This window comes from Pollicipes pollicipes, unplaced genomic scaffold, assembly GCF_011947565.3.
Source record: "Pollicipes pollicipes isolate AB1234 unplaced genomic scaffold, Ppol_2.1 Scaffold_4740;HRSCAF=5597_pilon_pilon_pilon, whole genome shotgun sequence".
Classification (NCBI taxonomy): domain Eukaryota; kingdom Metazoa; phylum Arthropoda; class Thecostraca; order Pollicipedomorpha; family Pollicipedidae; genus Pollicipes; species Pollicipes pollicipes.
The window spans coordinates 33,173,642-33,317,071 of record NW_023596545.1 but is presented as its reverse complement, the minus strand read 5'-3'; the positions used below and the strand labels follow the sequence as shown (position 1 = coordinate 33,317,071).

The 143,430-nt window shown below is 54.7% G+C and overlaps 2 protein-coding genes and 1 long non-coding RNA gene across 6 annotated transcripts; 1 reads left to right on the top strand and 2 right to left on the bottom strand.

The window, feature by feature from the left end:
* Nucleotides 1-4,671: 4,671 nt before the first annotated feature.
* Nucleotides 4,672-9,927, bottom strand: LOC119098243 (protein SSUH2 homolog; the record flags this gene model as incomplete). Its single annotated transcript, XM_037221169.1, is given in 9 exon segments — nt 4,672-4,959; nt 5,721-5,928; nt 6,810-7,009; nt 7,433-7,554; nt 8,098-8,131; nt 8,134-8,226; nt 9,776-9,820; nt 9,822-9,863; nt 9,865-9,927. Coding segments are annotated over 9 exon segments (957 nt in total), but the record flags the coding sequence as incomplete, so codon positions are not given.
* Nucleotides 9,928-9,961: 34 nt separating this feature from the next.
* Nucleotides 9,962-27,025, bottom strand: LOC119099318 (uncharacterized). Of its 2 annotated transcripts, none has more exons than XR_005094340.1 (4): nt 26,993-27,025; nt 13,031-13,111; nt 11,111-11,212; nt 9,962-9,985 (listed from the first exon to the last, which is right to left on the bottom strand). It is a non-coding gene; the product is annotated as an uncharacterized LOC119099318 (long non-coding RNA). The 2 variants fall into 2 exon arrangements; XR_005094339.1 differs by lacking the exon at nt 9,962-9,985 and adding an exon at nt 10,424-10,444.
* Nucleotides 27,026-53,633: 26,608 nt separating this feature from the next.
* Nucleotides 53,634-127,369, top strand: LOC119098739 (protein TANC2). Of its 3 annotated transcripts, none has more exons than XM_037221756.1 (18): nt 53,634-54,179; nt 106,922-107,089; nt 112,138-112,253; nt 112,830-112,935; nt 114,212-114,346; nt 118,490-118,726; nt 119,229-119,363; nt 119,794-119,901; nt 120,266-120,523; nt 120,915-121,048; nt 121,347-121,626; nt 121,978-123,365; nt 123,771-124,068; nt 124,374-124,555; nt 124,969-125,138; nt 125,511-125,706; nt 126,200-126,300; nt 126,600-127,369. In XM_037221756.1, the coding sequence occupies exons 1-18, from the start codon at nt 54,095-54,097 to the stop codon at nt 126,766-126,768; spliced, it is 4,266 nt and encodes a 1,421-aa protein (XP_037077651.1). In that variant the 5' UTR covers nt 53,634-54,094; the 3' UTR covers nt 126,769-127,369. The 3 variants fall into 3 exon arrangements, with proteins under 3 accessions (XP_037077651.1, XP_037077653.1, XP_037077652.1); XM_037221757.1 differs by lacking the exon at nt 53,634-54,179 and adding an exon at nt 103,631-103,856; XM_037221758.1 differs by lacking the exon at nt 119,794-119,901.
* Nucleotides 127,370-143,430: the final 16,061 nt, after the last annotated feature.

Genomic DNA, 143,430 nt, shown 5'->3' with positions numbered 1-143,430 from the left:
ACTGATATTGCAGTCATACGGACGTGGGACCGACAACCCGGAACAGCCCCCACTTTCATGTTTTTAAATGCCGCAAATACACTTTTCTGGAAGCATGTTTACAAACAATTGTGCACACTGATGGCCCAAAGCACAATCTGGCAAATCGAAGGGCTTTGATTTCCCCCTTTAACTGATATACAAATAAAAACGCAGTTTAACAAAGCCCAGTCTCTACCGTTCAAGGGTCATAGGACGAAGCAGGTGACCTCATCGACCATGCGGCGAGCGTCGGTCACCGTGTGATCCATCAGCCCCGGCACTCCTCCGGGAGAACTTCCCGCAACTTCTTGGTGATTACTGCCCAAAGTTGGCGTCCATGCTGAGCTTCACAGCTTTCCTCATACAATGGCCTTCAGGCGCTGCCAGCAGGGCTCATTGGGCGGGAAATGTGGGATTGCACAGGTGGGTTATCCCCAAGTGTGATTACCTGTATGTCGAGCATCCACGGCTCTACCAGGACGGGGTTCTCGTAATGTGTAATTGTCAGGCCTAGCCAGCATAACAAAGTCTTCTTGGTGTGACGGCTCGACTTTACACATCTGGATGCAGGAGGCGTTCTTTCTCGTAGGTTTCATTATGCACAGCGCTCCTTTAGGCCAACGAAGTTTTTATTTACTCTCGACCGCGACATGGCCACCAGGCGATGACCTTAAAGGGATTGCTCCACATTTGTATGAATTTTTGAACTAAGATCATCATTTCGAAGATTATTCAGTGCAGATCAAAGTCATGTACTTTTTAAGGCACAACCCCCCCCCCCCCCTTGTTTCCGAGCTTGATGCCTGCGAACGTGTGCAGATTTATGTGCAGAACGAGACATTTATGACACCATACACACGTCACACAAATACCGCCACTGTATGGATGATTTAGTGCTCAAGGTCAAGATCAAATATAATTATCGAATTGTTCGGGTCTGGCGTACGTGAGCACGATTCGTGGTATCAGCGGTCATCAGTTGGCCTCCGACGATTTTGATGTGTTCAGTGTAAGTTGCGAGCACAAATTATGTCTTGTGCTGTATAATACAGGACTGGGAATTTGTTGAGAATTTGCTACGCGCCATAACCGAGTATGTGAATGCAAGTTAATAATACAGAATCAGGGACAAATACACAAAAACATCACGACAAAGGGGTCAAAACAGGCGCATATAGCGATATTAGGGTTTCTCAAACACACGAGTCCCCTCTCGGCAGGTTGAAGCACTATAAATGAGTCACCCGTCCGCTACAGTGATAATTCTAAAATGGCTATTTGGCAGCGACTCCATTATCTTACAAACGCTCCATGACGCAATCAAGTCATGACTTACTGAGAAGCCTGATCTACTAAACCGTGGACTTGTACTGTTTAGAACAGGTGGTTGCACTCCAAAGCATACCAATAGTTACAAAAGAGTTGATTTCATCATATCTGAGATTTGACTCGATATATTCAAATGTTGAACATCCCCTTTAGGAAACGTCTTCCGCTGGTAACATACTTCCAGATTAGCTCTTTTGTGTCTGGTGTAGTGAGCCTTTTTGGTGTTTGTTTCTGGACAATCAAAGGAAAGTATCTTTCAACGTGCATCGCGATGTTCTTTTTCTCTTTACACTTCAGAAAACTAATCCTTAATTTCCAGCTTCTAGCCGGTTTTCAGCCTTGGTCCTGAGCTCCGATGGCACCAGATTCGCCATGGCAGGCAGACTCACGACTTCGATACCCGAGTGGGGCCTTGACTTGAGCACCCTGGAGATGTGCTGCTGGACCATTGGAAACTTGGCATCCTCAGGAGCCCATGAGTGACACATCTTCTTTGCCATAACATTTTGAAGGCATTTACACCTGTTAAAGGCAGTTGGTACTTTTGGGCCAGGTCGACGTTCCCAATTCGTTTTTGTTATTGAAACACATCATCTTGTTATTATGCTATGAACTGACTTACGACGTGCACACATTGCGGCAAGTTAGGTTATCTTAAAAGGTTTGTCTTTGGCCCAGTGCTTCTGATGCAATTGACCAATAACCCTGTTTAGTCTTTATCGGATAGTTATTCCTCCCAACTCCGACACCGTGATATCATTGTATAAAAATCATGCCATGGCTGCGTCCGAATGATCACTTTTCTTCGTTTCCAGTGGCTAGCAGCGATCTAGAAACAGCCATGAATATCGATTTGGGGAGCAGTTTTTGGAGGGTTGGTGACAGACATCAGACATGTTCTGACAGACAAAACATCCGCCTTGGGGATTGCAGAAGTAAGAAAGACCGCATGGTTGTTTATCGCAACGCATCGAAACTCAACGTGCCGCGTGACAAAACGCAGTTTGCCATACTGCAAAAGCACCATATAAACCTTAGGAGAGTAGGCTTAACTCACCTGTGTAGCCGTCATTAGCCTACCCTCAAACTATGGACTCTGAATGTTCATCCATCGTCATACCCTGGACCTGCGTTCAAAGACGATTTGTGTCCGACTGCACAAGTCGCTCCAGATAGCATCTTGACGCGCGCCCCGTGAGCTACGTCACACCCTGCTGTTGGTGCAGTAAAGAAGAGCCGAGTGCCAAAACGAGACCCACATGAGTCCACCACGCGTCAAAAAACTAGTTATTTAGGGGTCGCAGGCCAAGTGATGAAATAAAAAGCTGAAGCTAATTTTCATACGTGGGGCCTTGTCTAAAAGATGTCTTCCACGAGCACCCTGTTTTCCAATCGCAAGTGATATGTGATGGCTTCCAAAATGCGGACAACTGCGAAAAAAATGCCACCTTGCAAAATGCAAAGAATGGTTGAATATGCGTAAGCTGCTGATGTCAGAAATGGAGAAAAACCATCATTTCATAAGACTCAAATGCAAACGTTTGACAGACATGTTTCAGGACTATTGTTTCCCCCACAGTCCTTTCATTAAACTGCAACTGAGTGGTGATATGCCCGCTGGCGACAGCCAGCTACGTCGCTTCACTAACTACATATGACAGCAGCAGATCCCCCTATGACGCGCTATAGTGGTGCAACGTCGCTGCATTGCCATCTGATGACTTTCTAGCGTCGGACAGGTCCATAGAATGGTAGGGCTTGCAGAAAAGGGTCGGAAGTCATTACAGTGTCTCTCTGGATCGTACTGCTACCCAGGAGCCGGCGTCTGCAAACCAGCCGGTGGAAGAAGACGATTTGTTCTCTACACACTAGCCTCATACGCTGTCTGTGCTGAGAATGTATTGTGCCAATAGTTTGTACCGGTATCAGACAATAATCCAGGCTTGTGCTTGATTTCTCTGCAGCGGAATCGAGTCTGACTCCGACTCCATGCATGCGGCTGATTTTGACTCCGCCTCCGAGCAGAACGATGAACTGTTGAGCTGGCTCTGGTTTTGGTGACCGCGAGCGAAGGCAAGGCGTTTCATGAACGTCGTAGAAGCATGCATAAACACATATTTGCATGACAAGGGAGCGATTGCGCAGCGAAGGCGACGTAGCGCTTCATTTGTTGCAAATAAAAGCATGTCAAACTACGAATATTCGTTGCCAGTTATGTTTATACTTGAATGGATTCGCCATCCATTCCAGCCAACGCCGATGACTCAACTACAGCTGACATTTTTGAATGAGCGGAATCAGCTGCGGCTCAAAGTAATTTGCTCAATCCCCGGGGAAGAGACACTCAGCCGGAGGCCAACACAAGCCTGGATGACTCACGTGAGAACATCGGTCTTGCGCCGACAGTGTGGCGGCGGCTTTGAAGGCAGATCGTCGGAACGTGCAGGCACTTTCATGTTTGAACATATAAATAATATCACATAGAGGTAGAGTTAACGAATGAGGTAACGGTACAGATGCAAGAACCGACGCCGAATAAAGCTCTGCTGAGTTGGATAAACGGTGGGAAACGGCTCAGTGATGGAGGGAAAGTTAGCGCACAAACACCGACGAATGCTAAGCGATGCAGGTAGATATTACTTCGGGACAGATGTCTAAGAAGTCCTGTAAGTAGCTGTAACAACTGAATTCGCTCATAGTGCCGATATGCTAAATGAGTGCGATGCCGAGCTAAAGCGAACTTGCATCGTGACGGATATCATAACGTAACAAGAAGCTTTTGTCTGACGGTAGTGGTGAGAAAGACAGACACAACAGTACATTTGACAAGAGGTACGAAATGCTCGGTGCGTTGTGCCTATTGAGCCCCTTCACAAATACGCCAGGTCACAAGCTGACTCAACAAGGGTATGAACAGACACAGATCAAAGTGGATGGATAAGCACAATCTAGGTATGAATGAAGTAATTATCCAGAAAACGCCATCAATGAGCGTTTCCCAGGCTGAGATTGTCTTTACCTAGACGCAAAGGTGACGTAGAGTGCAAAAAGTTACCGCACCCGAATAATACTGTTTAGTACGACAAACTAGGCTCACCAAGCATGGACAGTCGACACTGAAAGGCAGCAGTAAAGGCCCCTCGCCTCGACAACACAAGCGTCAGTGCGAGATGAATGCACACCGAACCAGGATCAAGCACCACATGACACGTTCAAATGTTCTTCTGGGAGACGTCTGCTCCGCAGCCTACTGTGATGACGTCACAGGGGCTATCGTCGAATAGTGCCGGTAAGCTGTGGGTTCTTCGGCAGGGTCTTGCCGGACCCTAGCGGTGCAGCGGCTGACACAAGGTGTTCACGCCAGCGCACCGCGCCCAGCTCCAGTCCCAGTCAGTGAGCGACCTCCGGGTCGCGGAATAGTGCCGGTGACGTCACGGGGTCGATGGGGCGCGCGTGACGTCACAGGATGGAGCAGCAGCCCCAGCAGTACTTGTCGGGGTAGTCGGGCGCGTACACGCGGTTCTCGTAGCCGTAGACCCAGAAGCGGCCTGAGCGGGACTTGTGCGAGTAGCATACCTCGGCCACCGGCACCACGCGCACCTGGTGACGCTGCAGCCAGCAAGATGAGTCAGAGGCACACCGGCTGGTGTCGGGGCTATTTCAAATCGGAAGCTAAGTGTTTTTCCATCCCGCTGTTGGAGGGAAGGAAGCAAAGTAAAAGCCGCACATAACACGCTACTATTTGAGGAGCGCTTCATCTATGCGTGCTCGTGCTTGGGTCGCAAATCCTCGCTTATGCACACTCACGCACGCAAGCACACACACAGACACATTTCAGAGGTGTCATAATTCGTTTTACTGACCGGTGAGATATTCCCCCTTAGTTTTGGAAATCCTACAACAATTGCAGCAGACTGAACTGAAATGCTTGATGTTGCTTACAGCCTTCTTACACAAAGCACTCATCAACCTTCCTCAAGCGCCCAGCATCATCAAGCGTATCCACTCTTATACCAGACACAGTGCACGTCCCACTAACCTGCACCAGCACCCACTGGTCGCTGAACTGACATGCGCCAGCACCCGCTGGTTGCTGAACTAACCTGCACCAGCGCCCGCTGGTCGCTGCACTAACCTGCGCCAGCACCCGCTGGTCGCTGAACTGACCTGCGCCAGCACCCGCTGGTCGCTGAACTGACCTGCGCCAGCACCCGCCGGTCGCTGAACTGACCTGCGCCAGCACCCGCTGGTCGCTGCACTAACCTGCGCCAGCACCCGCTGGTCGCTGAACTAACTTGCGTCAGCGCCCGCTCGCCGCCCGCTGATCACTGAACTAATCTGCGCCAGCGCCCGCTGGTCGCTGAACTAACCTGCGCCAGCACCCGCTGTTCGCTGAACTTGTCGGCATGCTCCAGCATCAGCTGGGCGGAGGCCATGTTGATGGCGGCGTCTGGGTAGTGCGACAGTGGCGCCACCGCCGGCGCCTCCTCCTCTACGGCCACCTGGCCGCTGACCTCGCGTATCAGCTCCTCCGGCAGTGAGCTGCGCTGCACGATGTGCTCTGATGTGTTCACCTTCCTGGAAGGCGGCGGCAGAGCAGTGGGTTGATGGCGCCGTGCGGCCGTGGAGGGCTGTTGCGGGGTGGGGTGCAGCGGTTGATGGGTGTACTACTCGTGTGAGGGCGCAACGGCAGCGCGACAGCGTTAAAGTGATAGGTGTGTGCAGTTAAGTAGGAAGGATTTAGTTGGATTACAGTAGTAGTGTTAATGGCGGCGTTGGGGAGCGACGCAGCGGGTCAAAACCTGGGTGGCTCGGTGCTCGCGGAGGTTTCCGGTTGGCGTGTGGCCGATGTGAGAAGGGTGGTTCGGTCCATCTGTTACGGAAAGGTGCATCGATGTTCGCAATGGGGCATGTAGCTGCGTGAGGAGTTCGCCAGCCAAGCCCCAGAACAAAGGCAGCAGGTGATCTAAACAGGCAATTAATATATCCCATTTGTCATGCCTGAACACAGACAATGAATTACCGTACCTAGCCAAATGAATGCTTGCTTCAAACAGATGGATGAACCTCCAAACCACAGAATGAACGGCAAGATGTCATACGACATGCAAACATCTCACAAAGATGTACACAGCAGGAAGCAGCATCATCGTTCACCTGCCACATCCGTCACTAAACTCACGATGCAGATCAAGAAGTGGCAAATTCCGTGCGACGAATGATCTGGCCAATGCCCTTCAACATTGCATTGACAACGTTACCAGGTTCGAATGTAACGACGATCTCGCCGCAGCACCCGCTGCTCCGAGTCAGCCGGGCCGGCCAGCATTGACCAAAGATGGGTGAGCACCGACCAAGAGATGGTGAGCACTGACGAAGATATGGTGAGTACTGACCAGAAGATGGTGAGCACTGACCAGGAGACGCTGAGCACTGACTAAGAGATGGTGAGCACTGACCAGGAGATGGTGAGCCGGATGTAGCACCGCACTTGGCCGTAGCTGTCACAGGGCGGACACGCCACCCGACCCTTGGCGTTACACTTGAGGCAGTCCTGTTTTCCGTCCCCGTAGGCCGAGGCCTGGCAGTAGTAGCACCGCTCCCGGTACCCAGAGCTGTCTGCGCTCCAGCCGTTGCCATGGCAACTGAGGCATCGCGTCTGAAAGGGAGGTGGAAGTGAACCGTAGTCGAGGCCAGCATTGTCTATCAGTGAGCGGGGGCGAAGAGCGGGGAGGGGGTCGACGATTTAGAACGGGAGGCAAATATGAAGCAAGTTGGAGGATTAAACAGCCTGGGTGAAGATAAAAGAGCACAAGGCATGTCAATGATAGAAATCAACCGGGTTTATGGTGGAACAGGCAGGAAAACGCGCTAGTTTCCGTCGCGAAAGAAGCCCCATCACCACCACAATCTTGTTTCGGGGGATTTTGCAGGCAGACCGAGATCGTGGACGTGCTCAATCTGCTGACGGTGACAGAATCGACGACCAAGTAGGTCGTCGATTGACCGTTGACCCTGTTCGACCACCCGGCACGCGCCATCATCGGTGCCGACGTCGGCAGGCGGTCGTGCTGGCTCGTACCCATCCTTTGCCGTGGCACTCGGCGCAGCTCAGACTGCCCTGGCCCTTGCAACGGTGACAGTCCTTGGCCGAGGCCGTGTGCGGAACCTCCACCACCTTCACCTCGTCATGGAACAACTGGCCTGAAACGTCAGAAGTGTCGGCTCACCGGACATCGCGTGGTGCGTTGTCGGGACGTGCAGCCGCCAGTGTACTGGATTGCCAACGGACAGCGTTGCTAGAGGCATTGCTACCTTGGGGAGTTGTAAGGAAATGGTCTCAAAAAGTAAGAGTCAGCAGAAATGACGGCCTCGTGGCGGACATCGGTCATTCTAACACGTAACGGGCAGTGGACCACAGGGCAGTTGCAGTAACGGGGTACACACTGCGGGAGCGCAGTGGAGCCTGAAACAGTTACACTGTCAGCAACAAGTGAGCTAGGACCCAGCAGTAAACATAACCTTATAAAAGGAGAGGCCGCGAATGTCCCACCCGGTTAGCTTTGGAACCAGGTTTCACTTCCAAACTGGAAACATTTATATTTCACACGCACGCCATTCCATCAAAGTCCTCCTTTCAGATTCCGACCTGCCTTGATTTAGCTTCACGCTGTTCTGACCTCGTCTGACCTGGCTTCCCATGCGCCTTAACCTGCCCTGACCTGGCTCCTGAGGGCGCGCTCTGACCTGGCTGGGCGGGCACGCTCCACGGCTCGGGCGCCACTCTCCGCTGCCCGGGCCGTCCACCTCCCCGCCAGAGTAAGGCACGAACGTCCACGACGTCTCCCGCTTCTCCGTGAACGTCTGCAGCTCGTACTGAAAGGCGCCACGCTCGGGGTGACCGGCGCGGCCGGCTACGCTGGGCACTTCAGAGCGGACCAGCCGGACTCGTGTCCTGCTCATGATTACCACTGGCCTCGTTACGACGGCAGAAAAGCCACAGAAGAAACGCTCATGACGTACACACGTCGTAATAAACATATGATAGGACAAATATGAAAAAGGCGGAACGCCAGCGCGCTAGTACACACCTTTGTGCATGGCTTATAAACTTAATGGCGCAGAGTGGCAAGACAACAGGATTTAAACCGTACTGACGGCGTGGTGGTGTGTTGAATATAACATTACTTGTGAGCACATTCCAGGAAACTGTAGAGACGTGGGCAAGGCAGTTCGATGGATTATAATTTATATTAAGTGATAAAACCAAAGTGAGCTCGGACATATGCGTAATTTAAAGATGCCAGATTAGTCACCACAGGTGCATCAACAGCATGAGAGAAATGCAATCTGTTTCAGACGTACACAGCTAAGTTACAAACTGGGTAAACCGAGAAAACACCAGGCGAGACATTCTTCTCGTACCAGAGAAAGAACGCGACTACACGTGAACAGTCGATGTAAAATCCAAGGACAATGCGCATTTCTCTACGCTAATATTCAAACTCGTAGATCCCCAGCATCATTCACAAATCGGAGGTCACGTAACCGTGGGACGTACGTAGGTTTTCGCGAGAAACGATAAAACTAAGACGCATTTACCAAAAACACTGCAGCGCACCACAAGCACGCTAAATTTGTGGCAGGGCGTAACAAACATGACATATGCGCCAATCACACATGGCATGTCAGTATTTTTATTTGTATGGATCTAGCTCCATCTAATTGTCTAGTGTCTGTAAGAGTGCATAATAATGAATGCATGTAAAAATTTGATAGCGGGGCATGTGCATTCTATGAACCCCTTGAATAACCACCCTGAGAATGATCACATTTAGGGGTATCTAGGTGATCCGACATGATAAAGGCAGTCGGTGTTTAGTTCGCTAGATAAGCTGCGAATGTGTGGTCTGAACAGGGAAAATTATTAAGTTGTTAGGTGCGTTTGAGAGGTACAAACCATTCACAGAGATAAGACAGTAGTAATAGGCTTATTCCTCGGCGAAAAGCAGGAATTGGCCCCATTTCATTTATATATTCTCCTGGTCTTTATCCGAGGAATAAGGCTATTGTTACTGTCTTATCTAAATGGCGAAAATGGTTAAACGTCCCCTCCAAATTGTTCGAAAAAAGATCTTCCTCTACTCAGCGTCATGCCAAGCGCCAGAGCTGCACCGATTAATCGCTGCCTTCCCGTTTGCTGTACCGCTGTAGGACCACAACGCTCACCAGCGCTCTGCGCTTATAAATTAATGAGGCAGACCGGAACCCATCAGTACGCTTAGAAGGTTCATCACTGATGCATTTATCGTTTCCAAACATCGACCGCCCGGTTTCATGCACGCGCCACGGAGCACACTTATCCACGTCCGAGTCTGCATGCGGCGGTTTCAACGGCTGGTGATAAGGAGGGCCATGTCCTCACGTGGTGGGCGGAGGTGTAGTTGATTTTGGTCATGCTCATGTGGCGGGGCGGCCGCCCGGCCGTAGCAGCAGTGGTCGGTCACGTGAGCAGAGGAGGGCGGCGCGCGCCTGCTGCTCGCTGATCTCGGCGCCCACGTGCACGGGGTCCGCGTGGCGGCGCGGTGCTCGGCTCAGCCCATGTCGCCTGCCGGCGGCGGCGGCGGCACGCACACTGCGCCGCCGAGTCAAAGGTCAGAGCCAGGGGGTCGGGGGGTCGGGCGCGGGGCAGCCGCCAGCCTAGGTCAGTGCCGGTCAGAGGCGTCTAATTGGGGGGGGGATGAAGTCTCGCAGAAATGGTGATCTTGAACAAAACAGTCGCAGACATATCGATATGACCTTGCGTGGACGCACCAGGGAAACGATGAACGCAACATTTTCTACGCAAAATTCGAAAACGCAGATGTGCGTTGAGTATGCAAGTTGTGCGAGCCAGTTTACTGCCGGAGCACTCGCCGAGAGACCAAGGATTGTGTAGTGTGGGTGTGGTAACGAGAGTGTCATGAGACAACGTGGATACGAGAACAAAATCACCTGCTGGGCTCAGAGTCATGCGGACGGGTGAAACATGATACGAATAAACTAGTGGGAGTGTTATACATATAATCAATACCTCGTATATTCCATGTGATACCTGGAAAACAGCGTTCGTAAAACATTGCGAAGCAGCGACTAGCCCGAGAAGAGGATGAGCGCACATCAGTAGGTATTATGCTGTCAGGTACATCGAAGAACCGCACAAAGCACATCAATAATCGGTGCGTAAATGTTTAGCTGAAGCAGAAATCTTAGCGGATATACCTCCAATAAAAAACGTATTTTCACGGTTCGAGAAAAATGTGGCATGCACCAATGCATTAAAGAGTATCCAAAAGTTGACATCGTCACCAAATATTGCAATAGCGTGAGACGCTTTTTAAAAATTTATTTGGAGGTCTGACCAAAGTGACTGTAAATGTAACGGTGGTCGCTGTCAGAGGCATGTAACAAAACATTGCACGGACTGTACGACGCTTCCGTATACCTGGTCCGTCGTTGGTTGAACAGGTTGGTGTGGAAAGACGGTGGACCGCCTGATGTCATCAAGTGGCATGCCGAGCTATGCATCTTTGCGTCTTTAAGCCCACCGCATCAACCGGCAGCCAAAGGCAACCATACGTCTGGAGCTCCATCGAGGAGCGAGGTTAGTCCAAGCGACTTGCAGTACACAAAAGTCTTGGGCGACTGGCGCAAGTGTGGCTGATGTCTACTCGGGTGAGGAAGTACCCGCTGATGCCCGCGGCCAACAGGAGCGGCTTACCGGCATCGAACCCGAGCGCCTCGTAGCCGGGCACCGAGTCCAGCACGTCCAGGGGTGGCGCCGTCGGCACAGCCTCATCCTCGCCGTCAAAGTTGGTGTGCGCTGAAACATGGCGAGGCGTTGAAACGCAGGGGAGCTGATGTTGCGGTGCGGCGCTCGAATGTGGTGAGGTAGAGAAGCGGAAACACACTTGACAGCTGAACGCAATGCACGAATACCCGTTGAGACAACCAAGCGCGGTTAAGCGCTGAAACACGATAAGAAGCTGGAATTTGGCAGGCTGCCAAAGCGTTGCGGTATGCTTCAACGTGCTGCGTCGCCGAATATGGCGCGGTGCTGCAACACGGTGGTGAGGGACATTGGACATAGTGCGGTGCCGAGACAATGAAATGTAGTGAGAAACTGAGACCCTGGAGGGGTGCTGAAACACGATGGGAAGAGTCTGGCCTAACATGAGTGAGCTGAATACGGTATATTGGCAAGCATATTGCTAACTTTGCGATAAGTTGACGCCTGATGGTCCAACCACGCAGCTCATCCCAACAACGAAGTATTGGGCCGCATTATGATTACCGCCATATTATGATTAGGCCACATCATGATGAGCAGCACAGCCAAGCACAGTAGCATATTGCACCATTCACATGACATTGTCGGCTTTGCCGCAGAATATAACGTAATATAAAGCATGTAAATCAGAGGCGTGGTCCAGCTTACGAACTTTTCTGCTGCGGTGACACGAAGAACGCACTTCGAGAGGAGAATGTATCGCACTGCTTAGACTGATGAGTGAAATCTTCCCAACACATGTCACCACTCATTGCCGACGTTCCATGCCAAAAGAGTCGTTTCAATGCTCTCACACGGGACGCAAGGCTTAGTTAAATCTAAGCGCGCGATTGTTTCAGCTCATTGCACATGCGCCGAAACGCAGATATCAAAACAGGCAAACTCAACACGATAGCTCGATACACACAGCGTTGATCGCCCACAGCGTGTTTAGAGTCGCCCAGTCCGCCCTCGAGATGCTTGGAGCGCCACGAGTCCACTGCTGCTGCTAGAGTTGTTAACAGGCGGTTGCAAAGTAACCGTGGTTGCAATATAAGCGCTCGCGCTTGATTGGTTTTTGGTACTTTGAATCATGTCGTGCCGACCAATCACAGGTTTACCATGCCAGTATGCGCAACAGACAGTCCTGAGAGAGGCTTCTTCAATCAAAAGCACAGCAGCAGAACTATCATTGGCATCACGAAAGATCTGTCCCTTTTTGCGCATCGATGCTATTCATGACCGCCTTAACCACTTTTAGTGTTTTATCTAGGCTCAGGCTCTCACAATAAAAGTTTTTTATTCTAAAACTGGTGCAAAACATCATGACAGCTACAGAAATGTCTTCGATCCGGGGCTCCATCACAGAAACAGCGGGGTTCTGAACTAATCTTGTTTTTGTGGCCTTCAGGTCTGGATCTGAGCCTGTCCAATTTCAGGCTGCATTTTAGTGGCTCGGATTCCTGATTGCTCAATGTTTTGCGTGATTTAAAACAGACGCGCAACATAAAAACGATAAAACACCGTTTACTGTAATAGTGTTTTCCAACGAAGGTCTCTCTGAAGTTTGCCTCGGGATGCAGTTCGCAGTCCCACCAGAGTGGGTCTCGAAGGAAAGGCGACGTTCGGCGATGCCCGCAGGACGTTGGTGCAGTGCTGTGCGCGCGAGATGCCATCGCTGCAAGTGCGTAATAAACCCGACAGACAGAGGACACCCCAGCTGTGAGCGCGTTCGAGCACCAATGCGATGTGCACCAACAGGAGGATGTGCGGTGACAGCGCGGTGAATAACGTGGGTGCGATTGGTGAATGATATGGTTGGTGACCGCGTGAGGCGGCAAAACATCGGTCTCAAGCATGCCGCATAAGTACTCAGCGGCCCGTCAGCCTTCTGCTCCCAAATCGTGCTTCTGTACTTCCAAGTGTGTCTCTTCGCGTCCCGTTTGCAGTAAGCTGAAATTTTTACCTTGGCATTACATGATGATCAATGGTAGTGTAGTCAATGGTCAGCATGCTTGTCACAACTGTTCCTAGGCACCATGCATACTCATTGATATATCAAAATACTGCTCAAATCACAAATGGTAGCATCAACATACAGCTTCACAAAAACCGACGACTCAGCTGCCCATGTTTACCCAGAATGCGTGTGGATTTACGTAAGGATCTGTATTTACCCAACCGCAGGATTTCGTTTTTTGTGTGTACAATTGGCTAATGTTTAGGGGCCGGCGGGGTAAGTCTACATAGTATACCAAGTTGGTAGCACTGAAAACCGTGCCATAGTTTATGGCCGAGTACTATATTTGGACGACAACGGCGTGGCTGCAGTGACGAATCAGGTTGGATTAGCACGTGGCTCTGTCCGCAGATGATTAGGTAAGACTGAAATTAGCATTGAGTTAGAACATTAGCATGAGGCATTAGCACATATGCGTTAGCTTTCCAGGCCACTTTATATTCACTTGTTCGGTTGGTAGAGCACTGGAATATGATATGGCTGCCCTTGTAGCATAAGAGCAGTTTTATTTGCAGCGTACGTCCGTCAGAGTAAACAACTGTAGTGTCGCAATGATAACTGACGCGAATACCACACATGTAATATTCACATGTTTCGATGTAATATCTATCCATTTATCTATCTAAGATTCATGACGCGCTTAGAAACGTGTGTAGCAGTCAGAAACCTTTCCTGGCTTTCCCGGCGAACCTGTAAAATGTGGAACATGTCATACCCATTTACGTTCATATTACCTGTCACATTCGGACATTATACGCAGGTCCTCTTGCTCAGCGGCGTAACCAGGAGTTCGCTCAGGAGGGGCCAAATCGGGCTTAGGGGTTTACTTTCAGTTGTGGGTGACGTTTCACCAATGGGGACCTATTTTGTCGCAAAAGAGTTCCTTTCTTGGATCTGGAGAACCTTTCATGCTTGAGATCCCATATAGATGTCCCGAGGGACTACTTTTGTATGTTTTTCGTCGCCATACGGCTTAGGCTGCGTCTTATTAGGCTGCGTCTTACATATGCGTCTTGTGGCGTCTTAGGCTGCCACAAGTGCCGCTTAACCGGCCGTTTCGCCAACCGTTTAAGCCGCCATTGGGCCCCGGCAGGCCTAAGGAGGTCTTCTCTACCTGTTACTTCTGCTTCTACTTCTAGGAGGAGGGAGGGCATGGTCCCAAAAGCCCCTTGGCTACGCCACTGTTTTCCCCTTCTCTGAATTATTGCCGCCACAGTGTGTGTAACCACGTCTCTGAGATTGGAGAAGGGGTAAATCAGAGTTGGAGGGGGAGGTTGAACTGAAATCTGGAGGGAACGACTTGAAAAATGCATTTTGAATGCAGAACAATTAAAAACGTGCACTCTATGGACAACATTGGAGGAGACAAAATCGCGCTTCGTAAAAATTAGAGGGGACATGCCCCTCCTCCCGTGGTTTCTCCCATGGCCGTCGCTGCTCACGGGGCGCAGCAGAACTGCCATTCGGTCCGCACCTGGTCCATTTCTGAGCCGGGCACCCACCGCCAGAGCGGCACCCGGCGATCGCGTGCGTGTCGATAGCTGGGGCGGAAGCGGCAGCTCCTAACGAGCCAGCGACGACATGGTTGCGATTGAAGCTGGCGCCGGCCTGACGCGGCGCTGCACGCTGGCGCCGGCCTGACGCGGCGCTGCACGCCGGCGCGGCCTGACGCGGCGCCTGCACGCTGGGCCGGCCTGACGCGGCCGCTGCACGCTGGCGCCGGCCTGACGCGGACGCTGCACGCCGGCGCCGGCCTGACGCGGCGCTGCACGCCGGCGCCAACCGCACCAGCTCAGCGGTGGAGCCCTCGTGTGACGGAGAGCACAACATTCTGACGGCAAGTACGGGCTGCAGGACGGATGAACAGCGGCTCTTCTGAACGCCTTACAGCAAACGCTCGCTGCATTCCGGCCGCGGGCGTGTTTAGGTAGGTCATTAGCACTTGGTATGCGTGTATTTGACGAGCTGGACACTCAAGGCCCAATCAGCCGTTGCTGAGCCAGATTGACTAAGGGACAGCCGCCGGGAAACCATTGGCTCCCACAAACATCATAGGCGGCAATGCCACCCTCACAGGCAGAAGCCCCAAGCAGCGTCCTCTGAAGGTTCCTCCCGCGTCCCGCAGCGAGCAATATTAGGCCAGCAGCATTGTGAGGGATGCTGGAAATGCATCAACACCACCCCGGTCATAGGGGCGTCACGCTTTAACGCCATCGCGGTGGCGTGGAAGGCGCATGGCGGACGGTGCTTGGTCCACTATACGTCAGAGTTCCATTAATGGGCGCCCTACGGCGGGATATTGGCGGTGGAGAGCGAGCTCCTCCCTCTGGCAAGCTGCGGGGAGCAAGCGGAGCAGCCTATGCGAAGCCCACCACGCACAGTGGAGAAGATCAGGTGGGCATCAGTATCATCATATTGAAAACCATCTGCATGGTGGCTGTTATGGTCTCAGATCAAGGCCATTTTCATGTTGCATATATGTGCAGTGAAAATAGGTGGGCACAGCAGGTATACAATAAAATGATATGGGCAATGGTGAAATCAAATTATACGAACAATGGTCAAAGAGCTGAAAACAGATATATCAATGGACTATTGGCAGCGGTCAAAGGTCAGTGGTAAAGAAAATTACATCACATGTGACGGTCTTAAACGTGCTCAATGTTGTGGCTTCACACGTAGGATGGTAGGCGTTTCCAGGCAGCTGCGGCTCGATGCGAAAACGCCGTCTGCGTGGCATTCAATCGGTGTCCACGCAGGAACAGACCACCTCTTTTGAGGCGCGTTTTACGGGTGGAAACAGCGGCGCGTGGCACAAAAAAGCGCGCGGACCTCGTGAGGCGCGCCTCCTCCTTCAGCGCCCTAAACACTCTGATCACGTCGCGGCGCGCCGCCATGACATCGATCCTCGGCCATTCAAGGGAATTTAGGGCAGGAGTTGCACGATGACGCTTTTTGGAGCCGGTAATTATTCTTGCAGCAAAGTTGATTGCTTTTGAACTTTGTGTAATTGGCTCTTGGTCGCCCCACCCCACACGCACAGGTGGCACATGATATAAGGGAAACACATACGCCTGGATGATGATGTTGAGAAGATCAGAAATAAGGTAAATGACGGAATTTGTCCCAGAGAATTGAGAATGGCATTGCATTTTTTCACGGCTATCGAGGCATTGGCGCCCTTTGCCAGGCCAAAGGAAGACAAACTATGACGCCAGAAATTTAATGCCACTTGAGGCATGCATAGTCGAACTGTTTACTTCAAAGTGAAAGTCAGCTGACTTTTTTAGATTTTGCCTTGACCCAACGAGCATAAAAGCATTTTTTGTTTTGTTCATTTGTAGAAAGTTGGGACTGAACCATCTCTTAAGCTCACGCATGGTAAGTTTCAGTCTGGTTTTGAGGTCGGCGAGACCCGGTCCAGTCAAGGGTGGGGGGTGGGGGGGGGGGGGGTGGCGACGTGCGTAGTGCCGTCAGCGTAGGAGATGATGCGGCCATGAGTCAAGTACTCATACAAATTGTTGGTAAGCAAAATGAACAAAATTGGACCGATGATCGAGCCTTGGGATACACCTCACGAAATGAGAAGGGTGAGCCGCTCCTCCACGCACCATCTGTACTCGGCCACTTAAATAACTCCTGGAACCATCCCACATCGGTAAACGCCATACCAAGGCAGCTTGGTGAGGAGGACGTCGTGATCGACCTATCGAACGCCTCTGACAAATCGATTGTCGTTACCGACGATATCAGACCGCCGTCAGCGTTGGTGACCAGGCGTTCGCTGCGGCGTGCACAGCGGTCCTCGGTCGAGTGGCGTGGCCTATAGACATACTGGATGGATGCAGCAAGCGCTGTCGCATTCAAATACTCCGTTAGCTGTGTGCAAGCTAACCTTTTCTAAGAATCGTAGAGAGCACACTGAGGTATATATATGGGCCTATTATGGGCGGTGCACTGGGTGGAGTCCGATGGTGCAGTCGCAGCACCTCGTGCGTATGCGGGAAACTATGAAATGATGACTGTCTCCATCAGTGAATGAATGAACCCCTTACACACAGCCTTTGATATATGCTTATAAGACAAAAACTGACGTTTCAAATCAAGAGGTATATATTGACCTTTGACCTTTGATAATGCTTAGAAGACAAAAACACTTACGTTCAAGCAAGAGGTAAAACTTCACCAGACAATTCGCACATCAGACATTTGTGCAAAATGCAAACAAGATATGTGCGTAAAATCCGCTCGAGCACGTTTCCAGGAACAGAAGCTTTCCAACATCTGTTTTTGAAAACGTTCTCCAAATTATTTTCTTCTGGAGACGTGTTTCAAATAATGGAGGTTACGGTAACCTCCACAAAGAGCTCGGCGCGATTTCAAACAGCAAAGTCCAGTTAAGCGTACAAGAAGTTTATCACCCGCGTACCTCCTCTTTGAGACGCAGCAGTGATGTGCATGGGCTGGGAACCGCAAATAAAGCGAGTAATCAAATGTCAAGATCCGTTCTCATCTGTTCTTTTAAAAACATTGATTTTGAAAGTTTTCACGTTTACAGAGCCCGTGTGCACCTATCATGAGCAAATTAAGCGAGAATATGGTAAGTGACAACACGAAATGCATTTAGTTTACACATTTGCAGCACACAAAGGACAAACAGTCAGGTAAAATGAAACGGACTAGTTGTGTCACCCACGCAGACACGTACGCACATATACACGCAGCGTATGCACACACGCACGCACACACACACAACGGATCGCCACACACACACACACACACACATGCACATCGCCCTGCACTCATACCACTTCGCCCAGTCGCACAACAATCCCCGACCTCGAGCGAGCGCTAGCGCGCGTGTGGGGGGGGGGGCTGCCTGCCGCCCTCGCAGTGCTCCTAATCTCAACCGCCTCGACGAGCAGTAGCCAAATGCTCGAGACGTCCGTTTGCGGTGCAGAGACGCCGAGTTGCGGTACTTCTTCAGCCTTCATGCCGCGCGTGCCGCTCGCGGCCAGCAATCCTGATCATGGTTCCCGCGGTCGGCCGGCCGCCCGACCAGCGTCTGGGCTCGAAAACCGGCCCAGCGTCGCGTCGCGCGTCCGACGACGCGTATCACGGAATCTCGGTCGCCGCGCCGCCAGTCCCGAGCAAAGCAGTTAACGCCGCCGACGATCGATGCGCACTCGGTGCGCGAGTGGGGCCCCTGCGAGGGGAGGCCTGTGGGCGCCAACTAGGGAGGAGGATGGTCCATGGCTACCCTGGGAGGGGTAGTCGCGGGCTCTGTTGAGAGGGAAAGGATGCGGTCTTCTGGGAGGGCGTGTCTGGGCTCCCCACGGCCATGAGATTTTGTGTCTTCCCGTGGATGCGGGTGCTTCCTGTTGCTCCTCGGCTTCCTGCTCATGTTGCTTCCTCGGCGAGAGGACGTTTGAAACGGGAAAAAGGGCGTGCCCGTGATTGGCGGAGGGCAGCACTGGGCCTTCTGGGAAGGGAGGCGCTCTTGTTCTTGTCGGGGAGGACGACTGAGGAGGTCTCTTGCTCTGCGTTGATGGGGAGGATGGCTAATCCCCAGGAGAGATGTGGCAAATTTTTAGGAGAGTTGCGTTTGGTGCTACCGAGGAAATCACGATCTCTGTTGCTCCTGGTTTTGATAAGGGACTACATGCCTCCTAAGGATAGGGCTTTTGGAGACCTTTGTATGCACCCTGCCTCAATGTTGTGAAAATAATTAAAAGCCCATACAATCCCTTGGAATTGTAAATCTGTCGCTCTCCTCAAGACATCTAGCCTTCTTTAATTCATAGAAAGGGCTTGGCCTCCCGTCGTGCCCAAAGATCTCCATCCGTCACCACGGCGGGCATATCAAGTCAGTCCTCCAGCAACTGACCCAGCGAGAAAAAGCTCGACAAAAACCGGGCGCAAGTGATCACAGGAGGACGCCCTATCCACAGCGCGAGTGCATTGACGTGGGTCGTCTGATCACTGTCTATTATCAGCTAATTCGCAATGCATGTTCAACAATTCTCTCGAATTCAAAACGGCACCTCACATTCCTCTCGTCCGTCTTTCTTTTTTCACTTTCGTTCATTCCTCGAAGCTGAGGCTTGCTGTTTGTTCTATCACTCACAGATGGGGTCTGTCACCCCCGGAGCAAAGTCCGCTGCCCTCCGATGCCAGTTTTGTCGGTCTCCGCGGGCGGAATCTGTCACACCGAGGATAACACCTGTCACTCGCATCGGAGACCCGTCCCGTCGGGTCGTCAGTGCCACGCCCGCTGCCCCACTGCGGGACCGCGTCGGTCCAGCGCCTTCCACACTCCTCTTCGGGCCGCCTCCACTGACCGCCGCCCCGCCCCCTGACCGGTCCCACACGCACCAATCACTGACAGACGCCGCGGGACCGCAGCCGGCGCCGAGGGCCGTCGTCGGCGCCTCCCAGCCGACGCCGCGGGGCGGGGCCGCTGCTAATTGTGCGGAGGTGCTCGTCTGACGGCTGCCGCTCCTCCCGGCGGTAAACAGCGCGTGAGTGAACGTAAACTGACCGGCTTCAAACGCGCGCTCGACGAGTCGCGGAGTGGACGGGTATGGCTGGAATTCTATACAAGTGGCCAACTAAGTAATGATCAGTGATTCAATTTTTAACGTGCATCTGTGTTGGATTTTTGGAGCGGTTTCTTTGTTACTGTAGTGGGTGTGTACGTGCCTACCCTTTGTCGTTTATTTAATGTGACTTGTTCCACCAAGCGGCAATGTGTAAGGCATTGCTTCCATTGTGTGTGGTCAACGGCAATATACATCAGATGCGATGTTGTTCACTGTTAACGTCGTAGTAAAAACGCAAATTCTAGAAATTATTTTTTTTAAAATTCTACAAAAAAATTAAGACGGAGGAAAGAGTAATGCGCATGACCACGTACATGTAAAACTATCTAGATTTTACGCAGTTCTCTTCTCAACATTTTTGGTGTGAAGCAAAGAATGCCAAAATACAACGGCATGGAATCCCTTCCGTCAATATATTTATAATCGCCTGATGTAAACCACAGTTAAAAAGAACCGCCCATCCTGGCGAGCAACGATATTGTCAGATCAGTGACTTCCACTTGACAATGCTTCGTAACTGCGAAGATTTGGGTGAATCGGTGATCGTCTTACCAGTGGAATTCCAGGCTTGCGCGGATTGAGTCACTGGAGTCACTGGTTGAGGTGTAATTACCAGTCTATATTTGGGAGTTTGACCCGCTATTCACTTACGCGGGCTGGGTCACTGGGGTCACTGGTCGAGGTGTAGTCACCCTCCGTATTTGGAGTTGTGACCCGCTATTCACTTCCACTAGGCATTACCATTCAAGTTGACAGCAAGGCCTTATGGTTTAGAATAAGGTAGATTCAATAAGGTGATCAAACCGGGGCACTCTGGTACTCACAGCAGCAACATTTAGATGCATGCTTGGAATGCTGGTCTCTGCGCGTTTACCATTACTATATACCGAAATTCAAAATCCAACTACGCCTAGTCCCCCTTGCTTGTGTGGCTATCCATATGAAGACCCTAAACATTTTGTATTGAAGTGTCCTCGCTATCATGAAATCCGAATTTTCAGTGCGACGTAGAACAGATTGTATCATTCCAAACTTGTACGAGTTTACTCACAACGTGCAATTAAGTATCCACCTCAGAGGTAACGGTTTACAAGATTGCACTGGGCAAGCAGATAGCAAATATTCTCCACGCATTTCTTTTTCAGACCAAGCGATTCGCACTAAAAACTTTCAGCGGGCGGCGGGCAGCAGACGGGCCACTGGGGTGGCGTTGCCGGGCCGGGCGTCCGCCCGCCGCTCCGGTTTACACATATAGCCGTCCCGGGCCGGCGGCGGACGTCCGGCCCGGGACGGCTTACAGATCTGACGAGTGGGCGGTGGGGTCATGGGTTCCCTGGCGGCGATGGCCATATCTCGCTATTGTTGGGAAAGACACTCAGGTTTAAGCGTTCCGCTTATGCGCCAATCCACTCACCATATAATGTACCGTTTCATGTCCGCAATCGAAAATAAACATCAAACATCAAACGTCAAAACCATGCCGCAAGACATTGATTTCTACAACTGGACACCGTATTTCTTGCTGTTGCTGGCCATCTGATCAACTCGGGCAGAATCAGTGCTAACCCATTTCTTACAGGAAGTGTCCCAGTTTTGGGGTATATTTTAAAACCACACTCTTGTGAAATCTCAGGGCCATTTACTCCTGATAACAACACTGAATGCTGAGATGCACCGTCAGGACATAATCAGAACATCAGTGTTACATATTTTCGAGTCCAAATTACGCTGTCAACACTCATGCAGTGGTCACTACCGTCGTCATGGCAACCATCGTGCACGCATCTACTGCTGCCAATTAAAAAAACGCTTGTGATTGGCCCAGCAGCCAAGGTCTTGTTACCGAGAAGTTTGGTTGGTTGAAGTTTTAAACCAGTGCGTCAATTGGATCACACCATACTCCCCATTCCCAAAGCCGAAGTGCGCCTTGAAAAGAGTCACTGTGGTGCATGCCATATGGAAGAAATCAAGCCGTTATGAAACGTTCTGTTGAATTGGCAGGATGATAGCTCCATGTTTGCATATATTTTTGTCCTAAACCGAGTGTTTTAAGCTTGTGTACCATATTACACCTATTACACAAGCATTTTATACATCAGTGTGCTGTAAACATTTCAGAGCGCTCACTTTGGAAAAAAGCATGGCAAATGAAAGCTACTACTGTCATAGAAGTGAGCATGGAGTCAAATGGGATTTCTCGCGCAGGATCGGCTACTTTAGACCGAAATTCCGAGCTGTTTAGAAGGGTTTTGAGAAAACTGGTGTTGTCTATCAAATCGCATGAGTCTGTTGTAAAAACGAGTGAAAAGTAAAGAACGTGGGTTATTTCCTTTAATGAAAGAACGGATACATTATTTGCATGTGCTTAAGCCACACTGTGATCGACACGGGCAACAAGCAGCTCTCCTCAAACGACACAAATAATTCGGTTTGTGTAGGAGCGCACATTCCCTACTCCTGCAGTAGTCTCGCACCCGCTCTGGAAGGTCTGAGGATCCGCGCCCGTATGACTCACGACATCTCAACTAATGACCGAGCCGTTTTCCTTCCCTCTGGTGGTAAATGAGGGCTGCTGCTCTCATTTACTTAGCGTCATGATGGCACTCAGACCAAACGGACGAACTTAATCAATCACATTCCAGCAGGATGAAGGCTGTGCGTTCCTTGGCGAACGGCAACTGCGCGGTTCACGGTTGTGACGAGAAGCATTAAATTATTTTGCGTGCCGCGCAAAATAATTAATACTTAAAAACGTCATATATCACCATTGTCGCCGATGGCCTCTTCTCTTCTCTCTCTCCTCTCTCTCTCTCTCTCTCTCTCTCTCTCTCTCTCTCTCTCTCTCTCTCTCTCTCTCTCTCTCTCTCTCTCTCTCTCTCTCTCTCTCTCTCTTCTCTCTCCTCTCTCTCTCTTCTCCTCTCTCTCTCTCTCTCTCTCTCTTCTCCCCTCTCTCCCTCTCTCTCCCCTCTCTCTCTCTCCTCTATCTCCCTCTCCTCTCTCTCCCTATCTCCTCTCTCCCTCTTCTCTCCTCCTCTCTTCTCTCTTTTCTCTCTCTCTTTCTCTCTCTCTCTCCTCTCTCTCTCTCCCTCCTCTCTCTCTCTTCTCTCTATCTTTCTCTCCCCCTCTCTCTCTCCCTCTCTCTCTCTCACCCCTCTCTCTCCTCTCTCTCTCCCTCTCTCTCTCTCTCTCTCCCCCCTTGCCAGATGACGATTACCAAAATAGAGCAGTGATGTAACCGTCTCCCCCTTAGATGGAACATGCGATAAGATAAGGTGACTGCCTCCCACGGGGAAGCGTTGGTCATGACGTCTCCAAAATACAGTCCTGGTGGTAGATATCTCAAGACTGAGCACCACTGGCGATCTCTCCCAGGGGAACCATCCTTGGCCATCTCTTCAGGATGGAGTCTGGTCGGCCATCTTACTCCACCTTATGACCTAAGGTCGAACCTCTTAACCTTGGCACCTCGACCCCGCGTGATGATGACTCAACTGAAAATGGAGCACAGGCGCTGACCAAATCCTCCGAAATCTTCTGCCTGACATCGCCCTCGGTCCCATTGTCCTGGGGGAAGAGCCTTAAGACTAACGTGGTGTGGCGAAGCCCCTGGAACGAGCGGAATGAGCCTCTCTGGTTCGGCTGGGATTTCCTTCGTGCAGTAAGTCGTCAGAGAGCTGCCATCCATAAACAGGTCCGCTCATGGCTGATCAGGCACGAAACTTTGCCATGGGAGGTGGGAGGGGGACAAATGTCAGATCTTTCCCAATTCCTGCGAATTTGCATTGAGCTGCGAAATTGCCCTGCACCTAGTGCAAACCTCTTGATTCAAGGGGGCATGTTCCTCGTCCTATCACTCCCCCTCCCCCCCCCCCATAAGCTACATTCCTGCGGCTGGCGTAAGCAGCTTGCCCCGTATCAACGGGGCCATGCGGGATGAAGAATGGGGCATTGAGTGAGGAAGGAAATGTGGACGTGCATTCTTCAACAGTGGCCTGGAAAGTTCATGACCATTCGAATGAAGCTGGGTCTGACGGACGATGAACCCATCACACCGCATTCCCCGCCGCGCTGATTGGATGGCGTCTCGAGACAGGGCGCAGACGGCCAGCTGCTCCGCGGTGGTCCCCCGTCTGGTCGCGACTGCGCCGGTCTCTGTTTATCCGCCGCCATTGTGAGTTTACCGTTAAGCCACGTCGGTGTCGTTGGAGACGGGCGCGGCGCAGGCGAACTTGAGCTTGCTGCGGCGCCCCGCGGCGCGGCGGCGGCGGAATTGGCATGCGTCCGGCTGATGGGCGGAATGCTAGTTTATCGGGTGCCAAACAGTGCGCAGGCAAGGCCGGGTTCACAGCCAGGTTACAGCCTTGCCGCTGGGGCAGCTGGTACGGTCTGAGGCGCCAGAACAGGCCTCCATTCACAGCCGTCGATGCCTGAGAAACGCCACGTCTCTAGCGCCGTAGATAAACGTTCTATGGAGCGCATCAATCCCGGTCGGAGGCGCCTGAGGCGTCCCAGCTGGCACCCGGAACGTTAAACTGAAGGATTCACGCGCCAGTCGACGAACGCCCCGTAGCTTTAGCAGCGCATGACGGGAGCTCGGCCGGTCGCAAAACTCTGAACCCATAAGAGCGTCATTTGGAGATATTTGAAACCACAATGCAACACCAAGAGTTGGCAACGGAGTTTGCAATTCATCAAGAAATAGATATTGCAAGCCGTTTTCACACACACTCAGAGAAACTGTCCTTCACTCTGTCCTCACTCATCTACTCCTCCAGAATCCCCGCAACGCCATGTCCCTATGGGCCCAGCCATGGCAGTTAGCCCTGACCTCCAAAGCTTCCAATGGCTCCCAGCCAAACTGATCCCAACCAAACCAAATAAAAGACATTGCTTTAAAAAAAAAAAAAAAAAAATAAAAAAACCGCTTCATTCATGGGCGCTGTAAGCGTGTTGGTCCGATAAGCAGGTCCTCTTTAGATAGTGGGGCGCTAGCTGAAATATGGCGAGGAAGGCCCGAGAAGTCAGCCTCCCCTTTCCGGGATACGGAGATCGCGAGCATGTGCTGCACGCTCCCGAGAACATTTTCCCATTGAGCAAACGTTATCAGAAAGGTACTTGCACAGGTTTGCTGCCAGTGCCCGACATATTGTCCGCAAAATCCCTCCTCCGTTAGGGAAATAAAGCACATCTGTACATACTGCTGTCGGTTTATGTGAGATGGTCTACCCGGGGTGGCATGCCGTACTCAAAGCAACCTCTCATGACTTCTGTCCATTCTTCTTCAGCATCCTGCCAACGTGACCTTGAGACCCTTCGCTGGCTTATTACTTCGCGCGCTTTCGTCTCTCCCGCGTAAAACGAGGCGCGGGGGCCCTCCGACCTTGAAGGCTGCGGCGCCCGCGTCGCCCGCGGCGGTCGCGGCGGTCGCGGTGGGCGCGGCCCCGCGGAATTCGCGGTCACCACTGCGTGACCAGATTGTCCGTCACCATCGTGATGGACAGCCCGTGTCACCCCCCGCCGGGCACCGGCGTCGTCTCGAGGGTGGTCACTTAATATGCGTGACAAATGCCACCACTGAATGACCGTGACAGTTTTGTGGTTCGCAGCGGCCCCGAAAAATAAGAGTCCAATCACTGTCAGCGGCGCGCGCGGCGGCGGTGGATGTTATATGCCATGTGGTAGCTATATATACCGAGGCGGTGTTATGTTTTGCAGTATCAAACAATCCGGCTGGTAGTTTGTGTACATTGCTGTATTCAAAACAAAACACACAAATGTTGAATATTTGATCTCAGACCCAAAAACGTCCAGCATCAAACAGGAAAGGCGATTTTCATTTACAATTTGAATGTACTTTTGCAGTCAATGTTCACAACCGAGCCGCCAGCGGCGATCTCATCAGAGACTAGAAGCCGATTTCCCAACGCATTTCGCTCTGCGCTGTTTTGGGGATCAAACTGATTACTTTAATCTCCGCAGGCCAGTTAACGACCAGGCAGGTCCAACGCAATGTGATAACGCCACAGCCCGGACGATAACGGCTCTTGATCAGGGACACGCAGCATGTCTGAAAAATTAAAGAGTCGCGGCAGAAGACCGCGTGAAGTCGTGGCTGGCAGGCATACCACCGCGCCAGACATCGAACTGGGAGAGGGCGCAGGGCAGGACCTCCACGCCGATCATCACATGGTGAGATAGGAAAATGAGATTTTGCCGTTTTTTTTTGTCAGCGGCGTTTTGGGCGATTTGGGCCCCGCTTCGTGCCTCACGCAAGCCAAATTCCAGAGATACCTTGGTGTGAATAGAGACCATGCTTCTCTATGGAGGTACAAAGCTCCACCATTGTCTGGTCGCTTACGGGATCGATGACTTGAACGGAACTCTTAAGACAGTGCATCTCTTTTCAAGGCACTAAACTCCGCAGGAGATGCAACACGCTTTCATTCGGCGCCAGTATGAAGCTTTTTACAATGAATAAAACCCGGGCTTCTTAGGCGGGATTCGTTCTTCACTACAGACAGAGCATATCCGCGCAAAGCCCGCGGTTATTTCCACAGGGATTCCTCGCCGCCACCGTCAGCACTAATAAAGCGAGTCCCATCCGTCATGTCACTCAACAGTCGCCCTCGGCAGACCAACTGCGGTAAATCGCCGTCCAGACCGCGCCCGTCAGCTGACCTCATATGTGGTGCCTGTCCTCACTTGGATCTCAGCTCGGTCGCACCGCTGCGGGCGCAGCAGAGGTTATCGCGACCTGTGTAAAGGCCGCTTCCAATTGGCCGCGAGGAAATCACGTGATTTTGAATAATGATAGAAGTTTGAGTGCATCCGTAATGCTTTCATTCATGCTCTTATCGATTTTCAGGGTCGATGAAAAACATGGTCGGTCTGGTTGCTGTCGCACGCGCTGAAAGCGAAGTGCTGCTTAGGAATTGACAGATTGTGACAGAGAACGCTCCTTGATAATTTGAATACTATATCAGCACGTGCTAACAATCGCACACAGCGATTGTCAGTGCTTCTGTGAGTGCGTTCCAATCGAGCAGCCAAATTCAGCGAGTATGCTAAGGGTCCACCTGCAGTTGTTGTATGCAACACGACATAATAACTCACCCGAAGCTAATTCAGCCATTGTTTCAAACGTCACAAGAGTCACCCCTACAATTCAGGCGGCGTCGACCCACATCCAGTCCGGGGCCGCCAGCCACTTACTGCACGAGGTCTTCCTGCCGTAGAGCATATAGGAGGTGTGTGCGGCGGAACGGCCGGCTGGCGCTGGCTCATGGTGGGCGCAGGTGCCTCACATCACGCCGCCGGCTGCGCGCACTCGCCGCCGCACCCCATCCGCGCGCGGCACCCCACACGGCGACCCCCCGCGGCGCGGCGCGCGGGCGCGGCCCCGGCCGCTGCGGCGAGCGCGGGCGCACTGAAACGCGCTGTCCACCGCCGCCCTGTAGCCAGCGGCCAAAATAACGGCCGCTTCGACACGCTCCCCCTCCCCTCCCCCGGCCCCGGCCCCGGCCCCTCCGACGCGACAACACTGTCGTCGTCGATAGCAGCGCCGGCGCACGCACGCGGCCGGAGCCTCCGAGCTCGCGTGAGCGCGTGACGGCGTGACCGTGTCGCGGTCCGGTCACGCGGTCACATGCTGACCTGCGGCGGGGCGGGGGCGCTGACCGCGTCCACGGCCACGGGCCGGCTGGCCGGCGGCCAGCGGCCCGGCCGCCTCCGGCCCTGCTCGGCACAAAGCGGCGGCGTGGCGCGCCGCGGCCGACGGCGCGCCCGACGCATCGCCAGCGACGAGAGTCGGATAGGGGGGGGGGGGGCGGAGGAGGCGGGTCAAAACCGGGTCAAAAGACCGCCTCGCGCGCTGAGATGCAACTGTTGCGAAACGACCTGTTGATCATTTGAGGAGCAGGGCCAAGCGAAGAGGCGCGGCAGGCCGACGAGGCCCGGCCGAGCAGCTTCCTCACACCGCGCGGTGTGAGGAAGCTCTCGATGAGGCAACCGTGCATCCTGTGAAAAGGGGATGGGTGTATTCATGATGTGTGAGGTGGCAACAGGAGACACGGGCCCATCCCTGTGTTGCACTCACGCACACGCAATCACACCTGTTGTGGCGTTTATCACATCTTCCTCACCCGATATCACATCTCTCCTTTCCTCCTCCCCCCCCCCCCCTGCGGGCTCTAAGTATTTCACCGCCTCTGATGTCACCGGGGTTTGGTAGGGTATTTGCTGACTCCACAACCGAAGTGCAACGGCAAGAAACCAACCAGGGCTGTAGCTTCGTAGGTGATCTGACGATTTTTAAACGTTATTTGCGGGAAAAATCCCTCACGGTTGACTTGTCAGGTAGCGTCAAACAAAATCAAACCATTTTTCGGCGTGTCTCCGTAACTTGCGTTTGTTTGCAGAGTGAAGATGATGGAGATCAATGAAGCTACCATTTATTTCCACTGGGCAATGCAATGTCATCGGAGGTCACTACGCGACACTACCAATATTTGTGAACGGTTTTCCAAGCTTAGCCTGGCGCGGCCTCAGCATTGAGTGACCATTGCAACTACCAGAACATATCAGTACAACGATTATTTTGATTTATGACGCAGCGGTTTTGAGAGTGCATCTGGCAAAGCGTTTAATGCTTTGCTTCATGTAAACTAACGTTCAGGATTTGACCACGGAGGATATTAAGACAGTAGTTATGACCTTATTCCTAGTGGAAAAACCAGGAGAATGGAGATTTAGATGCGTTGATATTTCGGCAACATGTCTTTGTCCAAGCGAATAGCAGAAGGCATGAAGGCAAAGATGAAAGCATGTTGCCGAAATATCAACATATCTCTGTCCCCATTATCCGGGTTTAAAGTAAGATAAAGGGATGCTGGCCGAAATGTCAGCGCGTCTATCTCTCCATTCTTCTGATTTTCTACGAGGAATGAGGCTATTTCTACCGTCTTATCTATGTCCATATTTTTCACAAATACACTGAACAACTTACGGAAAATACCGGCAAATGATAGTCACGATGACTGATGATAGGGGTGACATTGTCACTTGCTGTTCGCACAGGTACTGATGAAGATCGGAGGCAAGATCTGATGCGTACAGAACCTAGGGCGCGTCGCAGAACGGCGGTTTTCCACAATTTTGGCGCGCAGAGTCTTGAACGCCAGGTTAGTTCTCGATTACCTCAAGTTGTAAGTCCTTCAAATCTTCAGATTAAGTAAGGAAATTTTGGGATTCAGTTCGTTGAAATGCCACCACCAAGCAAAGAACAGGTTCTGAAGATGATTTCGAAAAAAAACAGAGGAATTTGCATCAATGATAATGTGACATCATCTGGCGGCACAACCTATAGTCGGCGCCACTTCTGATTGCAAATGTCAATCAGTCGTTAAATTGTTCGTCTTGCCCAGTCAAGGCAAATGTGCAAAATACCGCATGACATTAAGAATTCAAACAGTTTGAACTACACAGGGCTATATCAACTTCACTCAACTCTGATTTATTCGTGAATACCCGATGAGGCTATCAGTGAAGTCAGTATAGTCGCCGTCTGTGGTCATATTTGAATCCGAATACGCATACGTGGCTGACTTCACAAGCATAAAATGTACTCAGTACCTGGATGTTTGGATTTCATGCGCTGAATGTCATGGCCCGTCGCCGATTCCAGCATGGCACATGCGGTTGTCAGCACGTTGAAATCGGCCCGTACCCCGGCTGTCTTCGCCGTGACGGTTCTGTCAGCACGCCTGGACTGGTTTTGATTCAAACGCGGCCGAAAGCATTCAGGAATCTGGAAGGGAGCGGTACTCGCAGTTTCCCGGCCCAACATACCGAACGCATGCTGATGATAAGCATACTACTATTGTGATTATGGGGTTTTTGCATATCACACACTCGTTACCAGTACTTGCGGATTTATTCGTCCTTACAACATCGGAAGACTTGTTGGCCAAGCTACACTTGAAGTAAAAAATATGCACGCAAGTAGTAACAAAAACTACGCCTGATGAAGCTGGCCCATAGACTCACCATGATCTGGGCCCGACCAGTTATCTTCTAACTTAGGTAAGATATTGAGCACAGTATGTGCTTCTGATGTATCTACTATGTTCGTGCTCTGGAAATCGGGGTGGAACGGCGCGTAGCTTCATAAAGTTCGGCGCAGGACCGAATTACCGACGTTGAAACAACCCATGACGCCGCCGTGTGCCCCTTAGCCACCTTGTGTGGGATTTAAAGTTTCGTTGCCAGGGGCAATCTTTCCGTACGCGTTGTTTTTAATGGTCGCGTACTTTCAACTCTGACTGCAGCCCGAATTCTGCTCGTCCACAAAGAAATGGTTTGTTGTCCTAAAATATATCTCTCAAGGATCTCGACAGCTAGAGCCTCTTCTGTTCATTGTGTAACTAGCAGTATTAAAACTAAACGCTAGATGTCGGGCAAATACAGTTTTTTTCGGCGAGCAACGCGCTTCAGCGTCGCCGCGTGCAAGCGATTGGTACGGTATATTCGGTGCTCGATTAGTGACCGATGGCAAGTGGAGATCCAGTGGCGCCTGAAGCCTGGCCGATCAGGCGTTTTTCCACCTTCTCCGGATGAGGGGCTCTAAAGGACTCCTATTACAGAACTTTATGTGGTTGAGTTGAGTAGAAAAGCGACATCGGACAGTTCACGTGCATAGCTAAATCGATTTAACGCATAATGCAATGAGCATGCCATGACCGTCTTGGGCTACACTAGGTTAGCGAGGCAAGAAGCGCATTTCGGCGTTTTTATCATCACAACCTTGCTTACTATGACGCTGGAGAATCGAGATTCTATAGCGCTCAGTACACTGAATCGCGTCCGTGCTCACAGCGCTATTGGTAACCCTTGACACACTGAATCAAACAACGGCGATAACCCATCCGCATGTATGACTTGTAACACAGCCAATCAGGTCACATTGCTCAAGCGTTGTGTGATCGAGCCTAGGATCGATCGCTGATAGCTATCTCGACAAGGAAGCATGTTGACGACAATGCAACAACCGGCGCCAGATAGCGTCTGGACACATCAAATATTGGCTGGTGATACCTGCCACGCGAGATCATGAAAAGCATTATCTTCATACGAATATTTTATCTGTTTCCGTTGTTCAGGTTTTATCTATGAGGACTTGACGTCGTTACACTTGATAACAGTGCACGATCATGCAGTGCGGCATGCAATAAGTCAATGCAGCGAAGGTGCTTAGAGCTTATCTGCTATGAAAAAGTGATATGCGACACCCAAGCACGAAATGCGACCGACGTAATTTGACATGGTATGACAAAGCATGACTACAGCTTAGAGGTACTTGGAGGTGCTCCTCACTTCGAGAGGAAGGGGCTTCAAATTTTTGCACATAGTGTAAAAACGCACAAACTCAGGGAATGAAAATGCATGCCGCATACGTTTTCTGGCCCAGAGCCTCTACCGAGCCAGCGTCTGTTCCAGTTGTTTTTGGTCTCTTTGGATCATTCGGAACTTGAAAACTTTGGGACATTTAAGCGTGGCGCAACGCTGCAGCTTACATTAACCCAGCCACGGGTCACTCCCAGTAATCTACCCAGGCGTTTGCAGTGCCTACCATGCCATACCCTGGCACCTCTGCAGTACCTTGGTCAATCGGTCCTGGCTATCTGACATCAGCAAATTATGTCACCATGATCAATTCAGCTTCGGCGAACTGTTCGATGTAGAAGCCTTCAGCTTTAAAGGCATCGCATGCGCTTAGGTCCAGTCTTTGCCTGTTTATCTCTTTTCTCCCAAAATGATGTTCAATGCTGTTGCGTGGGTTGACGTTCATCTTACTGAGCAATCACGCTCTCATGATCCACAGTGTCTGGCCCGCGATGAATACTTGCTGATTTTCTTTCGCTGACTCACTTGCTGATTTCTCCTGGCTTCGCCTCGGCTCGGCCTGAGGAGCAGCTGCAGAGGACTCCACCCCGCATCATGAGTCGGCCTCGCGTTCCCGTCGTCACCGCGTGACGATCCGAGTTGTCCATCAGAATTGGCGACCGGACACAAACGTATCACACGGGAAGAAAAGTATTCCGAGATGCGTATGTTGTTTGTGGCTTTGGGCCAAGATACATGACTTGCATAACCCATCTGGGGCCATGAAAATGAAAAGTCTCGTCATTTAGTACTCAGATTAAGTATAAATGTTTTAGTATTCTTGTATCAGCATTGCATGCGCCCATTGTATATTCGTTTTGCATTACGCTGTCGTGGACGGTATCACTATTGTGCATGCTTTCCTTCCCTTACGCCATGTCCATGTAGGCATCCTGTCCATGGAACTTTCCAGTTCCTCCTCTGCTTCAGTTGCAGAAAAACAATTCCTATTCACTATCCCTGTGGAAAAACCTCGGCTCGGCCCGAGCAGCAGCGGCTATCTGCCTCGGGCTATCTCAAAGCAAATCACCATCACTCAGTACACAAATTAAGTATAGATGTTTTTGGCACCGCACACACTGCAACGATCAAACAGACTGCGGTCAGCGACATCGCGCGACTGTGCACCTTCGTCCGCTGCTTGTCCCTGTGCCTTATGCAACTGCCGCCATGGGATTATGCCACCACAACAAATAGCGATAACCTTGGCCGCTTAACTAAATAAAGATTGCATGCAAGCGCGGCTTCGTCGCTGCCGCCTGCAAACCGCATTTGGGGTGAGATTTCACGCTTCCGCGAGCGGCGGGCGGCGTGGCGGGTTCGTGACGGACCGTCTGTGACAGGCGGCCGGCGGCTGAGCGAGCTTCGCCGGCTATCTGGCGGCAGATCCCGCCAGCGGGCCGCTGGTGCTGCCACCGTGCGGCAAAAAGTGCGGCTCGTGTGAGGCGGCGACGGGACGGCCGCGGTCGGCGGAGCGACCAATATGGTCAGCCGGAAACGGTCGGTTTCCGGTGCTGGCGCTGGGACGTGGCTTAGGGTAATCTGGCCCTGTTGCATCGCTGTTTTGCTGGCTGATTGCCAAGAGATCAACTCTTAATGACTTCTGACGATGATCTGGAGGATTCGAACTGATTTGATCGCTTTTGCTTGGCGCTTCTTTTCCTGGTCGGTTTGTGACGTTCATTGGCTTGGCCTGCCAAAGTCTTGGTGTCGGGTGATTTTTTTAAAGGGCGCTGGGATGCGGCGTGTGCCTGTAGCTGGTGTTTTACGCTGGCGGACGAAAAACATACAAGCTTGGACGTGAACGCAAGGTTACTCTGCGAGATAACCTCTTCTGCAGAAACTGAATAAACACTACCTGAGAACGTTCTGACAACTGAAAGCCGAGAAATGACGCGAACTTCAAACCCAACCAAAAATGGCGTGCCGCCGTGTGCAGCGGTTGGTAGAGTAGGCGGCATGAGTTGTGGATCTCAGCTGCCCACCAGCCTGTCCGCCAGAGACGTGCACATACTTATATGCGCGAATCTTTCTGTCATCGAACATGACATTGACTGAGCCATGAGCACGATCTGCACGGCCCCGAGCAGACGTCTGACTTGTTGCTCCACACATAACTCAAGGTGTGCAAACGTCTGCACACTATCCTCTGATCGTCTGACGCACGGGTCGGGTGGAACTAATCGACTGCGCAAATTTGGAAGTGATTGCTCGGATCGCGCCGCTGATCATCTGCGAACGGCTCTAGGGGGACATATTTATGTCAAGCGTTTGCGTCTGGAAAAGGACTATAAGCCATATGTGCTCACGACCTCCCCACATGTTGGACACAGACACACTAGTGAAATAGCGTGATTCTGGTATTCATGGCCGAAATGCGTGCATAATATTTGCGTTTGCTGTGGCGTTGCATGTCGATAATGATTCGATCAGGTGCACTTCTCTGGGCTCTGTATCCCTTCCTTGGAGCACCTCGCACTTGGCTTCACCTTGCACTGGGACAGAAGCATACGCCGTATTTGCAATGGGAGGGACACAGCGAAAATATTTTCACTGAAAACCAATTAGGCGCGCCGCAGACGCACGAAATTCGTTGAGTGATGCAAAGTAACATTAGAGGTTCTTGCTTGACTTGTTTTTACGTATCTAGCCCGAATTTTGTGGCGTTGACCTTTAGTCGAGCACACACTTAAGTGTAAAGAGTTTATAGGGGAAGAGACGGGAGGATGGGGGGGGGGGGGGGTAGGCACTATATCCGCACGCACTGCACTAGGATTTGAATCTGATACTGGCTGAAGTTAACCGAGAGATTTCATTGAGGAATGTGCTCTCCCTCAGTTTGCTTTCGTTATTCGCAGGCGTCCAATAATGCCATAAAATCCGTAAAAACAAAAGTATCACTGAGTCATAACATGACGCATCACAAGCTTATAAGTCTGGCAAAGACAATAACGCACTGAATGCTAATAAAGCACGTGATAGCGCTAGTGATTTACATATATAATTTGCATATATATGTATTAAATATATTTCCGACGGTTTCACTTGACAAAGACTGATATATCTCAGCCGGCATTAAACAATCAACTACACTGCCCCGAAAGCGCCGTCTGTTTGCCTGACATCGCAACTAAGCTTATATGGATGCATGAAATGTGATAGCCTCTTCAGATGGATGATATACATTGATGGAGAAATTAAGGTGTGGCGACGTCACCTTATCTCGTTTGCAAATGAGAGGTGGCCGCCATCTCAGTCACTGAATTGATATCAAGCTTGTTGATGGCTGCAGCCGGTGTCTGGAAACCATCGGCATCTGTATATGGAGCAGCGGCCGTTAATGCGCATCTGTAGAAGCAAGCTGTAAAGGTGCAAGGGGCCCTTTTTGGACAAGGCATCTATAAGAGAAGCTTTTGCGGATGTTCCGCGTAATATCTACGCTTAGAAAAATCATATATTTAAATGCCTCTGCATGCACGCATTTTTGTGTATATTCAGAAGCTGCTTAAGATAAGCGCCACCGGTAAGACGCTTTGTGACATGTGGGATAAGCAAGGCTATACAGGAGTTGAGTGCTGTCAGATATTATCATGTGGATGATGCAAAAAACTAAACCAAAAGGTGGAAAATATCAAATGTTAATGGAGCTAGGTGCCTTTCGGGACCCGTAAATAGGTCTGATCGATGCTGCAAGAAGTGTGTGTTGCATAAGAGTCTATCGGACGGTAGTTAAGTGATTTGTGTTTCTTCCGCGCGGAAACTCACAAGTTAATTTGTTCGAAAGTTGGCTGCGAGTGTTAGCAGGCGTGAGAACTTAAATTAACGTCACGACTGATAGTTCATGGTGGCTGTGCTATTGGCGACCGGTGATACAAAAAATGAGAATCACGCCAATATTTCAGTGTGAAACTGATTGCAATGAGGTCCACTGAACAGCTACGCCATTTGCACGCTTAAGTCTTTAGTTTCAGGCCGCAGTGTGTTGCACGCGATGTTGGTCGCGAAGATCGCAATAATTTCCGTGTTTCGGTGGGCTGTTGATGTATATGCTTATGGGATGGAAAACGTTGAGATAGTCCGCCTGATTGCAGGTGATATGTTCGCTTACGGTTGATGATGGTCTGGGCCTTTGCCTCTTCTGTTTTCCAATGCCCGACATCAACCATTGAAGGAAATGTTTTCCTTTGCAAATACTGAAGCAAGTATAAGATATGATGAGAGTTATATATATATATATATATATATATATATATATATATATTCACTCATAACTGTTGGCATGCTTTCAAGTGGAAAAACCGTTCTAGACGACGCAATTCTCTATTTATTAAACATGCTCCTCAACGGGTCTTTGTTTGATTCCGTCATCGTACTTTGCACACCATTGATGGACAGCTATTTGGCCCGGGAGTTATATCTGGAGTTGTGCTCACGAACGCCAGATATGAACGCTTCGACAAGTACACCTCTCTTTGTCTTGATCACCGTGCGAACAATGGAGTGGCAGGATCTGAATGACGTTATTGTTGTGTCATGAATGCCTGTGTAACAATGAAATAGTTAAAAACGCCCCAAAAGCAGGCAGATGCTTGGCTTGTTCTCGTGCACGCCTGACGGGCTATCAACAGCGATCCCAATGTATGCTACTGTCATTTCTCTCCATTATCGGTAAGTTGTGGTGGTACCTTGTTATTGTGATGCCGGGTCGTGGAGTTTGTGCCAGGTTTCTTCATACGTTGTACACCTTTTATTGATTAAACATTGTGTTCCCACGTTCATCCGACGCTCCCAAATGGGAAAAGTTCCCACGCTCATCAAATGGGAAAAATTGTATTGGCTCAGACTGTAATGCTGTAAAAAAACTCCTCTTCAAACATTTTGCGTACACAAATCTAAATCATACGGCAGCACATCACACAGCTGAGCTTAGCATTGCTGAAAATGTATAACGCAGCGATCTGGTGGCTGTGGATGTGTCAAATTCCAGGAAGTGCGACAGCCTCGCCGGGCCAGGCTGGGTGGTGTTAGATGGGAAGGTATTACCGTACATGGCCAGGTCGCTGGTCTGCGGCGTCGCAGGTGATAAGCAGTCGGAACTGAAACTGTACGCGTCTGGGTGAGAGGCATCCCGTTCACAGTGCGAATCTAGATGCCATTGAATATTTCGTTCCACTTTTTGTCGTTACTAAAAGATTGTTTCTTGCTCAGCAAGTTTGTTTTGAAACTTATGGACGATGCCGTTTACTTACTTGAGTCGCATTGTTGCTATAGCTGGCTTTGATCAAATTACGTCATTATAACGATTTTGGCGTGACGGATTCACAACAAACTAATGATTGGCACTTGGTGTAACTTGCAATCACGTCAGCAACACCAAAAGCCCACCGGAATGCAATGCAGTCATTGGTTGGACTTCCCATGCATCTATTCTTTGAATGGTTATTGATCGCCGCTCTGATGAAAAAAGCTGCCTTGCAGCTTTGCAATGTGGAACTTTCTGCAGCTTTGGTCAGCCTTCAAGCTTGCAATTTAAGCAAAAAAGGCTTCCTTATTTTATTTTTTGGTAGCTTTCACGCGCTTTCTGCAGTCATAAATTACAGTGCGGGCTGGTCACGGGCGTTCATTGCAGGTGTTTGCAATAGCTACAACGACGGAGTCTCTTCTTAACCAAACGAGGCGATAGGAATCCTTCTCATCCCGATTTGAAGAGAATGGGGCGTTGAAATAAACCTTCTCACGCTTCCCCACGCGTAATTAGCTTTTACCATTCTAATTAATATATAAATTGACACATTGTTGGATACGCAAAATATGCAACCGTCTTGAAAAAATGAACGGACGGAAAAACCACTTTTTTAAACACACTTGCCTCATTTAAGTACAGGCTTCCGTCGGCTGTGCCGTTGTGGTTTCTGTTAAAGGCTTCTGTTTAGGGTGGCTGTTTCTATTCATAGACGACATTTTTAAATCTAGGGTGAGTTACTGTTTACATGAATTGGGAACAATGCATCCAGCTCTAATAAAAATGGTTAGATGTTGTTGCACATTCAGCCGAACCCGCCGGTTTTGTCCAGCCCGAAACCTTCCATGCAATATACTTTTTGTTCTCTTAGTAGCGGGAAAGTTGCTTCGAGTTTTACAGCTTGGAGTCAAAAGAATTAGTACTGTACCTTAAGTCATGCGCTTTTCTTGAAATATCTGGGGCGTACATCAAAGGCGCCGCTCGGAGTTGTATGCCTTTACATATAGTTCGGCGAATGTTGACAGGAAATTACGTGCTTGCGCTAGAACAGGAAAGGGCTACAAATGTGTAATTCAACAACAATTCTGCGGCGTGTGCAATGTTTTTCCCATAGCTGTATTTTATTCGCGATGATCATGTGATGGGTATGGTCCCGCACAGCAGTATTTCGCTTTCACGTCTTCTCACCAGCGCGCTACACTAATCCCACAACGTTTGACGTTTTTCCCTGTCCATGGGATGTCCTTGTCCATACAACGTCTCTGTATCAGTGTCCATGTAACGACCAGATTTGGCTCCATTGACATATGGTTCCCACAGAAATATGAGCACACAAAAATCATCCAAACGTGAGCTGAGCACTGAGTTTAGTGACCGGTCCTGTCCCTGTCACCCTCAGCCCAGCTGCCTCCATCCCACTGTGGTTATGGTCCCGGTCCTGAATCCGGCGCCAAATTAGCTCGTCACTGATATATGCCCAAAAATCCGGGCAGCAAGTCGTCTCCCATCCATCACGATCAGCAATCAGCATAAAAAATATTTGTCTATGTCACAAGTTGTGATGTTCATATGAGCTCCACGTTTCTTGATAGGGCTGAAGTGAGTGGTTTCTTTAACCACACCCATATCCATTCTTTAGTTCTCAGTCTGTATCGCAAGCCGGTTGCAGTACAAATGCACTAAGTTGGCAGTTCCCTGATGCCTGGATTCCGGTCTTTAATGAATGCAGCTTGTCTGGTCGTTCCACCCCGCGAGCTTTCCGAATGGACTCGTCCATGAGTGTGGGCTGACAGAAAGGCATGACAGCATCAGACCTCAAACACGGCGCTGCACTGAAACCCAACGGCAGCGATTCCATGAAAATGCGCTGTTGCATGGATCGCGATAATGGTAATGAAATAATCGATTATTTACATGGCCTGGCTGGCCCTTATAAATCACCGATTGCACTTCCTGAATGTCCACGCAGGGGACCAGCTGTCCATAACAACACCGTGATGTAGCTTAGTGACGTGCTGAGATTAAAATCGCGTAGTGTCCACGCGCTAGGCATTAGTATTTTCCCATTGTTGTCTGTCTTGTGAATGAGGAAAACCGTGCTTTATTTAATATCGTATCTGTTCTCCGAGCCATACATTGGCTGTTATGACTACGGTACGCTTTCTACCTTGTGAAGCAGCATTTATACTTATGCGAAATTTAACACGCTCTCAATGGTTTTGGGATCAACTACAACCTATTGCATGAAGTTTTTCCAGAATAGCTTTCCAACGGTACTTTGTAGCATGCCGTACTTTTTGTGACTGTAGACAACTGAGAAGTCGATCTTTTGGTGTGAAAATTAGCTTTGCCGCTTAGGTCGCTGACCTGCAGCAGGTCAAAGTCAGACCATGCCTGTCAGCAAAGGCTATTCGAAGGGTTTTCAAGCTGACGTAACAGCTGAATAGCATACAAAGTCATGCAATTCATAAATGGTACATTAGACAATCAGACAATTGAAATCAGGATTACCACTTATTATATTGAACATGGGCCAGATATAAAAGTCAGACCAAGTTTAAACCCAAATAGTTGTTTATTCGAAATCTATCGCAGAGAAGCAGTTTTAGACGTTCATTTCAAATTGCATGATAACAGGAACCTCGACAGATTGATTGAAGGGAACGCCACACACACCGTCGCACACCTTTTACGGAACGCCAACGATAGCAGAGGCCATGTTATGTCCAAGGTCCATGGCGCAGCCGGGATTCGAAAAGGCATCTAGGTCAAAGCTGGTTACGTGAGGAAGTCGGAGGGCACTTCGGACACTGCTCTCGAGATTGTCCTTATTTGGTCCGGAAGTCACGGCCAGAGACTTGAATATTTGACTCAAATGAGTTATATATACAGTCCCATCTACCCTGTGAATTTGGGTTATCTAATTCTCTTAATTTTGTGTATGTCTAATTTAACCTCCGCCCCCTCGCACGCAAACGCGTCGCATTTAATCGACCACCCGGGCACGCGTTAAAGGAATGGTTGCGTTTTCTCACAAGCGCTCGAACACCGATAAAATTTTCGCCTTGGTCCGCCGGGGCCAGCTGGTTTGGCCACCCGTCATAGCCTCTAGGAACGTGAAACTTCCATATATCCTCAAATTTTTCTTTTCTCATCCGCACCTTCTAGCTTTGCGACCACTGATCGCAGTTTCATACAGCTGTCCGCGACAAGATGATGTCAGATGATAGACTGACTTTAGACGCTGGACCGACTTTAGATGTTGGAATGACGTCCGACGTTGGACAGACGTCAGATGTTGGACTGAGGTCCGATGTTGGACAGATGTCAGATGTTGGATTAGCGTCAGATGTTGGACTGGCGTCAGATGTTGAACTGGCGTCAGATGTTGGACTAACGTCAGATGTCAGCAGTCAGAGCAGACATATAGCTAGCCTCGCGGTATATGTGCATGCACCCGACATCACCCGTATCGCTGGCCGATAAAGACACCGCCTGACCCTTGGGTGCACTCGTCAGTGGCCACGTGCCCCAGCCAACCCCGAAGAGATGCGCTATCTGAGTCAGTCACAAGCGTTGCGCGACTTTGACAACATTATCAGAATTACAAAACAACACCGACAACACTTGAAGACACACCAAACATAATTTACTTGCGAGCACGTCGACAATTTATGGCGTGCTGTTTTGTGGATGTGAGGCAGACGATGGACTAATACCCACCCCGATACATTTTGAACCAGTTACATCGCGTGGTAACGGTGACATTTCTTAAGAGCTGCAAATGGCATAAATAGCAGACTTGAAAATAATTTCGTTAAGCTATGCTTGTTTGCTCTAGCTCAGGAGCAAGCTTGTGCAATGTTTAAAGGGAATGTTCCACACTTGTGTGGGGTTTTGAACTGAAATAGACATCTTGAAGGTCATTCGGTGCAGTTCCCGGTCCTGCCCTTCTTAAGATCTAAGCCCTTGTAGTTTCTGAGCTAAGCGCCCGCGAAAATGCGCAGACAATTTCGGAGAGCTATTTTAAGGTCACCCAGGCATCCATGACGCCATAATATCGTCATTCAAATCCTGTCATACCACTGGCCGTGCAGCAAGCAAGGCAAATAAAACATGATAGCTGGTCGCTAATATCTGACGTTCGTGAACATAATTTCCGGATATCACGGCGGTCAATTGGCTCTCAATCAATAATATGCAAGGAACGATGATGTAATGAAACAAAGACGTATTGAGGGCAATATAACCAATGCAGTTGATGCGCCTTAAAGTTCAATAACTAACTAGAAGAGCAAATTTACTTAACAGAGAAATTGTGTTGCCCAGAGCAGCCCTTTCCACTTCAAAGTATACTAATATTTATAAGTGAGCTTATCTTGTTATGTCGTGTCTTCATTATCTTCAAACGTGGTACATTCCCTCTCAGCGCAACCTCGGCGCGTCCGTGAGGCTGGTCGTCAATTTTTTTTCGAATGCAGCCATGAACTGTTGACAATAACGTGACCAAAACCCCGTGACCATCATTCTGCTCATTGTGCCTACACGCACACATACATTCTTATGTCAGATACGCACCAGATCCAATAGCGTATGTCACGTCTCTGAGCCTTCTTGTAGACAGCTCTTTTCCTCAGTTATTTAGCTTCTCATTCGCACAGACCGTGTGTTGTAAGACAACGGCGACCCTGGTCCTGTAAAGGTAGGTGTCAGATCGGCCAGTTGAGTGTAACTGTCAAGTGTCAAGCTGTAGGTGGGTAGAAGGGATCGACAAGCGCATAACAGTAGCATGAGAAGTACTAGCATTGCAGGTAGATCGTTTTCTTTGCAGTATCTGTGGACACTCACGTGGCGGAACAGTGAGCCAAAACACATAAAAACGAAAATAGTAGCGTCACGCTCACTTCTCCGCTACATGGGATAGTGTATCAATCATGGGGAGCTGAGGCACGTCTAAAGATGGGTCGCCTCGTTGCGTGTGGCGCCGCATGCGCCGGTGATTTCGGCAGTCTGCAATCTAAGCAGAATTTCGAGGCTGTCGTCCCGTACCACGTCGTAACTCAGCGCTTATCAAAATTGCTGGGAAATGCTCACCAACGGTCGTCGACTCGTGGTTCGGGTGATATTTCGACGATCGAACGCGAATTACTGCAGATTGAGCTCGTAAGACTTCCAAATCCGGTCTTTTTGTGGGATTTTGGCTCACGCTACCACACGGTGCCGCAATGCGGAAGCTCTTGGGTCACGCTGCCTTTGGCTGCGGGACATGCCCAGGTCTGTGACCTCTCTTACAAAGGAAAGTGACGTCCCGTGCACAAAGAATCGCCCGCTTCGAGAAACAAGTCCCGTATCTGACACGCTTTCCAGACGGGATCGTCTCAAAGCCCGAGCCGCCGCGGGTCCCGGCGACACGCTGCCAGCTGCCGAGCGCCGCAGCAGCACCGCGGCGTACACGACGCCGTGTAATCCCCGGGAGCGTCGCCGTCGCTCCCATGACCCGCTGAGCGTGCCCGCACACCTTCCCACATTCTTCGGGTGCAGAACGGCTTCGGGTCGGGATCAGCCGCATGGCTGCGGCGCCGCGGTCAGCTGGCGGCCGGTCCGCCCGCCCGCCGCTGACCCCCGGTGACCTCTCGCGGCGCAGACGTCGGCGGCTCGGGGCTGTCGACTCGGCGCTTTCGAAGCCGAGTTTGGCGTCACTCACGAACTGCATTGTGCTTGCTGATCGGCTGTTGTTGCTCTGCTTTGCTGCTCGCGCCGGACGCCGCGTGGACGTTTGACGAGGTCGGGTGTTCGAGGCATTGGCCCTAACTATGCCGATTTCTGTATCGCTAGGAACCGATTGTTCCAACCCCTTTATGGCTCTTTGAACCAATTGCTCCAACCCCTTTATGGCTCTTTGAACCGATGCTTCCAATTCCTTTACGGAGAGCGCCTGTAAGAAAATTGTACATCCTCCTCTTAAGGAAAATGGATTAAATTTGCTCGCGTATTTTGTGCCACGTACTCACATACTCTAATCACTTTGCACAAAACGGCAGCTGTTGTCATCCAAACTAGACGGGAGGGAAAGAGAGGGATACGTCAGCAATCTAGACAGATAGATACCTACCTAATACTTATCGAAATCGCTCCGGAAGCTCCGAGGCAGTGCTTGTGCGGTCCTTGAAGGTCCTTGCATTTTTACTCATTTTGCCGGCTTCTGGTCCAGCATTCGTTGTTTCATAAAAAATTGCTAAATGTGCCTTGTCTACAACTGGAAGGAGCATCGTTGGTTTGCATGCAAGATCTGCATCACGATTGAGCAATCGCGTATGACTGAGTAATTATCTGGCCTTTGTGGACCATGTTAAATGATTTCTGGATGACGCGTATTGGGATTACGTACTACTTGTTTGTATGGCTTATTGGTTTTATGTCGCATTTGTATTTCAAAAGCTTCGTCTTTTGAAGGATAGTAAAAAGGCAACTACAAAATCACCCCTAGATGTATACAGTTTCCCCGTTATGAGAAAACGTACCGCGGGCACGATCAGGCGACGTAGTAACGTTAAAACAATATTTCGCGGGCATATACCAGTGTGAACGACGAACAAAGGAGAGGTACGACACGAGTCAGGAGATAATCCCAGACTTCCTTACGTACATACCTGGTCACTAATTTTTGGGAAGACTAGATCGCTGGCATTTACTATTGTATGCTTTGGCTCGTTGGAATGCTACACTGGCATTTAAGAATTAATCCGCACTTTTTCATTGAATGCAATCTGGGATCAAAGCAGTGCAGCTTAGCAGTGCGTGTTGCGTGAGCCTTGGTCCCAGCATCCAATCGTAAAATTCCAGTCGAACGACAAACCTTTCCCGCGAAGATTTTGCGTGTCGCAATGCTCAACACGGTCCGCCTTGCTCTCTGACATCTTCTGACCTTCGACGCGGCCGCTGCCACCGGCCGCTGGCCAGCCCAGTCAAGGGTGATCGGTCCCCCGAACCTACGCCGCCACAGGAGGTTGAGTCCAAAGACAGGCGCTCTAACCAGCTGAGTTACCGGAACAAGCTTACAAGGAAAATGAAATAAAATATGCTGTACTGCCCCGTCTCCACTATTCCACCTGTTTACCATGCGTTGACTAGCATCCGACCCCCCGCCCCCCCCCCCCCGAATGATCTTCGACGGATGGCAGATGCGTGGCCAATCCCATATTAGAGTTGTAACGCTAATCAGGTAACCGGAATGGACAGACGTCTACAGCCAACTAGAGCATCTATCCATGGCCAACAAACAGCGCCGCGACGGTGAGTGCCTTGCTCCACTGCTAGTACGGCCAGTAGACGGGCACATGTGCTCGTGGGTCGCGTGTCGGACGCCGCGGGACGTCTCCGAGGTGGAAACGCCGTCTGCATTCGACCGTGGCGATCGCGCGACAATTTCGGCGGCACATTGTGGTTCCGCTTCGCGTGAGCTGTTCCTCACTTTGACGTTGAAGCGAAAAAAGAACGCCGCATATAGGGAGGGTTTTTTTACAAGAGCTGCGCAATGTGTGGGGTTTTTGCAAGTTGCATGGCATGTAGCGTGCTTACACACACACACACACACACACACACACACACACACACACACACACACACACACACACACAACACACACAGCACACACACACACACACACACACACGCACACACACACACACGCACACACACACACACACACACATATATATATATATATATATATATATATATATATATATATATATATATGTGTGTGTGTGTGTGTGTGTGTGTGTGTGTGTGTGTGTATGTATGTGTGTGTGTTTGTATGTTATATCTCACATGGGTTATAACCAATATTGGGAGTATGAATATAGCATGCTTTTCTGTTCTATTACGTGCATCGCCACAGATTACACACACTCTAGTTACAGATGAAGCTAGTTCATCAAAAAATGGACAACATGCGAACCTTAGTAGCAACTAACGCTGCCCCTGACGCAAGTGGTAAATGTTAAACTCACTTATAAACATAACGTAATTATAACCATAAATTTATAATAGCATTTAAAGCAAACGGATTTTTTCGCTGCCTGACGTGATCTTCAATATTTTATGGCAAAAGTTGATACCAGTATTATGGGCCTAGAACTATCGTCAAAGAAGTTCGCTACAGTACAGCGATGAGCCAAGAAAGCATTTGAGAACTTGCTTGATAAACGTATTGAGAGCTTACCTGATAAGAATTACACAGATTCGTGTTGCTCGCCTACATGTCGGGTTACAACACTGTATATGTTATGTGATTATGCTTTGTGGGCGGTTGAGATGACGTTGACGCTAAAATGCAACCTGTAATCGATCTCAATCACTAGAAGTATCCGGTTGTGGTATCACAAAAGCGACAGAAAACGCATGTGGCGAATGCGAATGATAATCTATTTGTCCAAAAGAATGCGATATTGATCATGTTGCTTTGTTCGCACGCACAGACAAAGATGGCGTGCAACATAGAAGGACATGTGTGAAATAGCCTCTTGCTAGGGCGTTTGTACTCTTTATACATCAGTAAACATAATACCTTACCTATGTTTCCTTAACACAAAGCCTTGGTTAGTCTTTGGTTGGTATAATATTCGCAAGCTAACGTTGGGGCGCTGCAGATTTCACCGCTGACTGAAAGTTTAGACTTTTCTCCGCGATAGTGCCGAACAAGGCACCACAGTTTTCACGATGCTCACTGCATTTTGCAACACTGAAAAACTTTCTTGGCAAACCGGAAACAGTGGTTACAAGCCAAAGTTTGACGCAGCACAGTGCCATCGCTGCTGTCACGATTTCGCCTGGACAGAACGACCACGGCTGCACGTGGGCAGAGTGGCCACCGCTCCCGTGCGAGCGACAGATGGCCTGGCCAAACCATGCAGCTCGATTCTGATGGGCTGCTTAGCTCCATTCTGGTTGGGCACCTCGAAAACAACGCACCTCGATTCTGGTTGGGTTGGCTGGCTGGTTTGCTCGCACGGGAGCGCAGAAGTAATATCGAATTTTACCGCTTTTTTGGTTGGATGAAGCCAATGTCACTCCTTCCACCGATGTTATGTACTAGCGGACCATCCATACATCACATCATGCATGGGAGGGAGGGATAGTTTTGATGGGGAGCGTAACGAATCCGTCGGTTAGTCCGTTCCGGTGGCTCTGTCGGTTAGAGCGCCTGCCTTGCGATCCACCCACCCGTGGCGGGGTGGGTTTGAGTCGCTTTAGAGCGCTCGCTATTTGCCCTTGACATGTATGGCCTGCGGCAGGTGGCAGCGGTCACGCTAAAGGTCAGTTGACGTCAGAGGGCAGGACGGACCGTGCCGACCATTGCAGCACGTTAGACTTTCGCCACTAAATTCTGCAGTTGCCTGGAATTGTACGATCGGATGGTGGGGAGTCAGGGCTCACACAACAAGCACTGCTTAACTTGAGCGCCGACCCCAGAAATCCATCCATTCAAAGAGTCCGGATCAAATTTATATAAAAAACAAAGAGAGGCGGATTGCACTTTGCAACGTTATGCTCCGTTGTCGTCCAAAAGCATGCTTTTTTATCTGTCAAGTCTTAAAACCGGCTCCTGCTGGCTTCCTATCATGGCAAGCGACACACCCGTCTTTGTTTCGCACATCTAGCTCAAACAAGGCGTCAAACAGACGTTACCTTTGTGGGTCGTTACTCTTAAGCACAGCCTAGCCAGCGAGAACGAGGGGGGGGGGGAAGAGGAGGGGTATCTAGCGTAGCAAGTAACAAGGGGCAGGTCAAAAGGTTGAAAATGCATAACGTAGTCCATGGAGGGCTCCTAGCGTCATTAATACCAGTGTCCCTGCGATCGCTGCTACTAATGGTAATAACGGTATTAACGTCACGAATGAAATGCTACTGCTGTCAATGATACTAATACTACTAGCCATCGCTGCATAACTGTCCAATGCGTGCTAGTAGCATTTTAGTATAATAAACGTTGCAGGTCATCACTGTAAGATTCGAACCGTGAGCTCTCATGTTTCCGGTGTTGTGAAAGAGAGTAGTTTACATCGACTTCCTGGAATCATGTAGTGTTCCCCATGAACACCACGCGTTTCCAATGCGGCCTATCGAACGGAAGCAGATCTGCACAAACCATGCGCATTTGTGTGACCCTCAGGATATCACGAAAATATTGTTAATGGAGCGTGGCAGGCAAACACGGTACTCTGATGTACTCATGTGTACGTATGCTTGTGCGTGCGTATACAGTGGCGTGTATACAATGCGTCCAAACAGACAATGGAACTGACTCACAGTTATGCGGTTTGCCTCTGGACCTAATTGGCCGGATCTCGTGAACATATCGATGGTGGCCCTACCTCTGGCCCGACCCGAATGGCAGAATTGCACGCGTTTACCTTGATTCGTTTGCATTCGCAAACAGTTGGCGTGTTTGGTGGAGCACCGAGCGCAGATATTGCCGGGATTTGCTTCAAAAGGCAGTGCCTCGCTCTTAGTGGTGTCCGTTGGCGTGACAACTTCAGCACATTGGTACAAATTTCCGCTGTAACTAACTAGGCTATTTCTGCATCTGTAACAGCTTTTTAGGTAACAGAGCTAAGTACGCCGCGGACTTTTGCGCTGGGCTGATGTCGATGCGCATTAGCCTCAGCTTATATCTATCCTCGTGGTGTTGTATTTAATCATCACATTGTGGCAAGCCAAATTACTTCAGAAACTGTGAGCATGACACGCCAAAGAATATTGTATTATTGAGATTACTGCGTCAAAGATATAGTAGCCAGGTCGATGCATGATGATATTAGGCACTGGGCTACATGCGGACAGAGCGAGCGGACAGGGCTACAGTATCGGACAGAGCGAGACACGTTCCGAGTGTGTTCTCCCTCTCTCTCCTCTCTCTCTCTCTCGCCCTCTCTCTCTCTCCTCTCTCCTCTCTCATCTCTCTCTCCTCTCTCTCTCTCTCTCTCTCCTTCTCTCTCTCTCTCTCTACTCATCCTCTCTCTCTCTCTCTCTCTCTCCCTCTCTCTCTCTCCCTCTCTCTCCTTTCTCTCTCCTCTCTCTCATCTCCCTCTCTCCCCTCTCCTCTCTCTCTCCTATCTCCTCTCTTCCTCTCTCTCTTCTCTCTCTTTCTCCCTCTCCTCCTCTCTCTCTCCCCTCTCTCTCCTCCTCTCTCTCTCCTCTCTCTCCCCTTCCTCCCTCTCTCTCCTCTCCCTCACTCTCCCTCTCTCTCTCCTCTCTCTCTCGATCTCCTTCCCTCTCTCCTCTCTCTCTCTCCCTCTCTCCACTCTCTCTCTCTCTCTTTCCCCCTCCCTCTCCCCCCCTCTCTCTCTCTCTCTCTGTCAGTATTGCGAGCGCCCGCGCAGCCGGACCGGAGACCGTCCAGGCTCCGTCTCGCCCAAGTCATTAGTGAAGCCAGAGAATAGGGAAAGTGCACTGCTGCCGCACCGCCCAGGCCTAACACAGCGCTGAACACACAGCGCTGTTTGCGTTGGATCTGTCGCCCAGTTTACCGACTCGACCGAGGGGCGAGGCAACGCTATGCCGGCGGATGAGCCGTTGAATGACGTCCCCCGACTGCTGCTGTTGGACGCTGCTGGACCCACCACCAGCTGGACGACACCACGGGGAACTCGCAAGTAGTGTGTCTTGATTCACGGGCCAGGTAGCTGCCGGCATTGCAGACAAAAAGTTTTTGAGCACTGTGACTTTGGCGTGAAAGCTCGAAAGTGTTCCAGGAAAACGACTCTTTCCCATGCGGTCTGTAACATCTCAAACGGACGCTGCCGTACTTGACGGCAGCTTCTTATCAAAATGTTTTTGTAGCGAGATCTACACTCAAGCAGCCAATTTGTAGCCAAACTTGCCAAGCATATAACTTATCGACGACTTCATGACGTCATATGACAGCTCAGGGTCCAGCACCGCCGCGCCGAAGGTTCGCTCACGGAGGCGGCGTGTCGCAGCGTTTGCCGACAGGGCGCGATTGGCAACGCTAAAGAGCCCGTGCACCTCGTCGGCCTTGTAGGCACGCTACGGACCACGGCGTACAAACACGGCTCGATGTGGGGATAAGGCCTCAGCGAGCGACTCCAGATGAAATCACTAACGTCAAACGAGTCGTCGCGCAGAAAGGGCTGTGGTTTTACGCGGGGTGGGCCGCGACGGTTTTGGTCATCGGTGTTGGATTTTACTGGTCGGTGCTGTGTTTCAATGGAGCCCTCTGGGCCCGATTTCAGGACGTCTACAAGGTCGTGCAAAGAAGCTCTTAATGGATGTGTAAATCAGGCGGATGTGCGTTTGGTGTTTTTCCTCGTGCTGCAGGCTATCAATCGCGTAAGCTGCTGACTAAAAGATGCTACATTTTTCGAAGGATAATAAAAATGGACGCGATAAGTCACGCAAGCATATGGGTTCTGTTATATATGAACGGAGGACAAGTTTGCCACTTTAAGATAATTAAGCATTATTTATACGCAGTTGCATAGGGAGAAATCAGACAACAAATTCAATGTGCCGCAGTTTTGGACCCGTCGAAACACCCTTCAATAAGTGCACGCTGTTCCAGGGCGCTTTGGATGATTGCCCTTTCAGTGCATTGCCTCGCCAAACTGAAGCGTGCAGAGTTCTGCCGGGTGTCGCCTCGCTGCAATTTTGTGCCTGTAGTTGTTTGGCGTTGTTAAGCTGTTTTTGTTTGGAAATCCACTTGCGGCTTTCGGCTTTCGGCTTTCAACTCGCTTAGCGATGGGGCTCCCCGCGATAAGAAGGAACCCTGTCTATGGTATTCCTCCGGACCTTGATACTGATAGCGCTCTGGCCGTATGAACGGCGGATGGCAAGTCGAGCATGTGACAGGTCTAGTCGAGCACATTACATGGCACTTACTGGTGACCTGATCGTGGACTTTTATAGCCTGTAATACACTCTGACTGGGGGAAGCTCAATTTTTTGTTGGGAATAGCATGAAAGCCATCCCAAACAAGGGAGTGCACTTTGGATTACTGCCTCCGGCACATTTCAATCTCCAGGGGTGTGGTTTCCTGTTCAGCTCGGAGGTTCAGCTACTGACTTTGGATGGAGAGTGAGGGGGGGGGGGGGGAGAGGGACCCAGGGAGGAAGCCATTTTTAGTGTAATTTTGGGACACGCTTGGCCATTTCCCTGCCCAGCCCCCTCACCCTCACCTATTTTACAAAATTGCACGCCTGCGGATTGCTATACTGTGGAAGGATTCGTCGGAGGCGGAGAGACACTGAATGCCTCGGAGTGTTAGCCGAGGACAGCACGGACCAGCCACGGGTAGGTGAGCTTGGGAATGTGTATGGAAGCTCTTTCATTATAGAAGTTTCACAAGCTCGCTGGCCTGCCTGTATGTGAGGCGAACCAAATCGTTCAAGAGCTCCTTACTGTTCTGAGCCACTAACCCATTGGGGGGATGGGTTTGGTGAATGGACCCCTGATATCTGCGGACGAAACGTTGGTCTATAGCTCATGCAAGGCTTAATGAGATTAACTCAGTTTATTTTGGTGCCTGAGGTAAGACTCAAGATCATACGCATCATGTAAGGTCACACTTCTGTCTTGCTTGATTGGGTTCGCTCCAAGTACCGACCTTGAGCTTATCCCCACATGGAATATTCTGCCTCATATGTTATAAGGACTGCACACACAAGATTAGAAACAACCAAAGTTTTCTGGCTCGAGCCAACGTAGGTAATCAAAGTCATGTGGTTTTCCTTTGACCAAAAAGTGTTTTCGCCAACCAGTGTTGTTTCTTTTTTATTGACAGCACCCATGGGTGTCGTCAGAATGCATTTGAACAGTCTTAATGACACGCGCACTCCTGTGTGCAATGCATCAAAAGCCATTCCGTGATAGCCAACAGCGACCTGTGATATCTGATATTCGTGCTGCCGAAAGCCCACGAGATAAAGCCGCTCAGGTTCGCAGGCTTCGCGCAGCTTCCCTTCAGGATTGCCCAACCGTGACCAGACTGACTGGGAATGCGCCTCTGGAATGCAGAGAAATGATGGCCAATCGCCCCAGCATTCCTCCAAATCGACGGAAAGGCATGCAGGAAGCACCAAGACGCATTATTGTGTGCTTCAGGCTTGCTGAGATGGGGGGGGGGGGAACCTGAACCTCAAGTAGATGTGTGAATATGCTGTCTATTGGAGGCCGTGTGATGTAACCTGTGGGACCGTGGGTGTACATAAGTCTCACACCGGCAGGTTATTTTCAATCCGTGCTGGGAGCAGAGTGGATTTATTTGATCTGTATGTCCTTGCAGCATAGATTATTCTGTTGTGGTCGGCCCATTGCTTAGGTGGCAAGGCAAACTACTAAACATTGCTCAAAAGAAGAAACCGCTCTCTCCAACGGCGAATCCGTCTGCACTTGTTACGTAAGCGATTTGGCCGCCTCCATGTGACGGAGGCTTGGAGGTCCTTTCAGATCCCAGAGGTGCATTTTTCCTCTTCTGATGACATTCACTTTAATAATCCTCAGACTCAGTATCACGCTCGAGTCGACGTACACTTGTCCTCTTAGACGAAGTGTCACTCAAATTGTCAGGTGCTGAAACCAGACAGCCTTCTCGGAATTGAGCCGCGGTTACTCAACCTAAGCAAAACAACTCACTGCAAGGAACTCAACCACGGTTGCATGATCACGCCGTGCATTGTTACACAATTTTAGGAAGGAAATGTTGCCGCGTAACAGCCGCCACGCGTGTCGCCGACCGCCGTTCGGGATGTTGCGGTTCTGGCGCGGCGCTGAGCCGGCCGGTCCCGTCGTGGGGAAAATGCGACAGCTCTGCGCCTCGGGGCGGACGGCCGCGTGACCTGGGGTCCGGTCAAGGCCATCATCACGCCGGGAGGGATTGTCGAGCAGAGAGCGGGGCTTGGTGATTGTGTATTCGAGCTCTGGCATCGTTAATAGATTGAACTATGAACTGACAGTCTTTGGGGACGGGCGCACGAACAAGAGCTTCCAACAGAAGCAAACAAATGCCACTTTCCGGACGAAATACCTTCGTTCTTGTCATGCGTGCAGGAAGAGCCGTCGTGAATTTACAGCCCGTTGTCGCTCCTTTGTTCCCTTGTCCTGTGATGAGCTGCGGAGTGGCACACAGGTGCATGACTCATGAGCTCAGCGTGGCTTCCGCCTCACTTGTGTCTCATTAGAATTCAGAGCGCGCGCTCCTCGCACAGACACGGCTCTGTGCACGGCAGGCGAGTGTGCAAACGACGCGCGGAGGCGCACAAGCCGTGGAACGCTGCGAGATAGCGGACGGACCCACCCAGTCGGACCAGGGCCAGGGGATCGCGAGTCTAAGCCCGACCTCGTGGCAGAGATCAGTAATGACGGCGATCTTCGAAGCAAAGACCGCGTCGTCTTACTGCCGGTGTGAAGGCTGTTAAAACTTGGTGGTGAGCGAAAAGGACTCGGAAAGTAAAAAACAGGAGCTTGTTGTAACTGACGTGAAAACAACACAGATGTCGGACCAGCAGACGATCGTGACGAACGCCGAGGGTTCGAGAGCTCGTGCTGAGAAGGGCGGTCTGGGCCGGGGGAGGCGGCAGCACGAACTGACCGCCGTGTTGGGGCACGGCCCATTGCCTCCACCTGGCGATGATGTCATCCCAATGACGTCACAGGACACGAGCACGGCCAAAAGTGTTGATATTGCATACGTGAGTGGCGGGTAGAGGATGCTGTGGGCGGTAGCGGCCTTGAGACCCGGCCAGAGGAAAGTCTCCCTTCCTTGTTCGTCGTGCACGCCAGAGACAACGCCTTGCGCCAAGTCGGCCTCAGCTGTTTGGATACGCTCTCAGCGGTTGGCACTCGTGAAGGGTCCTGACACCTGTTGGATGCTTACGTAAACTAATTGCCTTTCGAATGGAAGCCCGGGAGCTGGGGATATCCTTCAGCTTTGACCGTAATGATTCATTTACGAACCTTAAGCTGTAGCCTCTATATTCGGTGTTGCTGTGACTGATGTTCTAGATGTTTGCACACGGCCGTAACATCAAGTGAGTCTGCTTACTTCATTACTGCGATATCACCTATCTTGAATGGTTGGATGCGCCGTGAATTAGTTGCCCTCGCAGCCATTTCCTTATCGATTGTTGTGAATAATTGAAACACGGCTGTAGCTGCTGAGGTGACAAGATAAGAAATTTGATCAAGGATGCTGTACAGAGAAATTTATGGCATGAATGTAAGGACATTAGCATTTACGCTTGCAACGAGCGTTTGCTAAGGGATGATGCACGCCTTTGATCAAGCGTGCAGTTAGACTTTCACAATCGGAGGATATCATATGACCACTGCTGCAAACATGGCGCACTCGCGGTAAAACCTCTGGGTCCAGGATATGAAATCAGTCCTGCATATCTGAACGACCGCACCACAAGTTTCCAGAGGCATGGTCCCATGTGCCTTCTTTGGTCTTCGCAGGGGCGATTAATGTCTTCAGGGGCTTAAAACTTGCGGGAGAGCTACTGCGAGCAAGCCGCCAACAGCAGCCATGTTGTCTTAATCCCTGTAGGAAGGGCGAGCAACACAAGACATAACTTGTTTCTTATCTCATACCTATCTCCCGTCGTCACCGCAGCCAAGCGCTATGTAGACAGCACCCACCGAGACCTCACCCTCGTCGCATTCCTCGCGGCGCGCGTCTGGCAGCACCAATTGGCAGCGTTTACTGAGGCGATCGGCGGCAGCCGGCGGCCCCGTTTTGGAGGCGCAAAGGGGCTCTAAAGCCACCGCCAGCTCAATCAGGCCCAACTGGCTGCACTTCGGCCGGGCTTCTGCCGCCGCCGCGCCGCCGCCCCGCAAAATCAACGCGGCGAGACTGCCGTCGAAGAGCCGCCATATTTGGTCTGATCGCTCGCCGAATCCCCGCCGGCCGTCGTTACCGATCACTTTGCACATCGACTCGGGGGTGCGGCGGTGCTGCGCAGATCTCGCGGCGAGCACGGCCGGAGGGCGGCCCGCACCGACACGCCGCCCGGCGCCGCCGCCCGCCCTGTCTGTCTGTCTGTCTGGTGTGTGCGTGCCCCGGGGTCAACGCCGCCGCCTGCCGCCGCCGCCACCGCCGCCCGGCCGTGGCGCGCGCTCACTCATGGCGCGCCGGTGCGGTGGTGCGGTCGGTCGGCGCCCGACGCCGCAGCTCCGGTGCTAGTGTGCTGTGCCGGCAGCCGGCCGCGCAAGTCTCCGCGTCCACCGCATGCCGCGGACTGCGAGCGAGCAGGCGAGAAGATTGAGGAGGTGCGTTTGGATTCTCGTTGCGAGATTGCGTCACGTGACGTGACGTGACGTGACTTGCTGGTGCGGACCCGGTCAGGTGGTGGCGGTAGAACGCGTGTCCCAGCTGACCTGTCGGAGAGGACCGTGTGAAGCGAGTGCCACGGAGAAGATCTCGTGACCAGTCCACATACCGGGAGGACAGCGTGGACTGCTTGTCGCGGCGGGGACGTGTGGGCTTGTAGCCCGCGTGGAGGGCCGCAGAAACCGACTGTCCGAGGGAGCCGGGACCGGATTAGAACGAGGGTCACCCGTGTGACCCCGCAGCGGGATTCCTCCTGCCTGGACGTCCGAAGGTCGGGCAAAGATGCCCTACGGCGGTGCGTTCTCGGCGGGCAAGCCGCCCCTGCCGGGCTTCCGGAACTACTCCAGGCTGGACCAGCGCCAGGAAGGTAGGCCCGCAGACGGACGCGCTGAGGGACGGCCAGTTGCCTCCTCTGCGCTGTCCGGATATGCCCGCCATTCACGGGCTGCGTGGCATTCAGTCGATCCATGCTCTTAGTTATATGCTTGCTCATATATGTCTGGTGTGGTTGTCCTATTATTTGGCTGCGTGAGAGCCTTTGCAATCACTATCCCCAGATGCGTTATACTTAACAGCATTTCACATGTTTTGTAGCGATATGAGGAGCGTGAAGCTGTAAATTACCACATGCGGGACTGTTTGTTGTTCTTGTCTTGTTTTCTGCTCGGTGCCATTACGATCTGTATTCAGCTTTCTCTTTTTCATTTAGTGGTAGCAATCGCCCCATTTTCAGTGTTCATGCCTGGCGGGTCGCTGATGACCTACGTAGCTACGTGAACCATCTACACGCCATGCATCCTTTTAGTGATTTACGACCAACGCGCTGGTGGTCCCGAGATGAATGGCCTCAATGTGCTTCGACGCCAGCTGTGCAGAAATGGGCAAATGGCCTGTAAGCATAATACCGTCCAATATGAATACGCATGCGCATTTTTAGGGGATGGCTATCATTTGTCCTGCTTTTGAACTTTTGACGGCCATGTTCGACTACAAAACGCTTGGCCAGACATAAAGAAACTCGAACATGTTGGGGAGGGCGCCTTCAAACGACGCGAGAAACTGACCTCTGGAAGAGAGAGCCCGGACATTCAGAGTCAGATCAGATAAGATCCTGAATATCCCATCCCTTCGTCCCCGGCATGGAGAGAAGAAAGGCGCCGCCGCCTGCGCCTCGTCACCAGGACCACCGCCGTCCCACGTCCGGGCCTCGCTCGGCGGCGACTCCACGGGGCGTCTGCCGCGTCCCACGGCTTCGTGTCAGCCATTCGTCGCGCTCGCCGCTATCGCCTCGGAGCCGCGTCGCCGTTTTGTCCTCCGGAACGGCTCCTCGCGCCCCGCCCGGCAGTAAAACCGCCGCTCCCCGGGAGGGGCGTGGAGCCCGCTGAACCGCCGAGCCCGTCTCCGAGCCCGCGGCCGGTGGCGGACCCGGTCAGGCCGGATGAATGGGGGAGTGGGAGGGGAAGGTCACGACCGGCGGTGACGTGGCCGATGACTGCGGTGCTTCCCGCGAGAGGGGTGGGCGGCGCGCCGGCTGGATACCGAACCGGCTGCCGGGGAGGGCGCGCGGTGTCCGGTGCACGATATGCAAGCCAGGTGGGCAACACCTGTCTGCACCGTAGGGCTTCTGTTGCCTCCCCAACCGACGGCCGCCCGGCTGGACGGAAGCCAGGTCGCGTGATGGACGAAACACCTTTTTATATCGATCGGAAGAGGGTGAAACACTATCACCGCATCCTCTCGCAAACGAACGCCTCTGTCGAATTGGAAGCGACGGCAAAAAACGATTCGCTATTGAGCCAGCAGCGGGATCCCATGCCCCCAGCGACCCGGTTTCATTCCTCCCTTTGTGCGGGTGCTGGGCTGGGCGGCTCCAGGTGCCGCCGTGAGCGCGCCGCCGTCTCTCGGGCGCCGGTTTTGCAGCCTTTGTTCGAGGCAGGCCGGCGCGGAGGGGGTGTCAGTCAGATGACAGTGCCACGGGGAGGGCTCCTAGGGTGTGGCGGCGCCGGGAGGGGTGCACGACCGCGTCGGCGGTACCGGGCATACTGTATGCGCGCGCGCGCGGCATGGAGGATGACTTGTGAGGCGGTTGTTAATGAATTACTAGAAGGCATGATCTGCCATCTCAAATGGATGGACTCTCACATCGGTCTGGTATATATGTCGATTTGCTTCGATTGACGATTAATTTGTGGCGTTCTGAACTGCGAATTAGAATTGAAGTGCGAAGCAGGCCTACTGTAATAAATTGATGAGGCGTTACTTATATGCATACTAAGCTGCAGACCAGGTCGTTCTTTTGACGGCTTCCTGACGTTTATAAAGGAAATAGATTTTGTGAAGCTGCACACAACCTGTTTTCAGCTGGGATCAAACGCTTAGCGACCGTTAAAAAGGCGCGTCTTTGATCCATGACGCTGCCGTTAAGATATGAAGTTGGTAAGCTATCACGGCCGTGGTCAGGAAAGGAAACAAAAGGCGCCGTGGATGCGCCTGCAGGGGTGGCAGCTGGCTGAAATGGTCAATTGTGCATTGGCTTGGTGTAAGCCGCTGGTAATGACTGCACGAACAATACTGACTTCATTAACTGAAACGCCGCTCGCCGGAGTAATGAGCCATCGTGTGTGATGACAATACAAACAGATGGTATTCTTATCTGTAGAAGGCTGATAGAATCACGGGTACAACACCCGAGTCACATGAATAGGGAGAGGACGTCAACAGAGCATACAAATATGATGGGGTCCACACAAATGAACCGTTAGCCCCATTCAGCACTTTTTATTGAGGCGTGATGGCTCACACCTTGAACCGTGATGAAAGCTGGGCCAGCCGGTAGGCACGTGAACTGGAGCGTTTCCCTCCCCGGCTCCCCTTTGGTCCCATGCGCCGCCTGCCTCATTGTCCGCCCCACCGATGAGTCAGAGTTGTTGCCTCACTACACAGCCGGCGTCGGTACGTGACGGAGGTGTTGATTGCGCCGGGCAGCACGTCCGCAGAAGCCTGCAGATCGCGGCACATGTCGTCTTCGGTCAGGCTCCTCCGCCGGCCGGACGCGCAAAGCCGCAGATCGCGGCGCGATGAGACGAACGCGGCGCGCCGCTGCCGTGCGCTCGAGTGCAGGTCTTTGTGGTCGGACGGAGACCATGGTCTTTATCATGGGACATCGGTGCGCCGCCGTGAAAACTGGACGCGACGTCGCTGTCCTGGATCAGCTCTGCATGCCGCACCCAGCGCGTGGAGAACGAACGTGACCAGTCACTTCAAGCGGCACGCCGAGCCCGAACTTTCCTTTCCATTACCGCCCGTACCTGCTGCGTCACGTGCGCGCATTAAAAGATAATGAGGACCCCAGCGCGGGGCGGCGTTCGTTCTCCTCTCACGCGCTGGGAGCCGCGGGCCCGCAACGTCTTCATAGGCCGCGCCGAACGATAACAAAGTCGGCGGGGTTCCGGCTGAGCCTGCCTGTCTGCGCCAGCCCCGGTCACGACCGGGACCGCTGACCTGATGAGGCCACCGGGACCGGTCGGCAGTGCAGGGACCACCGGAGAGCCGTGTGGTGGTGTCGGCTGCCTGACCCGGCGAAGTGACGGCTGTTGTCAGGTGACTGCGTTCAGCAGCGGTCTGCTCCGCACTCATAATTCATTCGAAATGTGTGATCAAGAGAAACTGCATGTCGGTGTGAGTGATCCTGAAATGCGAACTCCATTCCTTTGCAGATAAATTTCCGCCTGGCGCGACAGTACTTCTCTACATCCGTGGCATTTCGTTGGGGTGCCATACGCTTCCTTTTCACCTACTGCCTTTTGAACAGCCAGTCTATGGTGTACACCGTTACTAAGTTATGACCAGGGGTCTCAGATCATTTGCTGCTGATCTGATCCCGCCAGTGATGCTGTTTAAGACCCCGAATGCACGAAATGCAGACTTTAGAGGTCGAAGCAGATCAAGGTATAAACGCAGTGTAACGGGCCGGGGCCCGTAGCAAAATCCGTGCCTGAGCTTCCCAGTTCCGATGCGTGGGCTCTCTGCTTAGCCCGATGAGCGTGAGCATCCGTTAGATCACTGCGCCACGAGGCCGGCCTTTCCTGGCGGCTTTCTGCATGCCATCACCGTTCGTCGCAAATGCGTGATTCCGGGCACACGACCTTGGCGGTTACGCAAAGCCAGGACAGGATGCTGCCCTTCGTGAGCTTTGGCCTGGCGAGGACTGCTTTAAGCCAGTAAGAGGATGCTACAAGCTTTGTTAATAGCGTTTTTATTTCGCTTCAGGGTGGAATTGTGAAGACAGGTTACCAGCAGTGTCTTGTCAGCGCTGGCGTTAAGGTTAACAGCGGTGTCAACAGTACAAATGCACCTTTCACCGGTATGGACAGAAAATAACGGCTTGCAATGAGGCGGGCGATGACAGCATTCCGCCCTTCCACCCATTGCAGATTGCACAAACACAACAAGCCGCGGCGGAGCCAGGTTTTTCGCCGCTTATCCGCCCGCCATCGGATCGGTAAACATGCCGCCACTTGCCGCACGATAAACACGTACCTACTAACGAGACGCGCTGGTAAAGACAAGCAAAAAGACGGGCGAAGAGCAAGCTCCTAATGAGCAGCAGCCCGCCGCCCCGCGTGAGCACCGGAACGAGCAGATGTGACGTCACGGGGAAAATAGCACGTGGCACGTGTGGCCACGTGTCAGGAGGCCCATCACGTGTGGGAACGTGCCATGAGGTGACGAGGGTGACGACCGTGGCACGAGTGGAACTAATTTCGGGGGCGTTCAGTGAGACCCGGATTTCGTAGGATTGCGTAGTGAAGTGTGACCGGTTTTCTGCATCTGCATGTCTGCGTTGGACCATGGTTTTACCTTTTACCGTGTATTTTGTGGTGCTTCTCGCACTTTGGGTGGCGACACGGCCCAGTGCAGTCTTTGTAATACCATCCTAAGCGCCTCTGCCAAGTCACAACGCTCCTGCGACTCCCAGTTGGACCGTCCCACTGCGTCGACCAAGTTGACACACACATGCACGCACACTCACCCACTCGCCCGCATGCTGATGGGGGCGGCTGCTCAGGCCACGCTCTTGACGTCTCATCTCCATGCAGAGGGCGTGTCCCGCGGGCCCTCAGGAGGGCGGCGCGCGGCCGACATGGGCCCACTGCATAAGAAGTGGCGTCGGGTTCCCCTGGGCGGTCGCCCGTAGACGGCTCAGTGCACACCCGTGATGGGATGGCTGTAAAAACGGACGCCCCCTGGCGGCTGGCGGACGCCGCGCGAGCAGGGGCGGTCCAGCGGGCCCACTCGAATCAGGCCAGCGTGTCGGGTCGGTATTAAACGGCGGCTAATCTGCCCGAATTGGGCCAACTGGCAGCGATAATGCACAGCAGGTGAGAACGTCCCATGGACGACGCCATGGTAATCGCCCGGCATCTTTTGAGGAATAGAGGTTAATCTGAAGGGTAATGAGGCACCTTCGAGGCGTCCGTTCCACGAAGGGGTGTTTTGCCGCGATAAGAGGGTATTTGAGACCTCACTTGAATCGCCAAAGACGTGGGCGTCACCCGTTAAATTTAATCCTGTCAGTCAATCACCATAAAATGATTCGGATCCATCGCAGGCAGCCCACCGCCCTAAGGAAGACGTGCCATCCTCTCTAGCATCAATCACGACCGCGGGGCTTGTCCAGCTGTCAGGCGCGACAGGCTCACCCACGGCCTACCGTCCTGATGACGCTGCCAGGGGCTCCACCCTGCCCCGTCATGTGGCCGATGACGCTGAAGCCGTGCTGCCGTCCATCGGACCTTCAGCCCGTAGTCGCGATGACGCTGCAGGAGACTCCACCCTGTCGCCGTCACGTGATCGACGACATCGTCACCGCGCTACCGTTGCTCGCGCCCCGGACCCGTGGGAGGTGAGGGGGAAGTCGCCGGACCCCGGCCTGGGCCGCGCCCCGACTCGTCAGCCCACGTGCCGGCTGCACCAGATAGCGGCACAGGGGCAGGGGAGGGGGGCATCGCGTGAGGTCGGCGCCGCTGGCGTGAGTCAGGCTCCGGGAGGTGATGGACTGGTCCGGCCGTGGAGCAGTCGCAGTCCGGCTCGCTGAATTCATTGATGGCCGGAACTGGAGCAAGTGCTCCCTTTTTAGGCGTGGCGTTTGGGTGACGCTTGCGGTGACGTTTTCAGACAGATTGATTGGTGGCTAGCCAATTCGATTTGTTTTCAGGCAGCCTGATTTGTCCTCAGACAGCTTCGTTCGTTTTTAGTTCGGTTTATCGTCAGACAGTTTGCTAGATGCATGTATTTTTAGTTCGGTTTATCGTCAGACAGTTTGCTAGATGCATGTATTTCGTGAGACTGCATCGGTAAGCTACTCGCAATGCAGCAACCTGTTCGATGCGTGCTAGTTATTGATAAACGTCCGCTGCCCGCCTGACATCTTGGTGACTTCATTCACCACGGGCCACGCCCTTCATTGAATCTCATCCCTCAATCTGACTCACAGTCCAGTGTCGGACTTGCCCTTGCGTTGGCCGACAGCTGCGCCCCAGATTCCGGTCCGGGCCCGGCGGCGGAGACGGGTGGCCGCGCCGGTCGGCCGGCGGCGCCGGCGCCGACACGCCGCCGACCGTGTTCTGGCCGCCGCCCGACGGCCAAGCTCGGTCCGGCGCGCCGCGATTGTCATCGAACTCGGCGACAAACACCCGGCGACGCGGCTTATCTCGATACGCGTTGACAGGGAAAGTGGTCGACGGAGCGAGAAGGGCGGCATGGGTCGGGCGGACGGACGGCGGATCGGGAGCGGCCGTGGGGGGAGGGGGGGGGGGGGAGGAGCAAGGGCCGGACGGACTGGGGAGCGGGCATCCCTCCGACCTGCGCAGGGGGGAATGGGCTGCCCACGGCTCCACAGGGGAGCGATCGGAGCAGCAAGGGCCAGACGGACTGGGGAGCGCGCATCCCTCCGACCTGCGCAGGAGGCATGGGGCTGCACACGGCTCCACAGGGGAGTGGTCGGAGAGGGAAGGGAGCAGCGTGTTGTGGGTCGAGTGGGGATGGAAGGGAGGGTGGGGTAATAAGGGAAGCAGGGATGGTGATAAAGTGATTGGGGGTTGGGGAGGATGTATGAGAGGACCGGCTGTGGAAATCAACCAGTTTGGATGGAGAGGACAGATTGAAAAAGACGGGAATAAATGGGGGTTATAATCTTTGATGTACATGGTAAGTGAAGAAGGAAGAAGGTTTGGAGATGTTGGGGGACGTTGATCAAAGGAGTCAGTGTGCAACGGAGATCAAGGAGGCCAGGATCAGGAGATAGAAATAGACGTCAGGTGTCATCATATCTGCTCGAATCATGTGACGAGAATAATACACGGGTGGCGTGAGGATCGCACAAAGATAGCTACCACTGAAAAGGATCGATGATGCTTTCCCACTTATACAACACTTCTGGGTTCAAGTTTTAAACACAAAGGGTCATTCTGATGCGTCTGTCAGTCCAAGCGACATGAAAATGGATGCATCCCACCAGAGCCTCGCACACATTTTGTACCGGTGTGAGTGTAGATAAGGTGAGTCCGCAGACATCCGCCACCTGACATCTCCATGACAACAGGTTGATACACGCGCTCGCCAATAGACGTCTGACAACGCCTCAAATAATTCACGTCCCAGCCGACGACCGTTAGTTTCGCCGTGCTCACTTAACACACTACGGGCGGCGGAGTTGGGCTCGGGAAGCCATCCATCTCCCTCGGCATTCACCCAGCCGCCTCTCGTCCCGCGCAGAGCACAGTCCTGACGTATGCGTCGAAGCGCCGGGCGTCTGTTCCCCGGTCGGTCACGACAATGCGCCGCCAGCGCGCGGCCGTCGCGGCCGTCACGGGCGTCACGGGCGTCACGGGCGTCACAGGCGCCCGGCACGGCCGCACCCTGGCTCCCATCCGTCACTGCGGTCGTCGCCGCTCTGTAAAGCACCCGGCTAAGTCGATTGGACACGCGCCCGCCGCCGCTGGGATGCGCTGCTTGGCGTGCCTCCATCAGGACCATGACCGGCGGTTTCCGCGGCACGCAGCAGCTGCCGGCCCGCCTCGGTCGCCGGGTCACGCGCTCAACTCTGACCTCTGGCCTCGACCCCGGAGGTCGACGGGCGTCGCCGGTGCCTCGGCGGACAGACGCCGGAGCTGGGCCAGCCCCCGCTCTCGGCTAAAGCTCGCGCGCATACCGGCACGCCTGTTTGCGCAGAACGGATGTGACGTCAGTGCTATGGATCGCCGCATCGGCGTATTTTTGCGTAATTTCCCTCGGGTTGTGAGGACTCTTAGACTGAAGTAACAGGCTCGAGCCCGCTACTCGTGCTCGGGAATACCAGGGCGAGGTGTCACGTGTCTTTGCAATGCAGATGTGAGGCTATAGAAGCGGCCATGACACACAGGCCAGAACTCGGCCAAACCTTCGCACCTGACTATCGGCCAATGAAGTCATTCTTGTGGTTGGGTGTACGGCTCGACTCATACGTATTCTGGAAATCGCTGTCATTCACTGCGGTCTTGGACGTCTCTGGAATCGCTGCCTTTTAGAGGCTTTTTATGTCGCCGGTACCGGATGAGGCGCTGAAATTTCTGAACGGAGCTGACTGTCTTCAGCCCGGCTGTCGTGGGAAAACTGCGTAGGATGGAAGCATTCCTTCATTATCTAACGCAATCGATTTTAATAGCATAGTTTTGAAGAGTTTCGTCCGAAGTCTGTCAAATCCACACCAAAGGTTCGATGATAGCGATCTCGTGTCGTTGCGGCAGCCCACTCTTGTATGAGGACCGGGCGACCTCGAACTTCGCCCCCATCCAGGACCTGGCACGCGAACACCAAACCTCCCTGCATCCGGTCTTCGCCAGGACTGGGTCGCTCAAATCGCAGCAACCCCACCTCAGAGTGTCACCTGCAGGTGCGTGTGCCCTCTCTTCGTCTTCTCCGACCTCTGAGTGCCTGAACCAGCGGCCTGTCCCTCTCAGGTCTCCGACTGGTACCGGACATTCACGGCCGGCCGCTGTGGATTACCTCATCCCGGCGTGGGCGCCCGGGCCATTTCCCGGTTTTGAATCGGCCGCCGCGTCGTTGGGATCGAACGGCCGGCCGTTGGGCGGCGCGATCCCGCGCAGATTCGATGGTTGGTCTCGCCCACGACAGCGCCGCCGCCTCCGCTGGCTGGGGCCCCACGGGGGCGACCGTCCTCTGTCGGTGCTCTGCTGTCGTTTCTCCGGCGTCCGTCCCCGCCGCCAGTCTTGTGTTGCCGCTCTTCGGTTATCAGTCGGCTGCGGCCGCCGGTCTGGTGAGCATTGTCTGCTGTTGGTTCTCCGCCGTTTTTTCGTGTCGCCGTTGTTCTATCGCTGGATTTTGGTTGCTAGTCTGCGGCTTCCATTGGTCTTCCGCTGACTGAATCAGCCGCCGACCGCAGTCACGTGACCGGCCCGGTCCACGGGAGGCATTCACGCGACTCAGCTGGTGACACGTGGTCACGAGGGAACTATAGATGACTCAGTGCACCTGCACCAAACGTCATCGGCCGAGAGACGGGCGCAGCCACGTAGCACGAAGATCCTCCATCCCGCGTGTACTGAGTCGGCGAACACGACGCTCGCTGCCCCGGACGTGAGAGCCGGCAGCCGCATCAGCTGCACTCCAAGCCGGCCGCCCCGGGTGCCGGACACACCCTGCTCCGCACCGCCGCCGCCGGCCAGTCTGCCGGGCGCGCCGGCCGCCGGCGGAGCCGGTCTGCCTGCGCCCGGCAGCAGCCGCTCGTCGCCGACCTCTCATGCGAATTTAATGACGGCTCTGCGCTCGCAACTCCCGGCACGGCCTGAGCACCGGTAGCCAGGGCCACTCCACCAGCGGTGGTCCGCGCCCGGGGCGGCTCCCGCCACCTTGCAGCGCAGCGGCGGACTACCGGCCTGCCAGCAGCGGGTGGGGCGGGGCGGGGCGGGGTGGGGCGCGCCGCCGGCGCTGCCGTCTCCTTGGCAACGGAACGTCGGAGACCCCTGGAGGAATTCAGAGTCGTGGGAGACGTTGATTAGGAGGAATCTTGGATGTGTTTTACATGCGGTTGCAGCGTTTGAAGCGGGTGAAACTTGATCCGTAGCAGGCGTGGCTGTCTGTGAGCAAAACTCTGCCCGGGTAACCCTTGCCCTTGAAAGTGTGGTTCTTTCGTAACAGCGTACAATCTATACTGCGATCAATCAAGCTCGAAAAGGCTGACAGTGGCGTTCTTCGTTGGTGTAAAAAAATGGTGTGAGCCCTTGACTCCTATCCGATGTTGCTGTGTTGCTCAGGTCCGTTAATGTGAGCTCTTTTTCAAAAACCATGGGCGGAGATCGTTTCTAAGCCGATTTTGTCGACAGATCTATGCTCAGTCTCCGCGTACAACGCCGTCGGACGTGTGCATGCATGGCCGCATTTTATGGACTACGAACCGTCTATTATAAGCGATCAAAGCGTCCCTTCGTCGGCTGGAGCCGCCTGCTTTAAAACAACGTGCCTCGGGAACCAGAACCACGCTGTGTTTAGTGGATCTGGGCTCGGCGGATCACGCGGGTCAAGGCACGAGATGACGCATCGCCTGACCTTTCGCCTCTGCAGCTGATTTCGATGCTTGGTCGGCGCGATGAGCGCTTTGTTTCCAGCTAAGTCGGCATTGTCTGGGCTCTCCAAGCCCAGCTCCGGTGCCGGAGCCTCTCGGCCGACCGCATCACCTCCCCGAGGAGAGCAAGCACAAAAACGCCTGCACTCAGAAGTCGGAATCGCGGCCCACTAGCGCGAGCGCGGCTGCTGCTGCGGTCATCTGCCCGCCCGACGGCGCATTGTGCTGTCTCAGATGTATGAGATCGGCGCCATGATGTTGTATTTGTTCGGACCGCTGCGGTGAGCAGACGGTGAGACCGCGCAGGAAGTGATCGCTCGACCCCGTGCGCTCCATTCTTTCCCGGGCGCTGATGCCGGCGCCGACCGGCGGCCACGTGATCATCTCCGCCCCCGGTGCCGCCTGTTCGGCAGTCAGCTCGCGCCGCTGCCGTCGATCACAAATCAGCCAGTTCGACAGCGGGCCTGAGTCATCCCAGTCAATGCCCGGTCCCGCTACGGCCGGCCATGTGCGTCAGAACACCTCCGGTCCCGCCCGAACCGCCACTGCCTTATTTGGGAGCGCAGGGGAACGGCCGCTGCTTTGAATCGCGACCTGAGGCGCGCGGGCGCCCGGCTGTCGTGGGCTGGAGCTTCGGCCCACCGCCGACAGAGGTCCCTCGAGTCGGTCTGGCGGCGAGCACATGGTGCAGCATGTGCAGATACGACCGTGGGTTGCGTGGAGGTCGTCAGGAGGACACCGTTGCTCATTTGCATTGTCTCGCCGTTGTGCTCCGACGGCTGGTTGATAAGGCGGACCTGCATCATGGTTGGTTTTCTAGTTGTCCCCTTGCCCACATCCTCATAATCCACGCCGTTTCTCCGACTCGTTTATTTATCGCGCCCTGTACGACGATCGTGGCTCCATCATTCAGCGGTGGCACCTGTCGGCGCGCAGTCAGACGAATTTTGCTGCAGGTGTTAACTCGCGCCGCGGTCTCACCCCGATCCGGTGACCTTGAGCCGCCCGGCAGCCACCGACTGCCATCTCATTAGCATGCAGGCGAGCAGCTACCCTGTCCTTAAAACATGTTGCATACAAACATGCAACCGCGGGAGCTAACATGTCCATGCAGAATCAATCACGGGCAACAGTCAACCAGTTAATTTGTATTGTCCTGGCAGTGGTCAGTATGTGACCGTGCGCACCTTTTGGCGCGGGCCTGTAATGACGAAGCAACGGAGAAATGTTCGTGTTTTAACACCACTCTGAATAGCCCCGACATCCCTGCAGCTGAAAAGTGCCCCCCCCCCCCCTCAAAAAAGGAAGAAACCCGTCATGCGTACGCAGGAAACAGAAACACGGTTGTAGCCGGTCGCGAATGCGGCGCTAGCGCGGTCTGGCTTGTCGCCATCATAGGACGGCCGGGCTGGGCCGAGCCGCGCTTGAGCGTAATCTCTGCTCGTCGCTGGGACCCGTCACTGGGCCTCATGGGTCCGACGCAGCCCGTCTGTCCCGCGCCAGACAAAGACGGCCCGGACTGGTCCAACCTGTTCCGACGCCAATAGATGAATGGGGCAAGGCGCACGGACCTTGACGAATGGCGACCGGTTCGGCTGGACAGGCGGCACGCAACGGCCACCGGCCGTCCGGCCTCGGCCGCTCGGGATCAGCACGGACGGCACGCGCACCAGCAGGCTGGCGCTAGCTGGAGGCGTCTGCGTGACAGGGCCGACGCGGTGGGGGTACCTGGAGTGCTTGCTCCCTGGGATACCAGTAAGTGTGTTGTCGGAGAGTCAAGCGAGCGATGGTGACAGGGCTAGGAACTCGGCTCATTTGGTCTGTCTGAGTGCCTGGACCATTTTGGCGTCGTTGGAGGCAGTTGACGCAGATACCTCACGCGGGAGTTATACAGAAATACAACTGGAAGAAAACGTTCGTGGTCACTGTTATTGCCACGGAATCGATTCACGCCTATCAGCTTTCGTAACTCGAATATATTCAAGTACAAATACTGACACAAGACAACCGCCAGCGTCACCTTGCAATTCTGCAATATTGACCAGCAGACTCATGAGCTGGTAAGAGATTGTCAGTATAAGCAACACCTAAAATCGAGTTGGGTCGGCAAGGAGGGATCGGACACCGTCAATGACATACGGCTAATGAAAATCACGATGGCATTGCACGTCACTAGGATACATTCCATTCCATATTGACCCTATAGCTGGACTTATTAGTGGACCAGGAGCCCAGCATGAGGTCCCTCCTAATGCATCGTGCCGCCGTATTTCACCGGCCGTCTTTTATAAGCGGCCCGTTTGACGGCACATACACCGCGGGGTCCGAGGGTGAAAGTGGCGGGCCGCTAATTAAGGTGAAGGCGACAGAGCGACCGGGAGCCGCGAACGGAGATCAGCCGGCGTAATCGCCACCCTCCTCTCCCCTCCCCCCCCCCCCTCTCCCCCCCCCCTCTCCCCTCCCCCCCCTTCTCCCCCTCTCTCTCTCTCCCCTCTCTCTCTCTCCCTCTCTCTTTCTCTCTCCCTCTTCTCTCTCCTCTCTCTCTCTCCTCTCTCCCTCTCTGTCTCTGTCTCTGTCTCTCTCTCTCTCTCTCTCTCTCTCTCTCTCTCTCTCTCTCTCTCTCTCTCTCTCTCTCTCTCTCCTCTCTCTCTCTCTCTCTCTCTCTCTCTCTTTTTCTTTCTTTCCTGCCCCTTTTTCTTTTTCCTTTCCCCTTACTCCACATGTTGCGCGTCATAGTACTCCACGGGGAAGGAAACACGGCAATATAGCAGGGCACGGCTGCAGCTCATTCCGCATGCAGGTTTTGGTAGCAAGTTTTCAATGCGGAGACTACGGATGGTTTGCGCAAAGTAATGTCTCTGTGCTGACTTATTTCACGGTCTGGTGGTTGTGCAAATGGATTGGCGAAGTGAATTGAATTGCTTGAGGTTTGTGATCGTGTATTGTGATAACAGTGAGTGTATTTGCGCTTCAATTATGACCTGATGAATAAATGTTTTTTTGCACCTGCTCTGCATCTTGACAATAAAAGGGGATACATAGCAATGATTGATCAAATGGCCTACAATATGGAAGATCTCGCAATGTTTTAGCTACCCATTCAGTCCGTGCAAGGTGACATTTACCGTCGCCTCATAGGTTATAAAGTCGATAGCATGAATTATTTGCGGGATGCCGTTCTGATAAGCATCCTCGCTGATCATGGTTGTTGCGCGGAAACCGAACGTCCGTCTGTCATGGTTGTTGCGTGAATGCTGTCTCCGCCACCCGGGTGGTGGTTCGTGCTGCTGTATAATTATGTCATAGTCTGCCACCCAAACGACACCGGGGACCTCAACGCGCCATGTCATGGCGTAGCACGGCTGGCCAGTTTCAGAGTTTTCTTGCTCTCCTGGTCGGGAAAATGTCCACCCTCAGGTAGAACTCGAACTCACCTGGACTTTGTGCCTCGGGGCAGCCGTGTCTAACACTCGTCGACTGTCGCTGGTGGTCTAACCACTATACCACCGAGATGGCTTATCGAGAACAATGATCAGATCGTTCTAGGCCAAGGTACTTAACCCCTGCATTGGTAGTAAGTTTTTGTTAGATATTCGGATGCATGAAGCTCAAGCCCGCTGGTGTTAGCTAGTGACTACCGACCCTTCTGTTGCACGGTATCGTACTGAAAGGCGCTTGAATTTAGGACGAAGGAATCCGCTGACTTGCGATGTCTGAGAACGCCTAGCGTGCCAGCCCTGTGTTTGCCTCTCCCGCATTGTCTGTCCTAAGCTAAAAATAACTTCATCTGATAGCCTGTGTATTGTTTGTGCCTGCAAGTGCTGTTGCTTTGTTTTCCAGGCAGCAATGCGGGTGACGGGGAATTGCCCGGGAGGAGCGTGAGACATTTCATTTGCCACGCGCCGCGTCTCCCGTGGAGCTCCCGCTGTGCACTGGATTGGTCATTTGGTGCTCGCCGGTCACGGCTGCTCGGCGCGGAGCACACGCTAATGTACGGCTCAAGAGGTGACCGCAGTCTGGCCACGTCCAGTCAGGGCGCAGTGCAGAGCTCGGTTGGTGCCGACGCTCAGACGAGTTCGGTCGGGGCCTCCTCGGGCGCGGAGATGGCAGTGTGGCGCAGCCGAGAAGCTCACGGGATCCAGTTCGGCGCGCCCCAAAACCAGATAAGCAGTTCAAAGTTCTAAGTTTGACAGAATCCGATCACGGCCAACCCGTTCAGAGAGCTGTGTTAGATACAATACTACCACTGTTAACTAGTACAGAGCATTCAGTTCACTCAGGCCGAAGCGCCCCATTGCAAGGCCATGCAATCGCAGACACTCTTCTCGGAGTGCTCATCCTGTTACTTGGGGCAGAGTGCCCCATTAAGAGGCCGTGCAATCGCAGACACTCCTCTCGGAGTGCTCATCCTGCCACTCGGCCCAGAGCGCCCCCATTACGAGGCCGTGCAATCGCAGACACTCTTCTCGGGTGCTCGTCCTGCCACTCGGACCAGAGCGCCCCCATTACGAGGCCGTGCAATCGCAGACACTCTTCTCGGGCTGCTCACTCTGCCAATCTGGTCAGAGCGCCCCCATTACGATGCTGTGCAATCGCAGACACTCTTCTCGGAGTGCTCATCCCGCCATTCGGCCCAGAGTACCCCCATTACGATGCTGTGCAATCGCAGACACTCTTCTCGGAGTGCTCGGCCAGACACGCCGTCAAGCCTGGAATGCGGGACCGAATCACGCTGCCACCGAGCAGCGGCTGCCGATTTTCCGATTCGATTCGGCTCTCGGGCGTAAAATGCCCGCTCACAGAGGCGCGTGAATAATGAGCCGACGCCATTAGTGGGCCGCGGCTGGCACTCTGCCCTGTGCGGCGACGGCGGGCTCTGATGGAGCCCAATCACCGGACCCTGCCGGCCGCCATCTGCCGCCCCCTCCCCCTCCCCGCCTAACGCCCCACCCGCTGTCCGCTGGCTGGGTGTAGTGTGGTGGGGGAGAAGGTGGTGAAGACGCTGGCCAAAAACGGACTGGTAGCGAGACCACGGGGCTGCTTCCCAGTTTCTTGAGACTCCATAAGATTGTTGAGCTGGGTGGGAAGGATTACTAGATTAACACCGACATGTCGCAGCACATAGCATATTGGCGAACACTATTGATGCCGGTAGTTGCAGTGGAAACAGTGAAAAAGTGACGCAGGGGGCGCGACTCCGAACTAGTTCCAACTCGACTTCAAGTCCGCTCGACGTCCAGCTGCGCCGACCTCTCACGATTTGTAATCCTCACTGCTTCACACTGACAAAATACCACGCGATGTATTCATGACCATATTACCCCGGTTGATTATCATAACAATGAGCATTCCTTGCCACCTCAACCTGCGCCTGCCGCCGCCTTGTTTGGCGACCTCGTGCCCTTGGGTTTAAATGCCTGCCGGGGGCCGGGCGCGCTCTCGGCTCTCCTCCCGGGCCGAGTTGTTGACTGGTGCCCGCCGCCCCCTCCCTCGCGTCCACATGTGGGACTGTGCTCGGAATGAAAATTGGGCGCGAGACGGGGGTGAGGGGCCGATCGCGCCTCATTGGCGGCCATTCCTCACGCCGTCCGACAACTTGATTATACGGGGATTCACTTGGAATCACCAAACCAACTGACCGGTGATTGATCAGCGCCAGCCGGGTCTGGTCAGCCGATCGGTTCCCAGGAGGTCGGGTCGCGGGCGGCGGCGGCTTCAGAATAGCCCGGCGTCGAGAAACCGGCTCTGGGAAGCCGCCGCCCTGGTCCGCGTCATTAGCGGGCCTTTGAGTTGCGGGTCTGCCATTGACGCGTACAAAGCGACGCGTCTGCCGTCCCCGCCGCCGCCAGCGCTGAGCCCTTGAGCTGCCCGCGGGACGTCGAGACGGTGCAAGGTCGCCACTAGCGCGCTGGTCGCAGCGGGTGCGTGGCACGGTATGCGCCGCGTATTCGGCGGCGGGCGCGGCGTAACCCGACCTCTAGCTGCCGCGGCTGTCGGTCCGAGTAGGTAACGGTGCCGCGCGCTGGAGCGACCTGAGGCGCAGTTTCCGCCGGCGCCCGAGCGAGCGGTTCTGGGGCTGTCCTGCTGACACGCGTGGGGAACTCAGCGGTGCTGCACTGATTGCAGCTCTGTCTCGAGGGACTGCGGGTGGGACACGTGTAGGGGCGGACTCAGCGAGAGTCCAGACGCGGGGCCCAGGTGGGGCCCGGTTAAATTGTTGGCTCCCAAGAATATGCAATGCAGCTGTTGCAATAATAAGATGCACAGCATGTGATGTTTTTTTGTCCTGGTTTAACATTGCACACCGTTCCTAATTAACACCAATGTTCGGCGCATTTTAGTACCAGAGAAGGGTCTGAAACAGTGAGCGTTGCCCCGTCATAACTGCGACGTTTGCAACTATCAGTGGCTACGGTGAGCATCATTAGTTTTCCCTTCGGTGTGCCGGGGTTAAGTGACGAAACTTGTTATGTTTGGAGCGTGGCACGGTCGGGTAGCATCGAACGGCATGACGCGTTCTCTCCATCTAATCCACTGACCTTCGATAGACTGGCTAACTGGAATACAAAAATTCGAGACTGCCTCGTTAACAAACTAAGCGCAAGTGTATGTGTAATTTGATTTGAAGCTCACGGCATATAACTGTAATCCTATAACGTTATGTCGGATCGAATACATCGTTGCGGGCTTACCGATCCGAAATGAATTCGCATGCACCTCTTGTTTCGGGATGAACTATACCCTTTTGAGGGATGCTTGGCACAATGCCAATCAGAGGCTGCAACGCAGCGGTCGGAGCAAACTATAATTTGAGCTTATTCAGTTATACTACTGCACGAAAGCCTCACGCACCATTGGCGGACTGGAGGTGTTTGAGCAGGTATCAGTCACGGCCGCGGTTTTGGACCGGCTGTGTCGCTCATCTTTGTCTTACAATTATCAAAAGTCTTTGGATAAAGACACCATAAAAATTGCCATCTCTGACATAGATTGACGATTAGCTTTGTTTATAGCCAGACTCATTTGCTTGTCCTAGATGTCACCTGGTAAATGAGCATCGAGCAGGCCAGCTGACAATACAAAGCGAGTCTCTGCCAAAAACGGGTCACAGAGGCTTTGAGATCAGCACAACGTGCAAGCTTTGCCTTAGCATGCACAAACGCTGTTTCAGACAGGGGTGGTGGGTATATATTATGTATAGCTCAATTACCGAAACGAGCGGAAAACACGTTGCGCTTTCCTCATCCGGTGCAACATTCCGGCAAGTTTTTACTTGCACGAGCAAAAATTGGTTTTAGCTCCTGGCTTGTTAGGTGTTGTTTTTATAATTGAGAATAACCGACTATCAACACACCAGTAGACATCGGTTAATACGACGTTATAAAGTTGATAACGTCGCTCAAATCCTTGATAACGTCGCTTGACCAGTTTCACCCGGCATAGTAAAGATTGGTTAAGCTCAACATAGGGCCTCATAATCCTGCAAGGTGCCTAACGGATATCTGCAAAGCAAATTCATTCACGTGCTGAGCCAAACAGTTGACGACAGGTGCTTGATCCGATATCGATGTAGCATGAACACCGCAAGCGCTTTCGACAGGTGGGACCCCACCGGACTGTGACGCAGAGATGTCTGATGTTCTTGTCCTAGTTCGTCGAATGTCGTGACCGGCTGAGCTCAGCCTGTCCGTCAATCGTCGACATCGGCAGGTTCAAGCTTTTGATTTAGGTTTTTTTCCAATCGTTCTCCATCTGAAGAGACGGGCGGCGCTATTCCAACATGTATCAGCTGTGGTTCGTGACCGAGCAGAGCCCAGATCTAATGCGAATCCATTGATAGCTATTCCATGTTCCCTGGCAGGTGAGGAGGCGTGATGGTGCCAAGAAACTCGTTTTGACACTTGGTATCGTAACAGGTGGTTCAGCCAAACCGTTGCTTTTAACACATGTGTGTATCAGTGTTGGTACACGGTGAGTGTGTGGGATGAAGAAGTTGTGACATATAACGTGTGACGCTTATTTGTCTATACTATCGTTTTTAGTCATCGGTGACACCTTTACGTGGCCATGTTTTTGCTTCTTTTAGTTATTTTGACGGCGATCTAGATCGTGCAGCTCCACATTGATGTGCATTTCTGATTTTCCTCTTCCTGGACGTCGCCACTTTTACCGGTTTGGGTGACGATCCAACGTCAACTCCGAAGTACCGAGAGGTCAACACTCGTCCAAGCAGCAGCTGCAGCATCTCAGCGTCGATCGGATGCCGCGCCCCACCATCCCACCTCCCGCCAAATCTGACAGGTGTCCGTCACCGGACGGCTGCCGCCCCCCCCCCCCCCCCCCCCCTCCCACCCGAGCGGCACTCCCCGTCATTCACGAGGCAGCCACGTCTGCTGCCGGCGGCGACAGCGTCCCGCGGCCTACGCTCGTCATCCTGCCGCCCATCCGCGCCGACCCCTGTAATCTACGCCGGTCATGTGCAGCAAAACAGGCGCCAGCGCGCCGTTGGGGGCGCGGCCGGTCCGCCGGGAGCTGTGCAGCGGCGCTGCGCCGGCGCCGGCTGAGATGGGTGCCCGCGCCCATGCATATTCCGGCCGTCTGAAGTGAGCTGGCCTCTCGCGCTGCTGATGTCACCCAGCCGCTATGTTCGAGACGATGGATCTCTTTCAGGGGCGAGGCCAGCGTATGCATTAGCGGGCGATTGGTCGCGTGCCCGTTATCGGGCTTGAGCGTGCATTAACGTCATGCCGTTGTGTCCATTAACGTCATGCCGTTGTGTCGTTACAGGTAAGGGAGCTCTTAGCACATGGTTCGGCGCTGGCGGCGCTGACGTGGCCGGCTCGACACAGCCTTGGGGTTCCGGTGAGCCGGCGCGCACGGCACAAACACCAAAACACACGGCGCAAACACACAAACACGGCCGGGACGCTGTCACAACACGACGCGCCCCACCTCCGGCGCCGAGGCGCACAGCACGTGGCGACACGCGCCGCGCCGCCGCACGTGACCGTCCCGCCACGTGACGGCACGTCGTCGCCGTCTGCTGGCGGCGGCGGCGGTATCCGGGCGGCCCGTCGCCGCCGACAGCGTCGCGTCGTCCCCTCCCGCGGCGCGCCGGCTGGGTGGGCCGCGGCCGCTTCCGCCGTGCCCGCCGATCGTCCGCGCGTCGGCTTTGATGTGGCGCGCCGGACAGCTGAGGCGGCACGCGCGCGCGCCGCGTCGAATTCGACACCGGCGCCGGAAGTGGCGGCAGATGGCGGCCGTGACCCGCCGGCGAGCCGGCCGCCTCGAGGGAGCGGCCGCTTCCGACCCGACCTCGGGGCGATTTATGGGGCGGAGGTATTCACGGCGACATTGCGCCGCGTCCTGTCGCGTGGCCATGCCCGAGCTTGGAGCGAAAATCAATCAACGGCTGTCGTCTGTCATGCCTGTCAACGGTGCTCGGATTCCATTCAACCCCCCCCCTTCATCCCCACCCCCTCACCCCCTCCTCCCCGATCCTGCACGGCGCGATGCATCCGCCTTGCCTGATAGCACCAACAGCTCATCCCCCATTGTACCACGTAGATCCACCGAGAGCTGGTCTTCCGTCCCGGTGAAATCACGCGGATAAGTCGGTCCGCGTCCCCTCGAACGCCGGGGATAAGCCGTGGGCCGGCCGCGACAGTGCCGTGGACAGCAGCGGAGAATGCCGCTCCGGCGGACCGGACCTCGTCCCGGCCCGGCGCCGGAAACCCCGCTCATTAATCAGCCGCCGCATTCCTGTGTGCGCACTCGGCGACAGAGCCCGGTACCGTTCCCATAAACCGCTGAAAACCGAGACGCCTGAAGCGGCGCGGAGCGCGTCGTTTTTGCGCGCTCTTGCTGCCTCCCGCCCGCCGGTGCCGGGGCGCGATCTGTCTGCTTTGTTTTCCGTTTGAGCCGCGCCCGGTCTTCACGGGTCGCGTTTCGAGGGGGCGGCGGCGGGACGGCTCCCGTGTCGGTCCGGCAGATGGGGCGCCCCCCCCCCCCCCCCGTCTGTGCCGGCCGAGCCGTCTAGCCACCGCGGCGGGATGTCGTGTGATGGCGAGAACATGGTAGTCTGCTTGTCAGCTGGGTGTAAGGGACGGGAAAAGTGCTACCCTCTCCGCCACTTGGCCACGAGCCATGTTCGGAACATGAGATTTGCTATGTGCTTCTAGGGTTTTCAGGAGAAGCGGTCTCTCGCTATAAACGGTCACTAAATAGTATGCGTCGTAAGAAGTCATAGACGCCCTACTTTAAGCGGAAGGGCGACAATATAATAAGCTGTTGGCACCTTCATGGGTTTGCCGGACTTGAAGTGCACATCTGGTGATACTAACAATTCAGCAGCCCGCTTCGCAAAACTGGGGATCTCCATGCCAAACCTTTGCGCGCGTCACCATGCCTCCCTGCTGAGACTGAGGCTCCGACTCCCCTTCGCCTCACCAGCAGTCCCGGAAGCGCTCCAGGATACACAAATACGGCCCGTGGCCGACGGAGCGACGCGGCAGTCCCGAAGCGGCACGCCCAGCGCTCCTCTGCGCCGAATCACGATCGCCGCGCCGCCCGCCGCCGTCGACGCATCCCAGCTATGCCCGCCCGCGCGGCCGAGAATGCGCGCGCCGCCGCCGCGCCGCACCACGCCGCGCCGCGCCGCGCCGCGACAGAAATGGAGTCATCCGTCCGCGCGCACCGTGGGAGTCAGAATTTAGCGCCTGTCTCGCCGCGTGATCGATTCTGCGCCGGGCTAGATTTTTCGGATTTTGGGCGGAACGATGCCAGCGGGAGAAGCGGATCCTCTTCCTTACTGCTCTGCTTGCTGCTCTTCCCTCTGTCTTTCTTTCCTCTCACCTCGTTTCGTATATGTGTGTCCACTCGGTCTATATTTTCATTTTTTTCGTCCATTGTTTTGCTCTCTCTCTCTCTTCTCTCTTCACTCCGCGTTTTTACATGCATTTTTCGTGGTTTTCTGGCACCTCTCCTGCTCTTTCTCTCCCTCCTTCTCTACTTGATTCCCTCTTCCTTTCCTCTCTTTATCTGTCTTCCACCCCCTCCCCCTCTCTCTCTTTTCTCTCACTCCCTGTCTCCATCTCTCCTTGCCCCTCCCTCTGTCCCCATCATCTCCACAGCCGCCGCTAATTCGGCGCCATCGTCCGTGACCCTGCTCAGCCCTGCACGACCGTATTCGGCGGCACTTACGCCCGCGCCGTCTGCACTTAACTGTCGCTCCAGATTTACGAGACATACGCGGAGCGAGTCCCTCTGCGCCTACCCTTGCCGCCGGGCGCCCGTAGTACGTGTAAGCGGCGCCGCGCCGCCAGGGGCAAGCTCCGAGGCCCCTCCCCTCCCTCTGTCCGGTGGTCAGTCGGGCCGCGTCGCTGCTTCAGGCCCGCCCGGTGGCGCCGTGGGAACCAGAGGCACCCGTGGCGTCGCAGGCCGGCGCCCAGGCGTGCGCCGGCGGCGGCGCGGCCGACCGCCGTGTAAACGCTCGGACCGAAACGACCGACCACCACGTGCTGCGGGGGACGCGAAACGAGACGGGTGCAGGCGGCCAGGCACTCACGAGACGTGCTCCGGATCGTGCTCTGCAGGGAGTGGCCGATCAGAGATGTGTGCTCGTCTCTGCCCTGATCCTAATCTTGGAGTGCTATTCTGTAGGTCTCACCTGTGCTTGGGGTCACTGCCAGCCACCGGAACCGTAGAACGCAACGGCTTAGATTTTTCCCACTGCCGTACAGCCAAGCTTGCAGAGTTCACCATTATTCTCGACTCACGCTTTGAGGAGCCGGCCTGAGATGTCTTGAGCTTTTGTCAGGACGATCGGCGTTCGCAAAATTTCATTCGGCAACACTTCGGCCGCCAGGCGGCAGCACTTTCGTGTTTCGACAGCCTCAGCGGACGGCACTTTGTCTAAAGACAGAGAGCCGCTGTTGCGAAGTTGCGGGGCGCAGATGAGCCTGCCGCGCGACCGGCCGCGAGATCTGTCAAGCCGTCAAGCGACGCTAATCTGACAGCGCGGACCATCAGCGTCCGGGGAGCGGCCGCCGCCGCCGGTCGGCTGGGGGTCGGCCGCGCCGCTGTGCACTGCGCCGTGCATGGCATCGCCATAATAGGACGGCCGCGCGCGGCAGCAGCCGAGGTTCCCACAGTCGGCCGCGCGCGGTCGCTGTTGTCACACGGCCCGGCGAGCTGGCCGGCCCTGAGCCCGGCTGCAGGACAGACGCAGGCTACCGAGAACGCAGGCCCGCGATGTTGGTGCTGAGGTTGGCTGATGTTCAGAGGTGAAGCTCGTAAAATGTGTTAGGGGCGCAGGGAGAGGAAGTGGCTAAGTTATTCCAAAAATAAACAAACAGCATGGTTCTCTGTAGATTGGGCCCACTTTTCTTAAAGTTTGGAAGGGATCTAGCTCCAACCACCCCCCACCCCCACCGCCAGCCCCACCCACCAACTGAATAGGAAACTACACCTCTCTTGCCACTGGGCATTTGCGAAAGAAGGTTAAGCACTTGGTAGACATTCTGTCAAATGAAATAGATGATAATCGAAATTAATTTAGTAGATGGAATTAAGTGATACTGAAATCAAACTTGACGTAGTTTCGGCCAACCAGCGACCCCAGTGACATGAAAGGACAACATACTACATAGGAAGGCTCGGGTGCAGAACGGACCGCGAACAACTGGACTTGTAATTATCACGGCAAGCAAAACTGGTGCGTCACGACCCGGTAGCTCTGGTATGGCAGAGCACCCGAGTCTACCCGTTTGGGTCGAGGACAAAGGTACAGCCGGAACAAAAGGACTTGAATGAACATTAGCTGTCTTGCATGCCTCGAGGGATGGCAGGCATGATTGTGAGGTACCATTAAGGCAGCGGGAAGCCGAAGTAAGTTGCTTTAATTGTTTTTGAACAAATGCATCGGCAACGGGCCATTAAGTTTGGATGGACCACTGTAAGTGCCCTCACGCTCAATAGAGCGCACAGAAGGAATAAAAAGGCCTTTAAGCGCTAATGCCCACTGACCACGTACCGGTTATCGGTTAGAAGCGCTTTACGCGTGTTTGAGTACCGGTTAGGCAGCCATTGACGTCGGGCACGCCTCGGACGTTGGGTGGGACGAGAAGAGGAATGGCCGTTCCGTTTGAGCCTGCGCACGTAGCGCAGCTACTGCTGCGACGAGCGGCACCGGTGCTCATCAGGACGATGCCGCTGCTCATCAAGACGGCACCGCTGCTCATCAGGACGATACCGGTGCTCATCAGGACGGAACCGGTGCCCATCAGGACGGCACCGGTGCTCATCAGAACAGCACCGGTGCTCATCAGGATGGTACCGCTGCTCATCAGGACGGCACCGGTGTTCATCAGAACAGCACCGGTGCTCATCAGGATGGTACCGCTGCTCATCAGGACGGCACCGGTGTTCATCAGAACAGCACCGGTGCTCATCAGGACGGCACCGGTGCTCATCAGAACAGCATCGGTGCTCATCAGGACGGCACCGGTGCTCGTCAGGACGGCACCGGTGCTCGTCAGGACGGCACCGGTGCTCGTCAGGACGGCACCGGTGCTCGTCAGGACGGCACCGGTGCTCATCAGAACAGCACCGGTGCTCGTCAGGACGGCACCGGTGCTCATCACAACGGTACCGGTGCTTATCAGGACATGTCAGCGAAAGACAATTTTTCAAGATTTAATCCAAGCCCTTGAATGGATGGATTTTGGGGATCAGAGCTCACGCTAAGCAGTGCTTGTGTGAGCCCTGACCCTTTTCATCCGATCGCGCAATTCCAGGGTAACGGCAGAATTCCGTGGCGAATGTTCATCATGCCGCAATGCTCGGCTCGGCCCGTACTGCCCTCTGACGTTAACTGACCTTTACTAGCGCGGCCGCTGCCACCCGTCGCAGGCCATGACAAATAGCCAGCACCTAACGCGACTCGAACTCATCCCGCCACGGATGGGCGGATCGGAAGACAGGCTCTCTAACCAGCTGACCCATAGGGGCGGGTTTTGGCGTCGAAGCGGGACTTGACGGAATACCAAGATGACTGAGCTGACTAGAAAACGTTGTCGGGGTTAATTTAGAAAGTTGTGACACGTGCCATTCTTGCCCCGATTCATCCGGTGCTTTTCGTTTCACCGAATCTGTTGTATATGCTGCGATAATTTGACAGCTTCATCCTCAACATGAATTCTATGAAAGGTGGTTACAAGGAAGTGGTGTTTTTTGCTTATGACAATGTTTCAGTCCATGGCATTGAGGCCGAAGATAAAACGCAAAAGTGGCAATATTTTGTCTAGTCGGATGCGTTAGAATGAAGTGGCGTATCTTTGGAGAAAGAACAATGTTCTGCTCGTTCTAGGAACCAAATCATGGGACTGATTTGGCAGATCCAGTTCTGGGTTTGGCTGACCAGACTCCGAAGCACAATAAGACGGAAAGCCGTGACCTGTCTGGGCTAAGTCTACCACGTGCAGAGGTGTTCCAGCTGAGTGCCGGATTCCGCCCGACTTCGTGCCCATCCTTCACCAGCGTATCAACCAGCACCTGAGGATGCCTAAATCAATCCGTTGCAGATCTAAGGCTGGTTTCAGGAAGTCTACAGTTTATGTAAGTCTTCCTGGATTACGTGAGGATTGTGGGAAGTGGTGACTTCATTTCCCGGTAAAATTGACCTCGTATTTACACCAATGAACGACCTCTGCACTGTCTGAATGTGGGGACATACGCCTACTATGGTTATAATTATCCTTGGTAGGACATCAAGAGACACTGTATTTCCATTCCACACGACCTGCGTACGATCGCGCGGAGTTTCATGCATGCCAACGATGGTCGATCTGCCAGAAAACTTGGACCGGCTGGCCAGACTCCAATCAGAGAATCTGAATTTTGTGGCTGTTTTTGGTCCTCACAACTGGCAATGCCCCTCTCGCACTTAGGGTGTACAATTGTCATCTCAACCCATTCGGTCACCCGCATTGTGCAGCGGGCAATTCGTTCCCATGCCAAATGTCCGAACAGTGCGCGCAGGTCCCTTCGCAGCTCCCCACACAACACCGCGTCGGACGTATTCACATCCATCCTGAAACCAGCCCAGCCTGGGCGCCGCCCCACCACCACGGGCGTCAACACGGCCTCCCCACCCTCACCCAGGGCTCGCAGGTCGGTCAGTGGCGCTGGTCGGACGCCCGCCGGGTCCATTACGGCGTGTTTGCGGAGAAAACAGGACCGCGCGCGCGACCATGGCGTTCGGCGGCCGGACCGGCGCGCCCCAGCCCTCCGCCGTCTCCTCCCGCGCTGTCGCGCGCCGCACTCCCGCACCGGCCGCACAAGTGGGGGCGGTGCGTGCGGGCGGCGGCGCACGGCGCGCCGCTTGGGCCAGTGACACGTGACACAGTGACACGTGACGGCGGAGAGGCACTCAGGGCGGCGGGGCGGCCCCCGCGCGAAAGTCACGGGCAGGTCTGAGGAGAGCTGGAACTGAGAAGTGCACGTACACCGAGCGACGGCGCCGGGGGTGGGTCCCAAACAGTGGGGTTTTGCACTTCGGGCAGCGTGGTGCTTTGGGTGCATCTGGTTGTCCGTAAATATCTAAATAAACTGAAATTAGCAGATACTGGTGATGAAAACGTCATGATTTCCAACCCCGCTACATCTAGAACCACGTTGTTTCGCAATTTATTTCGAAATTTCATTTCCTGCCCAGGGAGTCCTTACGTAATCAGTAAGCATTGGGGCCGCGTCGATTACAGTGGTCATTTGCAAATCAACGAGTAGGTTTACTACGAAAGTTTTATTATTTATTTTAAAAGCTAGGCCGCGAGCACGACCATCTGCTCAGGAATCTTGTCTTATCATTAATCACATGTAAATCACCTCGAGTCGACATTACAGCTGCTAATTTGCCATCCTGTAATTGGTTACTCGGTTAAATGACGCTACTTTGCAAACTTGTTCGCAAAGTCACCTGGTGACTTTGGGAAATTATCACTTGAACGTCACATCAGTGCTGCATGCAATGTTATATATATATATATATATATATATATATATATATATATATGCGTGTGTGTGTCTGTGTGTCTGTGTGGGTGTGGGTGGGTGTGGGTGGGGGTGGGGGGGTGGGGGGGGGTGTCAGCGTATCAGTCGCGTCGCTAGTATTAATATCTATTTTCGCATCTCATTGCGAGTTCAACTCGTCGGATTATGACCTGTGAAATTGAGTCAGACGCCATGGGGTAGTTTTCAGCCGCGCAGAATACAGCACGCGTCAGCTGATTTCTATCAGCAGCTGTGTTGGTAGCCAAACGATCTAAACAGTCATCATCTTGTATTACAAGACGACATGATAGAGCGATGAGTAGATAGATAGCATCCTCCGGATGTACAATCACTCGTGAAGGCCTCCAGCAGGATCCCCTTATCACCACATCGGGCCCCAGCCGTAAGAGCTCACATCCACCGTCCATTCAATCTAGGCACGTGCCTAAATCTTGGTGGGCATGGGTGCCAGTCGCAGGCTCTGCACAAGTCATCGTCCAATGAGCTCCGATCCAGCTGCAGTTTAAAATTCATTTGCGCACGAGGAAAGAGCCCGTGCGCAAATGAGTTTCTTGCTCGCTGCTAGTGTGGTGCACCGGAGAAAGTAAATTATCCGCGTTGTGAAATATGGCGAGGGGTGCTCAAACAGCGGCGGCTTCAGGTCAAGGTCACGTCTTTTATAGGGCTAGCGTGGTTCCAGGTCCTCGAAACCGGTCTCAATGGACGCCAACCTCGCAAGCAGTCGGAATCAGCGCACAGCTGTTTGGATTCTCGGGACGCATTGCCCTCGACTGTCTGAGCCGACTTGTTCCGAGATGTCTGAGCTATTCGCCCATTAAGCACAACTAAGCATGCGGATTACCTCTTGCTTGTGAAAAGCACAGTGCAGGGAAAGGGATGCATTCCATTTACTCTCGGGTTGTACGTGTAATAGCGCTTTTAAGCACATATACTGTACAATCATGACGCGCTGCGACAATTTCTGAAGCGATGAGGCAGGGAGACATTTCCCGTCATCATCGTTTGTTCTGTACCTATTGGAAGAAGGCCATATGCCATCATTACGCGGATACATGACGGTGTCGCAGGACACCCTGTATGTACTCTGTCTAACGTATTTGTAGTGTAGAAGGGGATACTGAACCATTTTGGTGTACAATATCTCCAGCTCCCCGATGAGGGCGAGTGCTGCACCCGACCAGCAGGCCGGCGGAAAGCCTGGCTAGAATACGCCATCTTTTTTATGTTTCGCGTCCGAAAACGCGCGACCTTTTCACCTTGATGCACTTTTTCTCGGTAGATGTCGCCGCTAGCAGCTGGATCTAAACTCCCACGGGAGCTGAATCCTATCCACATGATTGCACCTTTCTCGGGAACTATCCTTGGGGCTTCACTTTGTGTAGATTTGAGTGTAACCATCAGGCCAAGATAAAACTTGCGTTTTAGAGCATATCACTACCGCAGTAGGTGAAGTAGGTGCTTGTCGCATCTGAAGACGTCTGTCGCATTTATGGTGGCCAACTCACTTCTGGAGAAACGGCGAAGCCCAGTTATCTGAAACCTGCAATCCAGAGAAGATAACTGAAATCAAACAAATGAGAAATCCTAGACATCTGAGGACGGAGGTTTCGCTTGATGATCCGTTAGTTGTGGGGCCTTCTGTCTCTTAGCGTGCTTCGGTTCAGTTTCCAGGAGTGCTCTGTGGTAAGTCATTGACCGCGATGAGATCTTCTAGCAAGAATCCACTGGGGTGCTCAACTTCGTTGTTTACAGCTTTCGTCACTTCCTTCTGCAGGCATTCCGTTCTTTTCAAAGGTTTTCCTGCCTACTTCATGGCGATTTAAGTCTTGTCCATCATCCAGGTGTTCATCTGGATGATGGACAAGATGAATATCATCACCCAGACATTCACAATATTCGTTGGGTAAATTTGTGCGCTACCTCGTATGTATCACTTCCTTTATACTCAAGATCGTTGCAAGATCGTATTATATCACAGAATATTTTGGCGCTATAAAACCCCAGAGTTTGTTATAATGCCCCAGATTTCAAGTAGTCACCCGTTACCTCGGTAGCGAAGATGTGGCCGTACATTAACAGTCTGTTGTGCACACCCATCGACTGGCTTGATATGCGCACACACACATGCACACACGCACGCACGCACGCACGCACGCACGTTAGATTGATGATTTTAAGTCTTTTTGCAAGCGTGTCCAAGTACATCGTTTAATCGGGACACGTGCATAATTTTTTAGCCAGGACAGGGCAGCACAGGGGCCCACTCAGCCCCCACTGCCCCCGCAAGCCGTACCGGCCGGAAGCCGGGGCCAGAGCGGACGGGGCAGACCGGGCCCGCGGTCAGATGTCGTGCAGCCAGCCAGCCAGGCGCGAAATCGGTGGTTGGGGCTGACGACACTGGCTTAGTTTTTGGCCGACACGTACGGCCCAGCGGAATGACATGCAGTGATAGCAGGTACTTCGTTTTGACGGACACCGAGCTCGTGCACGAGGCTGCAGGCTTTCATGGCTTTTTTAGCCGTCGTTAATTCGTTGTGAAGAGATGACCTTGGGAGCTCCAAAAGGAATAATAAAGTCATGGATAAACTTGCAGGCTGAATGCATGAGCAAGGTTCTCACATACAGTCGTTGAACGACTGTCAGTTTTTCTTGCCTTTTGCGCATTTTAGTCGCATTCCTTCGTGAGCCATCTTTTCCTTCCGCGGTTGCAGTGGCAATTTTGATCGTCCAACATTGCTGCCTGTAGCGGCACTGGCATTCTGGCCAGTTTAAAAATGCTGATTCTCTTCTCTGTTAACACACAGCTTAGAAATACCAATCGAAAAGCTCATCCACCGCGTGCGTCAGCTGACTACCCCCGCATGACAATGCGCCGCGCGTCGCGTGGTCGCGATAGTTTTCCAAAAGCCTTGCACCCTAAATGAACGATAGAATTTATTTCCACACCCCTGATGTTCTTTTTTGTGTAATTCACTGCAACAGGATATCAAAGTGTCTGCATTCATGGACTGGGAATCCCTGTTATAAGGAGGAATGCTCTCGTTCTATTTTTGCATTTCAGCGCGCAAAAAAGGAGCATCAGTTGTTTTGCATTATGAGACACATGCCACATTAGATAAACGTTGCCGTTGTTGTCATGCTACGTAACACAGGTCGTATTCTCAGGTTATACGTGTGTCATGAAACACGATAGTGTATTCCATTTAGCAGTTTATCCGTTAACCTCTACACCCGGCAAGTTTCGTGCCGCCGTTGTGTTTCCCCTCCCCGCTCTCACCCAGTAGGTCCCCCTTGCTAGCAGCGATCTTGGGAGATTCAGACACCGTGTTTACGGCAAGCGCCCTCAGCTCTCCGCCAGACGCCTCGAGCGGTCCTTTCTGCTGTGCTCTGTTTCCTTTCGGTGACTTGGCACATCTCCTGTCTTCCCTTGCGCTGTCTTCCCCAACATCTTAGGTGATCTTCGACCGTTCTAGACGGCTATAGTTGTGCCCGTTTTTCTAGCATCGAGCCGAGCAGAGTTTCTTTCAAGCGTTTTCAGACACGGGGAAGACTGTAAATGCAAATATGTAAACAGTCAGCTTCCAACCCTCAACAAACACAGAACAACGCAACATTGCAGCTTCGACACCTTTTGCTCCAGGCCACGCCAACGTAGCCTAATGACCTAAAGCACCGTCACAGAGCTTGCATGTCCATAGCGTTCTGATCTCCCACAGCAATTTCATGTTCAGCGACTTCACATCACCTCAATGTCAAAACACCACAGATTATATTGCAGGGAAAAGAACGAACGGCAGGCCGCAACAGCTGCAGAATAAGGGACCATAGGAATGAGGAGTTTTGTTCGGTGGTTCCGAATCCCATAGCGCTAATTCCTTCATTCGTGGCACGTTAATGTCTTGTGAACCGCTCATATTCAAAACGCAGCGTATCAAACTTAACGACTCTAAGTGTTAAGTATGTTAGCATAAGTATACCATGTCATAAATATATCACTTCGTATTCTGTAAAAATGGTGGGAAAGATTTGACCTGGGGCTCATCAATGGCAACATGGTCGGCAAGCTGACAGCTCGTAGCTCCTCTAAACATTTTCACAATGTCCTGTTGGTCCATATCTCGCCAGTATTCTGCCCATCCCACACGAGTTTGCATCAGACTTGCTCTGCTACTCCATATCTAGAAATGGCATGAGAGTGATAATGATACCAATCGCCCTTCGGGTTGTGCTCCGCGGCTCCCTTGTCTCCTGCATATCTCTTTTCCGTCCCCTGTCCGCACGCTCTTCCCCCCCCCCCCCCCCCGACCACGAACGCCGCCTCGGGCACGTCTCCTGACCACTCTCCCCTTTCCCGGCCACTGCTTGGTCTACTGGCGGCGATAGGGCATCCACCTGACCGTCTCCTTCTCCTGCTCCTGCCCGCCCACGCCGTCTTCCGCCCTACTCCTGGCCGTCTTACGCCCATCTGCCCCGGCGTCGACCGCCCTCCAGCCGCCGAAACTGCCGCAGCCGCGCCGAACGCGCCGCACGGCAGCCATTGTCCGACGGCGCAATTATGTCCGAAATGTCGGCCTATCTGGGGGCGTCGTGCGGCTCCTGAGACGCATCGGCTGTTGACCTGTGCCGGCGGGATGGCCCCCGCCGGACGGGTCCGACCCCGCTCCCTCTCCCGGACCCTCTCTCTTCGGGTCCCGATAACGTCTGGACGGAGGGACGGCGCGAGGCAAACAAGGGAGCTGTCGGTGGCAGACGAGGCCGCGTTTCTCCTGGGGGGTGTTCGTGTTCGCAGCCTGGTTTGTCCTGAAGGTGCTGGGCCGGTGATAGCCTTGGGCTTGGCCTTTACGGCTAAACACAAACGAATCGCAGCGGAGATTTGGCCTTGCAATAGGGTCCATAAGCTGATTTGCCAGGTGTGTTTTGATTAAAAACGGGTGGTTCTGAACAGCTCAATGCGGTGAGTTGCAAGCACCACGTTATTTTTAAGGTGGCATTCATAGGGTTTTGGCGGGCATTAGAACAAAATATTGTGTCTTAGACATTGCCTGACCTTGCAGCAAAAGGTTACCCGTTGTCAAACAGTGCACTACACACGTAAAAGTGAAGTATTGCGGACTGAGCAGCAACATCGACTACTGACGATAAAGTTCACGGGCACCATACAAGGCGTGCTGGATGAGGTCCTGCACGCCTGACTACGCTGCGGAGTCACAGAACATGACGCTGCTTTCAAGCGGACTACGTCAATGACAGATCGCATGAGCTTTCCGCTACGATGCCTCTGATCTCCTCGCCACTAACATAATTCTCACAATCGCTAGAGTACCGTTGAAATCCTCGTCGGCAATCCTCCACCTCGCGCTCGGGCCGTGCCGTTCAACCCGCCTAAGTGGGCTCTCACGGCAGCTTTCCGTACCAGTCCACCGTGTGCACGAGTGTGCCCTGCGCCGGCCACGCCGGCTCGTGATCCCCTGGCGGCGGCCGGCCCTGCGCCGAGCCCGCCGGGCCCGCACCGGCAGCAGCAGGCCGAGATTGCGATCCGTCCGATGTCCGATAGTGGCAGCTAAAAGAGCTGCCGCCGCGCCGCGCCGGCGCCGGCCAGACGCCGCTGAGTCAGCGGCGCCGACACTGCTGACCCGACCGCCGCTGGCGGCCTCCGGCACTGCCTCGTCGTCCGTGACCGGTGGTCCGTGGTCTGTGGTCCGCCGTCAGGGGCCCGCGGTCCGTTCGTCGAGCGTAGTATATCGGTCAGTGATTCTGGTCCCCGAAAAGTGGTTCGCACTCGACAGCTGCAGAGGAGCGTGGTCCGGTCCGACTTAGCCGCCGGGGCCAGGCGGCTAAGTCGGACAGCTAGGAAAACGCCTACGTCAACACTACAGCGCACGCACGTTGCGCTTTGCGCTTCTACGCTTGCGTCGCCTCTCTGCCTTACTACACACCTTGGCGTAATGCTCACCCTGCTAGCGGTTAACTCAGTTGTTAGCTGGGTTGCAGTTGTTTTGCCTTGTTGACGCCGTCAGGCCAGCCGCCGTTGCGTCGGACCCACAGGTCTGCAGGCTGTGAGTGGAGTGTTGGCGTCGGACGCTCAGCTTACAATCACATGTTCACCTTGACGTAAGCTGTTCCTGCTTGTGAGTCTCATTCACCTCTCACGAAATCCTATGTACTGAAGTAGCGTCTGGTATTATTAGCTGCTGGTCGGCATTCAGAGAAACGCTGCGTCACCGACGCGCATGAATGAAGAAAAAACGGCGCGCGGTGCTCGGAGCAACATGTCATTCTTCACCGCACGTGCCCTGTTGCTGCTCCTGACTTAGCATGTATACACTACATGCTCAATAAAGGGCCGTTATCCACTGGTCCGATGCTATTCACCACGCCACATCCGATGCAGTGGCTCTTGCAGTGGAGAGGAGTGCGAATGCGACCCCGGTCTTAGTCACACTCCACGGTCGTCATCGGACCGATGGCACGAGGCGGCCTGCCACATGGCCAGTCATCCCCACCTCCCCCCCCCCGCCCATGCCAGCGTCATGCCGCGACCTTCTCCCAGACACCAGCTCTGCCATCCTCCCCGAGCCGCCGGACAGCTCCGTCCCCTTCTGCGCCCCCGCAGAGGTTCTCGCTGCGCAACCGGCACGCGTGGCGGCCGCGCCACCGCTCCTGTCCGCCCGCCCCGACAGCCGAGCAGACGCCTCCCGTCTGTCCGATGTGACGCCTGTCCGACGCCCAGTCCGCGGCGCAGATCAGCGGGGCCTGCGATGGCGGCTCTGCGACGGGCAACTGGTCCCGCCCGACGCTGTGTCGGTGCTCGCGACCACGGCCGTCGCGAGGTGACAGCCGCCTCGCCGCCGCCTCGACGTGTCCGGCACTCCAAATACGCCGTCGGTTGTCAGAGTCCGGCGTCGCAGTGGCGCCCCCCCCCTACCCCCCTACCCCCCTCCCCCCGCCGGCCAGCTCCCGGGCTGACCGTGCCCTGGTTTGCACGAGCTGATCTGCAGTTCGGCCGGTTGCCTGGCAGCTGCCCGGCTTGTCGCCGGTCTCCCACTTTCCGGCGTTGTTGTGGTGACACTGCGGTCAGGGCGCCGGACACAATGGCCGGTGCTCGCGACACGAACCGGTGGGGAACAACCGCAGGGTTCTCGCGAATCCACCCCTCAATGCTCAGCGCTTGTCCAATTAGCGACGCTGTCATAGTTGCGGAGACTACGGCATGACCGTCGCTGAGGCATGGATACAGCGTAGCTTACAGTGGGGGAAACACTCGCTGACCTGTGCTGATGAAGAGCAGGGTCGGTCAGTCGGTCGCTGACGCGGTGTCCGCCGGCGAAAGCGGGCCGGGCCCCATCGGTCAGGAGCCGGGCCTGCCGATGACCCGACACAGGACCGGTCGCGGGTCTCGCACCCGTCCGGTGACCCCGACTCCTCGGATCGCCGGCTCGAGACGCCTATCTCGGCAAATCGTCTGGAGGCGTCCGGGCGTCACCGCGAGCATTAGCATAGATGGGTCCGGGCCCGGCTGCCTTCCTGGTCGGGTCACGAGCCACCGCTGGAGACGCGAGACGACGCGGCCATTAACCATCGACGTGCTTTTGTGCGGGTCCGATGGGGCTCGCCAAGGAAGCATGTGGGGAATTTTTCCCTTCGCGATGCTTGGCACGAGATAAAGGACACGCATGGTCTCGAATGAAGAAGAGACCAGGGGCGAGTCCCCTCGTTTGTTTGGGCGGGTGCTATTTCTGACCGGTAATTTATCAGCGCTAACTGCGTCAGAGATAGAGACTGGACGCCCGCTCCCGTACACCAGCTGTCGCTCTATTTGCTTCTCCGCATGGCCTGTGTGATGAGAGCCTTCTTCAGACACCAGCTGGGGTCATCTGGCCGGCCGACGTCGGCGGCTCCAGCCGGGGGAGCATCGCCAGCCGAGCCTGCATCGCGAGGAAGTTCCGCGTGCTTTTGATTCTCCCACGCGGCGGCAGCTTCTTTCTACCGGATTGCTTCTGATCGGCTAGAGCCGCCCGCTACCATCTGGGTGGTGCAGCTCGGGGATGAATTACTGCTCACTGTGCCGAGAAAACTCGGGGCTGAAGGCCACCTGCAATGACCTGATTGCAGTCGTGAGGCTGATGTTACCCGCAGGATCGGTCTGGCACACTAAGACACGTCGTTTTCGGCTCTACTCTCGGCTGTGCTTCTCAGCAGACAGCCCGTTAACCGTTTCTCAAAAGCTAGGGCTGATAGCGTCCGCCGTGAAGCAAAGCTCGCTTCGGGCCGTTCGACTCCCGCAATAAAACATACGGAACGGTGATTACCCTAGCGCCGCTAGCCTCGATTCATTACCGGCGTCGAGCGCGTGCAAGGCAGATAGCATCGCGACGCCAGGCATGGGTCCCGGCTGAACTTTCTAAATCGAATCGTCGAAGAGCTCACGATCACTCCAGATGTCGATCCCGACTGCATGGGATCCAGATGTCGATCCCGACTGCATGGGAGCCCTGCGGGGTCAAAACCCGTCAGGTCGTCCAGCCATGGCGCAAACCGCGCGCAGCGTTCAGGGGCGCCGGTCGGACTGGCCCCGGCGGTCACGGCAGGCTTAAAAGGCGCAATGGGTTGTTGGCGTGGAAGTGTGCCGGACGGCGACATGAGAAGCATGGCTGCGAGGGCTCGGCGGACAAGGCAATGAACGTCCGCGTGTGACAGGCCCGGATAGCGCACTGCTGACGCAGCGGGGTCGGACAAGCCGGGGCGGCCATTCGTCGAGACGGCTGAGGCCGGGCCTGGACTCTCACGATTGCGTGCGGGCCGACTTCACGACGGCCATCCCAGCCTCTCCTGAGAACAGGGGCGCATCCAGCCGGGAGGAAATGTGCACATGGTTCTTCAGCTCGCATTGAGTTTATGAAAAACTAAGCTTTGAAAAAGGATTCTTGAAATATGCAGCATTGATGTTAAAAACGCACCCTATCCCCCACCGCCACCACCACCTACTCTCTGATATCTGGATGTGCTCCTGTCTGATGTCTATGCAGTCTAAGCTCTCAGTGGGGCCGCATGACTGACAGGCCATTCAGGAAACCTTGCCTCACTGCGGTCAACTTCATTCTCTAAGAACTAGCTCATGCCGAGAGGCGGTGTACGAGGCATGATACAGCGCTTCTGATTTAGTGCCTGCGTCTCATCCGCGCGGGCTCTCGGCGGGTTTTCTGTCTGCATCTGGGGATTTGTCGAGGAAAGCCTAACAGACGGCTGGCGAAATGTCGTGCTTGGGCGCTCGTTTTCCGCTGCCTGCGCCCGTGCTCCCGTATAAGGCGATGATAAGCCGCTGGTAGCTCGCGATGGCGAAGACGGATCGCTCTCGTGCGGCCTGCACTGTGCTCATGACGCGAGTTACGGCTGGAGCCCGGAGGTCGGGGCGCTCTTACCGGCTGTAAAGGGACCGTGATTTATGACAACCCGACCGACATTTATTTTTACTCAAGGGCTTAATTCGGCGGTAACAACGCGGTCAGGTCGGGTCAGCTGGGCGGTACAGCGCTTAGAAGCTTTCATGCCCTTGGGGGCAGAACCCGAGCTGACTCTCAATGGAGGTTGGGTTTCGGGGCGCCGGACGCATGGAACTAAATATGCGGACCTGCAGGGTCTCAGTCATCTATGGCTCGCCCACCTGCTGTATATGGTGTGAGTTCGTGAGGCTAATTTGCCGCCACCAAGTTAGCACCGCGGCGAGCGTGGCCGGACTGCACGAGGTGGTCCTGAGCCCATTCATGTCTCGCGATGCCCCAGATGGGCTCCTCGCCCCCAGCGAATGCAGGTCAACGATGAACGGCTGCAAAGAGACGTGTGGTGCTGACTTGTGATGTCAACCGATGCCTCGGGGCTGTAAGCAGTGCGTTTGACGAATATCGTACCATATGAGCAATGCACATGGTCAAAACATTATGCAGATTCAACCAAATACTACGTTAAGTAAAATATGATGTTTGCTGCGCATTTCTAACGCTTGTCACAATCTGAAGGCATCTTTGTCAACATCAGTTAATACGTGCTTACAGACGGACACCCGTGCACAGGCAGCTATTGAAATGTGTAGCATAGCAGGCCAACATACTACACTGCATATGACGCATGGTATACATAAACCAAATTAGAGCTGAAGTGACATCTTAAAACGTGCTATATTCTCTCTTCACAAAAGCGAACACCGGAAATGTAGACGCCCAGCTGCAGCGGTAAGCAGCTGTTAATTACGCCATTTCAGATGGAAATACTGATAGATGACCAGCACGAGAAGTAAATTTTGATTACTTCTACGATATATCTCGATGAACAGCTGACTGCCCGATCGACACGTTCCCACAATTGGCCGACGGCAGCTCCGCATGGGCTGGGGAGCTGGCGTGCAGCGCGTCCGGGAGCCATAACAAGACAAGCCGTGCCCTCTCTCGATGCATGGAAACACAGCTTGATATGCAGTGTAGCTTGGACAGTGTCGCCATTAGTGTCTGCAGCGGTGTGATGGCAATTTTTGTTATCTAAATTGCTTTATTTGGGCTTGATTACGGTGTTCGTGTCAACCAAATTAACGTTGCTATCGCTGCCTCGTCTTTCCGGTCAATACGATCTTGGCGCTGTAGTGCAGCCGGTGGCTTACCGCATGCTATTTGCGACCCCACTAATTGTATTGGCAAGTGATCCATTCTATTTCTCTACTTCTTACTACTACTTCATATTGCTACTTTTACTTGACGATTTGTCCTTAAAGACCCGAAAAGGCACACATATTATGTGCGAAAGGATGGTGTTATGCACCTGCTAAATCAAGGATACCGACTTGTATTTTATCGCGAAGGTAGCCCAACATTGAAGTTAAGTTAAGCACCAGCAATTTGTTACTCTTGTGCGCTGTATTCAACGGCTTTTATTAAAAGGCGTTTATGAAGCGGTTTCAAAGTAATAGATGCCCTGCTCAGGACCACAATGCAGGTGAAGCTGTAAGGGAAAACTATTATAATATTATTGTTATGATATAAAATTATTATAATATTATAAAAAGCTATATTGCCATAAACTGCCATAATATTATGTATGAAAAATATATTCTACCAGCATACGGTGTTCGACTCTGTTTATTTCGGAATCGACAGACATCCAGCCCGTTTGAGTGGACGTTGACTTGTGGGCCAACTACTGTATTCATCCATGTTACAGCACATAGGATTCAAGCACACAAAAGAATTCGAAGCATGACTTAGATGACTTTAGTCAAAGCAGACTACCGTAACTCACTACTGAACGTTCCAGAAATCGTTATGTTTTCGGACCACGAAATCGGTCAGTTTTCAGTCACAGTGTCCTCATGCGAATCGGCACCGCCTCAGGCAACATTTTAAAATTGCTAGGATTGCACATCAATAGCTCTGATAACTCTGCGATGATGATCCCTCCGACCAGCATCTCATTGCTCCGCGAACGCTGCCACACTGGCGTTTTCTTTTCACGCATCTTTTTTGCAGAGCTTACACTCTCTTGTAACTTTACCACCTCAAATGCAGCCAACTACGGCTCAGCCGTCTGCAGGGTCTAATCACAGATGTCTGCCGACTTAGCGCTGTTCCCACTTGCCGTTCACCTGAACGACACCTGCCGTTGGGATCGGTCGTGCTGTGAGTCATGCACTGCAGCGAGTTTTGCCTTGCCGATGCACATGACTCACTGTTTCAAACTTCGAATGCCTGCAAATGAATCGCTGCTGTGCTGTCATGCATGCAGTGCATAGTTGTCCATTGTATGCTTCTGGTCTGGTTGCAATCCGGTGGTCAGTATTAGCTGCAAGCCTCAAAAACGCAGGCGCGCCTTCGAGGCTGCCCGTCCAGTTATCCTCTTTTCGTCAAATAAATCGCCGGGTATGTGGTGAACATTAGCGAAGTCAATGTGTGTCCGGTCCGTAATGTCCACGGAAAAGTGTTGACTGGGTTCTGAATGGGAGATTTGGTAAAAGTTATATTGTCCTAATCGTCTGAAAATAACTGCCTTACGCCGGTAAAAAATAATGAAAATTGTCTGCCTTTATTGCGTCTCCTGTTATTTCTGCAAGCGTGGTAAAGCAGAAATTTGCGACATGGCACGTGACCGTTAATCAACAAATGGAAAGGTCAGTTCTGTCACTCAACATCATATGAATGCATTGCATTGGTCCCACGGTAAGCTTCGGCCTGACTCTCAGCGTTAGAGCCCAACCAAAGGAAGTGTCTGACGGGATGCAGCATTCGCTACGGAACTGCGTGGGCTTGCCAGCTGTCGGGAATTGGTTAGCATTGGTATATTGCGTGTCTGATGCGAATCATGGTGACGTCACTGGTTCCGACCGGTGCTCTCCTCGCTTGTCGGAGCTCGAAGCGATGCATGCGAACACTGGGCGTAAGCAGGTGGCATCGAAACCATGATTCAGATTATGGCGCATACAGTTATGAGAGATGAACGGAAATGGGCATTTTTATATTCGCGCGTCGGTTTTAGTAGCGTGACTCTATTAGATATCGGTGCATGAACACGCACAACGTTATCCGGCTTCGAAGGCACACCTTTGTTTCCTTCCGTGAGTCTGTTCTTCGACATTTCCTCCTTCCGTCAGCTCGACCCATCAGTCTGCGTGTCCGTCCCCGCTGTCGCTGCAGCGGCTCCCACTCATCGCCGCTGGTTCCCAGCCTTTGGCGACGGCGCTCGCTTGTTAGGCAAGAACGCTCTCCGTCGAGACTGACTCAGCGTTCGGGCGGGGTGCCTAACAGGCCGGGAGGGCTATTTCGGGTTGTGGGGGTACCCGGCGCCGTTTTTTGGCCGGCTTCCCCTTGCGACGAGCGGTAAAGTTCAGAGTTTCCTCAACGCATGACATCACCGCTGCCAGACCGATGATGCCCACGAGACTGCATTGTTTCACTGCCCCCGCTGCGGCCGGCGCCATGCCGAGCCTCTGTCTGACGGCGGGAGAGCTGCCCCTTGTCCCTGGCAGTGCGGTGGAGCACGCTTGTCTCCCGTGCTGCGCCGGAGAGACGCGTCAGCAACGTCTCCTCGGACGGACTGGCGGGGGAGGCACCAACGCGAGATGGCACGCGATCTGGGCTTTGCGGTCTGCTTGGCTGGATGCGCCTTGCGCGAGCCGACGGGACTTGACTCGACGTGTCTTGACCAGACCGGTCGGCTTGTTATGCTCGCTGCCCCCGCTACGACCGGCGCCATAGCGGGGCCATATCATAGGCAAAAATATGAGTCCCTGATCAGCTGCGACTCGAATCGCCTAACGCGACTCATCTTGACTTGGATCAGCTACTTGGTTCAACTCGACTCGCGTCATGCCTTGTCTAGTCGAGTTGAACCATGATGATGTAGTGCCAACCGTCATCATCATCATGATTCATCCCAACTCGACAAGGCACGACGCTGAATTGGGTTTGCCATGCTTTTATTTTATTTTATTGGACTGTGTTCAGTTCGCGAGGCGTGTACTGACTTGTTTTCGAGTCTAGCCCCGCCAGTGGGTCGCATCGCCTTGGCGGTCACTCGTTGCTCGCGATGCTGCACTGGCGACATAGCGATGCTGCTTTTCCTTATGGTGCGCTAGTAACATCCCGGTATCCATGTAGACATTCACTTATGCCTCAATCAGTCATGCTAGATGTACACATCCTGAACGTATTTACAAAATCGACTGCTGTTTCATAGCATCGTTACGTTTGTAGTAATATACACGTTGACTCGGATGCGTTGCTCGTGGTAAAAATAAACTTTTCGGAGTTGATTTATTGCGACGAACGGAGAAGACACTCCCACCACCCACGCCACAGCGTAATGCATGTCCCTCGGCTATCTCTGCAATCCCACTCCTCTCAAGTTTCGTCACGATGAGCGTCAGCTCAAAATGAGGCAGGCATGCAGAGGATTTATCGTAATATCGCTTGCCGATTGTTTCATAACCTGAGTCACGTATGCGTTATGGCGCGGGGACGGTAGCCGACGGCGCCCATAGTTCACGGGGAGATATGGGTCGGCCTGCTACGGGGTGCTCCAGCGTTGTTCACTGACGCAATCGCGATGTAAATCAGATGATTAACTGGGGCTGCAGCGCTAGCTAGCAGACAGCCACTGAGGACGGCTGGCTGAAAGCGAAAGATTGAGTTTGAGAAAGGGCTTGAGAGGAGGTCCGAAAGATTTATGAGGGGAGACCGGTACTGTGGAGAGAGGAAAGAGAGAGGATAGCGACGCGAGGGAGAAAGAGAGGATGGAGACGGTTAGAGGAGGCGAGTAAAACCGACTTAGAGAGAGAGAAGAGAGAGAGAGAGAGAGAGAGAAAGAGAGAGAGAGAGAGAGAGAGAGAGAGAGAGAAGAGAGAGAGAGAGAGAGAGAGAGGAAGAGAGAGGAGAGAGAGAGAAGAGAGAAGAGAGAGAGAGAGAGAGAGAGAGAGAGAGAGAGAGAGAGAGAGAGAGAGAGAGAGAGAGAGAGAAGAGAGAGAGAGAGAGAGAGAGAGAGAGAGAGAGAGAGAGGAGAGAGAGAGAGAGAGAGGAGAAGAAGAGAGAGATAGCGAGAGAGAGAGAGAGAGAGAGAGAGAGAGAGAGAGAGAGAGAGAGAGAGGAGAGAGAGAGAGAGAGCGACGAGAGAGAGAGCGATAGAGAGAGAGAGAGAGAGAGAGGAGAGAGAGAGAGAGAGAGAGGAAGAGAAGGGAGAGAAGAGAGAGAAGATAGAGAAGAGAGAGAGAGAGAGAGAGAGGAGAGAGAGAGAGAGAGAGAGAGAGAGAGAGAGAAGAGAGAGAGAGAGAGAGAGAGAGAGAGTAGAGGAGATAGAGAGAGATAGAGAGAGAGAGAGAGAGAGAGAGAGAGAGAGAGATAGAGACGAGAGAGAGAGAGACAGAAGAAGAGATCCGACTTGCAGCGCGGCGTGCTTAGATATGACGTCTGCCTGAGGGCTCATACGACCTACGACGCCCGACAACAACCGGCACAGACGTACCTACTACATACACGCGCAGGTAGTGCGTTCTCACGGCCTGGCGCGCGGCGTGAACGTTAATTGGTCTGTGCCTGGGAGGGCTTCTCTCACCCCGCCCGCCAACCGGGACCGACAGACAGCCAGGTGTGCGTTGTCGTAGCCTTGAATAGCTCCTTTATGGTCCTGTCTCCTAATGAGGGGGCGCAGAGCACTGCACTAAAACGCTGAGATCACGAAACACAGAGTGGCTCAGTACAGCTTTATCGCCGGCTTGAGAAAGGGCCGGGCCACGATCCTTTCGCCATTACGGAGCTCCGAGACGTGCGCGAGGGACGGAGAGAGGTTTCTCTTCCCATGGACTTAGCGGCGGGTCATGCCGTCGCCCGACAGGTCTTTAGCTCGGCGTCTTTGTGGCCTGCAGAGCTTTTGTTCCTTTTCATTAGCTGACCGCATGCAAAAACCGCTTTAGTACACCGGAGCATCACGAGGCGCCGTGCGCAATGTTTATGACCGATGTTTTTGCATGCATTAAGCCGTATGGTTTCAAGTGGGGTGTTTTTGTCCGATGTCCCTGCTCGTCTGTATCTGCCGTAGAGGATTCCCAGTGGTGCGACCGCTAAACTTAGGCCATCGGGATATCCTATCACGGTGCTCATTGGCTTCCTCACCGGCGCCTGTCAGACGCCCCAACGGCGGCGTGCGTCACGATGACCGGGGACTTGTCACGTCTGGGCTGATTAAAGGCGACGCGACGCAGCTGTCTCTCTTCCACGCCCTGCCTGTGAGCCCTGAGCAAACGGGGACCGAGGCGAAGCGGGTAATGAGGGGCAAGTGACTTGCAGCCGCACGCTCTAGGTGCGGGAGAAACGGGGTTGGGGAGGGGGCCTGGCGGGCATCACGGAGGTCACGCTCCCCGCCCATTCATCTCCTCTGGCGCTAATTGCTGGATGCAGGCACGCAACGCTCCGGACGGTGCGGTGCGGAGGACCCTGAGGGCGCCGTTCCGCGGCTGCTGTCCATTATTTGGGCATGGTTATCTGATGTGCTTCGCATTATCACAGTTTGTATTGTGCAAGTTACCATTGTGAACTGATACCGCCCGAGATTGGCCCGGGGTAAACCTGCGCTCCGTAATTGGCCAGCAGTCACCGTGCTTTAATGCCCTCTTCCGCGCATAATAAATCGTCAGCTCCGATCATCGTGCATATTTCAAACGAAAACGCATCATTGCCGTCTTGCATTTTGACTGGTATGTGTCAATTAGCAATTTTATTGGCCGGCTTTTGCTTATTATTGCGCGAGTGTGTGCACGAGTCGGCCAGACCACACCACTCAGTGGCTGGCCTCCGCAGGTCTGAACGCCAGCTGAGTTATTTATGATCTCAAACCAGTTCGGCCTCGGTGTTCCCGTGCATTGCACAGCAATTTTAGCCAATCAAACAGACGTAGATTGGATCTCGCTCTGCCGCCGCGACATGCCACCGCCGTGGCGGCACGGCGGCAGGTCCACGAAAACAGTCGGACGCTGAGGCACTTCAGTTGAAATCGATATCGCTTCGGCACGGCCTTGGGTCAACCCAACAAAAGCTCATCTGCGAAAACACCTCCATCATGAGTCCTCGCGCCTGACACCCCCGGGGGGCGTTGGTGAGATGACCTGCTACAGACGGCGCCGCCTGACAGCGCGCGCGCGCTGACGCGTGACACACCTCCACTAACGCGCGGGCCATCAGCCGCGTCGCGCTCGAACGACCGCGGAGCTGTGGCGGCGGGCTGACGGCGTCATCAGTGTCCGCGATAATCACCGCTCGTATCCGCGGGCGGGATCGCAGATCCTGGCCGCTCAAGATCCAGGTATGTTCTCTGGCTTCGGCTGGATGATATTGAGCGCTGGGGATGGATATAGTGGGACACGTGTTTTGGATGCATGGCGTGCATCAGAGCACTTGCGGGTAAAATGCATAGCAGGTGTTGCCGCTGCTGATAAAACTCAAGAACTTAGACCGAAAGCAAACAGTGGGCACGCTAGGTGTACTTCAAGACAGTCACCATCCAAGATTGGTCGCTGGTAGACTAGCACACTGGTGTCGGCGACGAGTCTTCTGCAATAAACTCCGTTTATTCCAGTATATCATTCAGTAAATCCCGGAGATAAAGTCCCAGTAGGGACTTGATCTCCGGGATTTGGAGCCCCATACGGACGTCGTTTCAGAACCCTGGCTGTGTCCGTGGCGACCGGTGCCATCACGCCGAGTTCCGACCAGGCTCGGCGCAAATGACAGACCGGGTCCGACAGACCGGATCCCACAGACCGGGTCCGACAGGCCGGGTCCAACAGACCGGGTCCGACAGACCGGATCCCACAGACCGGGTCCGACAGGCCGGGTCCGACAGACCGGGTCCGACAGACCGGATCCGACAGGCCGGGTCCGACAGACCGGGTCCGGCAGGCCGGGTCCGACAGACCGGGTCCGACAGACCGGATCCCACAGACCGGGTCCGACAGGCCGGGTCCAACAGACCGGATCCGACAGGCTGGGTCCGACAGACCGGATCCCACAGACCGGGTCCGACAGGCCGGGTCCAACAGACCGGATCCGACAGGCTGGGTCCGACAGACCGGATCCCACAGACCGGGTCCGACAGGCCGGGTCCAACAGACTGGATCCGACAGGCTGGGTCCGACAGACCGGATCCCACAGACCGGGTCCGATAGGCCGGGTCCGACAGGCCGGGTCCGACAGACCGGGTCCGACAGGCCTGGGTCGACAGGGGAGCGCCGGGTAAGAGCGGTCCGCTGTCGCTGTATGCTAACGCGATGGCGGGGCGTCGGTGCGCCACAGATGACCTCTGCTGATCGGCTCTGTTGTCGCGCTGTCCGCCGAGGTCATCCGCCGCCCCGATTGAGACATCTCGCGGCCAGCACGGCGCGTGTCGTGTGTCGACACCCAGTCCGGTGTCACGCCGACCCGGCGGTGGAAAGAGCTCGGGTGGTGTCGGCGGTGGAAATGGCCTGGGTGGTATCCGCGGTGGTAATGGCCTGGGTGGTATCCGCGGTGAAAATGCCCTGTGTGATGTCGGCGGTGGAAATGGCCTGGGTGGTATCCGCGGTGGCAATGGCCTGGATGGTGTCCGCGGTGGAAATGGTCTGGATAGCGTCGGCGGTGGAAATGGCCTGGGTGGTGTTGGCGTCGGGCGAGCTGTGACATCACGTCTACGGCCGATTGACCCCGATGCCTTGCGGCACTGGAGCAGATACACGTGATGTCTCCGTGGGCAGTGAGGGGAAGCCTTTAACTCGGTGACAGCACATGCGTGTAAGAGCCAACGGCCATGAAAACCCGCGAATTTTCCACAATGTCACGGTGCCCACAACGCAACAGAAAGGCAAATACGCCACCAAATACGCTGGTCAGATACGTCCTCGCCGTTCAGGTGGCCAGGTGCTTGGCAGCTCTGTCCAGCTCCCAGCAGACTGTATCAGCCCGGACCGGCTCGCTGACCTGGTCAGGTCCGCCCGGCGGCGGCAGCAGCTGCGGTGAGTCAGCCGGCCGTCGCTGGTCAGCGGGTCGTTTGCGCTGTTGCGTCAGCAGCGGCCGGACCGGCCCGCTGGCCCCGATGGCCATCAGGTAATGACCCGGCGCGGCTAATTACCCGGCCGCGGGCTCGACAGGGGCCAGACCCTGCGACCCGTCCCTGGGGCCGGGCCTCGGGACACCGGACCCCGTGACTGGTCCATGTGACCTGACCCTGCGACCTGCCCCTGGGGCCGGGCCACGGGACCGTACCCCGTGACTGGTCCCTGTGACCTGACCCTGAGACCCGTCCCTGGGGCCGGACCACGGGACCGTACCCCGTGACTGGTCCCTGTGACCTGACCCTGAGACCCGTCCCTGGGGCCGGGCCACGGGACCGTACCCCGTGACTGGTCCCTGTGACCTGACCCTGAGACCCGTCCCTGGGGCCGGACCACGGGACTGGACCCCTGTGACTGGTCCCTGTGCCCTGACCCTGAGACCCGTCCCTGGGGCCAGGCCTCGGGACCGGACCCCTGTGACTGGTCCCTGTGGCCTGACCCTGAGACCCGTCCCTGGGGCCAGGCCTCGGGACCGGACCCCGTGACTGGTCCCTGTGACCTGACCCTGCGGCCCGTCCCTGGAGCCGGGCTACGGGACCGGACCCCTGTGACTGGTCCATGTGGCCTGACCCTGCGACCCGTCTCTGGGGCCGGGCCACGGGACCGGACCCGGTGACTGGTCCCTGTGGCCTGACCCTGCGACCCGTCCCTGGGGCCGGGTCATGGGACCGGACCCATGTGACTGGCCCCTGTGACCTGACCCTGCGACCCGTTCCTGGGGCCGGGACCGGACTCCATGACTGGTCCATGTGACCTGACCCTGCGACCCGTTCTTGGGGCCGGGACCGGACCCCGTGACTGGCCCCTGTGACCTGACCCTGCGACCCGTCCCTGGGGCCGGGACCGGACTCCATGACTGGTCAATGCGACCTGATACTGTGACTCGTCCCTGGGGCCAGGCCTCGGGACCAGACTCCGTGACTGGTCCATGTAATCTGACCCCGTTGGTGGACCACGCGACCTGACTCCGCGACTGGTCCCTGACCTGACTCTGTGACCTGACCCGGTGGTACCACCGGCTTGGAGGCGCCGCACGTCGATAAGGGAGGCGGTAGGAGGCGGAAATCGTTGGAGACGCTGCATATGTAATTGCGAAGGCATTTTGGGAGCACATGAATTATTGCGCGCAAGTGAAAGCTTCAAACCGGAGCACGGCAAGATGCTGAATGCCGAGCTTTAACATCACTCCCAGTGAATAAACTGAGGGCTTCAGCAATGTGAAGATACGTGATTATTTCAGCCCTGCTAGCCACCCCGCTTCCTTGTAGCGTGCTGGTTTTAGTTCTGCGGTGAGAGATGCCTGCCTCTCTTCTCGCATGTGCTCTCTGTGAACGGCTGTTCTGGGAAGGATTGTCGTCCCATACATTAGTGTACGGAGGATAATCCCGCTGAAAGCACTGGCCAAGGGCACCAGGGTCTCGCCGGTATCTGCGTTTAACCGTTCCATCATCCTCTGGAGCTAAAGCTAAAGCTAAAGCTCTGCTGGTTAGCACCCTTACAATGGCTGGCTGCAAAGTACAAACTGTATCGAGACTTTCAAATTACCTCTATGCCAAGATCATATTGGGGCGTGTTTCAGTTCCAGCTCCCATGTCCAGTTCACTCCAGCTCCCTGTCTCGCCTCACCCCCCCCCCCCCCTTCTCGGACGTGTGGACAGTTGCGTCAACACGACCATCTTCACCCGCGTCGTGTTTTCGCTCCGCACCCCCGTCCGTGTCCGTTTGGTGGGAGGTGCGACACAAGCTCAGGGCCCAGCTGCCAGCTAGTCACGTTCGCTGGTGGGCGACGCCTACACGCCCGCTCATGTTAGAGTGATGGGAGTCCGTCACATGCGTTTTTCGTTCCACAGGTGAGTGTGATCCTTGTCGTGCTAGCCTATTGCGCATATCATCCCATCATCTGCAAATGGCGCTCGTACCATGCATTCGATTGACGTGCCGAAACAAGTTATGAGTTCCAATTAGTAAACGCCAAGGCCGCAGGCCTTCGATGTCACATGAAGACATTAGCGTGTTACCTCACTTCATCTGATTCGCCAATGCTGCGAAGTCTGGATGGGTCGGCTCTGTTGGCACAGAGCAGAATGAACGGCCTGCGGGGGTACAGGGGACCGGGGGGGGGGGGGGGCGGGGCTGGCGGGGACTGGGCCTCCGCCCCACTCTGATCTTTTTGAAGACTTTGCATCGTGCCTTAAAGCGGTGACCGGAAGCAAACAAACAAACAAACAAAAAACATCTACTCCCAACTTTGGAAAGCTTCCACTGTCCCTGATGGCCTGAGTGAGCTCCTCAGCTTGCGTTATTTATCGAGGCGTTCACCTCGAATGTCCGCGGCCGGGTGCGAGCCGGCAAATCGCGCCACAGCTGGGAAGGAAACCCGCGTGCTATGCACCATGCAACCGCCGACACAACATCCACATCACGTGCGCACCGGTCCCGGATGGGGCCGGTTTGTGGCGAGGCGGCGGCGTGCGCGGACGCGGCGTCCGCGCCGGTGCCGGTCACGCGCCGAACGTAACGGTGGCCCTGTGACGCCTGGCCAGACCAGGTCAACTACCCAGACATTACCCCGATAGTCGCATCCTGTGCAAACGACCGCGCCGCGACGCCGATAAGATAGCGAAAAACAGCCGCGACAGGTGACCAGATCGCCAAATAACACGACTGGTGTGGGAACCGTGCGGGGTCTCCCGCGTCGGGGCGGGGGACGCGGGCGCCGCTGAGGGGGCGGACGCCGCCGGCTTTGTCCCGCCGGTGGCGGGGGTCGCTTCAGGACGGGCCCTGTTTTCGGCGGCCGGCTGCACCTGTGCACCAGCGCCGCCAAGTGCGCAAACAGATTTTTAACGCGCGAGCTATCTGACGATCTGCTCTGGCGGCTTTTTGGCCGTTGAAGTCTCCGGACGCGGTAGGCAGCGAAAACACATCACGGCCGCTGCCGTGGCGCGGCGCGGGGAAGGAGCTCGCCGGCTGAGTCTGCAGCGAGCGAGGCTCAGCCAGCGTACCCGCGCAGCCGTCAGATGTCGGGCGGGTGCCCTCCGTTCAGCAGGCTGAGCCGAAGCAGGAGCACTGCGTCAAAATCGCAGCTGTTAAAGGTACTCTGGAGACCGAAATGTTCTCACCGAGGTCCGAAGGGGACTTCAGGAGAAGTTAATATTTCGATGGCGGGAGACCGACATCACGGTGCGTGTCCAACATTGAGAACCAAAATCATCCGTGAAAGATATTTCCCCCAAAAATATTGAACTTGAAACAACACGGAGAAGCGCACCGGCACCGAACTGGGACTGGATGCGCTGCGAACACTCCAGAACACTGCAGTCCGGTATCTTGAGCGCTACGGCCCGGTGAACAGAAATGTACCTGCCAAGCTGGTAATCGGGGCGATGTGGGATGAGGATGCATGAGACAGAAGACCGAATGCAGTACTTTGTTATATACTATATTGCACTATCTTCGCACCAGAGGTAGCGCAAATCCTCAGGGGTGTACTTGACTGCAGGCTTAAAAAGCAAGAAGAGAGAAATTGGTGCAGTGTAGCCGTGAAATGAAGCAAAATTTGTTCTTGAAGGGTGCCAGCTTCCTATGATTGAAAATTTTTCATGCGCGCAATAACACCATGAAAATATCACGGATGAGCTTGGTCGTGACTTCCGGCTGCATTGCGAGCTATTCACGCACTTTTCATCGTGAAAAGCGGCGCATCTGCGAGTTTCATTGAGAAGTTCCTAGCGCACCAGTGCGTGGTATAGTCCTGCGATATGGCACTACATTTCCCTGGCATTGGCAAGACATGATTCAGCCGCAGGAAAACCACCTCTTCGTCACAGAAGCCATCCCATCTGGCGCATATTTAACAAACTGTGTGTCATCACGTGGCCCCGCCGGCCGGACGTCTTCCTTTTCGAGTCACCGGAACGCGATGAAGTCACATGCTCTCCCCGAGGCCGGCGCGCCTCCAGGTCGGCCTCGTCACTTGACCGGACCGCGGGGAGGTCGCAGTCGGTGACCGGGGGCGGCGTGGGGCCGTTTCCGGGTCGGGGTGGAGCCTCACTGGGGAGCGGCGCTGGCGCACGTCGGTGACGCCCTCGGCCGCCAGCCAGCGCGGCCTTACATGGCATGGCGGCCGTCCATGTCCCTCGGGCTCGCCTGCATATCGACACCGCATCTGGGCGTTCAATGGCATTGCAGAAACGCTGAGAGCCCGTGACGTCACCGACGGCAGCGTGCCGTCTTACCTGGCGGTACGGTCTCTGGCAGCACGTCCGCGCCCCGGCACAAACGCCGCTCCCAACGGGGGTGAGCGCTAAGGGGCGGCGGTGATCCTGCCGAGCATGTTTTGGGCATTTGGCGAGCACATGCTTGTTGGATGCCGGGGCGGCGGCTGCGGGATCGAGGGGGAGGGCAGGCAGCGGAGGGGCCGACCGTGCGTCACCGTGTCGGAGACCGTACCGCTGCCGGGGCCGGGAATCTGAATGAACGGTCCCGGCGTCCGGCGTCAAGGCAGTTGTGCGAAGGGCGCGGGAGGCGGTGGTCTGGCGGCGCGTGTGCGGAGCGGATCGGAGTGGTGGAGCGGTCTCGCTGACGGTCTGTGCACACGCAGTCGAGGTGATCCCACTGACGCTCGTGCGCGACGTTTGGCCGAGAGGCCCACTGATCAGTGTCCTGACGCACGAAGTACTGTGATGACCAGGGGTCGCTCCTAGCCACCGAAATGACGACTATGGCCAGCGCCAAGTATCAAGGTAATGACGCCTTACTGGACATTTGTGTCGATGAGCATGTGATTCGTTCGGTGTGACCCGAACTGCCTGCAAATGAACAGAATGCCTCCGCCGTACGATTTATTCCGTCTCGTTTGGCGGACCGCGGATTTGGTGCGACATTTTACAGCCTCACCTTCGAACTCTGACATCGCATTAACCTAAGTGTGAAATGGAGCCTCGGGCGGCTCGAAATAGCATACTAGCGTGTGAACACGTCTGATGTGCCAATTAGTCCAAATTATGCTAAATCGGCTCCAGCATGTCGGCTATTTACGGTGTGGGAACGAACGATCTAGCCATCACGTTTACATGTGCGCTAGAACTCAATAGGCACGAGACTTGCCTCAGTCAAAATTTACTACTAGCATCCAAAATTTACTGCTTAAAAATCTAGGTGAGCCCGCTCATCTTGATTTATTAGTTAGTGTTGAATGGGGGTGTCAAGCTCGACCCTTCAAGTCTTCACGTCTCGCGGCATTTGTCTCGACGAATGGCTGCTGCCCGTCATTGCTGCTCTTCACAAGCCTCATTTACGCATGCTATCGGCCGTTGCCATTCGGCAATGCTCATGGCTCGGTGATTAAATGCCAACTGTGATAATCTCGCTGAAATAATGCAAATGGGATGTTCCCTTTTGCAGCCGCATGACTGGAATGACGGCCGCATTATATTGGCTTGCAGCATTGATATGGTAGCATGAAAGACCGCCGCGAGTTAAAACTACGACAAACTGCGTGGACGGCACCTAAAAATCCAACACGCATAGGGGTTTTACTGTGCATTACGAATGTCGCTGCACTGCAACATTGCAGTACCACCCACGGACACGACCAACTGCCGCATCAGGGCTCATCTTCAGCTTGCCACATCCGATGACTAAGCATCTGACGCGGGGTCAGACTCACCTAAGCGGGTTAGTTTCACGCGTTGCGCCACGCTGTGTCGCGCTGGCGTTGATTTAGTGTGTCATCTAGGTGTAGCCGGGGTCTGTCGTCAGACACTGATCCGATGAAGTCGCTGAGTTGTCGGCTTCCCATCTCGCATGCGCGCAGGACCGTGTCTCGCTTTGCCAACGCGGCTGTTGAAATAGTACCGCAGCGATGCTAAGCGTATACGTTCTCTGAGTAAGGCCCGTGCAGAGACGCCGCGGAGTTCGTAGCTCGGGGTCGAGCCGGGATAAGCGCCCTCTCCCTGCCCAGCCCGGTCAGGCGGAACACCTCGAAGGGCTCTCGGTGGCGGGCGGGCGGCCACAAGTCCGCCTGTCTGGCAGGCTGGCAGCCGCACGCGCGCGCCTGGCTGCGCCCGGCACAAAGCGTCCCTGTGAAAAAACGCCCCCCCCCCCCCAAGCCGTCCCGTTTCGGCGGCGGCGAAGGCCGGTTGGGGGGGGGGGGGGCAATCCAGTCGCGGCCATTTAATCACAAACCGGCCGAGCGGGACAAAAAGCGACATGTCTTCCACACGGCTGCGGTCGAGCTGAGGCCGAATGATGGCCGGACAACGCGGCCCGTGGCAACCAGCCGCCACCGCAGACGAATTCAAACCGGCACTGATTGGAGGGGAGGAGACTGGGGTGCGGACCCTTGGCTCCCAGTCCCTGGTTTAGCTGGTGAGACCTGGCCCTCGCAGTGTGCGCGATCTGCGTCTCGCTATCGCAGCCTCCAGGGAAACACCATCGCACATCTGCTGCGCGAGGTGTGGCGGCGCGCAGTTTGAGCGCGTCGCTCATCTGGTCTGCTGGCCTTCGCCGCGGCTGCGGTGACGCGCCCCGTCGCCACGCATTCCCGGCCGTACCGGAACCTCCCGCGGGCGTTGCAGCGCCACCTGCACACCTGTCCACCTGTCCACCTGTCCACCTGCACACCTGTCCGCGCCGCGGCGTCGCCCGGCGCCGAGCGACTCCACCCATCCGCCGCGACACCTCAGCAGCCGGGCGCGTCTCAATCCGTCGCCGTCCGCGCCGTCCGCGCGCGCCATCGCTCGCCGCGGCCGGCGGGTCGCTGTGACGGGCGAGGCCGGCCGGCCACCGGCGGCGGCGGCGGAGGGGGTCGTCAGCGCCGCCGCCGCCGCCGGAGAGCACGCCAGGCTGAGTCATGGCGCCGCCGGGACCAACCGCCCTGCAGGAACGGGTTCTCGGCGGCGGCGCGGCGACCGCCGCCTTATTTGGACGCCGGCACGATGGATTAGCGACAAATGCGCTTTTCCTGTCGGCTGCCCGCTCTGGGAGGCGGATTCGCCGGCTGCGGTCGGGCTGACGACGCTGCATGGGAACGGCAGCCGGTCTGTGGCCCCGCCGACCTGTTGCGGCCCGGCTTCGGGGCGGAAGGAGAGGCGGTGGACGGGCAGCGCCCCGACACGCGGCGGGTGCGGAGTGTCAGCGCCGCTATCGCCACATCGGCGTTATTTACGTCAGGGCTGATCAGCAGCCGCGTCCGACCCAGTCCGGTTTGGCGGCCGTTGGGCGCCGTTGTGGACTGGGCGTTCGGCGTGAGGCTGCGTGAGGCGAGCCTTGCCGTCTGCGTGGGGCTGCGTGAGGCTGCGTGAGGCGTGCGTGTCACGCTAGTCGCCGGTGTCGCTTTAAATGCACTGCAGTGATGCTGCGAGCCTGTGGCACCGGAGTCAAACGCATTTGATTATATGTGCTCTAATGTGAAAACGCGGTGCAGTGGTCCGGTAGTGTAGGTAGCTGGGATTGGACATCATGTCACCCAACGGACGTGCTCATTCATGTTTTCGCCTGTGGTAATATCTAGTTTCATGCGCTCACCATACATTAGTGCCCCCTCACCATCCACAATGAGCGCCCTTCTCACCCTACCTGCCGTCGGTGAGCATCTTGCTCACCCCGCTTGCTTCCGGTGATTAAGCTTCTTACCTCACCGGCTTGCCTCTGGTGTCAGTCAGCTTCTTACCGCACCCACCATCAGAAGCGCCATTCACCTCCACTAACCAGTGGACACCACTCTTCCCCACCATCCAGTGAGCGCCCTGCACATCCCGCCTGCCCGTCTGTGAGCTCCCTCTCACCGCCGTCCGCTCTGTTGCAGACGTGGGCGCTCAGCGCCACCTGGCGGCCGACCTGGCCGACACGTGTCTCGTCTGTTCGGTGCCGTTCGACCAGGCGATGAAGCGCAAGATCACAGACGCTTGCGGTCACGAGCGCTGCTACAGCTGCATGACGCGCTGCCAGAGCTGTCCCCTCTGCTCTGCCGACGGTGAGTTGGTCGAGATTGGCCCGGGTTCACTGCACGGCCCGGCTCGCCGGCACTAATGCTCTGTTACTCTGTTCTGTTCTCTCCTGCTCTCGATGTCCTCGTGCTCTATTTTGTAGAGAGCCCCCGGGGGCTAACACGTAGATGAAGGTTTGGGTGTCTGGACACGCTGTGCTTTGCGGCTATGGCCAGCGTTAGCCCACTTTTATCCTGTGTATAACTGTCCTAAAAGCAGCGAATGGCTGGTTGCCATGCCACCCTGCTACAGCGCCGAACTCGAAGCTAAACAGGCAACCGACGGGCAGGGCAGAGCCACGACCAAATGTTCCCGCAACAGTGCCCGTTTCTGTGGCGCGACCGTGCCTTATCGCGCCGAGTTTGACAAGGCCTGCTGCCAAGGACTGGGCCGGCTGGGGTGGGCGGGTAGTGGCAGATCGAGCAGATTGGCTGCAGTATGTTGCCCAGCGGGACATTCCGAAACAAGGTAGCGATGGGAGGAGCCGGTGCCAGCTGCCGGGCCGTCGTTGCCACCCACGTGTGTCGTCTCCGACTTCATCGCGCGAGGCCCGCTGCGCGCACCCGCCGGCTCGCTCCGCCGGGCGAGATGGCCGGAAAACGCGCGCTTTGGAAATTGGTGTCATTAACACTGGCTGCATCGGCTCATTACTGACACAGATTTGACATGGACATGACAGTCACCCAGCTGATGAGGTGGTGGGATATATACGAATTGCTCTCACAGTGGACTTAACAGGCACGCAGTGAGCTGTTCCAACCTCGAGCTAGCTATTCTCACTGCTTTTATCACTTTAAATGTCCAACATCGTCGTAGTGACGGCTGCTCTCGCCTCGGCGATCGCCGACTTACAAAGACTGCGCGAAGGACATTGCTTCCTCCCTTCCACGCACCGTTATGCGACAACATACAGGGGCCGAAGTCGCTTAAGAGCACCCTCACGCCATCGGAATTCCATCGCATTCGGTACGCCTTTGCCTCGCACCACACCGTCAGCCCTTTGTCTGCAGCGATTGCACCTTTTAAGCGGCGTTCGATGTCGTCGCCGTTCTAAGGTCGGGTCTCCGCCGCCCGGCATCAGGGCGGTGACCGGGGACGGCCGGCGGCGGTGCCTGTCTGTCGCGGGTGATTCCTTTCGTCTTAAGGTCGCTAAACCCCTCCTCTGATTGATAGGAGCCGCCGTTCCGCTATCGCTCCGCCGCCCCCCCCCCCTCGATGCGTTCCGTGCAGCCGGTCGCCGCCGCCAGGTCATCGGCTGGCGCGACCGGCCGGCGCCTGATAGGGTGTCAGTCTGGCGGTGACGTTGTTCCGCCGGCGGCGGCGCCGTGGCGTGACGCCTGCTCCGGCAGGTGAGGCGGCGGACTCAGGAAATCAACGTCAGGGCCATGCCGCTCGCCTGGACTGCTCTGGCTCGCGTCCGACGCCGGCGTTGGCGCCAACGCGATAGTTACACAGCTTGTCCGGCTGCCGCATTTTGTAAGTTACTTCACGTCGTCCACGCTGTCGCCCGCTGCGTTCTGCCTCGATGCGCCGCTGCGAAGAGGCGATAGGTGCCGAGATTCTGCAACTTCCGGCTCGGGGGACGTCATGTGAAGAGGTGTCTGGCAGGACTTCAGAGAAAACAGCAGCCGTTGAAGGCTGATAAGTGCAGCCGTGGTAGCAGACGGGCACGTGGTTCCCAATGAGAGACGGGTGGAGCGCGATGGGCTACCGATGCGGCGCCGTCCGCTCAGGTCCAGGTGCGCTCTCCTCCACGCTGATCTCCTGAGGTGGTGTCAACGGACCAAAGCCCTTGTGCGGCTAAGCAGCCGTTCCGATACGGACGTGCAGCAGGCTCTTGAACTCGGCAAACGTCGCCTGCTATTGCCCGTTAGAGCCCCTTCCAGCGCTTGGTCTCGCGCTGTGCCAGCCCATGAGCGATAAATTCTGTCACGACCACGATATGGATGGGAGTAATCCACAGCGTCCGCACGTGATCCCGGTGTTACGCCAACTTATCTGATGTCCAAGCGTCTTTTCTGTTCTGAAGGCTGTACTTTTGCCGATACGCAATTGAATCCGGCCGTTGAATCCGGTCGTTGAATCCGGTCGTTGCCTTGGGCTCTTGGTGGCTGCTTCCCGACAAATCGGTTAATCGTGACAAATTACTTGCTTCTCTCCAAAATGCCACCTGATCGATTGTCTAAGCCCCTCATTCACGTCAAACCCATTCATGTATACACCCGAAATGACATCCAGGCTGTGTAAAAATGTCTGTTCTTTGCTTATCTTCTCGTCAGTTTTGCAGAACCCTTTTACAACGCTTGTTCGATGAAGCTTATCGAATCACTTTCGATCCATCACTTCCAAAGCTGTGACTCATGTCGATAGCCAACCAGCAGAACCGTCTGAGCCCAGATTAGTCGCTGCATGAGGCTGATAGCATCGCACGCGCCTCCACTCGCTGCTCCTTGTGTGCTGGTGCTGCCCCCCCCCCCCCCTCTCCCCCTCACCAGGATACGACGATGGCCGCGCTCTGTGCTTATCCCCCGCTCCCTCGTTCAGGTCGCTAACCACGTCTCGCTGATCGGAAATTTGCATGTCGGTTGTCACAGAGGCCAAAACAGCAGACGTATGTCTCTTGGCCACCACACACGGAGATATCGTATCCAAGTACACAGGCTTTATGATAGCTACATGCGGCAATCGAATTACAAAAACAATCCGACGGGTACGTGACGGCCACTGGCACGACCCATATATAACTCACGTCGTCTGTCGTCTGTGACACCACGCCTGACTCGATGTCAGCTTGGAGAGTCTTGATGCCCGTGAGCTGTGCTTCATGTAGCCGATCACGCGCTCCGCACATAGACACTCCTCGCGACACTCCTCGTCGCCACTCCTCGCGACAGTTGCTGCGCGGAAGAGGAAACTGGCCGCGCCGTGAACTGCAGCTCACTCAACCTTCCGGCCTCCAAGCGAGCGGGCCCGGCGCAGGCTGTCGCCCCAGTCCACTCAGGTCGCTCGCAAACGAACACCCTACCGCATACCGCCGCCGGCGGCGCCCCCGCCACCCGAGCCGTTCGTCAAGCGACCCACCTGCACTGGACACCTGGAGCGTGGCGCCGGGTCAGCCCGGCAGCGGCCGGCGGCGGCGCGGCGCGTTGTCGCCGGACGGGGCCGGGGCCGGGGTCGGCGGGCGCCCTTTGTGCCGGCTCCCTGGCCGGGAATGTTAATTGGCCGAGGTGCTGTGCCGTCGCCGGCCTGTCATTACCGGGGGCCGACTCGGCGTGTCCGGACGGCGGCGGCCGTCTCGGCGGACGCGCCCGTGTCCGGTGGCGTCCGGACGGCGGCGGTGCGGCCGGGCGCTCGGTTTGAGGTGGGGTGGGCAGCGGCGCTGCCGGGCGCTCGCTCGGTTCGGGGGTGGGGTGAGCGGCGGCGCGGCCGGGCGCTAGGTTCGGGGGTGAGGTGGGCGGCGTAGGCTCCCGGTGGGAGGGACTGGGGGCCGGGAGGTGGGAGCGGGCGTGACTGGGTTCGCGGACAGGCAGTGGCGCGCCGTGTTGGCGTGGTCAAGTGGCGGTTCGGGCGCTATCTACTATCTGATTAGCGATCAGGTACAGACACGTCGTCGGCGTCGCCAGCGGTGGCAGGAGAGTGCTGTTGGGACCTGTCCGAACAGCACTTTCTGGAGCATTTATCCTTTTATGGGATAACCGTCCCTTTAATGGGATAACCCCTGTGGATAATTTTGTAGCAACAAACTAGTAAATCTCCCACATCTGATTGAACTGCTGCAGCGTTCAACACTTTGAGTTCAATCGCGGTTCTCTTTATCAGCGCTTAACAGAAACCACAAGAGGAAAACACGTCCTTGTTCACCCACTAATCAGGGTACGAGCCAGGCGGCGTGACCGTCGTTCCCTGTCTTCAGTCCCCGCTCTCCCTCTCATTAGCTGGCGAGGAGGGCGTCCGTCGCCCAGCCATCGCCGGCGGCTCGCACCGTCTCTCTGTACCCGCAGTCACGTCCGGCCGAGCGGCCCGCCGGCGCTGGTACCGCGTGCTGAGGGCCGGGCGCCGGAGACAAAGAGGTGGCCTGCCTCGGGCAGGGGGTGGCCGGAACACGCGGCCGGCTCCGGTCGGCGGAGATGCCGAGGCCTGGCGCGGAGGCGTGTAGAGGCGGCACGACCGCCCTACACACGTGCACTGTTTCCGGACAGCAGTCCAGAGCGGCCTCTGCGGTCAGCCGGCAGCCCGTGTCGGCGTCACTACCCCGCCTTCTCCGGCGCTCTTCGAGGCGCGCCGCTTCGCAGCGTCCGGCGCTGTCCGCCACGATCTCGCATCAGCCCCGCCGCGGCGCGCAGCGTCCGGCGCCCTCTGCCACGATCTCGCATCAGCCCCGCCGCGGCGCGCTGCGTGCGGCCGACCGCAGAGCAGCGCGCGCAGCTGCAGACAGCGGTCCCCGTGGCAGGAGACCGGCTCACGGTGTCCAGTCCCCCTCTCCTCACCGTTGCCTTGCACGGCCCGGCCATGCATCATCGTTGCGTCGCTTTAGCCGCTCGGCGAATGGCTCGCGGAGATGAGAAACGAGGCGGCGAGGTCCGTTCTCGCAGAGTCACTGCGGTGCAGCTTATTTATCGGCTCGTGCGTGGGGCCTTCGCTGCCGAGAGACGTGTCTCGGCAGCTTGCAGAGGGTTCAACTCCGGCGAACTCCCTCACAAACGCTCTCGCCTGCCCTGTGAGTGTGCTGAACCCTGCGTGTAGCATCCGGCTTCTGCCGGTAGCAGCTCAAGCTTGAGCTTTGCGCCGCCTTTCGTCCGCAGAAAACCAAGCCGCCAGCGGTAAGCAGCTTCGCCACGCTCGTCAGCGGCGCCTTCGCCGGTCTCCGCCGCTGACTGGTTAATCAGTAAGCGGCGTGTGTTAAGCCTGCTCGGCATCGCTCGCTGTTGCGCCGCGGGCGGCGGGTTCCGACCGGCGCGTGGTATGCGGGTCCACACGCGGCAAAAACGCCAGTCGCCGCCGATCGACGCCGCTCACCGTCCGCGCCTGTCCGCAGGTGCGCCGGCGCGAGCGCGGAGCAAGCCAGCGCAGCTGCTCGGCTCCAGCGTCACCAACCTGCTGCACGGCCGCTCCAAGCTGAAGACCAACGGCCACCTGACCGCCCTCATGCAGGTACGCGCCGGCGGCACGTCTTGCCGGACGTGACGGCACGCGCCGGCGGACGTGGCCGCGGCGGCGCGCGGACGTGGCGGCACGTCGCGTGCCGGGCCGCGCACGACGCGACCGGGCGATGCCCCGGCGCCGGCGCGGCGCCGGGCTCGTCCCGTGCCGGCGCGCCTGTCGTCAGGCGGCGATTGCTCGACCGTCGATCGGTCGGCTCAGCCCGCTGTCACGGTTTGCCTGTCGGCGATGCTCGTGCGCCGTGAACATCGCTCAGCGTCCGGCTGTTCGGTAGAGCAGGGGTGTTTAATGGGGGTGTTAGTCTTCTTTTCGTGCTTTATCCCTCACGGCCCGCCGATGGCTGATAACTTCATGTAAGCCGCCCTAATAGGGCCGCACAGCGTCCAGCAGCGAGCGGCAAGGCCGGCCGGCACAAATCCCCGACGGAAACTGACGTGATGGCAGCGCTCTCCCGATCGATCGTGTCGCTAACGCTGAGGTTACGTGGCGACTTGAACCCGCACGTTACAACACCTAGGCGAGCCGCGGAGGACACCTGTGATGATGACGCGACCCTCCCGGCCGCAGGCGCGGCAGGAGAACGGCGTCACGACATCCCGGCTCTCGCCCAGCCCTCTGCGCGAGCTCGGCAACACCGGCACCTACATGTCCAACGGCAACGGCGTCCCCAGTGGTGAGCAGCCAGTGGAGAGCTCCGTTTCAGCGTTCGCCCGGCAGGAGCCAAACTTCGCGACGCCCACGTCTGAGCCTGTCAAGGGGCGGGGCGCGATTTGACGGGTCCGCGTGGTACGGATGTCGGGTAGGCGTGTGTGACGTCACAATCCGGCTCGACGCTGCAGCGTGCCCTCGGGCGGAAACGGACGACTGCAGCCGCCCGCGTCTGTGTCGGATTGGGTCGGCTCCCGGTGGGAAACCCCGACAACCCCCATACATGTACATGCAGGACGGCTGGGGAGGAATGACTTCCTCTGCTGGTCCGTCCCCCTTAAAGGCGCACAGGGCGGGGCGAGTTCCATCAACAGCTCACATTGTTCTGAGCCATACACGGGCATTGCCTCTGTACTTGATCCGTCGTCGCAGTGGTACGTGTACCGAATCGGATCAAGAAAACGACGTCGTCTTCGTGTGTTCTGAAATGATTCAGGCTACCATCAGACGGCATACAAGCACCGCGGGTCTGCGGGCACCTCCACAGACATGTCGCGTCACCCCGGGAGTCCGCCCCTGACTCCCGCCTCTGACCGGCGCCCCAGCGTCCCGCCCCTGGCTCCGCCCTGGTCACCGACCGGGGCCGCCCCGCCGCCGAGCCTGGTGCGGGTCTGAGCCCATCCGTCACGGACAAATTAGTCGCTTGGGTCGCCGCGCCCGCTTTCGCGCTGATCTGGCGTGCCGCGGTCATGTCTGCTGCCCGCCTGCCGCAGTTCTAGACCGGCTCGGCACCTGGAGGACGCGGGCTAGTTTTGCACTTCAGGTTGAGTCACAAATTCGATGTTTTTTCCCGGAGAGGTCGTTCGTGGGATTAAGCTGATTGAGAACGTCGCTGATGTCACACATGTCGATTGGAGGATTTTCCGCGCGATTTTGACAGCGTGTTTGATGACAATTCCATGTCTGTCTAAGTAATGGCACGTGTAAGCTACCATGATTTCATGGCTTGTCACGTGTACAAACCCCGGTTTTGTATTTACCGTGGGCTTGGTCTGCACGGACGAGCATTTTGGCCCCGACTTACTTTCCCCAGTTCGGTTAAGTCGCCTGCCGGGCGCTGTCCTGTATCCGCCTCCCACCCGCACTTCCAATTCACCGTCCACACGCAGTAACTCAGCTCACTGCGGAACTCACGACCGAAAGATCGTGAGCTCGAGACGCACTGCCGGCAATGTTTCCGTTCATTCCGCCCCGGCGGCGCGACCGGCTCGTGTGACCGCTGACCCCGTCTGGTCCGGCAGGTCTGCCGACCCCGCCGGCCAGCCGGCGCCGCCTGCCGCCGGGCACCAGCCCCAAACTGCTGCGGTTGGCTGCCCGACAGAGCCGCAGCCAGCGAGCCAACACCATCGGCGTCGACAGTCTGCAGGGTCTGTCTGGTGAGTCTGGCCGAGACCTGCCCACTCCCCGCGCGCTCAGCAGCGTCGCGTCCCCCCCACCCCCGCCCGCGACAGGGAGCCCGGTTCGGCGAAACGGGGGGACATCGCAGCCGACGGCACATATACCGGGAAGACGTCACTGTCGTCGAGCGCCGCCGCTCATCGCGCGGTCGATCCGCTTGAGCCTTATTGAAGTGTTGACCGAGCAGTGGCCTATCGGCTCTCCTCGCCGGTAGGAATCGGCCGCCTCCGCGGCGCCTGCCTTCCGGCACTCGGCCGGGCCGCTGAGCCCAGGCGGATCAAAACGTGGCCGCGCCTTTAAAAAAGCGAGATAGCGGCTATCGGGCTTGAATGGGCTGAGTGGCGGGGCTCTGTTGATCCACGCGGGACGAGTGATAACACCGTCCGCTCCCCCGTCAGAGGCCCTGGGGTACGGGCGACCCGGACGCTATTGTCAGGCAACGACGGGATCACGAGAAGCCGCTGAAGTCGGTGCCGATGGTGTGACGATCGCTGTCGCGATGACGTCAGCGAGATACGGGATGCAGTGCAGCTGAAGAGCGATGTTTGGTTGACAAGATGTTGACCTGACATCTCCTTTGCTGTCCGGCCTGTCACGAACACGACGGCGATTTTTATTCTCGCGCGGCTGCTCTCGCGTCGGCGACGACACTTCGCGATCGCTGACTGTGACGTCACCGTTTCGCGCAGCCCTGTTCGCCGGCACGCCGGGCCGCGACGCCATGATAGGTCGACTCGGCTCGCTTTGGACGCTAGGTTGGTGCGCATGCGCTCGGCCGGTTTAGGTAGTGGCGTTCAGCACGATCGTGAGCGCGGTGTCGACCAGGTCGATGTCTGGATAGCTTGTTTTCAAAAGAGTGCTGTGCTTGCAGCAGCGCAAAGGCATATATATAGTCTAATTTCATGTTGGTATTGACACGAGTAACACCTGTCGCCAGCATGTTTTTCAATAAGCCGACAGCTGACAAGCAAGTTGTGTGCGGTGAGCCAATAAAGGACTGAATGTTCAGCTGGCTGACGAAAGAGCCGCATGCATGGCCTGTGTAAACCTTGACGCTGCATGTCTACTCAGTAAGTGCAGTTGGCTGTACAGGTTTATCCGCGTTTTTACAGCCATGCAGCGAAGGAGAGACCACGTTGTTATTTGCAGCGGTTCCTGAAGCGATGTGGATATAATGTGTTGCATCCTTGTATGGTGTGGTACTGCCGAACGCGCCTGGTTCGTATGTCTTCAAACATAACCGAATGCAATGGAGCAGCAGACGCTGGAGTTCATTAAAACAGCCAGAACTAGGTGCAAGGCGTTGTCCCCCCCCCCCCCCCGGTGTTTCTTCGAAACGCTGAAGAAATGGCGCGCTGCGTACTCCCTGAGCTCGGCCCCGCCCACACAGCAGGGCCACCCAGCGACCCGCCGGCGGCGCCAGACAACAGGTTGGCACCCGATCACCCGCTGAGGAGGGGCACCTGACAGGCACCTGACCGGCCGCTGACACCGGACTGCCCGCGACGCCGCGTCAGCCGTTGCCGCGTGGCCCTCCCCGGTAGCTGACACCGGCCCGGACCGGCCCCGGCCGGCCGTCTCATGCTGTTGCTGGGTACCTGGCCCGTCGACCGTATCGCTTATTCATGGGCAGGTGGCCCGCTCGGAGACCGCCGGTCACCGTCGCTGGGACGGACGTCACGCCTGACCGGACATGCCACGCGCCGAGGCGGGTCACTGCCGAAACCGGCCGCTCGCGCCGCAGCGCCGGCCGGCACCGCGAAAACTCCGCGGCCCACAACCGGACATGCCACGCCACGAGGCGGAGGCGCGGGCACCGCCGAAACCGGCTTCTCTCGACGGCAGACCTGTCGGGGGCCTTACAAGCTCGAGAGCCCTTGCGGATGCATACAGAAGTTTGAAACCTCAATGCCGAGTGTCTCTTGGACACAAAGCTATTTCAGTTTCCTCAAAGCGGCGTCCCTTTCGGGAATAACTATGCATGGGTCTCCAGCCCTCGTTTCTAGCCGAGGCGCTTGCTTTGTGCCGCGAACAAAGCGCAGGAGTGGCCGGCGCAGCGAGCCCCTTTTCTCGCTCCCGGAGAATCCGTCGCCAATCGGCTCACTCACTCGCTCTGCGCCGCATGCCCAGCAGACGCACACCGCAGCCACGGGCTGAACAGTCCTAAATGAGCGCTCTGCCGACGCTCCTGGGGCGACCCTAGCCCTCTCGGGATCTCCTCCAGCGTGCCGCCATCACGCGGAGGATGTTTTGGCGTGCGACATCTGGCCCGTGCCCCGCCAGCCGATGTTTTGCCGGCGGACGGAGGCCGCCTCGCCGCGGGCCGGGTTCCGATTGTCTGGTGCTGAATAATGCATGCCCTCCCGGGGCGCGTGGCGCGTAATACAGGCCGTTTAACTCCCCCCCCCCCCCCCCCCCCTCCAACGGCTCCGCGACCCAGAGTACGCACCTTTGGCTACGCAAACATCATGTGAAGCTGGAGATTGACGCCCGCGTCGCTGAGATTGTGAGCGTTGTCAGAGTGAACATGGCAGTGGTTATTACTACGCAGAACCACGATAGCATGCGTTTTGGCCTGTCAACGGGGACTCACAGCAGAGGCGTTGTTAATGGCCATGTTTACTTAGCAACGCCATGTAGTCTGAGCATTTGTCATTCCGCCGGTTCTTTGCTCATGTGCGAATGCTAAAAGCGCCGGCATGTTGATTCTTTGCAAAGCTGTTTGATTTCGTCTGTGCCGCTCACTGTTTCCGTTGGATCATACAAATACCTTTATCGTCGCCGCCTTCGCAGTGCATGTAGCCAAGGCCTCAGCCACGAACCCCGTCGCTCTTTCCGGCGGCTGCCTCTCTTGACTGGCGGCCGGCTGGTGCCAGGCTGTGTGAGAGTCGCGCGAGATAACGCACCTGAAGCTGATATGACCACGTGCTGGCGGGGGACGCTACGCACCGATCCACAGACCGAGGGGTCACGCAGCGCTTGAACTCCGGATGAGAGCGGCCGGCCGGCACCAGCCGAGAGAGAAGCGCGTTGGCATGCGCTGGGCGTGCCTGACTAGGGGTCGGCGAATCGGGCATATGACGAGAGGGCGCGGGGCACGCAGGGCCGATCCGCGGGCGGGGGGGGGGGGAGGGGGGGGGCAATCCGAGGACCAGGTGTCGGACGGGTGTTCGTGGTGTCCTGTCCACTTTGGCGGGGTGTGGCGATGGCGGAGATGTGGCGACACCATCTGAAGCGTGATCTGGTGCCAAAGGATTCGTGTCACAACGCCCAACCCAGAGGCTCACTCAGATGTCCAAAAAACATGGCGCTCTCGAAGATAGATGTTGTAAAGACAGAGTTATGAAACAGAACAAGGTGTCGCGATGCCGCCATGCAGCATGTTTCGTGTGGCCCCAGAAGACTTCCTTGGCTACGACGCCGGCGGAAGAGATCGCCTCTCTGCCTTCCGCTGGACCCGCGCCTGCCGCCGGGGCTCGGCTGTGCACGCAACGCGGCTGGGGCCGGCCCGCAGCAGCGCCGCTGACGCCGCCCACGGCCGCTCGTGTCACGTCCGATTACCTGAGCTGGCCGGACGCAGCGGCCGCAGCGCGCCGCACTGCGCTGCATCGCTGCCGCGCGGCCAAATTTGGCGCGCCGCGATGGCATCGACTTCCCCGCCGCCGTCGGCCCGCGGCGGAGCGTGAGGGAGTGAGGCTCAGACGTGAGCCCCAGACTCAGACTCAGACTCATACATGTCCCGCCGGCGCGGCCGGTAGACGGCGCGAGCTCGGGACTGGGCGCAGGGGGGGGGGGGGGCGCACCCGACAACCTGCGACGCCGCGCTCAGGACTTCCGAAGGCGCGCTGGCTGTCGAGACGAGGATCTTCCGCGCCCCGTCTGAGCTCTGATGCAATCCCGAGCGGTGAAGGAGTGGGAGTGAATCAGGTTGTGCCCGGGAAAGGCGTGAAGGCGTGCTGCGTCGCGTTTCCCCACTCGTGCGCCGCTCGTCGACGCTGCGAGTCCATCCCCACGCAGCCCAGCTGACGATCTCGATCTCGCCTACCCTTCCAGGCTCGACTCAGCGCCGCTTGTCTCCCTCCACCTCTCCCGCCGTCTGACGCGTGCCGTCCTCCCCGCAGACACGGACGAGGAGAGCGGCGGAGGCGGCCGGCCGGAGGACAGCGCGCTGTACGCGCGGCTGGGCCTGCTGCTGGGCCCGGGCGCCGAGCCGCGCTCGCCGGGCTCCGAGCGCTCGCGCTCCAGCCGCTCGGCCAGCTCGGGCGCGCACTCGGGCCACTCGGGCCACGAGTCGCGCTCGTCGCTGCCGCGCGGCGACATGGCCTCGACCAACACCAGCCCCGTCTCGACCCTGACAGGTGGGTGCCGCGACCCGCGCCGCCGCCCGGCCCTGGCAGGCGCCGCCCGTCGGCTCGGGGCGGACTTACTTGGTCGGCCTCAGACCGAGGCGTGGGTATGAGAAAATGTGCTCTTGTGTGGTTGTGCACAGAGCCCCAAATGGTATGGAAGTGAGTCATTGGCTTGGCCCCGGGAGGAGCGGCTGACGTAGCAATGCATGCAATAATCTGCGGCGCGTTTCACAAAAATGACCTTATCTTTAAAAAAACATTTTCTTTGTGTCCAAAATAGCACTTGCGTACATATAGCCCTGCATGTCTCTGCTGTCGTGGATCTAAATTTGCCTGAGTGTTGTTGCGTATAGACCCACTGTCGTCAACTGCCAACGTTGCACCGTTCTGATTTTTGTGACTCTTCACTTTGCTGATATTGACACCTTGCCTCGCTGACGCTGACGTCATACCGCGCTGACGCTGACCTCATATCGTGCTGACGCTGACTTCACACGGCTCTGTCTCGCAGGCTCGAGCGAGTCGGAGGCGGCGCACCTGCGCTCGGAGCGTAGCCACGAGAGCCTGGGGTCGCTCATGTCCATGTCACTGAACGGCTCTAACCCCTCGGCCAGTCCCCTTATCGGCTCCCGCCGGAACTCCCTGGGTGAGTGCCGAGCCCTCGGCGCCTCGCGTGGCCGAGCGTGCATGCTGTATGTAGGCCCGTAGCGGTTGCAGTGTGCTTCGCGACGCTCAGGGAACAGGCGACACTGACAGTGTCGTTTCTCTTCCCACATGCTAGGAATTTTTAAACGCTCGTTGCGCCCAATTTCTTTTGGGCCGGCATGCACTTTGTTTTATCGGGCCCGAATCTCCTTGGCGCTTTCACATTCTCCGCATCTCCCGTGAGATGGCAGATAGTCGCTGATGTACGTAGGTTGGTGCCGCCGGTGAGACCGTAGTCCTGTCCCCCGGCCAAGGGTCGTGCGTCCATCCGCGCCGGTGTGAGAGTCGGTGGTCGTTTAGTCTGCACGTGCCTGCGGGGTGAGCTCGTCGCCACTGTCGCCGCCACTGTAGCCTAGTGTCGCCCGGTGCAGGTGGTAGAGGCGCTGTGGATGACGTCAGTGGATTCGGCGGCCCCCGGAATCAGCTGGCGCGGAGGTCAGCACGCTGCCCTCGGGTCACCACGCCAGTTGACCCCAAAGGTTTGTTGCACGAGCCTGGAGTGGTGGTGGTGCAGTGGACTTTCACTGGGCTCTGTTATGTAAGCGAGAGGTCATGCGTTGGGTACAGCTGGTCGCGCGCGATGCGCGTGGAACGCCGCACTTGGGATTAGAGAAGTGTGCTGCACGTGCTCCTTCTTGCCCGACGTCTTAGCAGTAGCAGCAAATCCTTGACGTTTACACAAAGCCCTGAGCGCCTTTCAAGTCTTACTTACTTTTCACCCGATTCGCTACGCCGCTTTTCGGCTCTCACGTGACAACTTTTTGGTCTCGCCTCATCTTCACAAGCACTTCAGTCACCTCGCCGCATCTCTCCCTCTCCCTAACGACGGCGCTCTGCCCGCAGCGCGGTTCGCGCAGTTTCGGCCCCGCCAGCTTAGCCTGCAGCCGCTGTTCTTCGAGGTGCCGCAGCAGGAGCAGGACCCGCTGTTCCTCGGCCGGCACTGGCTGTTCGCGGAGCTAAGCCGCGCCCTGCTCGGCACGCCCAGCCGCGGCTGCGTGCTCTCCGGCAGCGTCGGCACCGGCAAGACGGCCGTGCTTCTCCAGCTGGTGGAGCACAGCTGCTTCGGTCGGCGCGCCGTCCGGGACGATGCTCTCTATCAAGGTGAGCTGCCCGTCTCCGACTCACGATTCGAGGTGATGTGAGTGCTCGCGCGATTCGGCCGCGATGGGTATAGGTGTGAGTTAACCATGCATTTGGTGCGCCCTTAAACCTAAGTTGCTGTCATTCACTTACAGTCCGTGAACTGTGTGCCCGCTTCGGGAAGAGTTTATGACCTTTCACATCTGCAAGTCTGAACTGAGAAGTTGAGTGCTGAACATGCGTGCTTGCCAGGTGATGGATTGAAGGACATCTGCCTGTTTCCCGACACCACCCTACCGCAGCTCTGCCGACACCCCTACCGCCTCTCAAGTGCCGCTGGTATCTCTTGCTCCGGCCTGCTGGCTGCTCTCCGCTTAGTTCCGCCGTTGACCGCCGCTGGCGCTGTCCGCAGAGATCAGCTCGTCGGCCGGCGGCGAGCGGCCGCGCGTGGTGGTCGGCAGCGGCGGCCTCTACTCCAACGTCTGCGTAGTTCCGGAGGACCTCAAGATGCTGGGCAGCCGCCTGGTGGCCTACCACTTCTGCCAGGTGAGAGGTCCGGGCCGCCCTTGGTTAGCAGCGGAGCAGTGGGAGCCGTGAGAAGCTGTTCGGACGGTACTTTGACGCATTACCTTGTAAAAAATGGTTGCGTGCAGATTTTTGTTCACTGATGCAGCGTTCGTTCGCAAAACCCGTGAGGTTAACATAATTTTTCGTAAGTCTAGAGTGGTGTGTCTTCAACGTCATTGCCTTTGATGTGGTGACGTCGCAAAAACAACACGAATTTTGGCTCGTTCAGGCACTCAACTTCGCAGGCCCTCACTATCCGCCACTCCGCCTCCTGCAGGCCGACAACAGCGCCACCTGCCTGGTGCCGGACTTCGTGCACTCGGTGGCGGCGCAGCTGTGCCAGGCGCCGCAGCTGGCCGCCTACCGGGACTACGTGCAGCGCACGCCGGCGCTGCAGACGATCCTGGCGCAGCGCTCCTGCGTCAGCGACCCGGCGGCGGCGCTGGCGCGGGGCGTGCTCGAGCCGCTAAACGCCCTCCGCCAGGCGGGAAAGCTGCCCGGGCAGACGTGCATCGTGGCCGTGGACGGCCTCTGTGAGGCGGAGTACCACAAGCCAGGTGAGCTGGAGCGGTGGCGAGACGGGAGCGGTGGCGCGGCGGGCTGGCATGGTCCGCGCCTGCCAGCCGTTATTCTGTTGTGTCGCTGTACGCTGGATGGGTAGTTTGAACGACTGGGCGGCAAGGTGTTTGCACGTCTGGTGTTGATTGCAGTGTCCTGGATTCGAGCCTCTCGCCTCCCTATCCTCTCTCCTCACTATCTGTTTCGTCGTTGTCTCCGGTGCAAGGGCTAAGAGGACGAGCTGAAACACTGTGCTACAAATCTTAACAGCTCCGCTCCAAACCAGTTCGCTGCAGTTCGCTCCTAATGTCCCTGGAGCTGGCATGTGACGCCCGCCTGGTCTGTTGCAGAGTACGGCGATAACCTGTCGGCCTTCCTAGCACGTCACCTGGTCAAGTTCCCCGCCTGGCTGAAGCTCGTGGTGACAGTGCGCACGCAGATGCAGGGCATCGCAAGCCCGCTGCCGTTCCACAAGATCAACCTGGACCGCCTGCGCGACACGGACGACCTGCAGCGTGACCTCAGCGACTACATCGCCTTCCGCATCAACAACTCGCCCTCCATCACCAACAGCATCCAGGTCAGCGGCGCCAAGGTGGAGGGAAGCGGCCAGTCGCGCTTCATTGCTCACCTGGTCAACCTCTCCAAGGGCTCCTTCCTCTTTGTGAAGCTCACCCTCGACCTGATCGAGCGCGGCAAGCTAGTGATGAAGTCGTCCAGCTTCCGCGTGCTGCCCGTCAGCCTCAGCGAGATCTTCCTGCTCAACTGCAACCTCAGGTTCCCGACGCAGCGGTCGTACGAGCAGGTGGAGCCGATGCTGGCTAGCTGCCTGGCGAGCCTGCACCCGATGACTGCCTACGACATCTTCCACTCGGCCAACGCCGGTCGCACCAGCGCACCCATCTCCTGGGACGAGTTCATGCGTCGCTTCAAGACCATCTCGGGCTTCCTGGTCAAACGCGTCGACGACACGTACATGTTCTTCCACCCGTCGTTCCGGGAATGGCTGACCCGGCGCGAGGAGGGCGAGAGCGCCAAGTTCCTCCTGGAGCCGCGCCTGGGCCACGCCAACATCGCGCTGCGCATGAGCCGGCTGGAGGCGCCGCTGGACGCGCAGAAGACGCTCGAGCTAGGCCACCACGTGCTGAAGGCGCACCTCTACAAGAACTCGCGCGAGGAGCTGCTGGTGTCGCCACGCGACCTGCAGGCGCTCTGGGTGGCCGGCGCCTCGGCTGACCTCTCTGCCGCGCTCGTCGCCGACCGCAACGCGCACAGTCCCAACGTCAAGGTGTCGAACCTGCTGCTGCTGGCCGGCGCCTCCCCGGACGCCGCCGTCCGCCAGCGGGACGGCGCGCCGCTGCTCGGCCTCTGCGCCGCCGAGGGCTTCGACGAGATGCTGCAGCTGCTGCTGCGCTTCGGCGCCGCCGTCGACGCCGTCAACGGCAAGGGTGTGACGCCGCTCATGTTGGCGGCGACGGGTGGACACGCCGAGGCCGTGCAGCTGCTGCTGCAGCACGGCGCCAGCGTCGGCCTGTGCGATGCCGGCCGACGCTGCGCGCTCGTGCATGCCGCTGTGCACGGTCACCTCAGCGTGGTGGAGTACCTGCTCTGGTGCGACTGGGCAACGGCCGGCGCCGGCGATCGGCTGGCCATGGCCGAGGCGGCGCAGCAGGCGCTGGTGGCGGCCGCTGGAAACGGTCGCCTCCAGATCGCCGAGTACCTGCTCGACATGGAGGAGGTAAGTCCCAGGAGATATCACCGCCGCCTGTGATTAGTGACTATGATCAACGTGCATTATAGGTCATCACCTTACTTAAAGTTAAAGTTATCCTTGATTTTTTATACTTGTTTCGTTTGAGTTGTCCATTCTTACCTGCCTGGATTGAGAAATTACGATGTCAGTTTGTCCCATTTTTGTAAAAGCTGTACTCATCGGAGGAGTATTTGATAAAAAATAGTTCATTTAGTGGCTAGTTGTACATCTTTCGATTGCGTCCACCGTCGCTGGGATAGTGGGAGTGGCACACTTGATTCCCAAAAGTCCACCCACGAGTGGCAGAAAAAAGCAAAGCTGATAATGGACCGACCACCCCACCCTCCGCCCTCGCCACATGGCTGACCAGGTTCCGCCCACCACCCCCAGGTGGCAGTAAACACTTGCGACAGTTTGCACGGCGAGACGGCCCTGACGATGGCGGCCGCCGCCGGCCACAAGCCGCTGGTTGAGATGCTGCTGCGCCGCGGCGCCACCGTCGCCGCCGCCAACTCGAAGGGGGCGCCGCCGCTGCTGGGCGCCGTGCGGGAGGGCCACTGGGACATCTGCGTAGTGCTGCTGGGCCAGGGCGCGCCGCTGGAGCAGCAGGACCAGGCGGGACGCACGCCGCTGATGCTGGCGGCCAGCGAGGGACACATGGGCGTGCTGGATCTCCTTCTCAACAAAGGTGCGGCGTGACTTAGGCACGCTTTTCTGCCCCACTGTTTGCGACGTGCAGTGTCCCAGGTGATTGCATTTAAAGCTTCCCCGACTATACGTAGAACGTGTGTTGTTCTTACATTCCAACACCTTGAACTCCACTTAGTCACGCTTTACTGTGAAGGGCCTGTCCAGAGCCTGTGTTTGTGCCTAGGGTGACCGATCTAACGGAGCCGACCCCCGCTGCTCTCTCCAGTGTCTCCGCTGCTCTCTCCAGTGAACCGCAGTGGCCTGTCGTCGACCACACTGACCTGTCCCCCCCCCCCCCCGCAGTCGCGTCTGTGGACCGCAGCGACCGCGAGGGCCTGACGGCGCTCTCCTGGGCGTGCCTGAAGGGCCGCGCGCACGTGGTGCGCTCCCTGCTGGACGCCGGGGCCGACATCAACCACACGGATAACGCCTGCCGCACGCCGCTCGATCTGGCGGCCTTCTACGGAGACGCCGGCGTCGTCTCGGTAAGGGTCGCCGGCTGGAGGAGGGCGGAGGGAAAGAAGAAGAGGGGTGGAGTGGGGTCGGGTGGAAGCGAGTGAAAAGAGTCGAGCTAAGGGACGTAAGGAAGGGCGCATGTGGGGGATTGTTCACGGGCGCAGTGGTGAACGAATCTGTATGATGAGTCACAAAAAAACGGCGGGTTTATTTCACGAAGCCTTCAGATATGGGATATCACGTCTTGAAGGTTCGCGTAGACTTGCTCACAAAAACGGAACGTTTCTTCGTCCTGCAAAGACCTAAAGCATCCGTGGACATGCCACACGGCGATCGCTAACCTCATGACAATCCCCATTCCTCCGAGTGCCGAGAATCCGCGGTCCTGTGTGTCCTGTGAGCGGTTGCCACGGCCTGCGCTGACCTCTGCCGCGCCCGGCAGCTGCTGCTGGACCGCGGGGCCGTGATCGAGCACGTGGACCGGCGCGGCATGACCCCCCTGGACCGCGCCATCGGCTGCGGCAACGTCCAGGTGGTGCAGTGCTTCCTGAGGAAGGGCGCCAAGCTGGGGGCCACCACCTGGGCCATGGCCGACGGCAAGCCGGAGATCATGTGAGTCGGCAGGAGGGGGTACAGGAGCACTGTGGGGCACAGCTGAAGGGCGATTTCGTTGGTGTAGCACTAGGTGATATGGTCGCGACTGTTTTCTTTGGCTGGGATCCCGCATTGACTTGCGCGGGTTAATGTTTGCCTTCTTTGCGTCCATTTATGTAGTGTATTCGGGACGCCATTGGCACGCTTTTTAATCGCTTTTGCTACAGGCTTGGCTGCCGAAGTGTGCCATTAAACACAAGGAAAATCTCATCAGGCTATCCGCTGGTTAGCACCAATAGCATATAACAATTCGCACGCTGCGTGGACTTTCTTCTCATCCACGCCTCAGCTTGCGGGAGCGGACACTGACGGACTTCTGCTTTGCTTCAGGTTCACGCTGCTGAACAAGCTGAACGACGACGGCATGACGCTGTACAAGAAGTGTCGGATTCAGGAGGCCGACCACCGCTTCACCTACGCGCTGAAGAAGTTCCCCGAGGGCGGCGTGCAGGAGCACGAAGACCTCTTCCGTCGGCTGCACGTCAACCTGCTGCTCAATCTGTCCCGGTGCAAGAGAAAACTTGGCGTGAGTTGTCACTCGGGCGCCCAGTGGGTCATGTGATCAAACTCGGCTTTTGATCGATCAAGCTTTGTAGCATGCAATGGTCGCTTGTTTAAATCATGCTTTTACTTCCTCACCTCATTTTTTGCAAACCATGTAATGTGATGTAAGCTGTTTGTATTAAATACGTAATAATAATAATATATGCTTTGCAAAATAAATAGTTTACTCATAAGTGATATATACATATATATAGCAATACTACATCATAATCAGATATAACTGGCGTTATTTGTATGCATGCTGTAAAATCACTTCTATGATATTTAACTTTGTGTTCGCCTTGAAAGAAGAATAAATGGTGCGTCGTTACCACCCATCCATCGCCAACGGCGATACTGTGTAAATTCATGCACGTCGTCCCTACTCGTCGAAAGCCCCTGCGTCCCCTAGTCTGGTCATGTCGTCCGGGTCTCGCCTGTTGACCAGTGCTGACCTGGACCCGTCCTCTCCGCAGAAGCACCAAATTTCAGCAGAGCTGGCGACGCTGGCCATGTCGGTCCGACCGGAGGCCTTCGAGCCCTACTTCTTCCGTGCAAAGGCCAAGCACGCCCAGAAGTAAGCAGATGTGTCGCGCTGCAGCGCGGCGGTAGGCCTCGCTGACTTGGATCACCGGTTTTAATGTTACTTCGGGGCGGTGGCGGGGTTCGGGTGTCGACTGGCCATCCGTATAGCGCCAGCAACACGACAACGTACCGATCAGACACCAGCTCTACGTGAGCTACGCTGTATGTGAGAATACATCGCTGACGATCCTGTCATTCCGTGAGAGGTTCGTGCGGAGCCCGTCAATACCCGATCTCCGCCTTTACCGCGCGCACGTCCGCGCCGGTGCTGACGCCTGGCGGCCGTTTCAGGCAACTGGACGGCGCGCTGGTGGACCTGAACGAGGCGCTGCGGCTGGCGCCCAGCAACCGGGACGTGCGGCGCACGCTGCTGCAGGTGCGCGACCAGATCCAGCACCCCGAGCACGGCACGCCCGGACACCAGCTCGGCTCCATGGACCCGCTGCTCGCCCAGTGCTAGTGATGTCACGGTGACGTCACGCCGCCGCTTCGCGGCTATCCGCGTGCTCGGCGGCGGGCGACCGGTGACGTCAGCTGGGCGAAGCGTGACGTCCTATTCGTTGTGCCAAAGACCGACAGAGAAAGAGAGGCGATACATGATTCCAGATTATTGCATTTACTTACTTGTTTGTGCTTCGGCTGGCAGCTCTGTCGAGATTCGTTCCGATATTTGTTAGGGTGTCACTGATTGGATAGTGTCCGCGGAATGATTTGTACCTACGTGGAAACGCGTCATTTTAGCGCTCGTTTGTACGGTATCTCCTGTAAGATTTGTAAAGGTCGAGCGCGTCCTCCACGCGACCGTCATGTTACCGGCGGCGACACTCGGTCGACGAGGCACGGTCCTCGTCCGAAGCTGCCAAGTGTTTCCGCTGACGTGAGCGCCAGACGCACTCCAGCGGCGTGTGATAGGCGTAACTTGTGAACCGCCAGCCGTGTACTGCCGTCCAGGCCCGCCGAGGGCCCTGCGGACTTCTGTGAAGCGACTCTGGTCGCCTTAGCTATCTGTAGGCTCACGTCGCTGCCCCGTACTCCCTGCAAGCGCCGCGCTGGGGGGGGGGGGGGGGGGGTGGCGGCCATTTCTGCCATAGGGCGGCCGGTCGGTCGCAGGTCACCGGCCTTGACCTTTGGCTCGCGCTCGCTGGTGGCGTTGAACCCGATCTTGGCGCGTCGCTGCGGCTGGTGAAGTGCTGAACGCAATGGTTGGTGCTAGTCGTTGAGTGGTGAGCTGTGGGGGATGTGAGTGAGGGTTGCTTGACTGGAGGGATGTACTGCTCCCAAACCATGGTGGTGTCGTTCGGGATGGGGGCCAGCCGGCCATGGCATGTGATAAGAATATGGCCCTCGGCCTCTTAAGCTGTTTTAATGTATAGTTCGTTGACTTGTTTATGACCAATAAACCTGCTGAAAACTAGTTGTGCCGTTTTACCAGGCGGTGCGGGTCGAACTGCGAATCTACGAGGTATCGCATGTATCTGCTCGATGGCAGTGCCGAAATAACGGTCTCACTTATGAGACTGTTATACTAAGCAGTCTCACTTATGGGCAGATACCGCATCGGTTCAGCTGGTATCGGAATCCATACTGCTGTTTTGCACAATGCTTCCGTCATTTGAGCGAAGCTTCTGAAGTGGCAGGCTGAAGGGAAGCTCCGGGCTAATCCTTCCGATGTATAGGGATGTGCGGCTTGTAGGCGGGCCCTTCCATGTCCAGCGCCAGTGTTGCTTGCTGTCTTGAGGGAGTGTGTGAGGCCAAAGGTACAGAGGTATAGCCGAGCTCAAACCGTCAATCTGCTGCCAAAGGACACTGCTTCAAGCCTTCAATGCACCCAAATAAACTAAAACCTAAAGTGCCCAAAAACATGTGCATGTAGCGCCAGAAGCCCGTATTTGGCCTCATTACAGTACACTTGACGGTCGCAGAACACGTATGGCCAGAGGCAATAATGTTTTATAGAAGCTTGATCCGATGTCACTTCCACACAACTCCGTTCAGTTTTGAATCTGCTGCGATGCTAATTTGGGAGGTTGTACGTTCTTTTCGTAGTGGATCTCGGCTCACATGAATTCGAGTTGTCTCCAGTGCGTGAAGTTGTTTGCAAAGAGACAGACTCAAACATATATCAGAGAAGAAGCAGAAGCATGTTATGTGTGGGCCTGTGAAATATTTTGATAACAGTACAAGAATGGGATGCCCTAAAAGCATCAGCCGCAGCACACGGCTAGGGAGCTGGGAATGAGCTTTTTGTGAGCCAAACTCCCCCGCCTAGGGTTAGGAGATTCCAACCAATGAAGCCAGTGCCATTGAAACTAACTTAACGCGGGCGCAACTAATACAAAACCGAACCCTACACCCAATCTCTACTGCGCTCAAACTCCTATTACGCTAGCTTTCCTAGCTTGACGCTAATGATGACGCTAGCTTTCCAGGACCGTAGCTGATTTTCAACACCACAAAAATCGTTTGATTCCGGAATCGCTTTCCGACTCCGCTCGAAATAACGCTGAAGTCTCTTCCGTTGCATAGCTCCTGCAACGAACTCGGGAAGGAGGGCGCCGCGCTGCGGGGTGGGAAGTGCATACATGTTGTACATTTTACGTCACTCGGGCTCTCCTCATGCAGCCTACAATGTATTTCTTACAGAGATGGCACGATGTGGCTCGTACCTTTGCGAGCCTGTCCGGTCACACATATTTTGTGTTGCTTTTTTAGGAATTCCAGGACGGCATGAGATGCGGTCAGGCTCACCTCGCGTATGTCCTCGGGGACCGTCCTAATGTTTGCTATGGCTCGGGTACTTTGCACCGCACGTGGACAACAAGACGCCTAATGAGCGCTAACAATGCCGAATTAGATTACCCACTATATCCACAGCTGGGTCTTATCTGAAGGTCAGAATAACGACGTTCGGTCTTTGCGTGTGAATGTCAGAAATGCAAATGTCAGCATGCATATCAGCGATGCGTCGTTACAAATAACACAAATGTGTAACGTCTCAGCCAACAACGTTATCGGAAAGGTCTACGCGCGTTCCAAAATTATTTGTCTCTTCAATGGGAGACCTGAGGTCACCAAAGCCGGAGAGGCCCGACACCTTTATCGGGATGGAAATATCCTGCCTTCCAGCAATCGCGCCGGTCGGTGGAGGGCAGCTGGTACAGCGACATCACGTGGGGAGCCGAGCAGCCGCTGTGGCGGGCAGCGTGCTGCCGTTAGTTGACTCCGGCAGTGCCGTGTTTTGACGGCACTGTCCACCTGGTAAGTTGTGGCTGTTTTTGTTTCGCTGGGTGGCCCAGCTGGCCAAACAGATTCCGCGCCTTGAATCCGGAGAGGGCAGGCATTGTTCACGGTGCTAAGCGACTCGCTGGGGGTCCTGTCCGCTAACGCCAGGGGGATTTGGCATCAAAGCACGGTTACTCACCGCGGTCCAAAATGACCCATTAAGTCCAGCTCATGTCTCCGCGAATTGGCCAACGTGGTAAGCAGCTATCATGAGCGACCACATCTCGTACGGCTGGCTTTTGACACTGCATTTGAGTACGTCATGAATGAATGCATGACATAGTGTATGAAGAAATTACATTAAAAAATTCAAAGATGAGTGCACGCCATGAGATGTCAGTGAATTTCGAAAAGATCAAAGGTGCGAGCACATGCTGTGTATAAACTGCACGCACGTGGATCTGTTGATTTATGTCGGTTGTTTCCCATATGGAGTGAACGATTCCACAAAAGTCTTCCTCATGAGATTACTGCTATTAACCAAACCTCCACGATGCAACTGCTAGTATAAATACTGCTGCGCAATATCACTTCTGTGTGTCTTAAATGTTGACGCAGCATCTTCTACGCGCAAATATTTTTAATGCCAAGACTTCTAACAAATGAGCTTCTGCCACGTAAGCCTATACGCGAGAAAACTTCCACCGCAAGACTCCAATGCCAGAATGTGTCAGGGTGAAAAAACATCCAGAAAAAATATCCTACGAGACTTTATGTCCGACGCAAGAACTACTAATGCAAAAGCGTCTCCACGACGAAACTTCCAGCGCAACAGGCAACGCAACAAACATTTAAGTCAAAACCTTCAACCTTTCAATAATTCTGATACAAACTCTTCTTGTGTACGAACTCTCAGGCCGCAACACACCTAATAAAAAACATCTACGTGGTATTCATAGCGACCGCAACAGCATTATATCAGCCCATATCGTGTGAGACTAGACTAGAAGAAGACTGCGCGCCAACTATATGAGTCAAAATCTTCAACCCCACGATAGGTCTGATGCAAAACCTTTGTATGCACTAACTTCTAGGTGACAGCACATCTAACATAAAAACTTCCACGTATTATTCCCAGTGATTGTGGGCTTTCGGACTGCGCGTTCGACTACAAGGTCAAGAGATCGGGAGTTATAATCGCGACCATTTCAACTCTCGCCTTTCATATGGTATAGAGGACCCATCATAGAGGTTCTCAGATTCTTAATGATCAGAGCAGCTTCCGCCAGGCCTTGTCAGCTTCCCTCGCTAATCAAGGTGAAGTGGATGTCGCGTCTGCCTTGCCTGTCGCAAGCGCACACCATTTCGGCGTCTTCGTTGGCGCTTCGATTCGCCTTGGAAATCTAATTCTCCCTTTGAACATCACGTCCGGTCAATTACGCGGGTCAGGTCAAGGCAAATGACATCGCAACTAGGAAAAGCATGAGATTAAACGCACGTGTCGGCCATGACACGAACCAGAATAAATTTGAATGATGTAAAACAGAAAATGAATTCAGAACCATGGTCTCAACACGCCGTAGAAGAACGGGAAGACAGATAGTAAGTGCTCAGTTTGTGAGTCGACTCGAGCTTGGAGTTTAGTCGAGCACAAGTCTGCTCACATGCTACCAACGGCTCAGCATTTTGAACAAGAATTATTGCTGTGTATTTTGTGTATATTGCTATTGCATGTTGCAACACATGACTACGCGAAAATATTATGGCGGACATAGAAAAGAGTGGTTAGTCCATCCATTACCATCAGCTTTTCCTCGGCATCCGCTCTTCCTCTTTTGGGAAAAAGAAACCTGCTTGCACATGCGCTGCGTATGTATTTCTGCTTCTTTTCAACAATGCACATTTTTGTTCCACGCGTTTTGCCCGATTTGTTAGACGGTAGTGGTGTTCGTAGTTTTGTGCCATGTGAACAGATTACTCTTTATTAGCAAGCTAAGTTTGTTCTATTCTTTAGACGAAGGACAAGTCTGATCTTTTCATCTGCTGCTTGGTGCTAAGTTGAATTACAACCAATATCCTTAAAACACCATCGTCTTCGCCATTAAGCGAGTAAATACCCACCGGCGATTCCTCGGTGCCAGCTGAAGAAACCGAGTGGTGCAGTTTCGAACTCTGTTACCGGCCAAAAAATGTGACAAGAGCGGAAGGCATTAGCTCGGGTGCCGTCGAAGAAAGAAATGTCTGGCTAGGGGTTTTATCTATCGACGCAAAAAAGCGAATCCTATTTCACATTTATCCGAGGCGTGCACCAAGAAATGACTGGACAGTACTCCCTTTTATTCAGCCGTGTGGTAAGAACCGAGGAAGCGTTGGCCAACGTTTACTCAGTGCCCCACAAAAATATAGCCTTGATTTCTATGTCAGCCTCCTCTGGTATTTGGTCGTAAGCTGATTAGCATGTAGTACGTACCCGCGCAATAAACAGAGAATGCTCCGTCTGCAACTCAACAACCGTTAGACTTTTAGGTTAAAACCGACCAATCGAGTCGATCGGTGACCAACGACGCTGTCACGCCGACCAGTCGATGATCGGTGACCTCGCGGTCAGACTGAGCGCTAGGGAAGCAAGCTGACCGGTCGTGGTCGAAAGTCGACTTAATTGATGACTGGCACGATGTCTCCTTATTCATCAGCTCTAGGTAAACTGGCATAAGCCACCCACGTCACACGGGTATTTTTCCCAATGTATGATTAAAATTAAGTGACTCAAAACTTAAGAAAACAGCATAAGTTCAAGTGAAATCCGACATTGCGAAAAAGCCAATTTGTACCCCGCCCCTACCACGAAAGTATGCTAAGTGACGCGCCTGCGTTAGGCATTTTTCCATGTAAAATTAGTGTCGCGCGGAAGCTCCTGTGTGGGAAGTTAAAGAAAATACAGGCATGATTCGTTGCAATTTCTCACATGAAAGCAACAGCGCGTAGAGTCCTTTGTGTTATGTATTTTGTAGCAAAGTAGTTTTGGAGTGAAAGCTTTGCCACGTAGATGTTTACGCGTCAGAAATGCTCCCTGTAAAGATCATTTAGTATAGAAGGTTCCTCGTAAAAAGTATTGTCACGAAGAATGTTGCCGACAACTTTTGACATCAAAAGGAACGTTTGAAGTTGTCGGGCCAAAAAAATTTCGCGGAGAAGTGATGTCGCGTAGAAATGTTGAGTTGGAGTTTTGTTCCATGGAAGTTTTGCGTGAGAAATGTTTGAGTATCTGCGCGAGAAATGTTGTCGAGTGCAAGCTTATGTATTGGGAATTCTTGCATCAAAGGTAATGCTGCTTGGAGGTTATGTCGGGAACACTGTCGCTAGGCACATTTGTATTAGAAACATTGTCGGTAGACTGGAGAGGACATTTTTGCTCGTAAGGCTGGCATTCAGATGGCGGAATATTGGGGGTGATGCCACACACAGCTGTCACTAGATGCAGGCGAAAGCCATCTACAGCTCGCCTATGGTTACGGGCAGTAGGGCTGCAGGCCTGTATCTCGCTGTCAGTTATGATTACGCCTTTATAGTGTTTTTGTAGCTAGCACATGGTCGCTGCGCAGGGTGATAATCAGATCAGTGTCAGCGACAGTATGAGCAGGCCTGTTCCCAACATAGCGGTATCAGGTTAGTACCCGGGTCGATCAGATCTCATTGATACGTCGTGGGCGTCTGACGTAATTTGGCGTTTCAGGAAAACTGGTCGCTTCTTCATTAACACGCGCTCGGGTGAAAGGCCAAATTGACCCCTTCCCCGAAGGTTTTTCCAGAATTGTTTCCGAACGGCCCGGCGTAGCCGCACCAAATTTTGCATAGCGATAGACAGTTAAATACCGGATCTTTTGAAATCAAAAATTTAGATTTACCTTGTAAGGTCGCTGATCTATGGCAGGTCAAAATCAGGCTATGGTTTCAGCGAAGGCAATTTCTAGGAAATCCCTCAATCTAATCCAACAACGAAGTGTTAGATAAAGCCATACATTTCTGAGATGCTTTCTTAGGCAACACAACAGTTGAATGAGCAAATTACATTGACCTAAGGTCAGATATAAAGGTCACACTATGGTCAAACCTGCCCGTTTTGTTACTCTAGGGCTTTTTGTATGGGACAGTTTCTGGTGCCCATTTCGAATTTATTGATAGCAGGAACCGCATTAAACATCCTTCATGTACTTCTTAGAGGTCAGAATAGGTCATTGACCTAACATGCCAAGGTCAACATTTTTTTAGGAACATACTGCCTAGCGTAATCTTTGTCGCTTAGTCAAATGCAAAACTCAAAGCAATCTTGTATTATTTGGGTCACCTTGACCTTCAAAAGGTCAAACAAGGTCACTGAACTTGAATGAGCCTGTGACCTTTTGCTTAGAAACGGTTATCTAGGTTCTGGGAACACTTTGGATATAAACCTGGAACTTTACCTTGTTTGACCTTTTTTGACCCGAAGGTCATAATCTAGGAACCTGCAACTTTGATGTAACTGACTTCACGTACAGGTCATTACACCCTGTAAATTTGGTGTCTCTAGCTTTCTTAGTTCCCGAGATCTCAGCAGGGGCCAAATTGTGTGTGAGTTGCATAGTTTGCAGATTAGGTCGAGGTGCAAAAGGCTGGATAAGTGGTACATGACATCTTGCGGACTATTTCCGGGCCACGGTTTCAAAGCAGTCCCGGCATTGGATGGTGTCTGATGTCCGAACATGCTCCGCGCCGCTGCGTCCATGGGGTGAGCCCGATATCCACCCGCTGCTGTGCGTTGTAATGGCCTGCGACTTTCTTGATAAATGATGTGCTCATCCACGGGTGTAGTTTTGCGACTAATTTTGAGTCTGGTCGAACAGGAAAAGGGCTAAGCTTACTCCTAAAATGCTCCAAAAGACGGATTTCCTGTTGTATGTGGGAAATTCCTCAATATTGAGAGCTGGGACCCCCCTAATTGAATAGGAAGCTACCGCTCCCCCCCCCCCCCTCCCTCCTCCTGGGAGCATCTACCACTACATCTGGATTGGTTTGCTTTCTCGTGGTGGACTTCGCTCTCTCAAAATATATTGTTAATTGTTATGTAGTCATACCAAGCTGTAGTCAGTACAGTCATTAACCATTGCAGGAAGTTTTTGAGACTATTGTCAACACGCGTTACAAATTGTGTTTGTAAAATGGTATGCGTTGCTTGACTGGAACACTTTTAATGAAGATATCGCTTCCCTATTCCATCATCGTTGTGCTACAGTCTGTTTTTTCATCAGCATTTGTTATCAACCATTGTTAGATGATTACACGCACAAATGTGCCTAAGGAAGACAAATTGGTGAATTTTATCAAGAGAATATCCGCACAGATCCGCAGTGGCAGCTCGCTCTCGCCATTGTAACTCAAACTCGCTGACTCGCTCAAACCCCTGCCGGATTTTAAGCCCGCGTCTGACGGGCCCGCAGGCTCAAAAGTGGCAGTTTTAGTTGAGACCCACTCACCTCTCGCGAAATGGTATTCGCCAGGGCAAACCAATTAACCGCCTCTCAGACTCAAGCCCTGGTGCTTGTCATGTTGGAGAGTTCTGATGGCGAGCCACTGGGCCGTGACTACGGAAACCCAAATAAATATTGCACTGATCAAACACAAAACGGCTATTCAAAGCATTTCGTGCCCGATTTGGTCAGGCTTTGCCTGAAACATCTAATGCCCGCTAAGTGCTTCATGAAACACCTCACATGTTTTACATCTGCTAATTAAATGGCGTATTAATTGTGATCACACGCAGTCGCTGGCGACCACGACGGCATTGAAGAAACGCTCCAAATTTTCAGATAGTGTCATAATGCATTATGAATTCAAGGTTCCTGTGTTGAGTTAACGATTTTGACTGTATCAGGAGATAATGGTTGACCGACGTCGTAGTGCTAACTAACGGTTATATTGACGGTGCTCAGTATTTCGACTTGTGCTCATTCTTATGAATGTTGGATCTGTGTAAATCAAGTTAGAAAAAACAGGAGCTGAAAGTCTTTCTTTCTTAAATGAAGCAGTGTAGTAGTGGTGGCTTACGAGGATGACACGAAACGCAGATGCTACCTGGAACATCTACTTTTATCTTACATGCCGAGTTTTGTCGAAGGTCTAGGACAGATATGTTGGGCATCAGCTTATTGGGCCGCCTCGTGTATTTTACATGCCGAGTTCATTTCGGCGATGCTGCGTTGAATGTAAAACATAACGTAAAATGAAAACCGAGGTGATTCCTTCTGTGAGTTTCTGGAATCTTGGTGTAAAACAACACTCCCATGTATTTCCCGGCTATTCCCCCCACGTTCTCCTACTTCTCCCTGTATTTGTCGAGCATTCCTGGGTTATGCCCGTAAGATTCCTAGCCGGCAAAACATAGCCCTTGTGAGTGATACCTCTGGTATTCCTCATGATGCCTGGTAGTATTCCCGTGTTTGATGCCTCTCATGTGCTCCACTTTCCGTAGCTTTTCATAATATATTGATATTATGCCACCACAAAAATAGAACTTTCATCTATATGCTGCCCCAGTGGCCAGGTGTACTCATCCTTGACTCCCCTTTGGCGACCATAAAATTTCCCATCTACGCCAGTCACATGCTTATGTATGTTTCACTAACAGCAGCCAGTTAGGTCCCGAAACAATGCCCAAATGCCCTAAGTCCGTAATTTTTTGGAAGACGTTAGCAGAATCGCCGAACATCTCAGGATGAACGGTGACGAATTCTTCCACCGCGCCTCCGCTCGAATCGCGTTTCAAGTGACGTAAATGCCAATACTGCGTTTATTTTTCTTGCTTTCTCAGACATCAAGCTTTCGATGGCAGTATTAATAGCTAGTAAAACTGTCATTTTGGCCACGAAATACAAAAATATAGACCGCTAGACAGCAATCGCCATCTTGGTACTCGCATGAAAAGCCATATCCACATATCTACACGGTATACCAGCATCGAGATCAACACGACATTCCACGCTGAGGTGCGTTCCGCAGAAATATTTTACAAAATGCAAGGATTGCGACCTATCCGCCCAGACGCAGCCTATTAAACTTGTCCACTGCTGGTCGACCGCTGTGATGGAAAATGGCGTCAACCTGGCCGTTTGACGTTCTCAACTGAGGTGATTTTTCAACACTCTTGGGGATTGACTGGGTTCTCGAGAGAAGATGGCAGGCATATGACGAGGGTGTGAGGGTAGCAGAATACTTAAGTGCTTTCGGTGAATTTGAAAGGAATCAAGGAATCAAATTAAATTAAATCACAAAATGTTTGACGTATTCTACAAAAGGGCCACGGTAACATTTTACCAGAACTAAGTCAAAGCAATGACGTCATTTTGGTTTTCAGCGTACAGGCCAGGTGGCAGGGCAGTTTGGCAAGCATCTATCAATTACAGTAACAGAACAAAAGTTTGTCAAATTAGGTGGGATGAGGCAATATTTTTCTTGAAATATGAACTTTTGCGGGATTTAGTGTTCTGGAGACTTTCTCGGCGGTTTGAGCTCCACTATAGCGGTCCGAAACAAACACGGTGGATGGGAGTGCAATGCACACCGAAACTTAAAACTCACCCATAAACATGCACTTTGCCAGATGGTGTGTGGTCCATGGGGCTAAGCTTTCAACTGGTCGGAAAAACTACCGTTAGTCATAGTGAGAGCCACATAGTGAGAGAGCCACAGATTGCTTGTTCTGAAGGAACTAGTGGCGTTCTATGCGGTCGAAGTTCCCCAAGGGGCTCATATCCCGAGGACTTGGGATTGCCTTATCGAACCGGCTTTAATCACCACGGGAAGAGTTCAGCTCTAATGGAGTGCATGCTCCTGGGCTGTATATTACAGACGGACATACACTGCATCATTGCCCGGTGGACATGTACTGCATCATTACCCGGTGGATATGCACTGTATCATTACCCGGTGGACATGCACTTGTTATCACCCGGTGAACATGCGCTGTATCATTACCCGGTGGACATACACTGTATCATTACCCGGTGGGCATGTACTGCGTCATTACCCGGTGGATATGCACTGTATCATTACCCGGTGGACATGCACTTGTTATCACCCGGTGAACATGCGCTGTATCATTACCCGGTGGACATACACTGTACCATTACCCGGTGGACATGTATCGCATCATTACCCGGTTGACATGCACTGTATCATTACCCGGTGGACATGCGCTTGTTATCACCCGGTGTACATGCGCTGTGTCATTACCCGGTGGGTGTACACTGTATCATTACCCGGTGGGTATGCACTTGTTATTACCCGGTGAGCATGCACTGTATCATTATCCGGTGGACATGTACTGCATCATTGCCCAGTGGACATGCATTGTATCATTACAAGGTGGACATGAACTTGTTATTACCCGGTGAACATGCACTGCATTATTACCCGGTGGGCATGCACTTGTTATCACCAAGTGAGCATGCACTGTATCACCACCCGGTGGACATGCTGCGTATCATTACCAGACGAACAATTACCGTGCCATTGCCTGGCGGGCACGCCCTGTATTATTAGTCGGTGTGCATGCGCTACATCATTACCTGGTGGACATGCACTGTCCCATTACCCAGTGGCCATGCACTGCATCATTACGCGGTGGGCATGCACTTGTTATTACCAAGTGAGCATGCACTGTATCATTACCCGGTGGACATGCACTGTCCCATTACCCAGTAGGCATGCACTGCATCATTGCCCGGCAGACATGCACTTGATCATGATCTGGTAGACATTCGCTGTCTGTATCATTACCCGGTGGGCATCGCGCCCCACCGCCACAGAACCGACAGGCAGAAATCCTCCGCAACCGCCAGCCGTTGAGAGAGAATTAACTCCTTCAATTGTAGGCTATGCTTGCTTTCTCTCGCGTTACGTGCGTCACCTGAACAAGGTAGTCCCATTTTCGTCGCCATTTTCCTGTGGCCCTCGTGACGTCTCTGAGGTGTGCAATGTCCGGACGTGGGTGGATCGACGTGTCGGGAGGCCCCCTCCCCCCTCCGCCCCCCTCTCCTTCGGCTCCGCTCCGGTCTGCTTGCCGCTGCGCTCATCTGTAAGCGGAGGGCCGTGCTTGGGACGCTTCGGGGCCCCACTGTAAACGGCCGCCTATTTCTGTGTGGATTGTTGCCGTCGCCACGGCTTCCCGCCGGGCGGCGGCGCGCTGGCCATTCTCGCGCGCATCGGAATGTGGGAGACAAATATTTCGTTCGGCCCACTCAGAGGTTCCGAGAAGCGGCGCGGCAGAAAACGCAAGCACAGTGTAAATGTGCGGGGTTCTGGTGTGGTGTTGGCTGGTTCTGAGCTTGGCGCTGGGATGGCTTCATCCGAGGGGTCTGAATCATCGGCAGAAATGATGTTTGGTTTGAGTGATGGGGGCTGGTTGGAATCCTAAAACAAAAGTAATAGGCAGGAAGGCCACGAAGAGTCAATATAGTCGCTATCAAGTAGAATACAAAACCACTTAGTGGTGGGAAGTTTAATACAGCCAATAGCAAGTGAAAGTAACAGTGCTGGAAAAACCGATTTGTTCTTGAAGCGTTATGAATCGTTTCCGGATGCAATGGACTTTTTGGATATGAAGTAGTAAAGCTTGATAAGTATCATTTGCACCTAGCGTGCTCGTGCAGTTTTACAGATCAAAAGTGCTGCGCATTTTACCTACTGAATGACAAGCCCCAGTGGCCATATCTTGTTATTGCCATTGCTCTACACTTGTTTCCTGTTCCGGCTTGAGAACTAGCCGTGCGCCCTGTGTTGAAAAGGTCCGTTCACCTGTCCAGATGGCGGGTAATTCTCCAACGGTCCACGTGGCGCATAGCTCAGGCATGGCTAGGTTGCATTGACCGCGTGCCTGAGCTCCGGCGCGGTCACGTTCCGACTTCCACTGAAACACGCACACGCCGCTGGCCCAATGCTCGGCCACTTTCCTCACAAGTGGGCGTCCTCATTAATATTTCTGCGGCCATCACGGGACATTAATGAGCGATTCTGCAGCAGTCCAGCCCTGGCTGGCAAGGCGCAGCACGTCGGCGGCAGTCACGCTCCGTCGTGGAAGGATTACCGGAATCCACGCTGAACAGACTGCTGGGTGATCGAGGCACGGCGTCTGCTCCAGCCGCCTCTTGTTCCACCCCATCTTGCCGTGTCCGACTTGTTCTTTCCGCTGCACGGGTGTGGTGACTGCCGTCCCCGCCTGGTCTCTAGCGATCAAAGCGCCGCGACTACCGTGCGTTAGCTGACGAGTTTGATAGCTAGACACATCTGTTTATGGTGCATAGTGATGTTGCCGCGTAAAAAGCATGCTCGTTATTTCTGTAGCCCGGGGCTTGGCTGCACTCGAACCAACTAGAATACACATCATGGTAAGCTTGCTTTATGTGGAAGTTATCGTTAATAGGATAATGATCCTAAACACCACAGGAAGCTTGTTTTTGGTCCGCTGATGGCCGCTTCATATATACGTTTGTTGACCCAAAATGAAATGACATTTTGCTGTTTTTCCTGTTTGCTGAGCTTAAGTTCGCTATTTGATTCGTTTGAGCGATCATTCCTCTTCTACGCCTCAAAGGTTTTATGGCTTTGATAATTTTATCCGTTCAATTCATGAATCAATTCAATATGCCTCATTTCATTGATATCATTCATCTTACTTCGCTTGTGCACTTCTTGACGGTACCGTTTCGCTTGTTAACTGCATCGTATATTTATGTGAGAGGCTCATGCTTCATTTCTGCCATCCAAGAGAAGAAAAGCTTGCGTTGAATTTAAGCCTAATCAATTTAGTTTTCCATTACAATGGAGTAAAAAATCTTTCCTTTTATGGTTCGTTGCTTACATTAGATATAGAATACAGTCTGAACTTAACATTTTTGTTATATTGCTTTCACAATACAGGTTATTGCTTGGCTCACCATGAGCCGTGTTTGGGGACGCATCTTAAAACGGCAAATGCTTCACGTGCCTTTCTTTTTTGCAACAGCATATTTGCAATGTTTCTGGCGCGACAGTCCACAGCCATATCTATTGAGTCCGTATTGGTTATGGTCTGAGCAGTTGGATGCGACGTAGAATAGTGTCATTTTTAGGCAGGCTGGCTTGAACTGACGGGCGGTTCACACCAAAGTGCTGTCCCAAATCCTGGAGCTGATGGAAATGTGATCAACTGCAAAATAGTTAACCCTGGACGATTTTATCGCCGACTTGTCACCCCCGGGCTCCGAGGTGCAGCTTCGAGGCGCTGTGTTGAACAGCTTTGCTGCTTGGTTGGAAGCATGTACGAATCTTGCGCGTGGCTCGAGGCATGTACGAATCTTGCGCGTGGCTCGAGGCATGTACGAATCTTGCGTGTGGCTCGAGGCATGTACGAATCTTGCGCGTGGCTCGAGGCATGTACGAATCTTGTGCGTGGCTCGAGGCATGTACGAATCTTGCGCGTGGCTCGAGGCATGTACGAATCTTGCGCGTGGCTCGAGGCATGTACGAATCTTGCGCGTGGCTCGAGGCATGTACGAATCTTGCGCGTGGCTCGAGGCGTGAACGAATCCTGCGCGTCCACAGACTCCGAACTCCGACCAGCCTGCGTTCGCCAAGCAGGTTTGCGGCGCACGGTCCGCCCCGCCGCCGCCGTTGTTTGCCTTCCCCCGGGCGTTTTGCTCGCGCGAACACTTATTTACCGCGCGAAAAGACGGCAAACAGCGCTCGCGAAAGCCGGCCGGCCAGCTGGCGGGCCCCCGCAATCAGCTGAGCTGCCGTGATGTGTGAGGTCAACAGAGTGCGACAGGGCGCATTACCGAGCGCCAGGCGCGGCCGGTGGCGGGTGTGACGCACTGCCGCCAGAGAAGACGGACGAGCGGCTTCCGTCCGGGGCGGGGGCGCGGTGGCACGGCTGCGGGGGTCAACAGGCACGCCAAGGAGCGACAGGGTAGGCCACGCGCTGGTACCGGGCAAACAGGGCGGGCTTGAGGGGGGGGGGCAGAGGCGGGGGCGAGTCACTGTGGACGGGGGGCGCTGGATGGGGCCGGGAAAGGGCAGTTGTCCCCTAATTCCGAGAAGCATTTGGAGGTACATGGAGAGGAACGAGGTAGAAATCACGCTTGTCCCCCACCCATTTCCACAGAGATTCCTCCGCTTCCGAGCGCGTGGGCAATTTAACGGGAGGCACATGGATGAAGAGGATGGCTTGCCTTGCGCTTAACTCTGGCGTGCACACTCCGTCGACAGCTGGCCCGCTGCTCAGCTGATCACACCACATCTGCTAGACGTGAGGCGGGAGCTGCCCTCGGCACGCCCCTGCCGCCGCCGTGTACGCTGGCGACTCCCGCCGCTGCAGCCGGCGGCCACCGCCCGGCCGACGCGCACCGGTCCCGCCGGAGTCAATTTGTGACGGATCAACGTGGACGTGCTTGGCGGCGGCCGATGAGCAGCCAGCGACCAGCGCCGTCGGGGGCCGGGATCGACGCAGCCGAGCCGGGATCGGCGCCCCGTCGACTGGCCGGCGCCGTCTCCGGCCGCTTCATTGTCTGGCTCGAGCAGGCTCGGGCGCTCATGCGCTACGTCGAGGAAAGGAGGGATTTCGACGCGTTCCTCGCCGCCCGCCTCCGGGACCATTATGAGAGCTACGCCGCGATCGCGCCGGGAAGCCCGGCTCGGCGACGGAGGAGGCGCCGCAAGGCAAGAAAGGTATTGTGTTCGGTGTTAGTGGCGTCGGTCAGCGTAAGCACGGCTTGTGGCGTGGACGGAAAGTAATTCTGAGATAGGGCATCCTTTTGGCAGAAAATATCGTTAAACGGAGCCGTGAAGTCGATAACTTGTGAATCAACCCATTAGCTTATCAAGCGAACGCAAGGGACGCGCTGAAATCCTTTGGCCGAACTTCAAATTACACCGAACTGTAATAAAATAAATTCAAAGGCATAGGGTAAGTGCCCTGTTAAGCACGACTCTTAGTCACACACAAGCGCAATACAAATATGTATATATGTTGCTACAGTTCCATCACATGAATTTCACCCCACCACACGCCGATTTTTTTTAGAAACAAAGCACTGAATACTCAGTCGTATGCGTTACGTGGGAGGAAAACGGCAGTGATTCGTTTGGAACACTTCTCCTACTTCGTGGCTGAAAAGAGCACTCGTAAATCATATAGTCATGCGTTTTAATTTTCTGTCGGAAGCAAATGAAGTCGCAGTTCTGAAAAGCGGATGTATTTGGGAAATAAAGCAGGATGGTTTGTTTTGTTGGAAAATTGCATTAGATCCAGCAGCAAATCCTTTGTGCCCCAATTCCCAGAGTCCGTGTCTACGCTGTTAGAAACACACATCCTAACTGTGCAAAAACCAATTGGCTGATTAGTGCTAGGAGTGGAGTGCTGGAGTGAGATTGTGGAAAGAGTGGAGTGCCAGGATTGTTCCCAGTCGCGCGCGTACTGTCTCGTTTGACTTGAAATGCCTGGAAATTGCGTATAAAATGCGTTTGGATTATGAAACGTTTTTGTCACGCGTTTTTAAGAAAACGGGCACAGCATTTACTCATTGAGCTCTAATATTTTAGGAGCATAATCTAAAACACGCTCCTCAATTGCTGGAAATCACACGTGAGCGTCCAGTCGTCGCGCTTCTGCCGCACCTGGCGTTGGAAACGTCGCCTAGTTACATCATGGGCGACGTTTTATTTCAGTGTCATTTCATCAGGACGAAGTTTTACTTCACCAGCGCCTAGTCCTGTTTTCAAGCGCTGATTAACTGCATTTGCAAAAAATAGTTCATGTGCTCGGGTAAAGTTACTGTAAGCATGCAATTAGGTATTGCCATTAGGGAATAGGTTCACATGCTTTCTCACCACG

Excerpts from the sequence above, each read along its gene's own strand:
- LOC119098739 (XM_037221756.1), top strand. The coding sequence starts at position 54,095 with ATGCCCTACGGCGGTGCGTTCTCGGCGGGCAAGCCGCCCCTGCCGGGC. Across the intron at positions 119,902-120,265 it reads CACGCCAGTTGACCCCAAAG|CGCGGTTCGCGCAGTTTCGG; the intron begins GTTTGTTGCACG and ends CTCTGCCCGCAG. Across the intron at positions 125,139-125,510 it reads GACGGCAAGCCGGAGATCAT|GTTCACGCTGCTGAACAAGC; the intron begins GTGAGTCGGCAG and ends GCTTTGCTTCAG.